General features: G+C 36.4%; 8 protein-coding genes, 2 long non-coding RNA genes, 1 other non-coding gene and 3 pseudogenes across 12 annotated transcripts in view; 13 read left to right on the plus strand and 1 right to left on the minus strand.

Annotated features, from left to right (window-relative positions):
- The first annotated feature begins 656 nt into the window (after positions 1 to 656).
- Positions 657 to 9478, plus strand: LOC136280826 (adhesion G protein-coupled receptor E3-like). Its single transcript, XM_066166547.1, has 19 exons — positions 657 to 734; positions 1865 to 2521; positions 2686 to 3116; positions 3194 to 3253; positions 3884 to 4079; positions 4508 to 4615; positions 4821 to 4908; positions 5189 to 5279; positions 5369 to 5418; positions 6146 to 6272; positions 6365 to 6468; positions 6800 to 6902; positions 7011 to 7161; positions 7273 to 7354; positions 7604 to 7670; positions 8011 to 8099; positions 8371 to 8491; positions 8794 to 8835; positions 8948 to 9478. The coding sequence occupies exons 1-19, from the start codon at positions 677 to 679 to the stop codon at positions 9089 to 9091; spliced, it is 2769 nt and encodes a 922-aa protein (XP_066022644.1). The 5' UTR covers positions 657 to 676; the 3' UTR covers positions 9092 to 9478.
- A 7294-nt stretch (positions 9479 to 16772) lies between these two features.
- On the plus strand, positions 16773 to 20916 carry LOC131786362 (adhesion G-protein coupled receptor D1-like). The gene is made up of 13 exons (XM_066167812.1): positions 16773 to 16790; positions 16882 to 16972; positions 17062 to 17111; positions 17872 to 17998; positions 18093 to 18196; positions 18513 to 18615; positions 18725 to 18875; positions 18986 to 19067; positions 19329 to 19395; positions 19758 to 19846; positions 20119 to 20239; positions 20531 to 20572; positions 20685 to 20916. Exons 3-13 carry the CDS (start codon positions 17086 to 17088, stop codon positions 20775 to 20777), a joined length of 1005 nt encoding a protein of 334 aa, XP_066023909.1. The 5' UTR covers positions 16773 to 16790; positions 16882 to 16972; positions 17062 to 17085; the 3' UTR covers positions 20778 to 20916.
- Positions 20917 to 25859: 4943 nt separating this feature from the next.
- Positions 25860 to 30252, plus strand: LOC136280827 (adhesion G-protein coupled receptor D1-like). Its single transcript, XM_066166548.1, has 10 exons — positions 25860 to 25922; positions 27899 to 28044; positions 28143 to 28245; positions 28501 to 28655; positions 28702 to 28791; positions 28930 to 28996; positions 29324 to 29400; positions 29568 to 29688; positions 29822 to 29863; positions 30145 to 30252. Exons 1-10 carry the CDS (start codon positions 25860 to 25862, stop codon positions 30250 to 30252), a joined length of 972 nt encoding a protein of 323 aa, XP_066022645.1.
- Positions 30253 to 36851: 6599 nt separating this feature from the next.
- Positions 36852 to 42129, plus strand: LOC131791526 (adhesion G-protein coupled receptor D1-like). The gene is made up of 9 exons (XM_066167814.1): positions 36852 to 37199; positions 37318 to 37420; positions 38103 to 38253; positions 38348 to 38429; positions 38531 to 38597; positions 38805 to 38884; positions 39419 to 39539; positions 40094 to 40135; positions 40839 to 42129. Exons 1-9 carry the CDS (start codon positions 37138 to 37140, stop codon positions 40923 to 40925), a joined length of 795 nt encoding a protein of 264 aa, XP_066023911.1. The 5' UTR covers positions 36852 to 37137; the 3' UTR covers positions 40926 to 42129.
- Positions 42130 to 43742: 1613 nt separating this feature from the next.
- LOC131786360 (adhesion G protein-coupled receptor L4) lies at positions 43743 to 53335 on the plus strand. The gene is made up of 20 exons (XR_010717673.1): positions 43743 to 44006; positions 45200 to 45613; positions 45719 to 46051; positions 46560 to 46636; positions 46790 to 46840; positions 47112 to 47301; positions 47847 to 47951; positions 48123 to 48216; positions 48520 to 48610; positions 49000 to 49049; positions 49393 to 49531; positions 49676 to 49770; positions 49932 to 50034; positions 50290 to 50440; positions 50850 to 50931; positions 51107 to 51173; positions 51419 to 51501; positions 51694 to 51814; positions 51912 to 51953; positions 52257 to 53335. It is a non-coding gene; the product is annotated as an adhesion G protein-coupled receptor L4 (transcript).
- Positions 53336 to 54532: 1197 nt separating this feature from the next.
- Positions 54533 to 57109, minus strand: LOC136280828 (uncharacterized; annotated as a pseudogene).
- A 2912-nt stretch (positions 57110 to 60021) lies between these two features.
- Positions 60022 to 67756, plus strand: LOC131791522 (adhesion G-protein coupled receptor D1). The gene is given in 18 exon segments (XM_059108858.2): positions 60022 to 60285; positions 60821 to 61180; positions 61472 to 61506; positions 61805 to 61997; positions 62394 to 62501; positions 62652 to 62739; positions 62920 to 63010; positions 63232 to 63281; positions 63897 to 64035; positions 64218 to 64312; positions 64690 to 64792; positions 65156 to 65306; positions 65670 to 65751; positions 66184 to 66250; positions 66335 to 66417; positions 66704 to 66824; positions 67028 to 67069; positions 67677 to 67756. Coding segments are annotated over 18 exon segments (1899 nt in total). The 5' UTR covers positions 60022 to 60248; the 3' UTR covers positions 67731 to 67756.
- A 2670-nt stretch (positions 67757 to 70426) lies between these two features.
- LOC136281328 (uncharacterized) lies at positions 70427 to 75169 on the plus strand. The gene is made up of 4 exons (XR_010717679.1): positions 70427 to 70690; positions 73444 to 73802; positions 74087 to 74120; positions 74983 to 75169. It is a non-coding gene; the product is annotated as an uncharacterized lncRNA (long non-coding RNA).
- A 784-nt stretch (positions 75170 to 75953) lies between these two features.
- LOC136281327 (adhesion G protein-coupled receptor L4-like) lies at positions 75954 to 80648 on the plus strand (annotated as a pseudogene).
- Positions 80649 to 82347: 1699 nt separating this feature from the next.
- Positions 82348 to 92370, plus strand: LOC131781264 (adhesion G protein-coupled receptor L4-like; annotated as a pseudogene).
- A 10307-nt stretch (positions 92371 to 102677) lies between these two features.
- LOC136281329 (uncharacterized) lies at positions 102678 to 104152 on the plus strand. Its single transcript, XR_010717680.1, has 6 exons — positions 102678 to 102739; positions 102827 to 102917; positions 103023 to 103077; positions 103272 to 103398; positions 103822 to 103930; positions 104049 to 104152. It is a non-coding gene; the product is annotated as an uncharacterized lncRNA (long non-coding RNA).
- Positions 104153 to 110676: 6524 nt separating this feature from the next.
- Positions 110677 to 120983, plus strand: LOC131781241 (adhesion G protein-coupled receptor L4). Its single transcript, XM_066167784.1, is given in 21 exon segments — positions 110677 to 110800; positions 111999 to 112412; positions 112518 to 112850; positions 113360 to 113436; positions 113638 to 113688; positions 113946 to 114135; positions 114682 to 114786; positions 114960 to 115053; positions 115357 to 115447; positions 115858 to 115907; positions 116251 to 116389; positions 116534 to 116628; positions 116790 to 116892; positions 117134 to 117284; positions 117695 to 117776; positions 117952 to 118018; positions 118264 to 118346; positions 118559 to 118679; positions 118775 to 118816; positions 119116 to 119256; positions 119258 to 120983. Coding segments are annotated over 21 exon segments (2577 nt in total). The 5' UTR covers positions 110677 to 110718; the 3' UTR covers positions 119324 to 120983.
- A 3960-nt stretch (positions 120984 to 124943) lies between these two features.
- LOC131791523 (adhesion G-protein coupled receptor D1) lies at positions 124944 to 135111 on the plus strand. 2 transcript variants are annotated; one of them, XM_066167787.1, is made up of 18 exons: positions 124944 to 125200; positions 127644 to 127994; positions 128278 to 128312; positions 129167 to 129359; positions 129664 to 129771; positions 129908 to 129995; positions 130182 to 130272; positions 130481 to 130530; positions 130940 to 131078; positions 131260 to 131354; positions 131790 to 131892; positions 132199 to 132349; positions 132635 to 132716; positions 133113 to 133179; positions 133264 to 133346; positions 133615 to 133735; positions 133943 to 133984; positions 134376 to 135111. In XM_066167787.1, exons 1-18 carry the CDS (start codon positions 125119 to 125121, stop codon positions 134571 to 134573), a joined length of 2079 nt encoding a protein of 692 aa, XP_066023884.1. In that variant the 5' UTR covers positions 124944 to 125118; the 3' UTR covers positions 134574 to 135111. The 2 variants fall into 2 exon arrangements, with proteins under 2 accessions (XP_066023884.1, XP_066023885.1); XM_066167788.1 differs by lacking the exon at positions 133943 to 133984.
- A 99-nt stretch (positions 135112 to 135210) lies between these two features.
- LOC131773594 (adhesion G protein-coupled receptor L4) overlaps positions 135211 to 143189 on the plus strand; it is a 10311-nt gene continuing 2332 nt past the window's right edge. The window contains exons 1-9 of the mRNA XM_066167801.1: positions 135211 to 136328; positions 138237 to 138266; positions 138780 to 139147; positions 140504 to 140693; positions 141280 to 141384; positions 141739 to 141826; positions 142118 to 142196; positions 142727 to 142773; positions 143026 to 143155. Coding sequence (XP_066023898.1) covers positions 136253 to 136328; positions 138237 to 138266; positions 138780 to 139147; positions 140504 to 140693; positions 141280 to 141384; positions 141739 to 141826; positions 142118 to 142196; positions 142727 to 142773; positions 143026 to 143155 — 1113 coding nt within the window. The 5' untranslated portion in view covers positions 135211 to 136252. The remainder of the gene's footprint in view (positions 136329 to 138236; positions 138267 to 138779; positions 139148 to 140503; positions 140694 to 141279; positions 141385 to 141738; positions 141827 to 142117; positions 142197 to 142726; positions 142774 to 143025; positions 143156 to 143189) is intronic.

Below are 143189 nucleotides of genomic sequence, written 5' to 3' on the forward strand. Positions count from 1 at the left end.
TTCCAAGAAACGTAAAACGTCACATATTTTGTCAATAACACTTTCCAGTGCGTGGCACGTGCAGGTGAGATCTACGGCTCTGCACTATTTAGCGAGTACCGTTAGAAAAAGCGAACAAAAAAATATATATTTATGGTCGACATATAACTAGTCGCGGTGCAATTGTTTCGAAGCAACTCCTAGCGTTCTTAAAAAACCTAATTCGGCGTAGAGGGGTTAAATAAACAAAGAGTGGCAACTGTCAGTAATTGATAGTAACATTCAAACCATAAGTTGATATCTTTAGCCTAAGGATATATCATTAAAAAATGTTCTGTTTTCGCCAAGTAATGTGTATCCCATGCTAAACTACTGAAAAAGCTTTAAAATTCGAATGAAGCGTTTGCTGAAAAGTTTGTTTCATTTCTATTATATTTTTTTAACTTAGTAAAAAGGCTTATTGCGACTAAATTTCGGTAGAAATACCCGACGAAAATAATTTGCATGACAATCCATTTCTCGTAGTGTATGTCAACACTGAGTAAACGGCTGGTTCTTGCTAAAAGGAGAATTATCACAAGCTTTGAATTTATATTGGTAAAGGATATTTCGGACCGATCTCCAGCCAATGACAGTTTGCTAGGGGGTTGCATTTGGTTCAGCTTACAGGAACTAAACTCACCCAAAGGAAAAAATAATGATGACGAGAAGTTGCCAGTTGTGGGGAACACTCCTGTTATCAATAACTATGTTGAGTGGGTACCAAAGCTCCTTTTCATAGATTTATTTCATCTAGAATGCATCCTAAGCGAACTCCGAGGAGTCTATCTCATGGCTACCCTTTAAAAAGTCTTCGAAATATAATTCAGCGCAAAAAAAGACCGCTAAAACTTAGAATGGCTTTAGATTAGATGATCCTAAATGGCAGGTGGCCATAGAGGCTTTTTTCAGGAAGCCAAGACCAAACATGTTAGGGGATGTATTTCAGGGAGCCATTTTATCTATGTGTCATTGAGATACAGGCTTAAAGTTTTTTCTAACTCATGGGTCTATCATGAAAAAGTAAAGTTTTTGTGCAAACATGCAAACGATGGTGGGATATTTTAAGCCGGATTTTATTTTTCTAATTGCAAATCCTGTATTGGCTAAATAGAAAGTTGAAATGTAGGTCGCCTCTCACCCGTCACAAACTACCAAGCCTTGCAGCTTAACAATACCATTTCAAGTCTCTCAAGTCTTGTTTTCTTCTTAGAAATTTTCATATGAGTCAGTTTTTCCAAGGTATTTAATTTTTTAAGAGTCTGTAAATAATATCTGAGAAGCCAACATCGTTATGCAAAAATGTTCTCTACACCCAGGGATGCTTCATGTATTTATCAATTCCTAAGCTGCAAAAGGTAGTTATGGAGAAAATACCTACTCTTTAATCTAACAAAGCCTGCCTATCTTTGCAAAAATATAATAATAAGATATAAACAAAAATTAAGTAAATAAACAAAAGTATAGATGGATAAATATAAATTAACGGCGTTAATAATACAAAATAAGATAAAGTACTGCGATATATCTCACCTTTATAAGACTCTTTAAAAGACTGTTAGTTTTTTAAAGAAATCGCTTTGTGTTAACTTGTATATTCGAGACTTCTGTCAGCTTCGCGGTATTGAAGACTCGCTTTGAACGAAATGACGCACGCAATCACTCGGCTGTAAGGGTAGTTTCCATGAAAATTATACTCAGCAGTTTTATACAACAGTGGCATAAAGTTGTTTATTTACGTAACGAAGGTATTGCGATGCCTTTGTATTTTTCGTAACTATCGTCATCATTATTTTCATATTTAGTATTCTTACGTTTTGGTTCTGGTCTTGTTTTTTTGTTTCAGGTTTTGCCCTGGGCAGTGAAGATTGCGATTCGAATAAATGTAAATCGGAAAGTGAAAATGGAGGTGGTCATTGTAAACAGCTCGGGAATTGCAGCAGTGGTAATTATTGTTGTAATATGACATGCAAGGGGGAAGGGTGTAAACAGACGTGCTATGCTGGAGTAGATGTGTGTAAAATGGATCTAGAATGTAACAGTAAGGATTGTGAACAAACCTGCAACGCTAAAAATTGTACTCTGAAGTGCAGAGGGCAAAATTGTAAAACACAAAAGTGCGGAAGTACAGTAAATGTGTGTGAAATGGATTTAGAATGTAACAATCAGGGTCAGGATTGTGAACAAACCTGCGACGCTAAAAATTGTACTCTGAAGTGCAGGGGGCAAAATTGTAAAACACAAAAGTGCGGAAGTACAGTAAATGTGTGTGAAATGGATTTAGAATGTAACAATCAGGATCAGGATTGTGAACAAACCTGCGACGCTGAAAGATGTATTCTGACCTGCGGCGCAGGTAAAAGCTGCAATAGCACCAAATGTTCAGATAGTCACTGCATCACTTCAGATTCATACACGTCGAGTATCGTTACATCTATTGGGGCTTCAACAATTCAAGTATTCGCAACGAAAATCCCAACTGAACATGGAACAGAAGCTTACAGTGAGTACAATAATAAATTGAATACTTAAAACTCTCTTTTTTGCTTTATGAAAAAGTCTCTAAGATTAAAAGAAAGAGATAGAAAATATGTTCTTTTAAAATTCTTTGCGCCCTACCATAGTGTCAACTTTTATGTTGACTTTTAAATTTTCTTCAACATTCAGCTCTGTTGCAATCACTGTCGCAGTCACCTTTACCATCAATCTTACCTTCACCATTACCATCATCTCCATCACACTCACAATCAGCAGCGGTGTTATCAGCAGGGGCATCAGTATATTTATCAACACTATCACCTTCATCATCAAACCCAGCAGTAACATCAGCATCAGGATCATCATCAGCAGCATCATCGAAAGTAATATCAACAGCAGGGGCATCAGCATCTTCATCAGCACCATCACCATCATCTTCAAAGCCAATAGAAACATTAGCATCATCATCAGGATCACCAGCACCAGTATCATCGTCAGCAGGATCAGCAGCAGTAGCATCATCATTATTGTCATCATTATCAGATACATCGGCAACCGGATCATCATCGTCTCCGTCTCTACGGACTCCTCAGTCACCGAGGTTGGAAGTTAAGAATCTGGTAAGCAAAGTATTTCTCTGCAGCTTTTTATTTACGACATTGCTGTTTGCCAACTTTATTGTCTTGCTTTTTTCCAGGCAAACGATTCTGTTTCCAAACTAAAAGGAGAAGAAATCAGTAGAACCAGGTCCTTGATGGTATGAATTTAAAACTTGTTTATCTTTTATGATTTAGCCACTTAGTTTATATGAAATTCGCAGTGATTAGAAAGACTAACCAACGCATTGCAGCAGTTTCTATGCTTGAAAAAAACTTCGAGTTTATTCGAACAAGACCTAATAGGACTGTATCATTATCGCCATCGTCATCATTATCATTATCCTTATTATAGTTATCATAACAGTATTATCGTCACTATCGATATTATTATCTTTACTGAAATATGAACAGGCACGAGTATTTTACTCGTGCATGTTCCCGAAAAAGATATTCCGACTCCTTAGACGAGTTTTTGGACACTTTTTCAACTTGTGCACATCACACACAACGTTTGGCCATTTTACGGATTTTTTTCTTTCATCCATTTTTGGTCTGATTCATTTCTTTCTCATTTTTTTAAAATAATCTAACGAGGAATAGACGAAAGATGGGCCTTACTAGCATATTGAATTCGTTGCCGTTACGTCAAACCGTTTGGTTAAATGTTCTAACGCAAGGAGGGGTTGTTGCGGCTGAATACTCATGGGACGTTCAGATATCATGTTTGACTCACACGGATCCAAATTTTTAGCATCTTACTTTAATAGATATATGTTATGTTATTACAGGAGGCTATACAGATTTTTGAAGATTTCATCACCAGTATTAAAATCCTCCAAAACTCTCTCACCAAAGAGGAAATCGAAATAACAAGAAATTCCATCTTTAAGGTGGTAGACGCCTTGGAGGTATTTGCACTTAATTATGGCAAACACCAAATGATTGGAGCTAATTCTTCAGTGGAGATAAACAGCCACAAACTATGTGAGTCACAGCATGATCATTTCTTGGGATTTAAAATAGTCCATTACTCTTTAATCAACTTACACAATGACCAATGACATAATGGCTGCTCTGATGATTTAATTTTATGGGACCTGTTGATCATTGCTGTAGGCGGATGAAGCTGGTTCATCCCTCCCATGAACTATTTATTTTTATCAATCATAGTGATAGTGGACGATTTTTTCGGCGATTAGAATGATTCAAAGCCTTAAAACCTCAGCTTTCCGATGTCTTAATGATCTATAGGTGATTGTACTTTTTTAGAAGATTACGTATTAAATACATAGCTTTCAAACAAGTATAATTATCATATTAGGATTATGACTTACTTTCGGACTAGCACGAAAAAATATTTCTTCGAAAATGTGTTACTCTTAATTTCGACTTTATTTTTTTTTCTCCGTCAGTGTTGGCTATACAAAAAACCTACCGCAAAAATGCTAGTGACTTTTATCTTCGGAAACAAGAACTGCAAGCGAGCCTGAAAGTTTCCTCAAAAAGCTTTAATCACAACGGTTTGTATTTAAATCTTCGAGGTGCTACGACAAATCACAATTTTTTATTCCTCTCCAATTCTTGCAGTTCTGAAATACATCTTCAAATACAGACAGGTTGGTTTGTTGGTTTACATGATCTATTTGATTCAGACATCCGCACTGGCGACTCGGATGTCAAATTGTCGTGCTGTAGTTTTATTCATTTATTTATTTACCTTTTTAGTATCAGTGGTTGTCGGGATCGTGTACAAGGATCTCCATGAACTATTGATTACAGATCAACCCTTCAAAACTGTAATGGGCACCACAAGGTGAGGTTATCCTCTTAAGTTTCTTAACCAAACGCCCCTTCCATCGAAAATACACAAAAAAAGAAACTCTAGGGGTTGAAACTATAAGGTCGTAAATTTTTCAAAACCCTGTCGACAAATAGTTAGTCATATGAATCAATGATCTTTTCCGTGTTGCATAAAATAGCCTTTAAGTAACACTGGTTTGTATAGGCTCCTAGCTTGCTATTCTCATTAAAAAAAAATAATTACTATGCTTTAAATAAATCTATTTCATACTGATTTTCTATTTCCTCTGAAGGTATTTGGACTCCTGGATAACTGCCGTGGCTTTAGACCCAAAACCAGAAAAATTACTAGAGAATGTCATCTTCAGGTTCAAAAATCTGAAGGTAAGAACACGATCGAAATCAGTACAATTGTTTTACGTTGTGATATTCTTTACGAGTATGTGGTTTTAACGTTTATATTCCGAGTACAGATTCATGAAGGAGAGAAGAAATGCATGTTTTGGAGTGGCTTAAGTGAAAGGTAACAGCTGAAATTTACTTTTCATCCTGTTCCAGGAGTAACTGATTCTTCATTCTCAAATTATATAATGAATGTTATACTAAAATGGGTGTTTTTCTAGGTTTACTATTAGCTGTCAATAATTTCTCACTCGACTTCGATGCGACATTGAGACTTTCCCTACGTTCTAAAAAGGCCTTTCAAGGTCAATCTGAATGTTCGTTAAATGAAAGTATTGATTTGTTGAATGTCATTTTTTTCTTAGGAGGTTTTGTAATTGCTGTTTGCATAGCTATATCTATATATCTATTGCTTTTAGATTCCTTCCATTTATTTTAATTATACGTTTACTGATTTGTTTGTTTGCATTATCGTGTTTATTTGTTTCTGTGTTTCTTGCCTTGCTTGTTTCCTTGTTTGCTTATTCACCTAGGTTAGGGTGTATCGATGTTTGATGATTCTAACTAAGAATTGTGCCGAGCCTGAATATCAATATCATCAGTGCACCATTTGCCTCAGATTAAAAGTGCTTACAGTGATTACTCAGAGGCAAATCCATTAGTGACAGGGAGAAGATGTCGACAAAAGCCAAATTCGAAAGTACTCAACGATGTGTAGAGGTGATAAACTCGGTGGAAGCAAGACAGAAATTAAACTTATCAGTGCCCTGATAATTTTTCTTTTATTTTTCTTTTGATCATTATCTTTATTATTATTTTTATTTTATTTATTATTTTATTCTTTTCAGTTCAGGCGGATTTTCGGAGACAGGATGCCACTTAGTTACTTCGAAAAGCAACTCAGAAGAAACAGTTTGCAGCTGCAATCATTTGACTCATTTTGCTGTCTTACTTGACTACAACGGTAGCCCGGGGGTAATGAGTTTATTTTCACCTTACCTTTAGCATTGGTAATAAAATTGCGTTGGAATAAGTAAAAAATTGGCTATCTCTTCATCTCTCCACAGCTCACAGAGGAAGACGAAACTATTCTGGAAATTATCACCTACGTAGGACTGAGTCTTTCCATCTTCGCGATTCTTTTGACAATTATTCTATATTCCTACCTCACGTAAGTACGGTAACCACACGTTCAAAGAACTAAGTCTTTGCATGAACTTAAAGGCTTTAGGGCTAAGAACAGACAAGTTCTTTAAAAAAAAATCGATTTAATTAAAATGTGTATTGAACAAATAACAGTAATAACGAATAAAGGTGATTAAAATGTAATAGAGATTAATTAAATTTATGTGCGAAAGCGGGTAAGATGTCTAAACTAGTACAATACAAAATTAGTGGAATACCTTGTCAGATATTGCTTCGTTTTGTTTTTGTTTCTGTCTCGCCTTTGGTTTTTTTCTGTTTGCTTGTTAGCTTTTTTTATTGCTTGCTTGTTTCACTAGAGACGTATGGCAACCTTTGACTCAAATACGACTGAGTCTTTCTGCGTCCCTTGGAGCTGGACAAATAATCTTTCTTACCGGCATAAACGCCACAGAAAATACGGTGAGTGTTGTATTGATCTATTCGTGGTTTATCTGCTTTTTAGGGGCTTTAAAGATTCCCTAGAAATTAATATGAAAAAGCCACAAAAGCTTTTTTTTTCTCTCGCAGGCTCTCTGCGTCCTAGCAGCAGCTTTCTTGCAGTATTTCCTGATGGCAGCTTTCTGTTGGATGCTGGTGGAAGGAATTTATTTCTTCCTGTTTGTCGTGAAAGTTTATAACATCAACACCAAGATGCATATGTATCACTTCATATCATGGGGTATTTTTATTTCACTTGATTTAGATTATTATAAGCTGCTGAATCGGAAACGCCTCAAAATTGGACGCGTGACCTCTCCAGTTGCGCTAACTTTCTTCTTCTTATGTTTAGGTTTACCCATCATCATGGTTAGCATTTCAATAAGCATCGCCGCTGGAAAAGATGGAATTAAAAGCTATACCAGTGAAAACTAGTATGAGAAACAGTCAATAATACAGCTGCAGTTTGTTCTCTCTTCTTCCTCTTTTCTCTCTCTTTTCATTTAAATAATCAGCATTTCACGACGCATTGCTGCTGTTAAGTTCTCTTTCCAGTTTTTCATCATAGCCCTATTTGTTTTCTCTGGCAGTTTTCTTGTTTTATCGTGTTGTTGTGTTTGATTTGTGTCGTGCTGTGAAGATTATTTTCTGTAAATTAATATTTTTTATACACTCGTTTCCAGTTGCTGGCTTTCCTCAACAAATAACCTGATCTGGATCTTCGTCACATTTGTAGCTTTCATTGAAGTTGTGAGTCTCTGATTAATTGACGCCTCATTAATATTATTAGAGATTTTCATTACTAAACGACTATCGTCTTTCAAAAGAATATCAACTCCAATTGATATTACCTTGCGTCTTTCCAACTTCGATCCCCCTTGGCCTGCGTATGAACCAAGTAATAGCGTGGCGCAGCACAGTGTTCTCTGTCGCCCATTACAGAGACGCAGTAGTGCGTTGGCTAGCTGGACGCAGAGGGTTTAATTTTTAATGAAGATTCAGACTTTTATTTTTTCAAACGCTCGCAACGAGACGAATGACAATTTTTCTGTTGTCGGTGATGCATTTTATATTCCTTGCTTTTTTTCAGCTCAACATTTTGATACTTGTCCGAGTAATAAAGGAGATGAGCAAATTAATGCAACCCACGGGGGAAAACAACAATACACAGCAAATACGGTAAATAATAGATAAATTTAACATTTATTAGATAATTGTGATAAACTTCATAAAATTTGGAGGGGAAAGGTAAATAATAACTAGTTTCTACACAGGCTCGTTCGGTAATGTGATCATATTGTTGTCGCATTTAGTTTAGCAGTATTTGTCTAGATTCCACTCTAGTTAGTCTGCGACGATGAGGCAATACAAGTTTGAAAAAAAAAGTTCATTCACGTGAATGAAAGGAACGGTTTATCGATACTCATCACATATTGTTGTCGTTATTCAGACTTGGCATTAAAACATGCGCGGTGATGATCCCACTGCTTGGTGTTACCTGGCTTTTTGGACTTTTGTTATCATTACACAAAGCTTTCGCCTACATTTTCACCATTTGCAACTCTATTCAGGTAAGCTTTCGGTAAAAAAAATCAGTCGATATTAAATTGTAGTCATCTGTTTACATACTTAAATGCTCAAAGTACTCTTTCACCTAAAAAGGCTCTTTGAAATTGGTCAGATGATATTGCCTATTCAAAATAATTTACCCAACAGCAGACAATCTTTATTGGTTTACAAGATATGCGACTTGCTCTAAGTCATTCTTTCGCCACTTTTATTCTGGTTTCATCTCAAAGAAACGATTATATCTTTATCATCTTTCTCATCTGGATTACAAGAGATGTTATACTGATATAATTATCTGTTTCAGGGAATCCTGATTTTCCTTCTTCATTGTGTGCGGAACAGCCAGGTGAGATGAAAATCAAACTGAGGATGTACATAGGACGAATTGTGAATTTTCTAGACACCAATAATACGTTAGTGGGTTAGCAATTGATATTTGGTCGCCTGTTTATCTGCAGATTAGAGAGCGATTGAAAAGGAAGATGAACATCGTTTTCCCATCTGCTGCAGATCATGGAAACTCTGCGAAGAAGAACTCACAAGTTAATCCAATTGATGCCGGCGAAGTGTGTGCAGTAAAATTGCAGTCCTTCAAAGAATAGCACAATACAATATTCAGTGATCCAATTTAAACGACTTTTGGTGATAACGTTCTCCCATCTTCAAAAAATGAAAACTCCAAAAGGAAAAGCTCACGGGTTATCTCAGTGATGTCGGTGATGTGTAGGCAGATAAATAGTAGTCTTAATATGAGTTGGAATAATAATCAGCGTAAATAACTGGATTCAAAAGAACGAAAACGAGAGTCGATTGTCTAAAATCGTATCGCACATTCAAGTCTCACTTGTTTAACACTAATACACATTTTACTGTATTCCCTTTAAACCACTGTTGACTAATATTTAATAACGACCCACATTTTGAGTACACAAGGTAATACTAAGCTGCTTGTGAAAATACCAAATACGATCGTTCTTTTGTGATAGCAGAAGTAAGTTTTAAGATTTATAATTAATAAGTGAATTAAATCAACAGATCAATTAATAAATAATTGAAAACGAGTGGATGAATGATATATTTTAGTAATCTGGTATATTTGTTCGCATAACGAGGCACATTGTACCCTTTCGAGTCAGAAAGTGAATTTTGATCAGTTTGGATTAAAATCGTTGTATTAAAAAGCAGTGTAACAATCTTCTACTTTCCCCATGGAAGAATCTCACTGAGTTTTGATCAGTGCTTAGAGTAACACTGTATAACGCAAGCAGAGCTGCAAATTTTTATTAGCCCTGTTCTCTAAAATCCTTACAGGGTGGAAGAGAGGGGAAGGGTTTTGAATCTATCTTAACTACCTCCCATCCGCTCTCACTCCCATAACCCCATCTCCTCAGGGAGAGATTCTAAGACGCCCGAGAAGTCCAATGACCCTCTTGAGTGAGTGTTTATGTTGCTCTGTTATGTTTTTTCCCGTTTTGTTTGTTTGTTTGTTTCTTTGAAAATGAAGCCACTGCCATAGGCGTGAATTCTAAAGAGGTGCATGACATAAAATATTCTGAAATGCTAAATAGTCCTTTCCACCGCATGATTACGAGCTCGTTAGATATAAATTAACGCCACTTTACGTAGGGTGCGCGCCGGATATTCGTAACGACGACACCCCCACTTGCCCCCTCCTTTCAAAAGGGAGGAGGGGGGGTACCTAGTGAGACCTAGCTACGCCCACCTATTTTTTTATCCTCTCGTTACGTTAAAAAGAGGATAGACGAGATATCAAAGCTTTGTAGGGATTCTTTAAGAGAGGTTGTCAGTAATTATCGAGAATCCGGCGACAGAAGCAAAAAGTCAACTTTTTTTTTATTTATTCCAAAAGACACTTTTGGTGAATCGTTTTCAAAAGTAATATTCAAAAGTTCCAGCGAGTTTTTAATTTGGAAAAAAATACGAAAGTTAGAAATCGGCCAAAACGTACCTAATTTGCGTCATTTCTATTGGGCTTTTAGTGCATTTTCACAACGCACGCACAAGACGACTAAAAATTATCTTGGATTCATTTTTTCATAAGTTGTTTTTCATCCCTTGGAGTAGCTTTGCAACTATATTTCATCTCCAACTGAACTTTCTTTCGTTTGTAACCACCCGCGTAAAGTACACTATATTTTCTATTCCGTTTGTACGCTGAATTTTGCTATATTTCACACGACCATAACATCGAGGGTATAACAATGTACATAAAATAAAAGAGCTCTTTTCGACGAGAAATTCTTCGTGTTTATCATGCAAAATATTATTTTTGGCCCGTGAAAAGCAAGCGCGCCAGACCAAAATATATAGCGTGCATTTTCACGGAGTTAGGCCATTTTTCTTGCTGTACTCCTACTGCAAATCGCACGCTATTAGGACAAAACTCGACGTGTTTGGTCTCTACTTCAGTTTTGATTCATTTAAATATATTAATTTGAACTTAAAATTAACCTACCTTTATTGTTAAGTGAACAAACCACCGTTTTAGGAAAAAAAATGTCGCGTGCTTGTTGACGTTCAAGTTCCCGAGCGTAACAATTTCGGCTTTTCCAGAACGCGGATGACGGGAAACTCTGCCCCCCTTATTTGAAAGGAAATATCAATAGCCCCATAACATTCATAAACTGCGCCATGTTTCCAGAAAATAAGACTGGAAAATGATTTTTCCACTTTCCACCATCAAGAAATTCCAAGTAGAAATAGTATTTGTAGCGTGACCGCGTGACCTTTCATGAGAAGTAAAAATTGTTTTTGGTTTTTTTTTTTTTTAAGGCAGTGAACACAGTTGTATATGAAGATATTTCTTTTTCATGATGTAGTTATTTTCGAGTCAAATAGGCGTATTGCGAGCCTTTCCTCAAGCGATAAGGTCGACAGGGTACGCCGATACTAAGGTGTCGTTGCCGGACGACAATTTGGACTCGGCTGATTCGATTTTTTTTTTTTAACAACTTTATTCGCTCAAGTTACTCCAAACTCCTTAACTCACCTTGTTTTTTATCTCACACATTATTTTTTTATGATGTTATTATTTTCGAGTCAAATAGGCGTATTGCGAGCATTTCCTTAAGCGATAAGGTCGACAGGGTATGCCGATACCAGTTGTGTCTTTAGGTCTTCGAACGCATAAAGTCGGCCTTCCCTACAAAATCTTCCTTTTCCCACGCGGGTTAACAATAACGACCAGTCTGTTACCATATTTCGCTTGACTATGATCCCTAAAGTCTAACACTTAAGATATCTTCATTGTTACTCAAATAATGATTTTGTTATATTGGCGACGAAAACAGCGAACACTTATATCCAACGAATCAATTTCTAACTCTGTAAGTTTTTGAAGTCAATCAACTAATTAAGCTTTGGTGAGCTATTATCTCCATTTATTGCTCTAAGAAACGACAAACGTCACATATTTTGTCAATAACACCTTCTGGTGCGTGGCACGTGTAGGTGAGATCTACCGTTCTGCACTACTTAGCGAGCACCGTTAGAAAAAGCGAACAAAAAAATATATCTTCATGATACACATATTACAAGTGGAGACGTAATTGTTTCGAAGCAACTCCTAGTGCTCTTAAAAAAACCTAATTCGGGGTTAAATAAACAAAGAGTGGCAACTGTCAGTAATTGATAGTGGCATTAAAATGAATAAAACCCGTCACCACAAGTTGATATCTTTAGCCTAAGGCTATTTCATTCAAATATGCACTATTTTTCGCCAAGTATTGTGTCCCATGCTAAGCTATTGGAAAAGCTTTAAAATTCGAATGAAACATCTGCTTGAAAAGTTGATTTCATTTCTGTCATATTTTTTATGTAAGTAAAAAGGCTTACTACGACTACATTTGGGCAGAAATACCTGACGAAAATAATTTGCATGGCAATCCATTTCCCGTTGTGTATGTCAACACTGAGTAAACGGCTTGTTCTTTCCAAAAGGAGTATTATCACAAGCCTTGCATTTGTATTGGCAAAGGATATTTCGGACCGATATCCAGCCACTGACAATTTTCTAGAAGGTTGCATTTGGTTCAGCTTACAGGAACTAAACTCATCCAACGGAAAAAAATAATGATGACGAGAAGCTGCCAGTTGTGGGGAACACTCCTGTTATCAATAACTATGTTGAGTGAGTACCAAAGTTTCTTTTAAAAGATTGATTTCATTTAGAATGCATCCTACGCGCGCTCCGAGGAGTCCATCTTAAGGCTGCCCTTTGAAAAGTCTCCGAAATAAAATTGAGCGCGAGCAAAGACCGTTAAAACTTAGAATAGTTTTAGATTAGGCGATCCTTGGTGGCAGGTGGCCACGCAGGCAATTTTTTTTGGAAGCCATGACGAAATATTTTAGGGGATCTACTTCAGGGAGCCATTTAACCTATTTATTATTGAGAAACAGGCTTAAAGCTTGTTCAAACTCGTGGGTCTATCATGAAAAAGTAAAGCTTTTGAGAAAACATGTAAACGGCGATGGGATATTTTAAGCCGGGATTTTTTTTTTCCAATTTATAGATATGCAAATTCTGCAATGACTAAACAGAAAGCTAAAAGTTAGGTCGCCTCTCACCTTTCACAAACTACCGAGCCTTGCAGCTTAACGATACTATTTCAAGTCTTGTAAGTCTTGTTTTCTCCTTGGCAATTTTATATGATTCAGTTTTTCCTAGGTATTTAATTTATCATTGATCTGTAAACAATATCTGAGGAGCAAACGTCGTTATGCAGAAATATTCTTTACACCCAGGGATGCCCTTATGTATTTATCAATTCCTAAGCTGCAAAACGTAGTTATGGAAAGAAGGCTCACTCTTTAATCTTAGAGGGGCCGCTTATTTTTGCAAAAAATAGTAATAACATATCAAAAAAAATAATAAATAAACCGAAATATGGATAAATTAATATAAATAAATGGTTTTAATAATACAAAATGAGATAAAATACTGAGATATATCTCACCTATCTAGAAAGTTACATAAAAGGCTCTCGGTTTGAACGAACTGGTGTACACAATCAATCTGCTGTAATGTTGGCTTCCATGAAAATTATACTCAGCAGTTTTTATGTAACCGTGGTGTAAAGTTGTTTATTTGCACAACGAAGGTCTTGCGATATCTCTGTATTTTTCATAACTATCGTCATCATTATTTTCGTATTTAGTTTCTTATATTTTTGGTTCTCTTCTTTTTTTTTTTTTGTTGTCTCAGGTTTTGAGCTGGGCGGTGAGGTTTGCGAAAAGGCTAAATGTAACTCGAGATGTAAAAATCATGGCCATCATTGTAATCTGCTCTGGAATTGCAGCGGTGTTAATTATAATTGTTGTATGAACTGCGAGGGGAAAGGGTGTAAACAGACGTGCAATACTGGAGTAGAGGTATGTGAAATGAATCTAGAATGTAAAGGTGACGATTGTGACCAAACCTGCATGGCTAACACGTGTGAACTGAACTGCAGCGGGAAAAATTGTAAAAAACAGAGGTGCCTTAAAGAAGGCGGACTTGCATGTGAAATGGATCTAGAATGTAATGGTCAGGATTGTGAACAAATCTGCAACGCTCATAAATGTAACCTGAACTGCAGCGGGAGAAGTTGTAAAAAACAAAAGTGCAAAGGTAAAGGAGATGTATGCGAAATGCATCTAGAATGTAACAACCAGGATTGTGAACAAATCTGCGAAGCTAAAAAATGTAACCTGACCTGCAGCGGGAAAAAATGTAAAACGCAAAATTGCACAAAAAACGCAGAATGCAATAAGCGATGGAATGCTAACGATTGTACACAGATGTTTGATGGTCACTCCATCACCTCAGATTCATACATGTCGAATATTGTGACATCTATTGGGGCTTCAACGATACGAGTGTTCACGACTAAAATTTCAACAGGAGATGAAACAGAAGCTTACAGTGAGTACAATAATAGTTTGAATACTTAAGACAATCTTTTTTGCTTTACAAAGAAAGTGTTTAATATTCTAAAAAAAGAAATGCAAAATATTTTATTTCAAAATTCGTTGCGCCCTACCAAAATATCAATTTTATTTTGACAATTCAATTTTCTTCAACATTCAGCTTTGTTGCAATCAATGTCGCAGTCACCTTTATCATTAATCTCACCTTCACCATTACTATCATCTTCATCACACTCACCATCAGCAGCAATATTACCAGCAGAGGCATCAGCATCTCCATCAACACTATTACTATCATCATCAAAGCCAGCAGCAACGTCAGCATCAGCATCAGCTTCAGGATCATCATCAACAGCATCATCGGAAGCAATATCAACAGCAAGGGCATCTGCATCGTCATCAGCACTATCACCATCATCATCAAAGCCAACAGCAACATCAGCATTAGGATTATCATTAGCAGCATCGTCGCAAGCAATATCAACAGCAGCAGCACTATCATCATTACAGTTATCATCATCGGAAACATCGACAGCAGTATCATCATCGTCTCCGTCTCTACGGACACCTCTGTCATCGACACTGGGAGTAATTAAGAATCTGGTAGGCAAAGTATTTCTCTCAAGCTTTTTATTTACAACATCGTTGTTCTCAACGTTATTTTCTTCTTTATCTCAGGCAAATGATTCTGTTTCCAAACTAAAAGGAGAAGAAATCAGTAGAATCATGTCCTTGATGGTATGAATTTACTACTCGCTTATCTTCTGTGATTAAGCCACCAAGTATATATGAACTACGCAATAATCAGAAAGAATGACCAGTGCAATGCAACATTCTCTAAGCTTGAAAAAAGCTTTGAGTTCATTCAAACAAGAGCAAACAAAACTATACCATTATCGCCATCGCCATCATTATCATTATCATTATTATAGTTATTATAACGTTATCATCTTCACTATCGTTACTATAATCGTTTCTAAGACATGAACTGGCATGAATGAAACAATTAATTCCCGAACAACTCCAACTCCTTGAACGAGTTCTTGGACACTTCTTTAACTTGTGCACATGCCACACACCATTTGGCTATCTTTCTGGATTTTTTTTCATTCATTCATTTGTGGTCTAGTTTATTTCTGTATCAATTTTTTTTTTATATAATCTAACTAGGAGTAGACGAAATACCTTTACCTCAAACTGTTTTGTTAAAATGTCCGACTGCGATCAAGGGTTCTGCGGTTCAATTCTAATGAAAGTCAAATATGTTATTTGACTGACATGGATCCAAATTTCTAGCATCTTACATTAACAGATATATTTAATGTTATTACAGGAGGCTATACGGATTTTTGAAGACTTCATCACCAGTATCCAAATCCTCCAAAAATCTCTTACCAAAAAAGAAATCGAAATAATGAGAAATTCCATCCTCAAGGTGGCAGTCGCCTTGGAGGTATTCGCCCTTAATTATGGCAAACACCAAATGATTGGAGCGAATTCTTCAGTGGAGATAAACAGCCAAAAACTAGGTGAGTCAGAGCATGATCAATTCTGCGGATTTGAAATAATCCACTTCTTGTTTATCGACTGACACAATGAGCAATGACTTGATAGCTGATTTGAGGATTCAACTTTTTTTAAAGGAACCTGCTGATCAGCGCTGTAGCCAGATCAAGCCGGTTCATCCCTCCCACTGACCATTTATTTTTATCAATCATAGTGATTATGGACGATTATTTAGGTCATTAGTAAGCTGAAGAGCGTTAAAACCTCAACTTTCCGATGCCTTGATGATTTATAGAGGATTTTGCTTTTTAGAAGATTATGTAAGGAACATAGGTTTCCAACAAGTCTAATTATCATATTGGGATTATGACTTAATTTCGGACCAACACGAAAAATATTTCTTCGAAAATGTGTTAATCTTAATTTTGTCTCTATTTTTTTTGTTCATCAGTGTTGGCTATACAAAAAACCTACCGCAAAAATGCTAGTGACTTTTGTCTTGGGAAACAAGAACTGCAAACGAGCCTGGATATTTCTTCTAAAAACCTTGCCAACAACGGTTTGTATCGATATCAGTTTTGAAATCTTTGATATGCCGTGACAAAGCACAATTTTTTATTCCTCTCCAAGTTTTTGACGTTTTTAAATACATCTACAAATACATACAAGTTTGTTTGTTTGTTACATAATCTGTATGATTCAGATATCCGCATTGGCAACTTGTATTTCTTGTTGTGATGATGTAGCCTGATTTTTTAAATTTTTTTCTACTTTTTTAGTATCAGTGGTTGTTGGGATCGTGTACAAGGATCTCCATGACGTATTAATAACAGATCAACCATTCAGAACTATAACGGGCGCCACAAGGTGAGGTTATCCCCCTACAGTTTCTCAATCAAATGCCCCTTTCATCGAAAAAATAAATCTGTTTAATACTGGTTTTCTATATCCTCCGAAGGTATTTGGACTCGTGGATAACTGCCGTGGCTTTAGATCCAAAACCAGAAAAATTACAAGAGAATGTCATCTTAAGGTTCAGAAATCTGAAGGTAAGAACACGATCAAAATCAGTATCAATTGTTTACATTGTGGTATTTATTCCGAGTATATGATTTTAATGTTTATATTCCGAGTACAGATTCTTGAAGGAGAGAAGAAATGCATGTTTTGGAGCGGCTCAAGTGAAAGGTAACAGCTGGAATGTATTCCTGTTCCAGGAGTATTTGATTCTTCTTTCTCAAAATATGAAGAAAAATGTAATGAATATTATACTTAAATGGGTGTTTTTCTGGGTTTACTATTAGCCGTCAATAATTTCTCACTCGACTTTGATGAGCCATCGAAACTTTCCTTACGTTCTAAATAGACTTCTTAAGGTTAATCTCTTTCTTCTTTAAATGAAAGCATTGATTTGTTGAATGTTATTTTTTTTCTTGGGAGATTTTGTTGTTGCTGTTTTTCTTTTTTCTGTTTCCATAGCTATATCTAGATATCCATTGCTTTTAGATTCATTCCATTTATTTTAGTTATACGTTCATTGATTTGTTTGTTTGCATCATTGTGTTTGTTTGTTTCTGTGTTTCTAGCCTTGCTTGTTTCCTTGTTTATTTTTTCACCTAAGTAAGGGTGTATTAATGTTTGACGAGTCTATTTAAGATTTGTGCCAAGCCCGAATATCAATATCATTAGTATACCACTTGCCTCAGTTTGAAAGTGCTGACGGTGATCACTCAAAGGCAAATCCATTAGTGACAGGGAGATGTGGAGAAAAGCCAAATTCGAAAGTACTCAACGATGTGTGGAGGTTATGAAGTCGGTGAAAGTAAGACAGAAATTAAACCTATCGGTGCCCTGATAAGTTTTTTTAAATTGTTCTTTTGATCATCATCATCATTATTATTATTATTATTATTATTATTATTATTATTTATCACTTTATTATTTTCAGCTCAGACAGATTTTCAGGAAAAGGATGCCATATGGTTACATCGAAAAGCAACTCAGAAGAATCAGTTTGCAGCTGCAATCATTTGACTCATTTTGCTGTCTTACTTGACTACAACGGCAGCCCAGAGGTAATGAGTTTATTGTCACCTTACCTTTAGCATTGGTAATAGAATTTCGTTGGATTAAGTAAAAAATTTGCTGTCTCCTTATCTCTCTTCACAGCTCACAGAGGAAGACAAAACTATTCTGGAAATTATTACCTACCTTGGACTGAGTCTTTCCATCTTCGCAATTCTTTTGACAATTATTCTATATTCCTACCTCACGTAAGTACTGTAACCATACGCTTAAAAAACCAAGTCTTTGCACGAACTTAAAATCTTTTAGGGCTTAGAACAGACAAGTTCTAAAAAAAATAGATCATATTAAAAGGTATATTGAAAAAATAAAATAATAACGAATAAAGATGATTAAAATGTAATAGAGATTAATTAAATTTACGTGCGAGAGCGGGTAAGATGTCTAAATTAGTACAGTACAAAATTAATAGAATACCTTGTCAGATATGTTTCTGTCTTGTCTTTGATTTTTTTTTCCTGTTTGTTGGTTAGTTTTTTTTTTACTGCTTGCTTATTTCGATAGAGATGTATGGCAACCTCTGACTCAAATACGACTGAGTCTTTCTGTGTCCCTCGGAGCTGGACAAATAATCTTTCTCGCCGGCATAAACGCCACAGAAAATATGGTAAGTGTTTTATTTATCTATTCATGGTTTATTTGCTTTTTAGGGGCTTAAAAGATTCTTTAGAAAATAATATGAAAAACCTAAAAAAACTCTTTTTTCTCTCTCGCAGGCTCTCTGTGTCCTAGCAGCAGCTTTCATGCAGTATTTCCTGATGGTAGCTTTCTGCTGGATGCTGGTGGAGGGAATTTATTTCTTTCTGTTTGTTGTGAAAGTTTATAACATCAACACCAAGATGCATATGTATCATTTCATATCATGGGGTATTTATACTTCACTTATTGTAAATTGTTGTAAGATACTGATTCGGAAACGCCTCAAATTGGACGTATGACTTCTCGAGTCGCGCTAACTTCCTTCTTCTTATGTTTAGGTTTACCCGTCATCATGGTTAGCATTTCAATAGGCATCGCCGCTGGAAAAGATGGAATTAAAAGCTATACCAGTGAAAAATAGTATGAGAAACAGTCAATAATGAAGCTGCAGTTTGTTCTCTCCTTTTCCTCTTCTCTCTCTTTCACCCTCCCTCTCTTTTCATTTAAATAATCAGCATTTCACGATTCATTGCTGCTTCTGAGATCTCTTTTTAGTTTTCCATCATCATCCCATTTGTTTTCTCTGAGAGTTGTCTTGTTTTATTGTGTTGTTATGTTTGATTTGTGTCGTGCTGCGAAGATTATTCTCAGGACATTCATTTTTTATGTACTCGTCTCCAGTTGCTGGCTGTCCTCAACAAACAACTTGATCTGGATCTTCGTCACATTTGTAGCTTTCATTGAAGTTGTGAGTCTCTGATTAATTGACGCCTCATTAATATTGTTATCATTGTTATTACTATTATCGGTAATATTATTGTTATTTCCTATACCAGGACTACCTATCATTAGAGATTTTCATTACCAAACGTCTACCGTCTTTCAAGAGAATATCAACTCCAATTAATATTCCCTTGTGTGTGAACCAAATAATAGCGTGGCGCAGCACAGGCTTCTCTCTCGCCCATTATAGCGACGCAGGAGTGCGTTGGCGAGAGAGTTTAATTTTTTATGAAGATTCAGACTTTTCTTTTTTCAAACGCTCGCAACAAGACGAATGACAATTTTCCTGTTGTCGGTTATGTACTTTATATTATTTGCTTTTTTCAGCTCAACATTTTGATACTTGTCCGAGTAATAAAGGAGATGAGCACATTAATGCAACCCACGGGGGAAGACAACCATACACAGCAGATACGGTAAATAATAGATAAATTTAACATTTATCAGATAATTGTGATAAACTTGATAAAATTCAGATAGGAAAGGTAAATAATAACTGGTTTCTACACAGGCTCCTCTGGTAATGTGATCATATTGTTTTCGCATTTAGTTTAGCAGTATTTGTCTAGATTCCACTCTAGTTAGTCTGCGACGATGAAGCAATACGACTTTGAAAAAAACAAGTTCATTCACGTGACTGAAAGAAACGGTTTATCGATGCTCATCATATGTTGCTGTCGTTATTCAGACTTGGCATTAAAACATGCGCGGTGATGACCCCACTGCTCGGTGTCACCTGGCTTTTTGGACTTTTGTTATCATTACACAAAGCTTTTGCCTACATTTTCACCATTTTCAACTCTACTCAGGTAAGCTTTCAATAAAAATCAGCCGATAACTAAATTTTAGTCATCTGTTTACATACTTAAATGCTCAAAGTACTCTTTTATCTAAGACTCTTTGACATTGGTCAGATGATATTGCCTATTCAAAATAATTTACCCAACAGCAGACAATCTTTATTGGTCTACAAGATATGCGACTTGCTCTAATTCATTCTTTCGCCACTTTATTGCGGTTTCATCTCAAACGATCATACCTTTATCACTTTCTCATTCGGATTACAAGAGGTATAATACTGATATAATTATCTGTTCTAGGGAATCCTGATTTTCCTTCTTCACTGTGTGCGGAACGGCCAGGTAAGAGGAATATCAAACCGAGGATGTACATAAGGCGAATTGTGAATTTTCTAGACATTAATAGAAGGTTTATGGGTCAGAAATTGATATTTGGTCGCCTGTTCATCTGCAGATTAGAGGGCGATTGAAAAGGAAGATGAACATCATTTTCCCATCCGCTGTAGATCGTGGAAACTCTGCGAGGAAGAGCTTACAAGTTAATTGAAGTGATGCAAGTGAAGTGTGGGCAGTATAATTGCAGTCCTTCAAAGAATAACACAATACAATAACCAGTAATCCAATTTAAACGACTTTTGGTGATAACGTTTTCCCATTTGTAAAAAATGAAAACTCCACAAGGAAAAGCTCACGGGTTAATCTCAGTAATGTCGGTGATGTGTGGGCAGATAAATAGTAGTCTTAATATGAGTTGGAATAAAAAAAAAATTAGCATAGATATCTGGATTCAATAGAACGAAAATGGGAATCGATTGTCTAAAATCGTATCGTACATTCAAATCTCACTTGTGTAACACTAATACACATTTTACTGTATTCCCTTTAAACCACTGTTGACTAATACTTAATAACGACTTAATGATGATCCACATTTTGAGTACACAAGGTAACACTAAGCTAATTGTGAAAATACCAAATACAATCGTTCTCTTGTGATAGCAGAAGTAAAAGTCGAGTTTTATGATTTATAATTAATAAATGAATTAAATCAACAGATTAATTAATAAATAATTGAAAACGAGTGGATGAATGATATCTTTTAGCAATCTGGTATATTCGTTCGCATAACGAGGCACATTGTACCCTTTCGAGTCAGAAAGTGATTTTTGATCAGTTTGGATTATAATCGTTGTATTAAAAAGCAGTGTAACAATCTACTACTTTCCCCTTGGAAGAATCCCTCTGAGTTTTCATCAATGGTTAGAGTAACACTGTATAACGCAAGCAGAGCTGAAAATCTTTGAATCTATCTTAACTAACTCCCCTCCGCTCTCACTCCGATAACCCCATCTCCTCAGGAAGAGATTCTAAGACGTCCGAGAAGTCCAACTACCCTCTTGAGTGAGTTTTTATGTTGCTCTGTTATGTTTTTGTCTGTTTTTTTCTGCTTGTTTCTTTCAATATGAAGCCATTGCCATAGGCGTGAATTCCAAAAAGGTGCACGACACAAAATCTTCTGAAATGTTAAATAATCCTCTCCACCGCATGATTACAAGTCTGTTAGATATAAGTTAACGCCACTTTACGTAGGGCGCGCGCCGGATATTCGTAGCGACGACACCCCCGCCTCACCCCTCCTTTCAAAAGGGGGGAGGGGAATACCTAGAGAGACCTAGCCACGCCCATCTATTTTATATCCTCTTTTTACGTTGAAAAGAGGATAGACGAGATATCAACGCTTTGAAGCGATTCTTTAAGGATATATTACTTCAACAAAATACAAGCACAGACATATATCGAGGAGCACGAAAACTTTTCATCCCCATCGCTCATAATTATCGCCACAGCGGAATAATTTGTTTGCCATAATTGCTACCAAATAGTTACTTTCTCGAGCTTGGGGATATCATAACTATTTAATTCAATTTGTTTTTTCTCACTGCATGATTCCGGATCGCGCTCTATTCTGTTAAAAAAAAAAATTACGAAATGAAACAGTTTCTTTCGATATTAATGGATTATTTCGCCATGCTTGTTTTAAGCAGGTACTAAGGATTTAACCGACCACAAGACGTCAGGAACACAGGAAAAGTTTGTAAATCACGCGATGCTAACTTTGTAGCGGCCCGAGCGAGATCAATTTTGAAGCGTACGTGAGGATCTCACTGGGGTGCTGTGATGTAAATGAATGATTTTCAATCTACATAATAAACAGAGGGGAGCTGAGGATGTTATGCGTTGTTACGATATATTTTCCGCATGCCGAGCTTGGCATGTTGTTGTTGTCGAGTATATTGACCTACTCCTCCCCTTCCCATCTCCCCACGTGTCTTCTTTCTTTAGGTTTTTTTTCCTTTTTTTCTTTTTTTACTCTTTAACGGTTCATTTAACAACATTGAGAAAATAATCTCTGACTTAAAAAATTCAAGGATAGAATTCAAGAGAATGTAAACTGAGAAAACAAAAATACTTGTTAGGTTATATTGTTATATGTTCTACTTGTCACAAGGTTTGGGTTTGTTGCTGCGAGCGGTTACTTACCATGCAAATTATAAACCTTTAATCCAAAATCTTTCACGAAGGCCTTGAGAAAACTCGCAGTAAATGTTGTATTTTTTAACTTAATATTAAGACTAAAAAAATCGAGAAACTGAACGAGATAACGGTTTTAACTCGGTGGCCTTGTGGCACCGTTTGAGTATGCCGTGACCGCGCATGTACGAAAAACTTGATGTCCCGTATGGGAACCCAGGCGACGGCTGCACGTCGGCCAGCCGCCACAGGGTTATTACAGCTTTCGATTATGTCAATCCTTTCCTTAATAATAGAACAAATAAGTGAAAGGGATATCTTTGAGTTTGTTTTGCTATCTAGAAGTGTATGGTTTCGATACGAAGCAAAAAGATCTGGAACAGCTAGCCACAATCACATAAAAAAATTACGCGATTTTCAAACTGAAGTGGTCGTTTTAATTCATTATTGCTACGTCTTAATTGACGTTCGGTACAGCACCTTCGATGAAGAGTAATATATAGGGTTTCAGGGACACAGTAACCTAGTTACTAACCTTCTTAAGTTATTGTGACGAGATATCACGCTGTAAATACATGTAAGTGTATGATCTCAACCGCGCAGAACGAAGTTCGTCGTTTAATTAAGTTATACATCTCATTTATGAACATTAAAAAAATAATAATAATAATGAGCAAAAGAGAGGAGTTTAGTTTGAGCAATTAGTTCACAGACGACAGCTATCGCCAAACCTGACCCATGAAATAGTCCTTAAGTGTTGAAAAAATCGACTAAGTAATGCTACATCACCTGCACTATTACGAAGGTAAAATTAATAATGAAAGTTTTTTCTCGTCGCAATTTTTTTTGTTTTTATTGCGCAAAACATCTTTCCGCATCTGGTCCAAAAATCCTTAAGACTTATGGTGCGTTTATGAAGGAAAAGTAAATTTTACTTACGTCAACAAGAAACGATCAAGTGTTTTGATGTGCACTACGCTCGGCCTCCTACAAAGGGGTTTGAAATACATCGACACATTTGAAGCAGAAGAGATGCCAGTAATTCGCGAATCAAAACAAACTGACAGCTGCTAACGGAATCTCATGTTGAATGATGCGATGAAAGGGCTTCAATCCGGTAAAAATTGTCACAGCTCTTTGTTTGCTGAGTAAGTACAAGCCTTACTACATCGATTGGTTATGCTTCGTGAATGTAAAATTAGTAGTAAATGCTATGATGAAGAAATTGAGGTTGCGGGGCAGCCAGTGGCCCATGGCAAAATTAAACCTGAAAGGAATATGTCAGTTGGAGCTTATTCAGCTTCTTAATAACAAAACACGTTTAAATTGAGAACAAATGAATGAATAAGTAAGGTATAAAGTAAAAAAATTATGCAGGCGACGTGTGTAAGTGTGTTTTTAAATTTTATTTTAGCCTCAATACAATGCAAATGTTTGAAAGAATTTGACATAATGCAGTTTTAAAAATGAAGTCGTCATAATTGGTGCTCTGTCCCGAAGGTCAGCAAAACAGTTTATAGCACCGATATTTGGCTTCGAAGAAACACAAAAGCCCAGTCACTATCCTCTGAAGCTACCTTCACAGGATGTCACCGTGGAAATACAAAGAAATCTATTGGGCGCCAAACAAATTCGGTGTTCGATGAATAAAATACGAAAGAAATTTCAGCAGACGAAATGAAAAGTATTTTGCTAAACAAAAAGGAAGTTTCGTTCGAGCTCATTTAGAGAGCCATGCTTCAAAGAAAACATTGAGTGTGATATACAGAAGAAAGTTTTGCACGAGGAATACCGTCAGCTGTAGATATAGACATGTGGCAGGTTTGTCGATTAGTTTTCTTTTTGATTAAGAGACTTCTTCTTCTAATTTTATTTATTATTGTTATTCTTTGTTACTTTTCTTGCTTTGTAAAATGGGTTTTTCTAAAGCAGACACCAAGACCTCGTAGAAATAAACGAATTCCACTCTACGTAGACAAAGAAAAAATGTATATTACACTGTTTATATTTTGCCTCGATCTCATGGCTGTAGCAGAGTATGCCATCATTCGTCGAATGCGATCATTTTATTTTTTAATGAATTAATGTATGGCTTCAAAATTTTAATTGATGAACCTCGGATTCAGTTAAGCTTAAAAACGTTTAGTTAATTTTTTAATCCATCCAGACTGTTTTGGGGCGAAACTGGCTCTAATGAACTCCAATTCTCACTAATATTCCCTTGAAGCACCTTGAAGCCGGACACTTTTTTTTCAAGCTTCTCTTATCGCAATTTCTTTGTATGGGCTAGACATCAGAGAATCCTTTCAACATTTCCTATGTTCTAATTGGCTGCCCGAGCAGGAGAGATCGGCCTGTCTTGCCAGACTTGTAAGAGTCCATCCGCTCACCTTAATTAATTTATTAGTAATGGTTTGACTTGAAATCGAGAAACCTTTTTTCTATTTGTTTCAAATGATATTATTGCCACAACAGGTCAATGCACATGTTTATTTCTCTTCTGCAGTCGTTGTCACTCTAATGATGCAATGGGAAGGAACAGGTGAGACAGCGCCAATTTGAACATTTACGTACCTGAGCCAGAACTTAGAAAAGGGGAAATTCCGACTGATCTATAAGAATTATTAGTTATTGATTGCCAATTGAAAATACATCAATCAGCTTGTGATTTTAAACGCGAGTTGAGACAAAACATCAAAGTTTATTATCATCATCAACACTAACACTATTTTTATCATCAATATAATCTAAATATTTTGGTGTATTTATTCATTTATTTATTTTGTCGTAGAATGCCAGGACACATGCTTCAATAATTCCTGGTACATATTTTTGAAATGGGGAAGAAGTTAGCAGAATAATAGGAAAGTCTGCAAACATCAGGGAGGTGACTTTGTTTCTATCGAAATCGAAGAAGAATGGCAGTTTTTCAATCATGAAATTAAAAAACGTTCTTTTTGGAATACTGGTGCGTGGCACATTGGTTTAGAGAAGAAAGGCAGGGCTTGGACTTGGAAAAGTGGAAAACAACTAGATACTTTGAAAAGGCGAGACTTTGTTGCAACAGTTAGCGAAAGTCATGCGGAAATAACTAAGAATGGAGGCCACGACGTTATCGCTAGGGGAGATAGCAGGGCCTTCATTTGTGAAATGGCGCAAGGTAAAAAAACTTCCAACCGATAAAGTACATCGCATGCTGGCACGTACGTTCCCACAACCGATTTGATGAAAATTTCTCTTGTAGATTAATTTTCCAAAAATTAAGATAGCGCTTGCACAATATGCACAACTTCACGCAACTTTTACGCAGACGATGACTAATTTTATGATGAACACGCAATTAAAAATTATGATAACTTACATTGTCTCTGAATTAAATTTTTTGAACCCTTTTCAGAAAGGTAACGAGGGTAGTGCAGGCTTTTAGTCAACCTTGACCCTAACAATGTTAAAACAAACAAACAAATAAACAAACCAAACCATACAAAAAAGCAAAAAAACAAAACATGAACTCAAAAATCGTATAACCTGATTTAGAGTGAATAATTCAAAACAGTAGATCAGATATCGCGGACGCAGAAATGAAGAAGAATGTATTAGACCCCGTCCAAGCTGATGCATTTCAAAACGCTCCGCTTTCGTCTTAAAAAAAACCCATCGTTTTCTTTGGGTCCACGCTAGCAGGTTTATAGCGTTTTTGACGTACTTAGCTGTCAATCTCTGCATGCTTGATCGCACACAATATCAAGCTCCACATATCAATATGTCCGTGCGCCACATTTGTTTTGAATTTAAGACAGGATGCGTGAAAAAGAAGTTGCATGACACTATGACGTCTTTGTTTTCAAAGGCTCTGTTTTTGTCTGTCGTTTCCACTTTTGATAGAGTTTCGGATCCATTCTTTTATTTGATAACGCCTCCGTTTTTAAGTATTTTATTGCAAACGGAAGGCCAAAACACATTGAAAAGCATCCGTTTTCAAACGAGTACACATAAGTGTGAACGCGTTCTTAAATGACACTGATAAACAAACGCTAAAGAATTTACAATAACAATGATAATGCCAATTATAATGCCAGTGAGAAATTAATATTGATGATCATAACGCCAATAATTATAACATCAATAAAGACACGCCGATCTATTGGCTATTGTATCCTTGATTGTCCTTGTGATTTTCCTTTTTCTACCATCATTGTGGTCATTTTTATTTTTATCATCATTGTTTTTATTTCATAGAATGCCCAAATATTTCTTTTCGAAACTCTTGGTATATATTTACGAATAAAGGAGCAATTTGACAACGGACAGAGACATCTCCCAAAGTCAAGGAGGAGACCTAGTTTCCATTGAAACCGAAGAAGAAGGGAACTTCGTCCTTAGCGAGATTCAAAATCGCAGCATTGAGTCCTGCTGTTCTCCACGTGATTGGGCTCGTCAAAATTATCATCATTGTGATGCATGGTACTTGGCTTAGAAAAAAAAGGCGAAAATTGGACTTGGGTGAATGGAAAACTGGTGAATATGTCTGAATGGGCAGGAGAGCCAAAGTGTAAGGGAACTGTGGCTCATATATGCAAGCCGTTTATAAATGGCGACCAGGGCCTATTTTGTGGCACCAATGGCTCTGAGAAATTGGCTTACATTTGCGAAATTCCCTAAGGAAAAACAAAAGTAGTCTTTATTTTTAAAATTGAACTAGGTAAAAGGCACGCAAAAAGTGCTCATTAACCGTAATGCGAATGTTACCTATGTGTTCACGTTTGGTACACTTAAAACTGCTCTCATAGCGGAACTTATGGAGTTTCTGACAATCAGGATAAAATTGTAAGACGCAGGAAGACAATTTTAGAGATAAGAAAACAATTGAACTAATTTATTTTAATGAATATAAATTGAAATTAAAATGTAGTATAAATAAACCGTATGGGAAAAAAGTTGTTTCTGAGAACATTTCTTCAGTAATGTTTTTTTTTTTGTTTTTGGCGTTATTTGCATCGATGTCAGCTGCACCATCATTGTCCTTAACCACAACTGCAGACAAATCTTTACAATCCGAATCTGTGAGGCCACAACCCACTCAATCGCCACCACTGTGGTCATCATTGTTGCCATTGCATTTTTGTCTATTTGCAGGCTATGTCACCGATCACAAAAACTGATGAGAAGATTCTGACGACTCTTACCTACGTTGGACTGACCCTGTCCATAATCGGAATAATTCTTACAATAATTTCCTATGCTCTTTCACGTAGGGGAATTTGTTTTATAGCATTCCTAACGTATTACTCCGAATCCTTCCAAAAATAGACTATTTCATTGCCTTTTCTTCTAAAAAAATGTATCAGCGGTTGCTTTTTTGCATTTCTTTTATCTACAGCGAAGTGTGTCAACCCCTCTCCCAAGTAAGGCTGAGTCTCGCTGCTTCTCTGGGAACTGGTCAGATTATTTTTCTGGCTGGTATTAATGCTAAAGGAGACGAGGTAAGCACTTCGTTTTAAGACCAACTAAAATCGCCACTGCATTATCCATTCCCTGCAAATGATTGCCTCAGCATGAAGAAAACAATACGGTTGCACAACGCGAGAAAGTTTTGTAAAATTATTATTTCATTTCTTTTTTTATTTGTATCATCGTTATAGATGTATATTATCTTGATGGTTGATCTTATTTGTTTCTGCACTTTGTCGTTAAAAGTTAGTTAGTTCCTAAAAACCCAGGTACTTCTCGATCCATAGGGTGTATGTGTTGCAGTAGCTGCCTTAATGCTTTACTTCCTTATGGCAGCTTTCTGTTGGATGCTGATCGAGGGAATTTTTCTCTACTTCTTCGTTGTGAAGGTGTACAATTTCGATGGAAGAACGGTTATCTATCACTTTTTTTCCTGGAGTGAGTTTTTTGAAGTTCCTTTCCACTATCAAACGAAAGTTTAATTTGAGTGATATCTTTTATTATGCATTTATGGTCAGCATCTCCCTGATAATTGCCTCAGCAAAAGATGGTATTCATAGCTTTGTCAGCGAGAAATAGTAAGCATTGAACTTCTGAAAATCTTTATTTCAACTACTCTAGGTGATTATTCATGACATAGAATACGTCGCCGGCTCAACGAAGCCGAGCATAGGCTGAAGCTTTTATGACTAATGCTCAAATTTGTTACTTGCAAGCTGTTGGTTGTCCCAGGCTAACCATCTGATTTTGAATTTTGCTTCCTTTGTTTTGGCGGTGGAAATCGTAAGTAGCATGTTTATGAGTATCAAAGGAATTTGTATTAAATAGTTGTAGATATATTCAAAAACCTTGTATTCTTTAACCTTTTTTAACCGATACTAACAGGTGGAAACTAACCAATTAGCTCTCGTAAGTGGGCATTTCACATTCTTGCAAACTCCCCTGAATCTAACGATGAAGTCCGCGCAAAAGGAAGAAACGTCGATGCCGATAACAGTCTCGTGATAGTTATTAAGCTTGTCAGTAACAAATGTCTACACATTCCCGAAAAAATGGCAAGGGGTCCAACTAAATGCTAACAAAGTGACGTAGTCCATATTCTTTATCTAGATTAATGTGTTAGTCCTGGCAAGAGTCATCAGAGAAATGATCAGAATGCATTCTACTGGGGAAAATCATCAGTTACGGTATGAGATGAAATTATCAGAAGGTTAAACAAGAATTAAGCAAACAGCCAAACGAAAAAAGAAACAAACAAATTATATTTAGAATTTACGTTTTTCATCGATTTCTGATTGAATATTCTATTCACCTAGTTTTTAAAGAATTGAGTTGTTTTACGTTTACTCTGCAGACTTTGCATCAAGACATGCGCGATGATGACTCCCTTATTAGGCTTTACGTGGCTTTTTGGTCTCCTTTCCTCGGAAGACAAAATTTGCGCCTACATACATACGGTCTTAAGTTCGACTCGGGTAAACACAACCATCTCTATTTTCCATCAAGTAGGCGTTGAAAAGTGTTACCCTAGCAAAGGAAAAGCACAAAAAAATATATTTAAGATATCAACTGTAATTACAGCTCACGTTTACAAATTTTGTTTTACAGGGATTCCTGATGTTTCTTTTTCACTGTGTGCGAAACACTCAGGTAACTGACAATTTGGGCGTAAATGGATTTATCATTATCATTATAATTATTATTATTACGAGTATTATTATCATATACTATACTCATCATTGTCACATCTATTTTACCAGCGCTTCTCTTTCCTGACTTAAACTCAGCGTCTCAGAACTAAGAAAAGACGACTGGCAACATATATTTTATAGAGACAAAATGATGAAAACAAAAAAAAGTACATAAATTGAGGTAGTTCATTTTTCTCTCTTCTTTTTTATTGTTATAATATATTTTTTTTACTTTCGTAGATAAAAGAACGGTTAAAAAGGAAGTTGAACATCATCTTACCAGCCAAAACTGGCCTAAAATCTGACAAGAGAATATCCCAGGTTATTAAAGGGACGCGGCAAAAGTGAGAAGAATTGATGTTCAGCCCTTTGATCCCGCCTTTACTGAACAACCAACATTATTTTATTACCGACTTGTGTAATGTATATATCACGGTTATGATCACTTATGGTAAAAAAGTCGTTATGAAACAGTCGTTTATAGAATTAGAAATGTTTTATGATTGATAGCTCGATACTCTTTAAAGGGGCCAGACTCAACCAATGCGTTTTGAGCGGCTTTGTGAATGTTATTATCCGGGGACTTGATACTCGATTTTTTTTTTCTTCACAAACTCACGGAAAGGCATAAAGTTTAACCACAGCGGCTGTTTTTGCCGATATGTATATTTATTGTTTTTTTAGAGGGCACGGTAACGAATCCTGCAATCTGATTGGTTCTTTACCCGGTCAGTATTTTCCTATCTCTGCCCACGGGCCACGGTAACGCTTTCGTGAGTCGCCGTGTACATCTCAACTATCGTTGCCATTTTTCATAAATATACCTCGTTTTGCCCGCTGGGCAGTATTTTTAAGCAAACACATCGGTCACTACCTCAAGCCGACTTATGAATCCTCTCTTTCTCTCTCTCAAATCAATTTAGTTGACAAAAAAATATTGGTTTCAGAATGAATTTGTATAGGCAATGGTGTCATTACGTCGGTTGACAAGCGGCCTAAAAACCGTCTGCAATTGATTTTAATCATTCACAAAAAGTACTTAGAAAGTTAAAACGTGAGGTATTTGGTTACAGGTAAACTGAACAATGGAACTTTCATTCATTTAATGTCTGAATTTTCTCAAACAATTTGTTCGTAGTAAAAGAGCGAGCGAAGTTTTAATTTCAGTTCGACAATAAATATACGCTCTTGGTGAGTCTTTCAAAGTCCGTTCAATTTGGACATTTGGACCATAAATTGCACAACAGAAACTGAAGGAATTTATTGAGAAAAGGCCGCATTAAATCCCCTTGTGTCTCGTTGGAGTGTGCCGTTCGAATTCAGTTTTTGTGGAGGAAAGACCAGATTTACACACGCCGTTGCAGCAAACAAACGCGCAAACTCTCACAACTTCAAAATAAAAAATTTGAATTTACTCACAATTACTTTCCTCGCCGTTTACTTAATGAACAGAGGTAAATCTTCGTACATGAATGAATCGTCGATGAGAGTGAATAATACTTTCCGTTATATTATTGATTGTTTTTGAAGAAAACATTGTCGTGACAGTCCTTGCCAAACTAGTTCCGTTGTTTTTCAAATCTTCTTGCGCTTTTTTTTTCTTACGCGCTCTCTAATTGACAGGTGTCAGATTGTGGCAGATACTTGTAAAAATAATGTTTCAAAGTTTGTTTGGAAGCCTTTTAAATCATCTTTATCGTTACGGAAATGAAAATGTTTCGCTGAAGCATCTCTCTTTAATTTGCATCACCGCTATTTTAACTACCATTTACTCACTCAAAAATTGTTCAGTTTATGGAAGATCTTGCCGTATTTACTGCCCTAAATCATTCGGGTTCTTTTGGAAAGAATTTCGTCAAGTTTAAAAAACAATAAATATGTTATTTACCGGCTAAGGGTCGGTCCGTATGGTGAAAAACTGTGACCTCGGTCTTGAAAATACTGCCCTCGGCCTACGGCCTCGGGCAGTATTTTCAAGACCTCGGTCACAGTTTTTCACCATACGGACCTCCAAGCCGGCAAATAACATATATATATATATATTTTTTTTTTAAATTGCAAAAATAGAAAAAGGGTAATAACACTCAGAGCAAAACTAAACCCCTACTTAGAAAGAGGTATGATAACGACTTTTTTCGTCTGTGGAACAGAACCAAAGACAAAGTGGTAAAATTTTTAATGCGAGTAAACAGCCACATTCTGTAAATTGTACCACGATACGAACATTATCCACGGTTGAAATATCAGAATCAGAATTTATATTCTTGGACGCAAAAGTGCTCGGAAGAAAGATGTTTATCAGGGAATCGACAGTTGACTTCTAACCGCATCACAGAGAGACGAAGATCTTTCAATACTTAAATGTTTATTCGTATCATACCTCAGGTGCAAAGAAAGGATTCGTTGAAAGAGAAGTGTGACGTCTCTCTATGATTAAATTCGTCAGGCTTCAAATTTAATCAAAACATAAAGTGGTTCAAAATACGCTTAAAGATTATAGGATACCAAGATGGAATTTTACATAAATGTATTGCTAAATTTGATCTCACTGGGAGAGAAATGTCACTCAAAAACTTACATGGTATTAGGCTTGCAATCGATTGTTTACGTTTCTCCTTCTGTTGGTCTCCCAAGTGCCGAAGTGCTGTTTGACTTGCCTCCAAAATTCCTTATTTTTGTAGCAAATAGATAATAGACAATAAAAGACACTTTTTGAGGTTTAAAAGAGCCGGTTCTTGATCACGAATGCAAAGGCTCAGGCGAATAATACAGAAAATGCTGAAGATGGCCACAACCCCTGCAATGCACCCTGGTTGAGCTTGGCCCTTTAACATTGCTCATTTCATCATGTGTTCTCTTAATTACGGATCCTCGCCATCTGGATTGATTTACTCTACAAGGGAATAGAAACGGAAGTTTAGCATTTTATGTGCTTGGTGGGTTACCCCATTTGCTTTAAAATATGTATTCTTAAACGCTCTTTTCGCACTTGACTTCTAGAAACCCTTGAGCCACAAAACATATTAGGAAATCATCATAAAATGGATCCTAGAATGGGCACGTAAAATAATGTTGTATTACAAATCCGATAGGTAAAATTTTGGATATTGATATAAGTACAGGAATTGTAACTTTGATCTGGAGTGAGGCCAATAAAAGCGAAAATCGGTCAGATAAACTATTGCACTAATAGCGGGACTCGTTGTTTGACCGTCTCGCGCGCGTCTTACGTATCTCATCTTTACTTTTATCAGTTGATTGCCGCAAAAGTTGATAGCCAATAATATGATATGAATATGAAAGCGATCCTCGCAGTAATATTACCAAAACTACCGAGAGTCAGTAAAGAATGTTCAACTAACCTGCAAGCTGCTATTTTGCTGGACATCTACTTCGTTTCAGGTGGAAACAAAATCCTTAGCCTACCATGAAGAAAACTGATGTTAAGCACATGATCTTAATTTAATAACAGTTTGTTTCCTTTTGTGGAAATGCTCTCTTGATACCGCTCGTAAAAGGTTAATTCATATTAATATTAGTTTATTAAACATTATTTTAGCAGTACAGGTCCTATTTTTTTTAGGACTTATTTTCACTACTGCTCAAGAAGTGTCCATTACTGCGAAGATCACTTTCATATCCACGTCTTTGATCGCAGTTCACATATGATTTTTATATATTCACAGTCAATTAATAGTTTGACAATAGTATATGACAGCAATGATATGGTAAAGCCAAACATGTTCATCAACGAAGGCTTCCTTTTTTTTTTTTTAATTATTGTACTAGATGTTTTTCTTCATCCAATTCTTATGTCCAAGCAATTTATTTTCGGTTTATAAAAAGAGAAAAACTTACAACCTCTTTTTTAAAATCAGTCTAGGAATTATATTTGATATAGATTCACAATGTGACCTTGCAATTTTTGTTCCTGATTGTCTTATTATACTGCATACTAGAATCCCTGGTTTATTTGAAACAAAAAACGAAAAAAGTAAAAAACAAAAAACAAAACACAAAAAAGTCAGTTTAAAGGAGATCTACTTGCTAAACTCAAAAGACAAAAGCGGTTTATTAAAGACAAATCCTTTTTTCAATCTCTTCTTTAATTTTTGTCAGTTCCTTTACCAAATGGCATGATGTCAATTGACATTTAAGTTTCGTGAATATTAATTTAATACAGTTCCTACATTTTCCGCCTTCGGCGACATATTCCGAGCATGTCTTTTTCCACGCGTTCAAAATAGCATTTGAATTTTGTTATATATATGTTAAAGAGGCTCAAAAAAGGAAAACAAAAACAAAAAAGTAGCGATCTCGGGGAATCATTAAAAGCAAAGAAACCAGCGACGTCGCCGATATATAAACAAATAACCATTGAAGCGGTAAGGGATTTAACAATTATGAAAACTGATGTCAGAAAATCGATGGGAGCCATTATGTTTCTCGTCACACTAGGTAAGTGTTAAGCGTGATTATACGTTGTAAGTGTTATAAGTTCTATCACTTCGTGCCTAGAGTGAATGCTACAACCTGGGTTTGAGCAAACTTTTTTTTTTCGCGACAGTTTCGAGCTTGCTAAGCTGTGTTGATGCGAGTGAAACATTAACGGTTTTCGTCTTTCTTTAAATCATTTTGAGCCAAAGTTAGTATGTAGGCATTGAGTATGAAATAACGCATTTTTTCTTCTTTCCGTTATTTTTCACGAAATATTTCGTAAATTTCTCTGTATGTCTGAGACCAACGACCTATTTCACTTCGAGGAGCAAACTGAATGACCACCTGGTTTCGAAAGTGCTCAGTTTTTTAGCAATCTAGTCACACTATAACTAAGAGAGGAAAAAAACAAACGCAGAAGATAACTTTTACAGATATTTCAATTTTTAGTGGAAAAATGTTGATCGGGATATTTTCTTCTCGTTTCTGAGTTAAAAAAAAAAAAAAAAAAAAAAAAAGACGTCATGGCTTAGAAGCTAGTTCGATGGATAATTTAAATTCACTTTTAAAAAGTAAACATAGGACTCCTGCATCGAAAGCTTTACGGTTAATTAAATATTTCTTCCATTTAGCCAGAAAAGATTTGTTTTCAATTTTGCGTCCACCTGGGAAAAGCAAGCCGTATTTTCAACTGATAACTTGATTTAACACTATTCCACAAGTTCTGAATAATTCTATATTTGAAAAACTTTTCACAGGAAAAAAAAATTATAATATCGATTTTGTTTTTCTTTATATAAGGGCTGCTAAGGGAGTTTTAATAAAGGAGTGTAGACCACAGGGAAACTTCTTCTCCCCACGAGGTTCTTGCATTCAGTTAACTGTGGCTAAAATTTGCAGCTACTGTACTAGCCAAGACTTAGAAAAAAAAAACAATAACGACAACAGCAACAACAAAACAAAAGCAACAATTTTCTGTCTCCAAAGACTAAAGAAAGAGGAAAGTCTATTTTATTACATTAATTTTGCGCAAATTAATTTGGAAAATCTCCAGCTCATTATGACCTTTTAATGCCGCAGTTTTAATGGCGAGATGATCATGATTATTTAGTTAAGGAATCACTTTCTAACAGCTGACGAAATTGACCCGCCATTCTTCTACCAGGAGGATATTTCCATATGCAGCAAAACGGAGTTTTAAAATTCGGCCGAATGTTATTTATTATTTACGGTTAAACCATTTGCTGCTCACGTTGAGGAATCTTTGCTAAAGGAAAAAGTAACCCGAAGAAAATACTAATTTTTGGTACCGAGGGATTCCAAACAAATAATCAGCAAGTCTAATATTAGATCAAAATACGTTGGAAACGATTTTTTTTAATCATTTTTTATCTGTTAATTTTATCTCACTTTTTTATTGCAGTAATTGTCATAAGAGCTACGAATGTAAAAAGCATGACATGTGACTACGAAGAAAAAAACAGATGCACCCAAAATTGTGTTAAAAAAGATGAATGCAGTCAAGTATGCCACAAAAGCACCTGCTTCTAGAGCTGCAACTCTGCCAAGTTTTGCAATTTGACATGCAGTGGACAGACATGTCAACAGAATTGCAATTCTGGCGCTTGTAATCTAATTTGCAGTGGGCGAAGTTGTACACAGTTTTGCAATGCTCAGAGTTCATGCCGTCTTACTTGCAATGGAACAAGCTGCAGGCAAATATGCAACGCAAAAGAGTGCCAAATTAAATGTTTGAGTAAAGGGGGATGCAATGCCAGTTGTAGTTCTAGTTGTATCCTATATCAGCCTACTACACAGGCGGCGAAAACCGAGGCCTCTTCAACTGATGGATCTACCAAAAAGGCTGTAGCAACTGATGTCACTACTCCTCAAGGAGAATTTATCCAAGGTTCTACAACTTCTCATATTCTAGTTAAGACCACAGAGAGTAAGTAACGTAGCTCACCTATTTCTGCATGCCTATTGATATTCTATGGCTGCTGTCTAATGGTAGCCTCTAAATGAATTTAAACTATTTGCTTCTGCTGGCATTTTATAAACAGGTTTTGATAAGTCATCAGATTCACCCACGGCAGTTACACCAGAGGCACCAAAGATCAGCTCTAAGACAGAAAAATTGGTACACACTTCATTATTAAATTATTTATTAATTTTTTTTTGTCTTTTAATTTTTTTCCTTTTTTATGCCTTTTTTAATTTCATTTTTGTCGTTTTTGATATTTATTGGTTTAAACCTATACATAAATCGTATTTGGAAGCTGTAGGATTAAAAATGTTTCATCTGTAGAAAACTCTATTTTCCCTTTGGGTCTAAAAGACTTAGCCCTGTAGATAAATATCTAAATTCGACGGCGCGTATAATAAATAAACTAATTTTCGATCTCATAATTTCATAATTTAATTAACGAAACACTCGGCTACATCTGTAACAAAGGCAAAGAACACCAGTAATGACGCATACTTTCAAAATATTTGGACATCTTTTCAAGTCATAACATTAAGAGAATGATGTTTATCTGATAACTACTTTGAAACAAGCTCTGCTTTGCAAAGTTAAGAACTAAACGAACTTAATCTTTCAGTGATCGAGTTCAAAGAGAGAGCATCTCTCGTGTCTACTACGTTCATGCAACTTTTAAATAGTACTTTTTTCTTTTCTTTCATTATAATTTTTTTATTTGTTATTGCTGTTTCTTGGTTTGTTTTTTCGTATTATATACACATGCAAAGCAGATACCAGGAACACATCAAAAAACGTTGAACATCCTTACGTACATGGGCTTAGCTCTCTCCCTCATCGGAATAACAATTACTGTGTTCTCCTACATTTTCCTAAGGTAAGTCAAAATACAGACAAGTGTAACACCACTTAAATTAGGGGCTGTTTTTCAATGTTTCCTAATAATTATTTAGGTGATAACTTATTCCGTCGTTGAGCGGTTTTTCTTGTTACAGTGATATGCACCAACCTCTCTCTCAAATAAGAGTGAGTCTGACTGGATCTCTTGGAGCTGGGCAAGTCATTTTTCTTGCTGGAATTAACAAATCAACAATCACGGTTTGTGCTCTTTTATACTTAACTAACCAAGCATTTACTTACCCATTATATTTTTTTGGCAAAAAAAAATGATCTTTTGTTTTACGATGCTAAATAGGAGAACATTGATGAAAAGAATTCGTAAGATCTGTTTGCTAAAGACGACAATGCGCTATTTATGCGGTTCAAGACTTTTTTTTTTAGAAATAATATGGCTGATGGACTCATGTCTGATCTCCTCTTTCGTTCACTTCTTTACATTCTATTATTGTTTTCATCATGATCATCATCCAGTTGTTGTTTGGCTACAATTCTAGATATTCTGCTACTTATACAATGGACGGCCTTGTCAAATTTAGCGGGCTGAAACCACGAATGCTTCAAAATCGGCACAACTGTGTAACCACGCAGCAATTTCATAATGCAACCATTTTCATATTTGCTAGTCCTGATGTCATCTATTACATGAGATCAAGAAATTACTCATCATCGTTCACTGACCTGCAGTTCTATAACAAAATATAGCGAAGCACTTTCACGACTCTCCTAACTGGTGGCAAGCATTCGGCGGGCACTCACTTTCAATCATGATTTTCTCATAATCAGGACTTCCTGAATTACTCGATATAGTGACAAACACGGATGTTTATTGCCATTGCAGCACAAAGCTCTTAACTGCGTTTTTGTATCGGCAATTCTTTAGGCTACCTGTGTCGCTGTAGCGGCTCTGATGCAATACTTTTTTACGGCCGCTTTTTGTTGGATGATGGTGGAGGGAATTTACCTTTACTTGTTTATTGTGAAAGTTTACAACATTAGAAACCGGATGGCTATCTATCATGCTTTTTCATGGGGTAAGTTTCAGTAGCAATACTCACATCTCTGTGTTCAGTGTCTGCAGTTGTATCTTGTCACAACTCCGAGTTACTTATTGTTTTTCTCTTGCAGTTTTTCCTGCAGTAATGGTCGTTATTTCTTTGAGTATCGCTGCAGGAAAAGACGGAATCAAGAGCTTTGTCGACGATGAACAGTTAATGAGAAATCTTTATAGATATAAAAAAACCCTGAAATTCCTTTGCCATTTTCTCTCCAATTGTGGTTTTTTATAAGACATTTTCATTTTTTTAATAGCTGCTGGATGTCTTCTGCAAACAATCTTATTTGGATTTTTATTGCGTTTGTGATAATAGTTGAAGTGGTAAGTAAAACCATACTTGATAAGGAGTGTTCTCTACTACAATCAATGGAGTACAATTTATCATCGTTGTTTTTCTACTGAGCACTATTTACTATGGGCTGTCATTCTGCATGTTTGTGTCCTAGTGTTTGCTTGTGTTCCTCTTTTTACCTATCTGTATCCCACCAATTCGTTCGTTGTCAGTCATTGAGATGTTTTCATTTTAAGCTGAACATACTGATTCTTGTGCGAGTCATCAGAGAAATGACCAAAATGCAGCAAAAAAGGGGAACTATTCAACACGTACGGTGAGCAACGTTGTTAATTAAGAATAATGTATGTAGATAGGAATTAGAGAGATGGTAAGTTTTGAGCTCGGTAAAGAAATAAAGAAAGATGTTTTTCGTTCTGTTACTCCACGGTAAGCGAGGTCTATCAAAATCAAATTTCTATTAAAACATCTTTCTTTAAGAATAATGTAGTATGCGATTTTGAATTCACTTATTAAACCAGGTAATGTCTACTCTCGAGCATAGTGGCTCACACGGCCGAGATTTTAAAGGGATTTTGTAGTATTAGGTAAATTGCAACTTTCCTTGAGTAAACTTTCCATCTCAAGTAAGCTCTTAGCGTTTTCTCAGTTTTCTCTGACAGTTTGTCAATACCCAGTTATGCTCTTGGTTGGAGACAGCCACTTTGGAAGTTAACAAAACAAATCACACAGCTGAGGCTAAATGTGAAGAAACTACGTATCTAGCTAAACACAGCGACCGGTTAATAAAATTGATCTAGTTAAACAAGCTTTCTTATAGGCTCATTTCATATTTCCTTCCTACTTTCAGACTTGGGATAAGGACATGTGTTATTTTGCTTCCTCTTCTGGGATTCACTTGGTTGTTTGGCCTTTTGTCACCAGTGCATAGAGCATTCACCTACATTTTTATCATCCTTAACTCTACTCAGGTTTGAAACCATTGTGTAGCTATGTTTGTTTATGTTACATTTTTAAATTTTTGCAATTCATATTTTCTTGAAGCTTGTAAAGTTGGCACAATTCAGACCAAGAAGATCTCGTGTATTGCTCATACTTGTTTCTCTGACATGATTAACGAATATCGTTATGTGTATTAAACGCTCATATGGTAGAGACAATCATCCATTTGTTATTATTTTTGTTTGTTTGTTTTTTTCTGTTTTGTTATGTTTTGTTGTTGTTGTTATTTTTTTTATTGTTTGTTTTTTTCCTAATGTCTCCGTGGCATTTAGCCATCACCCACCCGTGGCAAGAGAGAGAAAGTGTTAGGGACAATGGCTAGGGTTGGGCTTGAGCAAAACTTTCGCTATTTACTAAAATTGTGCTTGTTAGTTTCTCAACCTTTTGATTCCTTGCGGGTAATAATAAATGTTTTTTAAGTATATCCCGAAGAGCACGATCACATAAAAAATTTCAGCTTTTGATCGGTGCGTTATATTCCCAAATGATGACGTATAATTTAAGGTTCGTTCTTCTTTATTAGGGTTTCTTGATTTTTCTTCTTCATTGCGTTAGGAACAGTCAGGTGAGATTTTCCAAGAAATGATGCAATATTTCTCTAATCCACGTCATCAAGATAATTATCTAAGCAAGATAGTCGTAGTGTATAATGTATTAAGGTCGTGTATTTGACCGAAAAAAACTAAGGTAGCAAAAAAAATGTATCTGCACTGCGTTGGGAACAGTCAAGTGAGATTTTCCAAGAAAGGATGCAATATTTCCCTATACATGAATCCACGAAATGAAAAACTAAGCTACCAAAAAAAATATCTCTTATGGTAGCTGAGTAAGTATATTACTACTGCCTTCTGTATACGAGTATGTCCATATCCCGCTTCGCGTTCGTCCGGATCCGATTTTGTTGATAACTAGTATGATTACAGACCGAATTTAACTGCTCTTGGTTTTGTTATCATCATTAATCTATCAACTTAATTATCATTATGAATAAAGGGGTAAGTTTCTAAAGGAATTGTGGTGCTACGTCGGTGGGAGAGTGTAGCAAACTCGAAACGTCAGCTTTTTTACCCTTTACAGTGGCTAATTTGCGTTTTCAACTCAGTTTTTAAGACTAAATTACCTGCTAATTATCATTATGATGCGATGTATTAATGGTACCTCTCGTAAACTTCATTCTTGAACACTACATGTATGAACAGGGTTATCTGCCAAGGGAATTTATTATAATCAATTATTTGCTTGATTTTTCTATTTTTCTTCACCTGCAGATTCGAGATCGACTGCAACAAAGAATTGGCATGATTTTCCCTGCCACGGAAGACAGAAACCAGCCAAAAGTGATGCCGATGGAGTAAAACAAAAAGAAAACAAAAATTCAAATGCAGCCAACTAGTTTATTCCAGATTCAAAATCAACAAGCGTCAAGCCATAGAGCCTAATGGAATGGCACAGTCTAAGAGATAGAGTTTACAAGTTTGTTAGTCAGCTCGTCGCAGGAATAGTAATTAGCTATTATTATTCTTCAGGTAAAACAAGAAACACTAAAAAACGTGCGTCATGCGTCATGCGTGCTGAGTCTATCGTGAGGTGTGTGGCGTATCATATGCGTAAAACGTGAGTCTCGAGCCGTGTGTTTCGCTCTCTGAACAAAGGATTATCACATTGCGTAGATTGATAGAATAAATGCACCTCACTTTTTGATGCAATTTATTTTCACTTCCTAAGTGAAAAAAGGCAAAAAAAAAAACAGTAATAATAAATAAAGACCTGGCCTGAGAGCTAAAGGCAAGAAACAGAATGAATATCCTGCATGTTTGGGTGTTTGTTTTTCTTTTCTTTTTTCACTTTCTCGAGAGTATGGCATCACTCTCTGCTTTACATACCTAAGGTGTACTTCCTTTTTTATTCGATCATAATTAGATTAATACAAAACATTATGGGTTAATGGGGCTCGGTCCAATGGCAATGGCATGATACGCATCAAGCACCTGTTGTCCGAAGGTCGGATAACACTATCCGCTAAATGAATCTCTTTCCGGTGGATAATGCCATAAGTTTTGCGATCACTTATCCGCTTGATAGCGACTAATCCTTTGGATGGTGTTATCCAACTTTTATACAACCGGGCCCAGGATGATAACAATGCTATCGGGCGAGGGGCAATCGCCCAATGGAGTCTCCATTGGGGTGGCTGATAACACTTAAGTAAGAAGTTTGAATAAGCCATGCACTTATGATTTGACAGTGTAAAAAAACCTGAGTTTTCTTTAATCCAAAATAATTATCATTTGATTTTGCTCTGATTTTTGTGGTAGATTTAAAATTGTGTACAAGGTCAGAAGTAGTTCAAAAGAGCTAAATTCCATTCATCTAAATATTAACAAAAAACTACTTTAATTTAACTGATAAGGTTTTCTTTGATCTCACTAAATTATTTACAGACTTCTGAAGCTGTAGTTATTGATTTTGCTTATGGATTCTGTTGACGTCTCGAAGCACTTAAATCAACTCCTGTAAATATTACCGCATCTTTATGAATTGCCTTTATTAATTTTTCTCTTCTCATTTAACACCTGATGAGAGAAACCTTCGTCTGCTTCTAGGAGCACCATAAATAGATACTGAGTGGCTGATTTTTAAACTCGTGTAATAATGAAAAAAAAAAAGAAAAAAAAATTCTCTCATCAGACTAAATATAAAACTACGTTGTAATTTGAACCAAATTTCCACCGCTCTAAGATTTTTCTCCGTAGGGTGAAAACTTCAATAAAAATCAACCGATCAAAAGCTACGTGATCCAAGAGTCGCTGCTTTCATACCAAATGAAAGCCAATTTAGATGTAAACATAATACTGCAGATTTACCTCCGGATAAAACCGCATAAATGCAATTAATCTGGAAAATGTGATGAGCATTTAGCATTTATTTATCAACATTGTGGAAACAAAAAGTAAATAATCGGCTAATTGTGAATAATTGCTGGCTGAATATGTCGAGTTTCCAAGGACGAATACACGGAATCAATACAACAATACAGTCGCGTAATGATTGAGTGAAAACAAATGAAAATCAGCCGCCATAAGGTATTCATCCAACCCGGTAACGACGCGAAATGATTCTTGAACGCCACGATTTTCGAATTCTGTGTAGAAAAAACCAAGACATATAAAACGATTGGACCTTTCCTCTACAACAAAGCTAATAATCTTAAATATACTGGTTACAGAGAAAGCTTGATAGCTGCCGCTTACGGCAAAATGATTCCTTTCTATGCAATAGCTCAAGAAGCCTTTTTGCTTCAACTAATTTTGATTTGGTAAAGATTTTTCTTTTTTTAATCATCATTTCTTTAAAAATTTTCATAGCACATGAGGTAATAAAAATACAATGTAGTCCTCTATTATTCATTTGGATTAGAATGGTCGTAATTTTTTTTTCACCATTCCACATCATGAGAGTTTCTAACTGACCGTGTAAAAAGTTTATTGTCGCATAAATCGTCTGATAAATTCTGCAAAACTAACGTAAAACGCTTAGACGAATATAAAGCCAATTTCGACTACGTTTAAATTATGGTATATGCCATTCTTTTCATTATCAAATATGCATTATGCCCATTATATTACCCATATTTTTTTTTCATTATGATGAGGTAATGTTTCCGTTTAGTACTCAGCCAATACTGAACTTTCAGGTCAGTTGGAATTGGTGGACTGCTCTATCTTGGTGATTTTAGGAGATAAAATTATTTACCTCAAGGCGAAGGTTTAATTAAAAACTAAAATAGCTGTTTAAACTAACTTATTCAAAAAAAAAAAAATGGAACAAATTTGAACCAGTTTGGCCTCCTTCAGCATGAAAGGAGGTGGGCGTTTAAAGAACTGACAAGTCATATAACTACCATTATTAATACCAATTTAAAACGTGCTTTCTAATACACCTTAATATTGGTTTTCTTCCATCGCTTTATCATGCTTATATCTCCTATTCAACCTAATCATTTTTCTTACATCAGGAAAAATGCGTTAATTATAACAGGTCCAAACGGAAACGAATACTCCACTGATAATATGAAAAGGTTAACAAAATATGTTTCTGTGACTGCAGTTTGAGGAAATAAGACCACAGTCACTTAAGCATACCAAATTATTTACCTCAAGAAGTAACCGTGAAGGGAATCGATATTGACTGTGACGAAAAACATGTCAGAGTGACAGGTAGCACTGAACAATAAAATCAGCCGTGGCCCAAAATTCAGTTCAAATCGTTTGTTTGCTTAAAATTCCACCTGTTCTTTTCCACCTGAGCAATGCCTCAACGACTCGAGTGCAACACTGCCGTGTTATTAAAAAGAATGGTTTACTTTTGTCATGTTTTGCCGCGGTTCTGTTTCCTTTCTTTTTTAGTTATTTGGAATGTTCAGAATACAACTCAAGGTAAGTCATTTTTAGTGACAGACGATATGAAAGAAGAGAAAAATGACCAATACTGGGAAATGTATTTGCTTTCTATTTCGTGCTTTGAAAGACATTTTGAATACGTTTTAGTTCTCTGTCAACCGAGTCTAAGCCAGGAGCAGGAAAAAATTAGCTTTTTTGTACAACTTAGCATTCATTTTGCATGAATTTAGTTTATTAAAAAAAGATCCATTTGGCAATGTATCTTCTTTGCGAATGCCATTTTTTTTTCGTTCAAGAGGCGAGGAAGACCGAACGCTTCTAAATTTAAAGAAGTATTGATATTGTTCACGGATTTGAAATTGAAATAAACTGAATACTTGGCCGGGAAGCAAAGCTTCAAGAGAAATGGTGAAATTTGGAGGGCAATCTCTCAGCAGAGGAAAGTAACAGCCGACCTACTGGCAAGGAAAAAAGGGATTTATTTATTTAATAAAATTAATTCTCATATCGCGCAAAAGCTGCTTGTTAAAAAGCCAGTGTTGCTTACCGGCGACCAGCTTTTTGATAACGTTATCATTAGACTCTATATATCAAATTGGTTTTTCTTCCATGTAAATAGTAGAAATGTAAAGATATTTTTTTCCTCCTGGCTTTGTTTCGACGCAAATAATCGTAGGACAAATGTCGACCTACGCGTGGTTATTCGTGACGTAAGGTGGCCTACGAAATCACGAGGAAATTAATGGTGGATTAAAATGCGTCAAAATCGTGAAATATTGAAAAAAAAAAGAAAAAACACCCGAGACTTAAAAATCTAAAAATGATTTTGACAGTTTTAGTTAGAATAGCATCTAGACTATTTTACTCCTGTAATTTAAATATTGCCTGCTGTGAGCTTCTTTGTTCTTTCTTCTTCTTCTTTAATACTCAGAACAGATTCCGTGTCGAGTAGTCTGGTTTCGACACCTTGTCTTGTGTTCGTTAGTAGGGCGCGTTACTTTCACAGTGTGTCTCTCCCCCTAAGGGTATAAATGGTTACTGGAAAATTGCCAGGGAAGATTGATGAGATTCGGGGGGTTACCTTGCGATGGACTAGCATCTCATCCAGGGGAGGGAAAGGCTTTTTCGAAGTCCCTTTGTTAAAATGTAGTCTGCCTCCTAAGATTATATCACTGGGTGTGTATTATTTGGACTGAGGGGTCCTTTTTTATTTTTTTCCTTTGAAACAGGAAAATATTGTTATTCTTATGAATCGCTTAACATCCCAGAGCTAAAGAAAGGTAACTGCCAGCAAATCAAGAACGCCACTTCTCAACATTGGTTAAAAGCTGACTGTAAAATAAGAAGTTCTCGGGAATACCAGAAACGTGACTTTACTCAGTGTTTACAGTTGTGGTGTGATTATTTTTCAATATGCCTTCATCAAACAACCGAGTGGAAAAACTATTGCTCCTTAAAGTTTTATAGACTCCGTTCATCTTTCTTCGATATAAGTACAGGGGAAGGAGTGAATCACGTCTGTCACTTCAAACACGTTTACGTCAAGTATTGCGGTATACCAAAATACGGAAGAAACTACTTTTTGAAGACATTCGCCATCAGGATTACCTCCATAGAATGCCAATCGAGAAAAACAGGAAACGGTTTGTGCCAAACTTGTTTATTATTTGAATTTATGTGTATATATCATTGATTCATGTTTAAAATCTTAAAAAATCATTAAAAAAACATTTTATTCGGATATTTAGTGCCCCCATGTTTGAACACTGCGTTATGGAAACAGAGTTCCAATACCTGCAAATACCTGAAAAATGGAACAAACAACACCTGGTACACAGTTGGTTTGGGTTATCATTCTTCACTGAGATGGTGCGATGCATTTCGGAACTGTTATGGGTCTAACGATCTCAGAAATCGGTGCCGTCGTGATTTTGACTTTTACTTTCGATATCCACCAACTTTTACAGTAGAAATACTCAGTTATTTACCTCACACACGGATCCAGGTCAATTACGTTTGTAGCGGTCGTTACATCTTTGCTGTTAATGTGATTCGGTGCAACTCTGAATCAAAACTAAATGGTATGTTTGGGATCAATGTCAGTATCTAAGCAAATTCGCACGTACTCCACCCTTAACCCAATTTTAATCTTAACTAGTTATCAGTTGACTGTTTTGGGTAATGGGAAGGGTAGGTGCGCAGTTGCTGAGACATTGACATAGATCATATTTCCCCTGTATATCGTAGCCATATTGCTCATGTTTTAAAAAAATAGTCACGCATCTCTGCTGTGATTTTGTGTTTGTGACATATGTAAAACATGCGTGCAAACTGAAGGAGATTGCAAAACGTCAGCATTAGGGGAGGTGAGGTGTCTGACAATAGAAATACTTTAGCGGGTAGATAGAAAATTTTTTCATCTTCAGACAGAGTTCCTTAAACATCTGATTAAGGAAAATGTAGCAAATAACACAGTGACAGGGTGACGTTTAGATTCCTCTTTGGTCATCCAACGGAAGTAATTACATTTATCGCCTACCTAGATACTCGATTTGTTTGTTTGTTTGTTTGTTTGTTTTGTTTTCTTAGACAGTTTAGTAGTAAAGAATGATAACGATGATAGTGATGATGACAATGCTGAAGCTCCACAGACTTTGAAATCTCAGGTACGTGCTTGAATTAATTGATGAAAACGATGATCGATGATCTGAAACAACTTGGCCAGGCAAGAAACGGAGTAAGTTATGCAGTGGAGTAAGGCATGCCTCTGGTTCTTAGAAATACTGATACTTGGCTTTCGGAAATTTATTACTTATCAGGTACTGAACGCCATTGGCCTCCTTGACATTGAAAGAGAGGGGTCCATGCAGGTATTCTGCATATTTCTTTTTTGGAGATATTTTCCTTCAAGAAATTGTCCTACAATAAGTGTCCTAAAACCTTTTGAGGTATTAGCTCACCATGTTAGAGTTTTCAAAAGAATCGATATGCATGCAACTCGAAATATTTGGTACTAATATAAGTTTCGTTGATATAAATTAACACCGTGCTTTAGGAACTGATGACCAATTTTCTTGTGTTGTTCCAACGATTTCTTATTGTTCCAACGATTGGCTTATTTACTGAATCAATCCTTTTTAGAGCGCTTTGGATGCATTTGAGGAGACACTCTCCAAATTTTCTAATGGCACGTTTGGGAATCAAACAGAGGAGGAAAAAATGGAGGCGGTTTTTCAAGCTACATACACTTTTGAACAATTTGTGTTGGAGTACGCTCAGTATCACCTTAATAAAACAAAACCCAACCTTAGCATTAACAGCCAAGAAATCGGTAAGGGAAAAAAAAAAGAAAAATTATTTATTACCTCTAGTGTCGTAGTGTCGACTTTCACATCGTGATCGTTTTGTAGAAAAAAGACCCTAAAATGTTTCTGTGTCAAAAAAAAAAAATTAAAATTAAAAAAAGCAATAAATTACATTGATAATATTTTTATCACTACAGAATACGATGAACGGCGTGAGCGACCAATCTGGGTACATAAATAAAAGGAGAAAGGGCATTTTAGCCTGTACCATTTGTGTCATTTTGTTTTTTGTTTCATTTTGTTTTTAATGTGAGTTCATTAAAACTTTCTTATCAAAAGAGACGACTTTGCAGTTTAGGAACATATTTTTTTTCCAGGCCAGGGTAAGACCTGCTTACCCAGGTCATCTTCTACTTTGACGTCAAAGGGCAAAAAGGCCCCAAAGAATCAAACTTTGTCATCTTATCAGTCTTAGGGTCATTAAGTTTGGCTTTAAGTTGACTGGTGTATTTTTTTCTCTTTTTTCGTATTCCTTCCGATTGATATTAAGTTTGTTTCGTTGTGTGTCTAGATCTGGAAATCAGATGTGTTTACCATCAAAATGAGAGTGATTTTGGTCTCCAGGGGCCTGAAGGACAAAACTTTGTTAAAATTCCATCGGGAAACTTTCAGAACGGTTGGTAAAGGATTCTTCTATCAAATACGTTCTATACTAAGTCCATCCATTAGTGCGTATTCAATGTGACCTGCATTCAACATTTATCATATCTAACAGGAGTTCCTGGAACATCGTCTTTATAACATTCATCTTCCAGCACCTTATATTACCGTTGTTGTTCATTTTCAGGTTCAGAAGTAGTTATGGGAGTTTTATACAAAAGTCTTTCTAAAATGCTTTTGATTGATGATATTTACACCAAAGAGGCGACTAACAAAAGCAGGTTTGTGTGTGTGCGTGTGTTTTTTTTCTTCTAGTTTTTCTGTATGTTTTCCCGTCCCTTTGTCTCCCATGCTTCTAGTCCTCCCTATGCTTTAAAAGAGGAAATGAATGATGAATCAACTAAGAAATATTTCCAAAAAAACAACATCAACAACAAAAGCAACAACAAAATAAAACAAAGAGAAAACTGACTAGTTCAATGATCCACCGCAATCTACGATTCATCTTTACATGTATTATTTTCTCTTTTTCTATCGCAAATTCAGATTTTGTGACTAACTTGCTCCATCGACTTCCACCGTAGGCATCTCAACACGATCGTAATATCTGCTACAATCATTCCACCTCCCACGAGGCTGACGCATAATGTTACGTTAATGTTCAGGAATTTTCAGGCAAGTGCAGGAAATAACACATCTTGTTGAAGCTCCCCACATCACCTTAAGAGAGGACTATTGGATCAGTACGAAATTGACACTAACCAAACGAGTATTAGGAAATAAATTAAGTGAACCCTTCCTGGTGTCGGTATCCGCAACTGGACCAGATTTTTCGATTACCATTTTTTTCTTCAGAACGTAAACGAGTATGTGTCTAGGCGAGAATATGAGAATTAATAAAATTAATCATTAGCCAAGGAGACAGCATAGTTAAACACAGAAAGGGAAAGAGCCCTTTCAAAAGTTGAGTTGAATCGTCTCCACCCTCTTCCCCATCTTAATTGGGTTTTTATTTCCTTTGAGAGATTCAACTTGTTAGGATCATACGATTTTGTTCACTACAGGCCGCAAAAAGGAAACGAGACTGCGTGTTTTGGAACACAGCAGACAGCAGGTGAGAGAATACAGTTATTTCCTTTGTTAATTACTGCAGCAGCAAGAGGTTACTTCTTTCACTCAACTGAGCCAAATAATAAAAATGTATGAAATTCATAGCTGATATTCTTAGTGGTTGCAATCATTAAGTGGCGACGTGCTTTAAGTTGTCTACTTGCTCTTCATTTGGTTTTGGCACAATATAGGCTGCGATTTTAGCCTGCAGTAAGCCTCCCTCTTGCCCTTGAAAACTAAGTTATTCAAAAACATCGCGATCGCATCTATTTATCAGTTTGATTTTTCGATAAATTTAATCAATCCCATCTCTTAGCAGCCTTTTCAGATCATGCTTTCTCCTGCAGCTCGGTAGGCTGGTCAGAACAAGGTTGTTCTATAAAATCTATGGACGAATCTCAAACGGAATGCAGCTGCAATCATTTGACCCATTTTGCTGTCCTTATGCAGTTTGGCACGGAACCTTACGATAAAGACGTATCTGAGGTGGGCTAGATCATGGGTATCATAATTTATAAAAAAAAGACAAAAATTGAATGCATTTAAAAACTTTAGAAGGGCCTTATCTGACTTTGTTTATACTAAAAGCATATGTACCTAGTTTTGTGCTATCTTACATATTTTACACAGACCGACAACAAAATTCTGGAGATTCTTACCTACATGGGTTTGACATTATCTCTGATTGGAATTACCATGACAATTCTCGGCTACGTTTTTCTCACGTAAGTACTTTATAAGGAAGTTGTTTAACATTAAGGGACACACATTATTCAATATCATACACTGACACTACTACTCAAGAGTGTTTATTCTTTCGAAGACAATTTTCATCCTCACAGACGGCTCCGTTCCTCTCGGCAATCCTTTGAATTCTTTGCCCCAGGGAGATGAGAGGTCCTTTGTCTCAGATCCGTGTTAGTTTGGTTGCTTCGCTTGGCGCAGCTCAAATCATATTTCTTGGTGGGATTGGTGCGACTGAGAACAAAGTAAGGAACAATAAACGAGGTTACTGTAAGTTTCTTCAGATTTTTCTGTCTTTTCTCATTTGGGTATGAGGCAATGCCCTAAGTTTTCGATTAAACCACGATTTTGCCAGAAATATATATTTATTCTAGACGTCTTAGCATAAGCAAAAGCTAAATGATCATCCATGCTATATGGAGGCTAGGCTTTACTTCTTTGCTCACGAATGGTTTTACTTAACTGCAGCAACAGATAGCTGAGCTGTTTCTTCTTTCCAGAAAGTGTGTGTTATGGTAGCAGCCCTTGAGCAGTTCTTTTTAATGGCCGCTTTCTGTTGGATGTTCATCGAGGGAGTTTACCTTTACTTGTTTGTTGTAAAAGTCTACAACGTTACAAACAAGATGAAGATATGCCACGGAGTTACGTGGGGTAAGGCCATATTTCAGTTCCTTTGCTTGTGAGTGAATAAATGGATTAAAAGAGGTTAAAGTAAAAGCTGATATGAAAGCGTAAAACTTAAGAAATGACTGGCTCCTTCCCGGCTCTAGCGGCATAAAAGAATAGGAGCATTAAATCTCATCCTGAAATGCATGTGGAAGTTAGTTCACTGCTAGTAAATCTGAAAAAAAAATCTTAATTTTGGTGGACTAAAATCTAATTAAAGATAATGAGCTGTCTTACCCAACAGCACACCCGGCAATAACTCTTCCGGAAGTCAACCTTAAACCTCTTGCACCATTAGGACACCCCTGCTCAACTCCTTGGTGCATTTTAGATTCCGTTTCAAACATATTTTCTTGCAAACCAGGAGTGAATGTTTTCGGCTTTTCTGTCACAGGTTTTTCTGCACTTGTGGTCACCTTATCCTTGAGCATCACAGCAGGCATTGCGGGAATCGAGAGTTTTGTCAGCGAGAAATAGTAAGTAAAACATGTACCTTTCAGTGAGGAAAGTAATAATAATGTTTCTCTTGTTCGTAAAAGATCTTTAAGCAAAGCTTCGAAAAATGTAATGATGTATCTAATCTATTATTTGTTAATACTGCCGTTAAATTATTATTTATTCTTTTGGTTTTTTTGTTTTTCGTCTGTCAAGCTGCTGGCTTTCTCACGAAAATGGTCTGATCTGGATATTCATTGTCTTCGTATTGCTGATTGGATCGGTGAGTCCCCCTTATATTTATCACTAACTTGATTTTGAACATCTATTGATTATAGGCTTACGTGTAACTGCGTGTCAAGACAACGTTGTTAACAGTGGCAGTGATGAAAACGGCATCGACGGCAATGAACAAAGTAGAAGGAATTAGGGCAAGAATTGAAAAAACAATTACTAAGCTATTTTCGTCTTTAATTTATCATTACATCAATAGTATCTCGGTGTAATCACTATTTTTTATACTTTTAGCTTAACATTGTGATCCTTGTACGAGTTATCAGGGAGATGACGACGATGCAACAAACCAAAGACAATCAGACTGAACAAATCAGGTAGAGAATGAAATCTTTAACGTAAGGAATCCAAAAGAGAACAAATAAACAAGAGTTCATCGGTAGTCTTTGCACGCGCACACACCCACATGCACAAAAAACAAACAAATATACGACAATGACGATGATAATGATGATCTTATTCTTCGGTGATTTGATGTCTTAAAGAGGAAGAAAAACATCCCTTTGTAGGCTTGGCATCAGAGCATGCGTGGTAATGATTCCTCTCTTGGGTGTCACGTGGCTGTTTGGCGTTTTATTGCCATTGCACAAAGCTTTTGCCTATATTCTCACGATTTTCAACTCAAACCAAGTAAGTTTGAAAGAAAATGTATATCTCTGTACTTGTAAGAAAAACTGACGAGAAAGAATCTTGACTCAACGAGATCAATGTTTTTTTTTTTCAACAGGGTTTTATGATTTTCGTCTTGCACTGCGTGAGAAACACGGAGGTATAATATCACTTTTTCGTTTCAAGCTTATAGTGTTTCCAGGTTAAATCAATTTTATTTTCTTCCTATCGATAGACAATTCCTTTTTTTATCACTCCTCATTAGATTTCTTAAGCTGTTTTTTTTTCTTATCCTTTCCTCTTTTTAATCGTCCTGAGCCAATTTTATTGCCAACTGAAAATGAACCCGATGATTAATTTCACCTTTTTATCTCGTTAACTTGACTCAGCTCTCTACAGCTAATTCTTTCAAATAAATGGACGTAAGTTGGTTTTGACATTTTTTGTTGCTTTATTCTTGCAGATAAGAAGTCGACTCAGAAGAAAGCTCCATTCCATTTTCCCATCAGTAGACAATGGAAAAAGTATTAATAGAAGCTCTCAAGAAAATGAAACTGCCTCCGGAAATATTTCGAGAAAAACTAAAGCTAAACATAGTGTTGTAACCGAAAGAAGAAATGACAGTTCAGAGAAAACCTTTTGTTTATAAATGAATTTGGATACGAACACTAGAAGAGGACACTGGTTAGTTTACTATGGTCAGGAATCGAGAGGATGATTCCCGAGATATTCTCGTCAAATCATTATCAACTTAAATCATATAATAGCAGATGATAAAAATAATTCCTCGATTCGCCTTTGTCTTTGACATAAACTGTGTATATAAGTCAGATACTGACTAACGTCAAAGACAAAGACGAACCGAGGAACAGAAAGGGAGTGGTATATAAGATAATTGCTCCGACTGCCGCGCCCCCTACATCGGTGAGACTGGCAGAAACCTTACAACTAGACTGACCGAATACAAACGAGCGACGAGGAAAGGCGATGTCGACAATCACATTGTTGAACAAAACCGACTTACGAACCACACTATGGACTGGCACTGCGCAATGCCTAAGTTACAGCTTCAACTACTTTCGGTGACTGACCCTAGAAAGCTGGTTTACTAAACTGGAACAGACTACCCTCAATAGGTGTCCACCACTACCGGCACCATACAAACGACTCATTCACGACATTAACATTACAAACGAACCAAACAGAACAACCTAACTTCACTAACGGATCGAAACCGACCAATCACCACTGACCCACGCCACTTGAGTCTTTAGGCGATCAATTTATCTTAGGCGATCTTTAGGCGTCAACATCACGGCAAAACTGACCAATCAGTTTACACAAACCGGACCAAGTGCATTCGGCTGACAGCAACCTTTCACTTGACACTGATGATGACTTCCAGGTTGTCGAAACGTCAGTCACCATAACCGACAACAGTCCTTCTCAGCACTACACTCACCCAGACGATCAAACTACACTATTACATGTTACCCCCGGGTTCAAACCATTTAATGAATGACCTTAAGAGTAAATGTCAATAAAAATCACAGATTATGGAAAAAGTCGCGGACACGGTCAAAAATCGATTTGGTTTATTTTTTGCCTGTGGGTAGCCTTATCTAGTGAACAAACGGAAATGGGGTTAGATTTTTGAAAGATGCACTTTAACGGGAATAATTTGTTTTAACATTTCCAGGGGTAAATAGCTCAAATTTCACCAAGCGCGATCCTGAAATTATGCACTTTTCGGGCACTTGTCATGCTAACAAAAATGTAACGGAAGGAATTTTCTAGTTATAGATTTATTGAGCTGGACTTGCATTATCGAGAAAAAGTGATAATTTTTGTCGCATGTTATTCTTGGAGTAGCTACGTCCCTATTAAGAGACAAAATCTTCGGCCTTTTGAAATTAAGGCAAAGGTGGCCTAGAATAGCATGGCAAAAATATATGTGGTAGTGTCTCAAAGTTTACAATAACACTACTAAGAAGCCTTGAAAGATAGTTCTTTACGATTTGGGTTTCATTTCTTTGGGACCTTTGACTATCAAAAGATGACCACCAGCCGAATTTCGGTTAAATTGCCGTGACGCCATAACGAGATGCATAATAACAAAATTAAACGTGTCGGACACAAATAGCTGTTTTGGTCAGTTATATCTTCACTGGTCGTTAAAATGACCGGAAACATATTAAAATGTCTATAACTACACTTGATTTTTATATACAGAGACAGGAGAAACAATTCTCGACTTTTGCTACCCTGAGAATCACGCCATAATTCTACATAATTCTACACACAACAGGTTAAACAGTTGAATTGCACTCAACAGGTTAACTTTGCCACAAAGCCGTTAGTTTACGTTTACTTCTAATCCGGTGAACATGGATTCGAGCATTTGTATCCCTTCTGCGCCTTCTGCACTCGCCAGTTTCGAATATACTCAAAATCGTCCAACACAAAGATAAGGAAGTTTCACAAGCAGTGGTGAGCTCGAGTGACTGAAATCCGATATGTACGACTCTGCTGTCACGCAACGCCTTCATGTAAATAATACACGCACCGCTTTTAAAATCAGCGGATCAGTTATTCGTAAAACGTTCAGTGCTCCGTTACTTGGAAGAGCAGGTAAACTCCTGGTTTAATTGTGTGAGTCGTGCGGTGAATGGCTTTTTCCTCTTCTGAGGTGAAATGTCAAAAATATCCAACCTAAGGTCGATGCAAATGTCTCTTAGCCTATTCACTCTTAAAGTTGAGTTGAGTTGAGTTACGTTTTTGTACAAGTTCGCAGATGTTTAGATCGAAAGATACAATCGGATGTTGAATAGCCACATCTCTCATCACATTTGCACACACTGCAGATAGATAACTCTCAGCTCCGGCGGAAAATTCTTCCTTGTCGACGCTCTCCATGTCCACTTCTGAGACTTCACTAGCTTTTGCTTGGTTACAGGCGGCTGTAACTTCTAATCGCTTCTTTGCTGAAAGACGACTGAAGAAGCCAATAATCTGCTGCGACGTAAGGACTTCATCAGGTTGAAATCGGCGTCCCCCCGCTTGGTCTCTTGATAGGCTTATGGTTTTCGAAACTTCCTGTGGTTCGCTTTTCCGTCCACTGTACTCTCCTTTTTGAAATTGGTCAGTTAAGAATTGGGTCTGTTTCCCTGTAAAATGTACCTTTTTCTTAATTGTCTTCAGGGCTCAACCCATTGGAAGAGGCGGCAAGCTGTCACTCTTTGATTGTGCAGCAACTTGAACATTGGTATTCGACTGCGTCCCTCCATCAGGCTGGAAGAATATTCTCTTTCAGCTTTATCGTAGAGAATTTCCTGTTCGAGCATCATTTGGTGTTTTCCAGTATCTAGATGTGTCTGGAGGTTTGCAAAGCGACTGTAGGCTTTTACACATCCTTCTTCTGGACACGGGAAAAGCATGTCAGCTGGCTTATATTCCCCAATACAGCTTCGATCTTGGTTTTCGTTTTCAGTTGAGAAATTTGCTTTAACAGAGCTTTCCTTCATATGTCGGTGTCTCACAATCTTGAACGTCGGTGCGCCACTTGGATTCTGCGATGGCGAGTCTAGGATTTCCAATTTTTCGGGCTACTTCATGACTCCTTCGAACTTGGCCCATGGAACTACTTTACCAGAACCCATAGTGAATGCTCTCCACACTCGTGCGCCACTTTCATCGTACTCAAATTGTTGAGTAAGCTTATGCCATCCCATTTGATATTAAAGGTGCTTGATGGTTTGGCAGCAACATGACTTGCTTTCGCTCCTGTGGTTTCTTGGCCAGATTTAATGGCTGTTTTGAACTGTAGAGTGTTAATGACATCATTACCTTCGTTTACGTACCTTCCAACGTACCTTCCCTTGATTGTTGCCGCTTTGCGATCACATACCCCTTTCCCACCTTGAGGGTCCGAAAAGTCGTTTCTTACAACAGCCACTCCGATGGCATCACCGGCCAGCTTAGCTGAGATGATTGAATTTCCGCTGTGATAACAGCCAGTGTTATCTTGTTTGTAATAAGCCATTTCCAGCTCTGGAATTTCCTTTTTCAGGGTAATGAGGCAGTCAAGCATTATCGAAGCCACAGTCACACTGTCTTGGAAGGAGCTTTGAAATACGTGAACAGGTGTCCGCGATTCAAAGTGCTCGGAATCCTCTGACCGTCTTATGGCAACGCTAATGTGCCATGGCAATCCTCGCTTCGCAAACCAATCTGACTGTGCCTCTCGATATTTTCGGGGCATACATTTCATTGTCCAGTCCTGGACTAACAACACCGATCGGCTGTCGAATTTAGCTAAAACTGAATGCTTCGCCTCAGTTTGGTGGACTGAACGTAGCTGATGGGCTTTCCAGCTAATGATATCATCCCTTGCCTGTTTGATTGTATGCTACATGTCAGCTTGATCTTCTGCTGACGAAAGTGCACTTGAACACTCATCTTCTGTGGTACACAATACTTCCTGTAATTCAAAACACTGCTCATATGACTCATTGTGGAGATGGTCGCAGGAGCCCCGAAATTCAGCATTGCTTAGGTCACTTAGCGCGTAAATTCGATAATGATCGGGAACCTTTGAGGCCTCCACTGCATGTACCTAAAATAAAAAGTAAAATGACAAGCGCGTGATTCAGTGTATATCTGCAAAGCATTGCATGCGCATCTGATCGACATTTCAAAAAGATTACTTAACGGATTCTCAGCGTTGTATGCATGTGTGTAAGCGTATTACTGTGAATTGTAAACTGTTGTTTCATAAATTAAGCATAAAGAAGACTTGGAGGGAAAGAAAGAGGTAGCCGTGAATCATAGTAAGAAGTTTACTGCATCACTTCTGCGAAGGCAACGCATAATTATAAAATATGCACCCACCTTGTAGTCGCCCTTTAGGTACTGCTTCGAAAAACGAAATTGCTGCTTAATTTCCCTCGCTCATTACTGAGTCTTGCCACAGTCAACAAGCTTTTCTACGAGTTATTCTAAAGCATCAACTGCTTCCATTCCTGATGCTGAAAAGTTATCAAGTCCTTGCAGAGACTTGCGAACAGATGAAGAACACACGGCCCAAACTCTCTGTAGAGTTCTCTTACTCATTGGCTCAAAGTTGGTTTCACAGCAGTATTGTTGATACTGTTGAACAATACGCTCCGGTATAATTGTTCTGATAACATTGGGTGTTTTTATGATCTCGCCAGTCGACAATTTTAGAAGTTTTTCCCCGAAAGGAACATCTTGAATAACGTGTGGACTCGTTATGAAAGAAACAAAATGCTCTAATTTTACAGGTTCAATACTCATTCTCCTTTTCTCCTGGTTTGGGAGAGGAGCAGCTCTTCCGTGTATCAGGCTTCACGAAAAATCCTGCTTCTTGCTAAGATAAGTTCAATCTCTGTCTCAACACCTGAAAATTGTAAAAAACGCTTGTGGCTTCCTCTGCACTACAAACGCCACCTACAATATCAAGTAAAGAACAAGACATTCCTTTTCTGCTGGAGTTAAAGCAACTATTGTCTTTATTCCCTTCACCGACGATTATTACGCTTTTGTTTTTTGTTTACTTTCGTTAACTGATCACATTTGTTTTCCGCGGGAAAATTGTATCGGTATTGCCGTTCCATAGGGTTTTCACTGTAGGGTTTATATTTGTGAAATTTTGTAAAGTCTATTTCTTTGTTGTATCGTTTTCGTTCATGATGGCAATTTATTTTTTTAGATTTCTTATGTGAGGCAGAATGAATTGTCTGTTGATCTCGTTACGTGACAGATTATCATATGTCACGCAGAGTGACAGGAACCTGTGAAAAATTAAAATCCGGCAAATCCCTAGCATTACCTGCCGTTTTGTACGGGACTCTTTTTATGTGGGACGTCAAAAAAACCAAAATTAGGATCAAGGTAGGCTAAACGTAACTGGGTTGTGACACGCTGTAGAAAATAACAAGAACAAGTAACTTTATCTTACTCATTCCGTCTCAGTGGCTTCAATGAGTTAGCCGGTCCCCCCCCCCCCCGCACCAAATTGCAAAGGAAAGTATTTCGAAAATATCTTCCAAGCGGAATAACAAGGGCCTATAAAAGATTTCTGAGGTAAGGAACTATTGATGTCAAAGCAAACATAAAAAGCTAAGTGCGGCTGCGACTCAAACAATGCTTTGCTTGTGTCATTGCAATGTTGATTTTGTTCATTTCAATAGAGCGCCATTTAAGAAGATACCAGAAAAATAAAACGATGAATTTGAAGACCCACCTTATTAACCCTCGTGATAGTATTGCTGGAGATTTTGGGAAACTACCACATTCATTTTTGTCACACTACATTAGGCCGGGTTTGGCATGAATTAAAAATGGCGAACACGTCCCGTGGTAATTAACCCGTGGTTTCGTCAGGAAGGACACGATACAAAAAATATCACTATATCTTGATAATGGAAGGCCACATCTATATATTTATACCTAGAGAAGTCCTGCTGTTGCATTTTAGTTCATGCAAGGACGGCCTGAAAACTGCATAAGTTAGAGCTCGCACGCACTCATTTTCGATCATGCAATTAGTAACGGTTTATTTCCGTTGAAATGAATATTTACACAAACTAACCTCACTTCACTTTAAGTAGTACCTTTAGCTACCTGTAGACAAAAAATGGGACGAAACGATTTTTTAACCATGTCCGCGATTTTGTTATTTTTCCTTGATTTTTAGAGACATTCACTCTTAATTAATGTTATGTGCCTTTTAATGGGCGCCGCAGGTCAAGTGAAAAGTATGAAATTTTCTATAAAACACGAGGCCAAACCGCTTTGTTTCAATGCTCAAATATACGAGTATTTCCCATTCACCAAGTAAATTTATGATCGAAGGCCTCGCAGACTGTGAATGACGTTTGTAAAGAAGAGGCATTGATTTTCACATACGAAAGTCCGTCGCTATTTCTCGTTTGGCCTTCTTCTGCCTCCTTGACATATTAATTGTCATTTTCTCGACATTGAAATGAAACATTTATTTTCATACTGATAGAGTTAAGTGAAAATCCTTATTTGTAATTTATCATTATTATTATTATTATTATTATTATTTTTACATCCCTTAAAAGTTATTTCTGTCTCTTGTTGGTAAAATGATAAAGCATTGTTTTTGAAAAGACTTTGATTATTTCGGAAGGTGTTCAAGAACTTTAAAAAAGAAAACGAACCGAGACACTCACGACACATCTTTTGTTTTTGTCGCGTAACGTATGCAACCTAGTGACATTCGTTGCCGAAATATCTTCGTGTGCAATTAGTAGTTATTATAAAGTGTTATCTACTTCAGTAGGAAATGTTTCTTGGCTCTCGAGTTCCGTAGCCGTACCGAAGGATTTCGAGATAACTTTGAGTTTAGAACCGATCCGAAGGGTCTCAATTGTAGTTAAGTGTTATTTTTTTGGTGTTTCGTCCTACCAGTTGTGACAAACATCATTCGCCGCCTAGCTAATTGCTTTCCTCTCAATTTTTAAAACGCTAATAGCTTCAATAGCTAGAGGAAGAATTAAAATTTTAAAAGATGTATTTGTTTCAAATTGTCGAGGTTGGTATATATATCTTTTGGTCTTTCAGTTAAGGATACCGAAAAAAAAGGAAAAAATCTCGTGGCCAGAAGGAAGTTTAACTTTAAAACTTCCCCTAGCAGATATGATAAAATATTCATTTGAAAATTTGCCTTTTCGCAGGTAAAACGTGCTCAACCTCATGACAGTTCGTTATGCAAAGTTGGAAATTCGGTTTAGTTTTCAATAGGGCGCCAACTGTGTTGAACACTCTTTGTTTTTTCTTTCAATTCTCATTTATTACTCATCTGTCCATGGCAATGTCATTAACAGAAAAACAGCAGCAATTAAAAAAGGGTACCTAACTTAAAGGTGAATTTTAATTTTGAAATATTCCGGAAAAATATTTTGAAAACCTATGACTTGTCGTCCGTTATTTTTTATTAAGAGGGTAGCAAATTTGAAAACCATTATGTTCGTGTTAAGGGGAGGTTAAGTCGGAAACAGTGTTCTGGGCGACAAAAATGTCGGTTCCTTTCTTATAAACTCTGCTTTGCGCAATTTCTTACTCAATTGCCACCTGCTGTTGCCCGTCGGTTTTTCATGACACTTTCCCATATTAAAAATAAGTATTCGTGTCATATCCCGGTACTGTCTAAATTCATAAAGTAAATACGGACACAGTTAGTCAGTTTAGTGCCATCAAACTCGAGGACTAAAGTTTTAAAAGCTCACGCCGAGCTTGGTCACTGCTTTCTTCTTTGGTGTTTCAAGGTTTAGCCTCTGGATATAGCCTCTACCCAAAGTCACCGACAAAAAAAAAAGTACTTTCATCACTGTTTAACGACACAGTGATCTTTAAGACACAAAAGGCCGGATTCGTATTTGAAGGTTCAAAGCGATCTCTAGCCAAAATGTTCTGGAAGATTCTCTTCCTTGCATTCTTGATTGGTGAGTATGACCAAGCAGTATGGTAACCTTCTGAGTTGCTTGTTTTTAGTAAACTTGACGTTTGAAGAAGGCCAGTGGCGCCATGATGTACTACGCATTGTATTTTAATTTATATATCTAGTTACAGGGTCAGTTTGTCGTTCATCTAATTCTATTTGTACTTCAGGAACATATCCTACCTACTTAAGACATTATTCGTTCATCCGTCGAGTATGAATTTGTTTCTTTTGTTTTTTCTTCTGTTTTTTTTTTTAGAAGGGGAAGGGAGGGAAGGGTTCCATATCTTATTTATATATGCTTATCAACTTGTTTTAATCGATGTCGGCATCAAAATGATGATTTTAGTACTAATTACTTGCCGCTGAAAATATTCTCGCTGTAGCCAAAGATTTCCGTGGTCTCTTGCAAAGAGGTACCTGAAGCAGGCTATTGCGGTTAAAGTCTCTGTCACAAAATTAATTTTATCATCGGAAGTTGGGTACGGTGAAGCATTTTCTTATGAATTTAACGTTTTTACCTGCGTGATTACTTTCAGGTCATAGTTACCAGTGTCCCAAGAATTACGGAAAGTTGGAACTTAAAGGGGTAAAAGATACCTGTCAGCGAATCGAAAACGGAACCGATCCGCCTTGGTTAAGAATCACCTGTCATCTTTGGTATCGTTGGTATTGTATCCTGACGTGGTGCAGAGACTTCGCTTTTTGTCTCAAGCAATCCGTTGATTGGCAAGAAGAATGCACTAAGAGTATTAATCAATTCAGTTGGGGAAGTCGTTCTAAAAATATAAAGATGGAGTCTGTAAACGGTGGCCCATCATATAGTTTTAACTTCCAGAGATGTTATGAGCGAATCTACATAAATATAAGGTTATTCAATGGCACAATGCAAGGAAATGGTATGTATAGGGTTTTTTTTTAATAAATTAAAATCAATTATTATTATCTATTTTCTCATCGATTTTATCATTAAATGTATCAGTCTCTCTGGTCACCCGATAATTCCTTCATTTCTTCGTTCATGTGAGAATTAATACTTTGAACCACTCATTTAACAATTTCGTGTTTTCCTCACTTCGCAATTGACTCATTTATTCAATTGTTTTACTCAGCCATTTATTGCTCTTATTTATTCAAATTAATGACTTATTACCTTTTAGCGTATATTAATATGTGTCCTTTCCACACAGGTGCTACGCCAGGAGTGGAAAGCCTCCCTAAGGAGGTATTCTATTTATATTCCCTTTTTATTTGTTTTTGTTCATGTTTTACAATACATCACTTTTGTGACTACTAACTTAGTTCCTGCCCTATGTATTTATAAATCACATCATTATTGATCATCAAACGTATTTCCGACAAACCGATTGAAATTTCACGCATAAAAAAGAGTATTTGCTTTGTTGATTTCATTGGGTCAAAGAAGAATTGATGTTAATGGCTTGTTGCGCATCCTGACATTATGATTTTGGTATGGTTTATCAATTGTTTCTTTGAATTAAATCACTTCACTGTTTGCGTAGGATATCTTCAATTCTTCAAACACCATTCTTCAGCGTCTTACAAAAGAGATACGCAACAAAAGTCAACTAAAGCAGGAAGAGATAGAGGACGTCTTTCTTGAATTGACCTCTTTGGAGACATCCCTGTTGGAATACGGACAGTATAACCTCAATCGCACAACAAGTGAATTGAATATGAGCAGCATACACATGGGTAAGGCACTTTCTAATATGATAAGTACATTCGACATCAGGGTCCCTCCGGTTCAAGAGATGGCGATGGAAAAGTGTTCATCGCACAAGATAGCCTTACCACAGCATTCTGAGGCAATAAATCTGTAATTCACTAAACTAATTATCACTGTTCTATCGCTAAACCCCCTCGAATTTTGATAGAAAAACTGATCCTCCTTAAAAGCTTTAAGGAACTTTTCTCGCTCAATGACATTATTACCCATTATACTTTGTTTTTAAATCGATCTTTCTATTTTTATTATTGTTCTTATTATTAGTGGTAGTATTACTATTTTTACTATATATTATTATCGTTATTATTATCATTATCATTTTCATTATAATCGTACCATTTTCTTTTATTCTTTTCTCCAAGATGTTCTTGTCAGGAAAATCTCCTACCGAAACCACAGCCACCACTTTCGTCTGGAGGAACCTACGGGAGAAAATCTCCTAATCATCCCATCGGCAAATTTGGACAATGGTTTGAAAATTTAATTTTTTTAATATGCGGTATTTAGACGTTTTGTTCTTTTATCGATCCATATATTTATGTGTTCATTTCGATTTTTTTGTTGATTTAGCATAATTTTCCACAATTCGTGTAATTGTTACATTTTTATCTCTTTCCCAGGTTCAGTGATACTCGGAGTGATATATAAAGACCTCCATCAACTATTTACTAGAAACCAACCAGAGAACAGTACCCTGAACAATCCAAGGTCTCCCAGATCTGAATTATACTTACTTTTCACATTTTTGTATACATAAACGCTTAGTTAATTTCTTCAAGCCAAAAACTGGGCGGTTTTAAGCTAAACAATGTATATTTATTTGTTTTATTTATGCTTGGAAATGTGCATTTGAAGTTTAATAATTCTGACTTTAATGCTCCGAAATAGGGAAGTCAACTCCATTATTTTGGCTGCCACAATAATTCCTTCGCCCACGAGACTACAGGAAAATATAACTTTGAAGTTCAAAAACATGAAGGTAGCATGAGATATGATTTTCTTTTCATGATAATTTTTACTATACCGTGTCTTTTCTGGTTGAGATCGAGTCACTGTCTGAAATGAAACTCGCTTATTTTTAGCCTACCTGCGTTGCTTTATGAATTCGGATTTCGTTAGATTTCGATATGTAGTCCACAATGCGTTATGTTATGTATCTTTCATGAATTATGTTTTTTTGCTATTATTCCATGATTTTAGAATGTAAATAACTAGAAAAAGTGTATGTTCTGGAACATGATCGATGAGAGGTAAATATAGCTTGATTGTCTCTCTACCTTTTTTTTTCTTCTTGTTCAAGTCATATCATGAGGCTAGCATTGGGTTGATTAAGTGGGAATAAGGTATGATTTATGCTTACCAGTTTCTTCTTGGTCTGATGCGGACACTTATATCTGAATGAAGTCAAGCTGCGAAAGAGTTCCAGTAAGCTAAATTGTGGTGCCCTTTGTTCAAATTTTTCACATGAAGCTCTCCACGCGTGAAGAACAAAGTTTTGAGAAATAGTGAATGCATACAAGTACTTAACCATTTAACTCCCAAGATCTCACTATTAATTCTCCTAAATGTGTGCCATACAGTTCTTGTGGTGTTAGTTTGGAGAATTTTGTATTGGATCTACTCAAAATCCCCTAACTGATAATCTTTCTTATTCTCATCACTTGTCTGCTTGAAATTGTATTGATATTGTACGGAGAAATTCTGTATTGGTCACTCGTGGGAGTTAAAGGGTTAAAAGGATCATCGTCTAACAGTCAAAGTTTGTCACCTCGAGTACTCATAAATATTATTGGATATGGGGCTCCGTCCCCATGATTTGCACTAGAGTCTTGCTTGATCGATAAATTATCTATTTTACGTTTCAGTTCCATTGGCTGGTCAGGAGAAGGGTGCTACGTCAAATCTACTGATGCACACCAAACAGAATGCACATGCAATCATTTGACTCATTTTGCTGTTCTTCTGGACACATCATCTGGTACAGAGACTGCCGATATATCAGAGGTAAGTGTCACCACAACGCCTGCAACTCCCCTGTACGATAATATCTGCTTGTATATTCAAACAAATACGTATTAGTTTAACATTTTAGTTTTTAATGTAGAATAAAACTTGATTAAATTGATGTATTTAGAGTTTTAAATCTTTTGAAGTATTGTTATTGTTTATATTTCCCCTCGTTAAAGAAAGACGAAAAGAACTTGGAAATTCTCACATACGTCGGGCTGACCCTTTCTGTTATTGGAATCACATTGACGATAATCAGCTATCTTACTCTCACGTGAGTAAAGTGGTTAGAAATTAGAAATGTATGTCAGTCAGAACAGTAAATAACTGAACGAAAAAAGTTTCCACGTACGCTGAGTTCTGTCAATGGACAAACAGAAGTGATTATCGTGCAGTACTAACCGATTTGCCCATTGTTTGCTTACTTCTTCGAGCTTTATGATGACGAGAAGACCTAGAATCATTACCCTTAACAACATACCTATCTTAACTTCTACAAAAGAAAGAAAGGGTAAAATTTTGGAAAATAAAGGGAACCAACAATCACCTTCATTCTTAATAAAGAATATCTCTTTTATGTATTTTTAAATGTTTTTTCCTTTTCTTTTCTTTTCCTTCTATTTTTTTCTTTCGTTTTTGTTGGCGTGCCAGAGACATGAGAGGACCTTTATCCCAGATTCGAGTGAGTCTCGTCACTTCTCTTGGTGCAGGACAAATCATGTTTCTCGCCGGGATTGGAGCGACTGGGAACAAGGCAAGAATTCTGTGGAAATTGAAATATTTACTGTTCAGAAACGAAGAGGCCAATTGACACGCAGAAGACTGCGATAAATATCAACTTCGAAGAAAATGAAACTAACGCGGTTTAAAGGCTTTTCGAACAGTTTTAAGTACTTTGATCGTGTTTTTTAGGTCGAATATTATTTTTCTTGTATTTTAGTGAAAACGGCTTTTATGGTGAGCGATGCGTCCTCGAAATCTCTCTAGGCTTTTGGATGCAACAGGAGTCAAGACGACACGCCTTATCAATATTTACGATACAAATCAATCATGTATGTATCATTAAGGCAAATTGCAAATTAACAGAACTTTCCTCTTTCGCTTTCCATTTTCCCAGGGAGGTTGCCTTACAGTGGCAGCCCTTATGCAGTATTTTTTGATGCTTGCCTTTTGTTGGATGCTGGTCGAGGGAATTTACCTCTACCTGTTTGTTGTGAAAGTTTACAACGTTGGCGACAAATTAAGAATGTGCCATGGAATTTCATGGGGTAAGGTACTCTGTGGCTATTAAAATATTTAAACACTTTTAATTACTAACCCTTTGTGTTTTTACAATATAGTTACCTATGTCTCATAAGTCCAACTAATTTAGGTAGCAGTTTCTTCGAACGATTTGTCTTCGATTCTCGCTCACACCATATTATCTGTGCGTCCTTGTTCCGTAAGGACCCCTCTCCGAATTCAAGAATACGGGGCCAGGAACATAATCTGTCACTTATATTGCATACTTCAGTCCTAAATATCCCTGAATAGCGGTGCTTAAGATTAATATCCAATGTCGAAAGGGAAATTCTACCCTTGACGGGTGGGAATAAGCTAAGTTTCATGTCTGATTTTTTTTAATCCTGTAGGCCTTCCCGCGCTCATCGTTGCCATATCACTAAGTATTGCAGCTGGAAAAGATGGGATCGAAAGTTTTGTGGCTGAGAAATAGTGAGGAGAATTTCATTGTACTGGTCTAATGTCATCCCACCCAGCTTTCCAAGAAGTGATCTGACGCAAGTATTTTGGAAAACGAGCAACTATCTTGTTAGAGCTGAACCAAATACACGTGTGGATTAAAAAATAATTATTTTCCGTTTTTATGTATTGGCTTACTGTTATTGTGTTTCGAGATAGAAAACCTAAAAATTCTGAGTCTGAAAATCGGTTTTAAATCGGATTGTTCAGGCTGCAATTATGGATTCCATCAGTCAATATTCTACAGAAAAGGCGCGATCAACGCATTCAATGTGTGGAAAATCCATATTGGTATGTCAAGTAGTCATTGACAAACAAAGCATCTATTTCTAGTTTTGTTTCCTTTTCGTTTTTTGTTTTACTTTGTTTATTTACTATTATCTTTTATTTCTTTTTTCATTAAAGCTGCTGGATGTCTTCTTCCAATGGCCTGATCTGGATATTTATAGTATTTGTTGTGCTGATTGAATTTGTGAGTGAAAATAACCAAGATTATCATTATCGAAACTAAAAAAATCTTTCATGGGGCTCATATAGGTTTATTTCCTTCTTTAAGTTCAACATTCTGATCCTCGGGCGGGTTATCAAGGAGATGGTGACTATGCAACAAGAGAAGGACAAACATAGCGAGCAAATAAGGTATGGTCTCCACCATAAAAGGAAATCCGGTTTCAGGAATATTGGGTCTTTGAATCAGCTCCTTCTCTTAAAACGACAATCTGGAATCTAACCTTTTCACAAATCTACCGAGGAAGAGTCCGAAATCCGGAACAGTAACAACGAGAAACCATCTTGATAGAATTACTACCTAATAGTGCTTTATCATCAAAAATCACATCATCAACAACCCCATGTTTTGCTTTGTTTTTTTTTTTTTGCTTTATGGTTGTTGTTTTTTATTATGTTTTGTTCTGTTCTTTTCCAGACTTGGTGTCAAGGCATGCATAGTTATGATTCCTCTGCTGGGGATCTCGTGGTTATTTGGGTTATTGGCACCATCACATAAAGCTTTCGCCTACATCTTCACGATCCTCAACTCTACACAGGTAAGATGTAGATAAAGGTCGGTGGAGATCAAAAGATGTTACATTCTGTCAGATGCACAATCCCGGGAACCTTGGGATGGTGTTATGTTGAATTCATTACTCTGCCAGCTCAGTGGTTTAAAAATTGTTTAAATCTGGTGAAATCATAATCAACTTATCATCGTCATAATTAAAAAACTTCTCACTTCTATTTAATTCAACAGGGTTTCTTGATCTTTCTTCTTCACTGCGTGAGGAACAGCGAGGTCAGTGATTTATCGTTAAAAATTGCATCACAATGTCTGGTATTATATCGATTTTTTTAAATTACAGTGGAAACCAGGAAGTTCTATTTAATTTCGATGTCATATCAAAGAAATTAAGCCCTAGTTCGAAGGGCTCGTCCCTAGATCCAGACTACCTGGACAAGCAAAAGCAACATGACAAAACGAAGCAATGTAGGACCAAAATTATCATTATATTCACTTGCTCTGAAGGGTTTGAAGCTCCACACGTGCACAGGAGCTCCGTTCAAATTCCCGTGTCTGAGGATGGGGGTGTGGGAAGAATGGAGAAAAGACATGGGTTCAGATTGGTCTCTCTTACGGCGTAAAATGTTAGAATATAAAGTTAATGTTGATAATATTTCCTAAGCACAAAAAAGGAAGAATTATACGCCATTTTTTTTTTTCATTTTATATCGATACCTGTCTAGATTAACTCCAGATTGCTGAATGACGTCAAATTTAGTTGTGACTTGTAAAAACTGGCTGTTGTTGAAAGCCCATACATCATAAAGTCAAAGAAAAAAAGAGTACGACTTACAAACTCCTTGAATGCAATAATGTGGCTAATTTAACTTGCACTTTATAGGTAAGGACTCGTTTTGAAAAGAAGGATTCAGGCCATCTTCCCAGCTGTGGATGATGGGACTAGTACAAAAACGAACATCCGTTGTGCCCTCGGAAGTAAATGAGGATTCCACAGCCATTGCTGGCGTCCAGAAAATAAAGGTTCAGCCACTGAGTAACGGCGAAAAAAAAACTAAAAAAGTCCGGGGAGCTAAACCTCTGTGTAGTTGTCACTTTGGTTACATTGTACATAACAACTCTAACTTCGTAGTGCGGCATATAGCCAAGGAAAATATTGTAAGTTAGGGAATCCGGAAGCTAATTATTTAGACAATATCAGAATAGAACTCTTAAAGAAAAGCCACGCAAACAAAAACCAAAACAAAAAAAAAAACAATAAATTAGGGGAAGAACGTCGTTATCTCTAGTGACGAAAGTTCTAATTGGAGGCTTATGCCGAACCTTAGGTTGGACTTGTCAGGGCGTTTGTCCCCCCCCCCCCCCCCGGTGAACCAGATCCCCGTGTCTGAACAAGAAAATATGGGACGTTTAGATTTGATATGCTATTTGTAGATGCATATGCATTTTGAATGGACTGTGCTAACTGAATATTACCAAACGTTAGAGGCATTTCGTTTGTTCTTAGAAATGTTTAGTTATTGATGAATCCATGGTATGACATTTGCATATGCTTCAAAAAGATTGGAAACGGCAACAGATAAAGCTAGTAATAAAAGCTCTCCGTGGCGATTGAGACCATTGTGATCTTAGGATGTCTCTTTACAGCGTTAGGTCTGTTCTCCTCTATAAAAAAAACACCTTCGGCGCCCCCTGTCCCCCCCCCCCCCTCCCTTAAGGAAAACGAAGCAAAGTTTTAGGCTTGGTAATTTGGTCGATATAGTCTCTTATCATCGCTTTAGGGGTTACTGTACTACCTTCGCTCTGCAAAAACAATACAAGGATAGGATAAATGACGGAGTTGTGATGACTTATCGTGGCTTACGCATGAGTGGGCCATCAAAGAACGGACGTGGCGTGGCTGAAGGAAGAAGTTTAACCCAAACAATTTTGCTCCCTTCATCTATGTGCACGTTTATAGACCGTCTGTCTTGTTGTCACCTTTCAACAAAACAAAAACAAACAAAAAAATCTGTACAAAAAGCACACAAAGAACCAAATGCTTTTCTAGTCAAGATAGTGATTGGGCAATTGGGATTATTTACCGTGCTGCATATTTTTCCTCCATTGAATGCGAGCCGATAACGGCGATAAAATCAACCGTCCTTGAGACACTACGTGTTAGCGTTACGAGCGTTTAAAAATAAAAGAATGGTAGAATTAGAATATCAGGTATGTTTTCTGTACCGTGTCTATATTGTTTTCTGTTTGATTAATTGTCGGAGATCCGTTGGTCATAACCACAAATTCTAATTTGATATGCATGCGAAAACCGAAAAAAATATTGAACCTAAATGGAATGCTCTATTATGGAAAACCTCATTTTTTTATAAAGCCTTTGCCACCAGTGTTTAAGGCGATATTGATCTACCCGTCATCCACCTGTTTATGTACGTAATTATGACAATTTGACATTGGAGATGTTATAACGAACCTACGAGCTTAAAAGCTAAGTTCCTTTTAGGCCATAAGTGGAAAAGATTCGGACTCAAACCGTTTACAGTCTCACTCCGCACTAAGTGAGACTTGCATCAAATCATTTTACATCGCTGTGTAGGGCCTAGGTGAAGCAGTCTGAATAAGCAATATTTCGAGAAAACTAAAGCTAAAAATAGAGTTGTGAGCGAAAGAAGAAATAACAATTTATTTAAATGCTAAAATATGCCAGAATTTTTCATTAGCAGGTTTATAATTGAAGGCCTCGCACACGTTTGATGACGTTGGGAAAAGAAATAGCAATGATTATCACATCCTTGAGTCCGTCTTAATTTTTCGTTTTCTCCTTTTCCTCTATATCCTTGACCTAATAATTCTCGTTTTGCCGACATTTAAAATGAAATATTTTATTTCCTTCTAATACCAATAGAATAAGAATTAAAATCCTTATTTTATCCTTCAATTGCTATCTGCTGTCAACTTAGTTAATTTGTTGTCTTTAAAAATGTCTATATTCGTAATAACGCCAATCAAATAGTTTGAGGAGTTAAATCTTATAAAAGGTTTTTACTTTTCAAATTGTCAAAGGAAAAATATAATTTTTTTGGTCTTTCATTTAGGGGTACAAAAAGAAGGGAAATATATTGTGATAAGAGAATTTCCCCCTGGTAGAAATGATAAAATATTCATCCATTCATGTGCTCAACCTCATGACAGTTTGTCATGCAAACTAGGAAATTCAGCCCAGTTTTCAATAAGGACACCTATTGAGTAGAACACTCTTTGTTTTGTTTTAATCCTCATTCATTACACATCTCTCATTGGCGATTTTGTTAACACAAATACGCCAGTCTGCGCCTAAACTATGGGTGAATTAGAATTTTAAAAAAATACCGGAAACAGTGGTGCGACTCATTGACTTGTCATTAGCTATTTCATATTAAGAAAATAGCAAGTTTGAAAACTATTTTGTTGGTGAGGAATTTTATTGGAAAAAAGTAGCTAGGGTGAGAAAATTTTCGTTTCCTCTATAACGAACGAACACAATGAAAAAAAAAAATCCACCTGCTATTTTCCATGACACTTTTGGGTATGAGAAATAATTATTCTTGTCATGTCTGCTATTGTCTCAATTTATAAAGTAAATACAGACCCAGCTAGTCAATTTAGTGCCAACAAACCTAAGGAATAATGTGTTAGAAACCTAACCTAGTTTGGTCTCTGCTCTATTCCTTGTTCGCTCAAGGTCGAACGTATCTCTGTGTCTAACGTCTACCCAAAGCCATTGAAAAAAAGATTAATACCTTCATCACTATTTTCAAGAGACGGTGATCTCAACAATGCCGAATTCATATCTGAAAGTTCGAAAGGAAACCCTAGTCAAAATGTTCCGGATAACGGTTTTTCTTGCACTAATGGTTGGTGAGTATGAAAAAGTAAAATGGTAACCTTTATATATGTAAACTTTTAAAAAAGTCGATATGTTAAGTAGGCTATTGGTTCTATGTTGTACTTTCAATTTCACTTGTTTTTCGACGGAGCCCTTTAAAGCTCTCTTAGACGCTCTTTAAAGGAAAAGTACGGTATAGAAAATTTTCATTCTAGTGAAAGAACTCTTCCTTAGGAATCCGAAAATAATTCCCGTTTTGTCCAGTTCGGAACGGAACCCACACAAATGCAGTTGAAACAAACAAATTCCAATTCGCCAAGCACTGAGACGTCATTTGTGGTAAAATTGATATCCTAAGCTAACAATGTTCGACAACGGGAGACTTCCTGACGCTCTCCATGTAACATGAGGCTCTGTTTATATATATATCAAACAAACTTGGAATAGGAGACCTCCTATATCAAAATTTTCCAAGGTAGGTTATGTGATAATTCTCTAAAGTACTCTTACTTTCAATTTTATCTTGTTCACTTCCATATTTAGTCAGAATTTTCAAAAGCAAAAGAGTGAATTTCCTTGGTCTAGTGACCTCCATTAGGTAAACAAAGCATACAAAGCTATTAAGGTCTATTTACAATTTAATCAAAACTATAACAAAATTCTCGAACGTAATTGGTTATCATGAGCCCGATTTGAGCACTTATAGGAAAGTGTACGCGTCATGCTTGTAATTGGACAGTGTAATGGGACGGTTTACGCGTCATGCCTGTGTAAGTGGACAGAACGCGTATCCGCGCGCTATTGTCTCGCATTTCCCCGAGTTAACTAATGTTTTTTTTTTCTATTGTTTTTTTTTTTTCTAATATAAAAACGTATATCTGATGTCTAGTTTCTTTCTCGAATTTTGTTATAGTTTTGATTAATTGGTAACAGGACTTTGTGTCGTCCAATTCTGTCTACAATCATACTCTAATTAACAAATCGGACTCCCGCTTCGTGGTCGTCCGATTTTCTTAATCAATTGTATGATTACAGACCGAATTGGACTCCACTCATCATTACCATTATAAATATTGCGGTGAAGTTCACCCTTGGGTCAAAAGATTACAACACCACTTTTAATATAAAGGCTGACAATCAACTGCCACTGTTTTTTTTTTTTTATTTTTTTATTTTTTTTTTTTTTTTTTTTTTTTTTTTTTTTTTTTTCCGGTTTGCATCAGACTAGCTTGCAAACAACTTTAGCGTTTTGTTTGGATGAGGTTTGCGACAAATGTTTATTCTGTCGTTGCCTACTCATTTGACAGATGATCTTCGAGTCTCTCACTTCTCACTTGGTGGTTGCCAACAAGGGCTATTCTGAAAACATTGGCTGGTAAACACACAGGTTCAAATGATCCGTGCTAAGTAATACACTGAAGCTTGGTCCTTGCAATTTCAGCAACAATTCACATCACTCAATTAGCAATGTGAAATAAATCCGTCGCGGGCACTGCGCTGTTCTTTAGTAAAAACTAAAAAATGAATTAATTACCTCCGATTCCAGATCGAGTCAATCGCCAAGTAAATTCATTTCTTGACAGCATAAATTCTTGTTTTCTGATGGCATCTCATGACAGTTGCCGAAAGAGCACCACTCGCAACTTCCAAGTTGTGAGCGCGTAAATGTGTTCTCCTTTTATCTTTTCCTGAGTTTCTTCGTCAACAGCGATTGCTTCTTCTCCTGAAGCCGAGCTATGTTGCGTCTCAAACATGAATGGGCGTATTACACCGTCTTGATTAAGATCCATGTCGAGAATTGAGTCATTATCGCTCTCTTCGCCGCTGTTTTCTTAGTTTTTTATCCTTCTTAGTCGAGGTTACAATGCTTGATCATCGCTACGTCATAACAAAGATAGAGGATTTTAAATTTTGAAATCTCAATTTTTTTAATCGTGATTCCTGGCGACAAAAACACAAAGCATGTCAGGAACTTTTGATCTAGGCAAACTTTTTACAATACGTACTTTCCCTTTAAGATAATAATGATAATAATAATAATAATAATAATAATAATAATAAGAAGAAGAAGAAGAAGAAGAAGAATAAAGGTGAAAGCTATTTCTCTAAAACAAAACGATCAGTTTATTAAACATTCTGTCTTTTTGTTTGATCTATATCTATGATATCTATTTTTATCCGTCCATTCATTCGTTCTTTCAGTTATGGTTTTTTTTTTTTTTTTTTTTTTTTGCGGGGAGGGGATGTCAGGTGGTCCAATTTTTCTTTTTTTTTTTTTACTTTTTTTTTTTTTTTTTTTTTTTTTTTTTTTTAAGTTAACTTACTAATTCATATCACCTTTGCACTTCTTAAGTATAATACAAAAAGAAACCTTATGTTTTAGCAAAGTATTACCGTCAAGTACCGATTACCTGTTCTGTGCTTTGGCAATATACGTATAGACGTGTGGACGATGGCCTCTTGTGTTTAGGTACAGCTGTGTGATGATTTCCGTTGAAATTTACGCACTGAACCCAAGGATACAAAAGAGTATGCCCAACGATACTTGAAACAGGCTATCGCATGGATATGTATTTCTGTGCTCTTTTTAGTGACTATCGCATCGTCTTTATCGAGCAAGTAACTGAAATGAATAATGGGAATTGTGACAGTCACCAACGAATGTTCTGCTCCCTAGTAATATCTAACAGGAAATTTAAGCTGAAAAAGAAATGTTTAAGTCGTCATTGAGAGTTAGGTACAGTCAGGTATTTTCTCTCAAATTTAATACATGTTTGTTTTTCAGGTCATAGTAACCAGTGCTCCAGAAAACACGAAGAAATGAAACTTTCGAGGATAAAAGACAACTGTCCGCGGGTTGATGACATAACTGAGGAGCCTCCGTTAAAAATCAAATGCCGCAGAGGGAATTGTGCTGAGTGGTGCGAAACCTTCGGTGATTGTCTCCAGCAATCCCTCGAGTGGCGGAAAAAATGTGCACGGAAGTTTAAAAAACTCTTTAGGGGACATCGCCGGACAAAGATCAAGGGTGAATGCCAGAGGAAACCATGCATCATATAACATTGACGTCAAATTTTGTGGGATGGAAGAGTCGTTACAAAGTTTACACCATTAAATTACTTGATAGCGTATCGCAAGAAAATGGTATGTAAAGGTTCCTTTTGTTTTAAACATGAGATCATTCCTCATTAAGAATTTCACTAATTTGTTTATTCATAAATCCATCCGGCCGTCCGATCTCTCGATCGCTCCTTCGCTCTTTCGATCTCAGTCAGTCATCGATCAATCTCGTGTTTTCCTTACTCATCAGTTTACTTATTCATTTATTTATTTTTATTTTTTTTTTTTATTGCCCTCTCGTTTATTCAAATCAATAAACCATCTTTCGGGATTATGATGAGTGCTACTTATACGTCCTTTCTACATAGGTGATCTGCAAGAAGGGGAAACTTACGCAAAGAGGTACTCTATTTATGTTTTTGAAAAAACATATATCGCTTTTAATTTTTTGGGTAGGAAGTTAATTCTCGCTTCTTGATATGCCTGCATAGATTACGTCATTTTTCATCGTGAAACTCCTTTACGCAAAACTGTCTGCATCCCCACAATTGACATGAAAAAGGACGTTGCTGTTTTATAACGGAGGCAATGCAAATGTTGATATTAACGCACACGCAGACCGTAATAGATATGATGATGATGATAAAAAACATCATGGGATCTATTTACAAATAGAGAAGCCTTGAGTTTGCTCTTTTTCTGTTGTAACGCATGCAGGAAGCAGTAAGGCACGAGAAGTGATCTCCTATCCCCCTCTCAGCCCCCCCCCCCCCCTCCCTCCAATACACTAGCTACAATAAGCCAATCAGAATCCTTGTCAGAAAGGTTCAAACAGTCTGATTGGTTGGACAAGGTGTCATAAATGTCAAACCATCAAAATTCATAAAATATCAAAGTTCTGCAATAGATCACAACCTGGAATAATTTAGGCGCTGCTGATGTAATTTCTGATGCTTGCTTCACTGCGATGACCGGAGACTGCCTTGACGATCTAGCCGCGATGGACCTCAGCATGATCGCTTTCGCTCTGGCACCGGCTTGATTTGTATGAATTTTAACAGTTATGCCAGTTTGGCTATATTTCTCACAATTCCGTTTGTTTTGTTTTTCAACACGAAACTTAAACTAGATGCGAACTTTTGTGTGATAAGGTTTATAATTCCCTTTTTAAAATTAAACCATTTTACCGTTTTTTTGAGGATTTGCTCAGCTCTTTGAAGTTAGTTGCCCTTTTTAAAATTAAACCATTTTACTGTTTTTTTAGTACTTGCTCAGCTCTTTGAAGTCCGTCACTGAGTATTATTCCGATGAGATACGCAACAAAAGTGAAGATAAGAAGGAAAAGATAGAGGAAATGTTTTTTGAATTGACCACGTTGGAAACATCCTTGCTGGAAACTGCACAACTCAAATTCAATCACACAACAAGCGAATTTAATATGAGCAGCATTTATGCAGGTAAGGCATTTTTTTAATATAATAAGTATGTTGAACGTCACTGTCGTTCCGATTCAAGGGCTGGCCATGAAGAGATGTCCATTACATGAAAGCCTCGCAATAACATTTAAGGACAACATAATTATACTAAGCATGATAAAATAAACTAGTTCTTACTGTTCTATCTGTTTCGATTAAAACCTGATAATTTTGTTTTCTCTTAAAAGGCTTAGGTAACCTTTTTCCCCTATCAAGTCAAACTGATCATTTTTATTGTTGATATTACTAATTGTTATTATTGATATCATTTTTACACCTTTCCGTTAGATGTGTTCTGGTCAGGAAAACTTTCTACCAAAATGAAAGCCACTTTCGTCTGGAAGAACCTAACGGGGAAAATTTCCTGAGCATTCCATCGGGAAACTTGGACAATGGTTAAAAAAGTTTATTTAAATATTTCGTGTTCCAATATTATTTACTTGTAGATGTATTTAGCTATGTTTTCATTTTAATTTTGTTAGTCGATATAGCGAAATTCACGAAATCGTTTCATCTTTATCGTTTTCTCAGGTTCAGTAGTACTTGGAATGATATACAAAGACCTCCATCAATTATTCATCACTAACCAGACAGAGAACAGTACTACTCTGAACAATTCCAGGTCACCCGGCAATTATAACTATACGTTTATTTTCCATCTTTGTATGCACAAAGACTGATAAATTTTCTTCACACTAGAAACTGAAGGGTTTTTTTTACGTTAGACAATTTATATCTATTTCTCTTCTGTATACTTGAAACGGTGCATTTGAAGTTTAGTGATTCTTACTTTCATCGCTCTGAAATAGGGAAGTCACCTCCATTATTATGGCTGCCACAATAACTCCTCCACCCAAGAAACTTCAGGAAAATATAACTTTGACGTTCAAAAACATTAAGGTAACGAGACTTACGCTGTTCTTTCCTGCCGATTTTGTTATACCCTGTCATTTCTGGTTGAGCAATCTGAAATGAAATTCGCCTATTTTCAGTATGGATGTATTGTTTACGAATTCTAATTTCGCTAGATTTCGATTTATGGTGCAAATTGTGTTTCATTGTTTAATTTATTATTGTTTCATTATTTTAGAATTCAAATAACAAGAAAAAGTGTATGTTCTGGAACATGTTGGATGATAGGTAAATATCATTCGAATGTCCCTCTTTTTTTTTTCCTTTTTTTTTTTTTTTTTTTTTTTCTACTCACTCTTATCATGAGGCTAGCGTTGGGCTAATTAAGTGGGAATAATGTACGATTCATGCTTACCGGCGTCGTCTCAGGTTGATGCGGACACTTATATCTAAATTAAGTCAAGTCGCGAAAATTATCCAGTTAGCTAAATTGTGTTGCCATTTGTTCAAATTTTTTTCACGTAAAGCTCTCCATGCGTGAAGAGCAAAATTTTGAGAACTAGTGAATACAGCAAGTTCTCACAGGAATCATCGTCTAACAAAAACGGATTTTCACACTTTGATAAGTTACATTCATTAAAAGATATGGGGTTCCGTTCGCATGTCTTGTGCACTAAAATCTCATTAGATCGATAAATTATCTATCTTACGTTTCAGTTCCATTGGCTGGTCAGGAGAAGGGTGCTATGTCAAATCTACTGATGCATACCAAACAGAGTGCACCTGCAATCATTTGACTCATCATTTTGCTGCTGTTCTTCTGGACACATCTTCTGGAACAGAGACTGCCGATATATCGGCGGTAAGTGTCACCACAACGCCTGCAACTCCCCTGTACGATAGTATTTGCTGGTACATTCAAACAAATACCTATTGATTTAACATTTAACATTTTAGTTTTAAGGTAGAATAAAACTTGGTTAAGTCGATGTATTAAGATTTGTAAGTCTTTTAAAGTATTGTTTTCATTTATATTTTCACCCATAAAGAATGATGAAAAGAACTTGGAAATTCTCACATACATCGGGCTGACCCTCTCTGTAATTGGGATCTCATTGACGATAATCAGCTATGTTACTCTCACGTGAGTTAAGTAGTTAGAAATTAGAAATTTGTGTTAGTCAAAAAAGTGGACAATTGATCGCAAAAATGTTTCCAAGTATGCTGGGTTCTGTCAAAGGACAGACACGAGTGATACTCAGACCGTACTAACCGTCCTTTGCTCCTTGTTTCCTCATTTCTTTGAGTTTCATGATGACGAGAAGACCTGGAGCCATCTACTGTATTCCTCGAAAAAAAAAAAAAATAATGATACAAAAAAAAAAAAAAGGGGGGGGGGGGGGAACCCGTATCACTAACAATATCCTAGCCCTAACTTCTTAAAAAGAAAGAAAGAGTTATATTTATAAAATAAAGGGAAAAAAAAAAAATCACCTACATCGTAAATAACGAATGTCTCTTTTATTTCTTTTTAAATGTTTTTTTTTTTTTCTTCTCTGGTCTATTTTTTTTCTCGTTTTTCTTTGCGTGCCAGAGACATGAGACGACCTTTATCCCAGATTCGAGTGAGTCTCGTCGCTTCTCTTGGAGCAGGACAAATCATGTTTCTTGCCGGGATTAGAGCGACTGGGAACAAGGCAAGAATTCCGTGGAAATTGAAGTTTTTACAGTCCAAAACTGGGCAGTTTTAAATATTTCGGTTTTTTTTTTTTTTTTTTTTTTTTTACATTTTTACTTTTGTCGAAAATTAGTTTTCTTGTATTTCAGTTAAAAACGGGGTTTATTATGAGCTGTGCTTCCTCTAAATCTTTCTTTTCGATTGGTCAGTCTCCAAAAAGAGTCAGGACGACAGCATTATTAATATTTACGAATCAATCATGTGTCATTGTATATATCATTCAGGCAGATTGCAAAAATCCGTTTTCGTTTTCTATTTTCCCAGGGAAGTTGCGTTACAGTGGCGGCCCTTATGCAGTACTTTTTGATGGCCGCCTTCTGCTGGATGCTGGTCGAGGGAATCTACCTCTACCTGTTTATTGTAAAGGTCTACAACGTTGGCAACAAGTTAAGAATGTGCCATGGAATTTCATGGGGTAAGGTACTCTATGGCTATTAAAATATTTAAACACTTTTATTACCATCCTTTTATGTTGATCTAGTAACCTATGTCCCAGAAGTCCAACTAATTTTAGAAACAGTTCCTTCGAATTCAAGAATACGCGGCCAGGAACATACTCTATCACTTATATTGCGCAGTACATACATTCCTATATAGCTCTGACTAGGGGGTTCAAAAGGTAAATATCTAATGTGGAAAGGTAAATTATGCCCTTGACAGGTGAGAATAAGTTTCAAATCTGATTTTTTGTTTCAATTCTGTAGGCCTTCCCGCGCTCGTCGTTGCCATATCACTGAGTATTGCAGCTGGAAAAGATGGGATCGGAAGTTTTTTGGCTAATAAATAGTTAGGAGAGTTTCATTGTACTGATCTAATGTCATCACACTCAAGTTTCCAGGAACTGATGTAACACAAGTATTTTAGAAAACGAACAACGAACTTGTTACAGCTGAAAAAAATGCACGTATAATTAAAAAAAATGATCCTTTTTCGTTTTTTTTTTTTATGTACCGGCTTATTGTTATTGTTATTGTGTTTTTAAGATGGAAGACAAAAGTTCTGAGCCTTAAGATCGGTTTTGAATCGGATTGTTTAGGCTGTAATTATGGATTCCATCAGTCTATATTCTGTAGAAAAGGCATTCAATTCAATGTGTGGAAAGTCCATATTGGTATTTCAAGTAATCATTTACAATCACATCATCTATTATAGCTTAACCTGTTTTTGTTTTGTTTTGTGTTTTTTCATTAAAGCTGCTGGATGTCTTCTGCCAATGGTCTGATCTGGATATTTATAGTATTTGTCGTGCTGATTGAATTTGTAAGTGAAAATAACCAGGATAATCATTATCGAAACTAAGAAAAACTTTCAAGGGGTTCACATGGGTCTATTTTCTTCTTTTTAAGTTTAACATTCTGATCCTCGGGGCGGGTTATCAAGGAGATGGTGACTATGCAACAAGAAGGACAAACGTAGCGAACAAATAAGGTATGGTCTTCTCCATAGAAGGAAATCCGGCTTCCGGAATGTTGGGTCTTGGAATCAGCTCCTTCTCTAGAAAACAACAATCTGGAATCCAACCTTTTCAAAAATCTACCGAGGAAGAGTCCGAAGTCCGAAAAGGAACAATGAGAAACCATCTTGATAGAATTTCTACCTAATAGAGCTTTTTCATCAACAATCACATCATCAAAAGTCCCTTTTGCTCTTTTTTTTGTTATTGTTGTTGTTTTTTTATTTGTTTTTGTTTTATCCAGACTTGGTGTGAAGGCATGCATGCATAGTTATGATTCCTCTGCTGGGAATCTCGTGGTTATTTGGGTTATTGGCACCCTTACACAAAGCTTTCGCCTACATCTTCACGATCCTCAACTCTTCACAGGTGAGATGTAGATAAAAATGTCTGTGGAGATCAAAACGTTATATTCTGTCAGATGCACAGTCCCGGAACCTTGGGATGGTGTTATGTTGAACTCATTACTCTGCCAACTCAGTGGTTTAAAAACTGTGTAAATCTCGTGAAAATCATAATCAAATCATCATCGTCATGATTTAAAAAAAAAAACTTCTCACATCCCATTAATTCAACAGGGTTTCGTGATCTTTCTTCTTCACTGCGTGTGAGGAACAGCGAGGTCAGTTTTCGCTTAAAATTGCATCACAAGGTCCGGTCTTACATCGGTTTTTGAAATTACTGAGAAATAGGAAGGAAGTTAATTTAAATGTCATTTCAAAGAAATTAAGCCCTAGTTCAAAGGGCTCGTGCATAGAAACAGACTAACTGGAAAGCAAAAGCAACAGGACAAACGGAAGAACTATAGGACCAAAATTATCATTGTACTCACATGTTCTCTAGGGTATGGAGCTCCACAAGTGCGCAGGAGCTCCGCTGTTAAACAAATTTTCGTGGCTGAGGATGAGGGTGGGGGAAGAAAAAAAGAAAGGACATGGATTCCAGATCAAGAGTCAGAATATAAATTTAATGTTGATTATATTTCCTAGAGAGAGAAAATAAAAAAAAATTATACGACATTTTTTACATTTTATGTCGATACAGGTGCAGATTAACTCCAGGTGCTGAATGACGTCTAATTTAGTTGTGACTTGTGAGAATTGGCTGCTGTTGAAAGCCTGTACATCACAAAGTCGAGGAAAAAAAAAGAGTACGACTTACAAACTCCTTGAATGCAAAAATGTGCTAATTTAACTTGCAATTTACAGGTAAGAGCTCGTTTGAGAAGAAGGATTCAGGCCATCTTTCCAGCAATGGATGTTGGAACTAGCACTAAACGAACATCCGTAATGCCCTCAGAAGTAAATGAGGATTCCACAGCCATTGCTGCGCCGAGAAAAATAAAGGTTCACCCACTGAGTGACGGCGAAAAAAAAAAAACTAAAAGAGTCTCGAACAAAACCTCTATGTAGTTGCCGATATGTTACATTGTACATAACAACTATACTTCGTAGTGCGGTATATAAGCAAGATATTGTAAGTAAGGAATCCGTCGCGTCAGCTAATTATTCAATATAATATCAGAATAGAACTCTTACATAAAGGCCACGAAAAAAAAAAAAAAAAAAAAAAAACAAAAAAACAAAACGATTAGTCAGGGAAGTAAGTAAGTCGCTCTCTCTAGTGACGAGAGTCCTAATTTGTTTCAAGTTTTTTCAGCTGCTAATACTAAACCTTAAGTTGGTTTGTTAGTGCATTGTCTGTGATTTGAGACCAGAGCCCGGTTTCTATACAAGAAACTATTGAACGTTGAGGTTTTGATCTGCTATTTGTAGATGCATATGCATTTTGAATTAATTTCTGCTAACTCATGATTACCAAACGTAAAGCATTTCATGTTCTTAGAAAGTTAATTTAATTGATGAATCCATGGTATGACATTTGCATCTGCTTTTAAAAAGATGGAAACGGCCAACATTTAAAGCTTGTAATTAAAGCTCTCCGTGGAGATTGAGACCATATTAATCTTAGCATGTCTCTTTACAGCGTAGGTCTGTTAAAAAGAAAAAAAAAAAAAAAAAAACTTTTGGCATCCCCCCCCCCCCCCCCCCCTAAAAAAACAAGCAAAGTTGAGGCTTTGTAATTTGGTCGATATAGTCTCTTAACATCGCCTTAGGGGTTACTGTACTGCCTTCGCTCTGCAAAGCACTACAGGGATAGGATAAAGGACAGAGTGTTAAGACTTCCCGTGGCTACGCATGCCTGGGCCATCTAAGGACTTGGCGTAGCCTGGCTGCCTAAAGCAGTTTAGCTCCAACCAATTTTGTTTCCTTTTTTTTTTTTTTTTTTTTTTTTTTCGTGCATTTTGGACTGTCTGTCTCTTGTTATCACCTTTTAATAAAACAAAAACGAAAGAAATTTGGACGAGAGACATTCAAAGAACCCAATACTTTTCCACTCGAGAGACTGATAAAGCAATACCAATTATCTACTTACTACATATTTTGCCTCCGCTGAACATAAGCTGATAACGGCAAGTAAATTAATCTTCCAAAAAAACATTATGTGTTTGCGTGACAAGCATTTGGCATTTTAATTAATTACCATTTCAATCATACTGCCTCAGGTCATTGACATAAAGACCCTGTCAGCTTTCAACTGAAAACAAAACACAGAATGGTAGAATTAGAATATATTAGGTATCTTTTCTTCACCGCGTCTGTATTGTATTCTGTTTGATTAATAGCCGGATACCCGATAGTCACAAGAACAAATTCCAGTTTGATTTGCATGAGAAAACTGAAAATAACACTGAATCTAAATTAAATGCCATATTATGGAAAACCATATCTTTTTATAACTATTTCATTATAGTGTAGGGCGATATATAGTCTATCCATAATCATAATCATCCACCTGTTTTTGTCTGTAATTATGACAATGTGACAGTAGAGATGTTATTATGAATCTACGAGCTGAAAAGCTAATTCCTTTTAGGCCATGAGGGGAAAGGGTTCGCACTCAAATCGTTTATAGTCTCACTCTGCACTAAGTGAGATTTTCACCAAATCATCATTTTAACATCGCTGTGTAGGGCCCTAAGTGAAGCAGTCTGAATAAGTGCTCTTCGCGAGGCAAATTCGCCGCTCTCAATATTCTCATCGATAATTTGGATCCTTGAATGTTAAAGAAGAAGAACCCCCTCTTCTGGACGAAACCTTTCGACGAAATGCTTTTGCATGGAATCTTAATCATTTTTGGTAAGTACTTATATGAAACCAATTCGCTGTAGTCAAGCAGTTTAACTAGCTTCCTGTTATGTTTTCCTCCTGATACCATCACAATATGTTTCCCAAATTTTTTTGATGCAATTGATCGACGTGAAGTCTGGAACGAAAAAAGAAAAAGGAGGAGATGAAAACAATTTTGAAAGCCGAGAGCTTTTTTTTTTTTTAATTCTCCAGATTGTTCCCTTTGTCATATCATAGCTATAGCTAAATCGAAAGACAAACACGATGTAATTTAGGTGGCGAAACCGGAACACAAGAGATACCCCCTTTCCTAAAATTCTTGCCCAAACGTTTTGATTTTCTCTGACCTATTTTTATTTTCCACGCGGACATTGAGCACGACCGTCTTATATTCATTTCCTTTCTTGTAGTAAACGTAGTTGTTCGTTAGAGAGGTGGTGACAATGGAACGGCTTTCTCTATTTAAGCAGATGTACTTTTTAGACCGTTCTATTGATTTAAGCGCTCTCTTACGACGGAAGCCTTTCAAGCAATAATTAGACCAGAAAACAGAAATCGATCTGAAATGTTTCAAATATATGAGTCATTATAGTAATAAGTTACGAGAATTGTGCTAGGTTTTTTTTTTTTTTTTTTTTCTGGGCGACTCTCAAGAAAAACTCTACCGATGTCCCGGTATAGTTTACATAACAGGAACACTGAATTCTGACGGAAAAATAGGCATCACAGGGCCCTATAAGTTATCAAGGCCTCTTCAGGGTCTCATGCTTCACTGGGTAAAGCTTACGATACTGTTACATTTTCTTTTAGTTATCTAGTTAGAGGCATCTCTGAAAATTCCACCTTGTGTCCATTGCTATAGATGCTTTGTTTTATATACAAAAAATAAATAATAATAATAATAATAATAATTAAAAAATTTAAACATTTCCAATTTTTTTTTTATTTTGACATGAGGATTCAAACTCGGCACAATTCCTTTGACTAGTTAATCTCTCACTTCATGTTCGTTTTAAAAGATCCTTCGACCACAAACATTGCGCGCTTATTCCGCTATTTTTATGCTATCTAAACTCGTGAAATTTTCATTGTGGTCTCTATCATCCAACCGCATCAGAGCGATTTAGATATATTAAGGTCTTAGATGGTTGTGGCAGTCTTCTGAAATTATGAGTTGTTTATTCTAGACACATATTATTTTAGTTTCTCGCAATTTCCTCGAGGAAACTTCTTGTATCTGGAACCGTCGATGGCTTCTCGCGTTCCTTCACTTGAAAGGCTTAAAGCCACGGAGAGAACGAAATGGATTTTACTTTAAAGGCCACCTTCTACCTGTGGAATGGCGGGAAGTCTTGGCTAAAAGGTTCAACTAAGAGCCAATTTGTAGAGATTTTTGCATCAAAGCGTCGACAAACTCCGCGCGAGGAGGTGCGGGACACAAGAAGCAAATGACGAGTCAAAAAAGTATTACTACTGCCATTCGCAAGCGATTTTAAACTTCTGCCCTCAGGGTAGCTCTGACCAGGATATGTTTTAATGACTTTCCTTTCCAATGTGATTAAGTGCGTTGGTTTTTAATAAGGTGTCATTTTCTCCACATTGGCGTCAAATACTTCCATTCCCTTCTTTACGTATATTTTGAAACTCTGTACGTTTCCACCACAAGTGAAGGGTGTCAGATTTGTTTTTAGGGTGCGTAACGCTCCTCCCTCTACAAATCCTCCTCCGACGACTGGTAAAGCACGACACTTGCAAGGCGTTGAGTGAAATGCGAACAATTTTATGAGCAGTTACCCCTATATGGTTGACTAGGTAGTCTTACGTCTCCTTCAGGTATCTTATTATCTAAGTACTTGTTTTTCTATTGATTCCCCCCCGACCCCCTCCCGTCTCCACCCCTCAATCATTTCTTTTGGTTTTGTCTTTATTTCAGGTGCTATGACTGTGCCAACTTCAGCACGAGGTATGTATTGTTTTGCTTTAAAAAAAAAAAAAAAAAAAATTAGAAAATTATCATAAGGTTCAACATTGTTCAACTTTATCCTCTGTCGTCAGAGGTTATACACTATATTATATCTTGCCAGATAAAAATCATAAAATGTGACCTAGTCCAAAAGATCACTGATTTGTCATTGCTGGTAATTATTCCTACGAAATAGGGGGGACAAGTAAACAAAGGGAGGTTTCGGTCTATAAACTTTAAAAAGTGGCATCAAACTCAAAGCGGGCCCATCTTAAACAATTCAGAGAAAATTCAGAAAAAGCTTAGGGTTCTGAAAACCCTAGTTATCTCTAGCTGGGGTGGAATTCGAGTAGTAAAAGGAAAAAAAATCAAGTGAAAAGAAAGTTCAATCAAGTAAATTTACTTACGGAAAAACTAATTTAACAAAAATATAAAAAGTATGTGAACGAACGAGGAACAGCATTGACATTTAAAAATGTCTCCATTTAATGTTTTCGTATCTAACGCAGATGGGCATTGCTCCCGCCCTGATGAAACACTCGGACCCAGAGCTGAACGGTTCAGACTGTCAGCAATATGTTAGAGAAATGTCTCGGTACTGGCATAGGATGAAATGTGGCAATGAAACACCTGCATCTATTGACGAAACCTGTTGTCACTCTTGGTGTGAGCAGCTGACCTCCTGTTTCAGTCAGTTGCCTCCTTGGAAAAAAGACTGTGTTAGAATGTGGAGGTGTAGGAAAAAACCTCGCAAACAGATTTCGATTATATTGACAAATACAACAGACTCGTCGTATTTGGGCAGAATCAAAGTGAAACAGTGCTGGGCGAAGAAACCGAATTTTCCCGCCATTAAGATAACACCATCAAGCGAAGTACGTGTATTTGATTTTCTTGTAACATTTTTAGTGCCTGTTGTTGTTGTACTTTATTTTCACCCTTTAGAGAGTGTAGAAACCAATCCCACTCTTAGCCCCAGTCGGCGCAGCTATCAATACAAGTTCGACTTTCAAGCAAATAAGAGGAGTGAGCTCTAGTAGAAATTAATGTCGTGGCGAGTACGTTTTCCAGTATTTCCTATGTTATTCATATTTTCTATTTATAATCTTGTAATCGGTTATTCCATTCTTAATCCATTAGTATAGGTAATCACATGATTTCGAGTGCAATTTGGAATAAATAAGCAAGAGTAAATTCTCTTAAAGACAAACAGAATTTGTGGTCTTTGAAAAAATTAACAAGTGCTTGTTTATTCCAAATTGCACGAGAAAAATCATGTGATTACGCGTTAATAATATACATGGAAAAATACGAGATGGCTTATCATAATTAAAATATAAGCAGAGCGCGCGCATCAAGTGCAAAAAAAAAAATAATTTATTCAAACCGTGCCTTCGGTCAAAACAACCCGTAGGATCAAAACAATAATAGGCAATGATATCTTCCCCTTTTTTGAGGTGCAAGAAAGTTCAAAGTCCGACTAAACAGTTCAAGGAATAGTTCAGTCTGTGTCCGAAGCACTTTCGATGAAATGGAATCATCGTTTCCGAGGTTTAACTATGACTGTTTTTAATTTCGGCGTTGGATCGCTCGAGCAAAGTGTTAAGCTGGGTCGGCTCGTAATTTTCGATTTCCTTGGCAATTACCTTCTCTAAACACCACTTTTTCCAAACTGACAACCAAAGAGCAGTGCTTTTTATAGTGTTTTCGTTGTTTAAGCTGTTTTTCAGCTGCGGTGGCGAAAGAAAACCTACTTAAAACGCCGGCCATTGTTTCGCTCGCAAATTTTCAAATTTTCAGATTTTGTTGCGCCATCCAAGGAAATTTGATTAGCTATCTGTGAGTTTCTTTGATTATTGACCAATCATAATGTCTGATTTGTTTCTTTCTTTGCACTGAATTAACCCTCTTCTGCACTGAATTAACTCTCTTCTGCACTGAATTACCTGAAAACTGCATTTATCTTAACCAATCAGAACTGAGTAATTTTTCCATGTATATTATTTCGTAATACTTTGCTTAGAAACCATGGCAATAACGTGTAAATAGAAGACTTCGACGTCAGGAAATTAAAACTCCCCTTAAGTTTATTGCTGGTGCCTTGGTTAAAGAAAGCTTTTCCACAGACTGTGTCGCCCAGAGTTTATCAATTCCTTTAACAGTTAGGCTATATGAAGGACATATCTAAACCAACGACTATTACCTTATTGAGACTTTTTTTCGCCTTCTCAGTTTTCAAACAAGAAACTTGTTGACACCATCCTAAAGGAATTGATTGACTCTTCTGGAAATGATGTAAATCAAGAAAAATGGGAACGCACTTTCCTCACTGTCACCAATTTGGAGGAGTTCATTGGGAATTATGCTCAAAATCACCTAAATCAAACCGTACCTAAGATGAACATCAGTAGTAAACATGCAGGTAAGTGGATCTTAAAAGCTGATTTGGAAGTCAGCTCTTGATTTCTAATTCAGAGTTCAGGATGAATACATGCATCATTCGTGGCAGATTTTAGAAACGTTTGCTAACGCTACTACTTATTCGACGTTTTTGGTATAAGCTTTGTCTGTAGCAACCCTCCATCGAATCATTTTCGCGACACCTGAAATGTGTTGGACCTCTTTTAAGGCAGTTTATAACAGCGAATTCCTATGGCTCATCAGTTGTCTCTGATTCCAAGAATTCGTTCTATTTTATATATATATGTTCTTCAATATCGTCATACATATGAAGTCATAAACAGGGGAAAATGAATAAATAAATTAAGAATATAAAAATAAGAAACCATTCGAATTCATTCCAGTGATATGTTTATGGATTTAAAAATGATCACCAGCACTTTATCTGACAATTGAATGGAGAACGCTCCTTCGACTGATGATCCCTGCAAACTACTTGCATTTACTACTTCTAAGTGATGGTTCTTCAGTCTTTAAGTCCTAAAACTTTTGAGGACGATAACTTGTTTATTTTGGCCCTCACGTAAAATAAGTCGCTGTTTTGCAATTAGATATTTTGGTCAGGAAGATTTTCACGAAAATGAGACTGGAGTACAACTTGATGATGATAAAGGAGAAAACTACGTCAGCCTTCCTGTTACAGGCTTCGATAACGGTTTGAGAACTATCTTTTTTTCACTTTTTTTTTAGCATAGAAAAATTATATATTTTTTCTCGTATTATTCAAATTATTTTAGCGATTATCTGTGTTCTTGGTTAAAAAGGGGACTGGGTTTCAAATACTACTAGACATTGAAGGTGAATGGCTGATATCTTAAGCTGGTTGTTTTGGTTTTCTTTTATTTCATTTTCAGTTCATTTCTCCTTTGGTCGAAATGTTTTACTCTCATAACAAGGCTGGGCATACCAATGAAACATGCCATAAACGCGCAAGGTTTTAAACCGTGATAACTTGTACTTTTTCTAAAAACTCTCGAAGAAGTAATACAATTGTTTCTATTATTTTCATCTTAGGATCAGTTGTACTTTGTGTCATTTACAAAGATCTCCATGAAGTATTCCAAACCGACTCTACTCCTCTCAATAGATTCAGGTTTGCTAAAACTTAGTATTGCATTTCGTATCTTTATTTCAAATTAATCTATTTTGGTTTGCTGATAACCTACGAAGGGAATGTTAATAAAAAGAGAAACATCTTCGACCTCAGTTTGAATTTCCCCTTTGTTTTTGTTTCTTTTGTTTTGATTCTCTTTTGCTATCTTTTTATTAATTTCTCTTTTTGTCCTTTGTCGGTCCGTTTGTTTGTTTGATTGGTTTTCTTTTTTCTTTTTTTTTTTTTTTTTCATTTTTTTTTTCTTGTTTATTTGTCTTTTGTTATTCAACAGTAATATCTTGTCTGCAACGATATGGCCGAGGAACAACACTTTCAGAAAGAATGTTACACTGAAATTTAAAAACCTAGCGGTAAGATACAATTAATCAAGAGAGAGCTCCATCTGCATTCGTAACACTATAAAGAAATTTACCCAGCGCTGATATTTCTGGAAAATTCAAGCCAAAATTTATACTTCCTTTTGCATCCCTTTGATCCATTTTTGTCTCGCTACATATTTTTGCTGTTGTTTGTTGCTGTTGTTGTGTTGTTGTTATCGTGTTATCGTGTATGTTGTTGATTTCGTTTGTTTGGTTTTGCTTTTTGCTTTACTTTTGTTATTCCGGTTTTTTTTTTTTTTTTTTTTTTTTTTGTTTTGATTTGATTAGATTAGATTTGTCTTTTTTCCTTATTATTACAATCATTATTATCAATGTTATCATCATCATCATCGCTATTCTTTTTTTATTATTATTATTATTATTATTATTATTATTACTATTATTATCATTATTAGTGTTGGGGGGGGGGGGGGGGGGGAAAGGGTTTTAAAAAAAAGCCGGTGAGAGCACTCCCAACTCCACATTAGCCACCAAGTCGCTGCACTACGTAATACTAACAGTACTTTACGGTTTCGGTTTCAGGACGCGCCGGATGGAAGTTGCGTGCGTGTTTTGGAATACTTCGGAAAACAGGTAAACAGCTTTGAATGAATTGATGACATCGTTCACTTCAAATAATAAATTTGCTTAAGGACTTTGCTTTTATGCACTGGTACATCACATTGTGTGTTCACCTCTTACTCCTTCTTTCTCTTACTCATTCTTTTTCTCCTTCTCAGGCTTCCGCGTGTTAATGTCTATAAAACTGGCTATTGTTTTGTTTCTTATGTTCATTGACTGACTGCTTTTGACTGCTTTTTAACTGTTTTCTGGTGTAATTCTAGCTGGTCCAGACAAGGGTGTCTCCTGCTATCGAAGAACGAGTCTTACACCGAGTGTAGTTGCAATCATTTGACTCACTTTGCCGTTCTTATGCAGTTTGACAGGGGAACTAGCGATAACGGTTTAACTAAGGTAAGAATATTGCTAAGCATACATGCATTGATTTCAGAAGGCACTAAGACTAGATAGCATTGGTGTGGCACTTTTTCATAAATTTGCATTAATCCAGGTATATGATGTGTGGCACTCTTCCGTTACAAGTATTGAATCACTGTTTTTGTATTCATTTCTAAGACGGACGAAAAAAGCGCTGGAAATTCTCACATATGTGGGCTTGTCTTTTTCTCTGGTTGGAATCACTTTAAATCAATCATCAGTTATACTGTTCTTACGTAAGTACATGACATAGTTACACGCAAGCATTCCAAAGCAAGCCGAGAATATAGACTCAACAAGAAATGATATCAGTTTAAATGTGCATAGCTAAGATTCCTTAATAAAGTTTTCTAAGGCTTTGTAGCAGCCGAGTCGAATCATAAAATAAAAATATAACCAGGCTTTGTATAAAATGAGGATAGAACTGATGTAGAATAAAATCAGTCATTTGCTTTTGATTAGAGACATGAGGGGGCCCTTATCTCAGATTCGAGTGAGTCTAGTCGCTTCACTTGGCGCAGGTCAACTTTTCTTCCTAGCCGGAAGTGGTGCTGTTGAGAACAAGGTGAGATATTATATCAAACGAGAAGACAAGAATCTCTTTCGGTAAATCTTTATGACTTTCAACCGACTCTTAGCTCAAATTTTTCATTCCTGTGCAGTCTGCCTGTGTTACAGTAGCAGCTTTTGTTCAATATTTCCTAATGGCCGCTTTCTGCTGGATGTTGATCGAGGGAGTTTATCTCTACCTGTTTGTTGTAAAAAGTTTACCACATCAACGACAAGATGAAGGTTTCACATGGATTTTCATGGGGTAACTATTAATTAAAAACCCATTCTCTCTTTGATAATCTTTTGAAAAGTAAAAGATGAAGATTGCCATCAGCATCTTAGACATCATCATCATCATTTGACTCTGTTGTCCCTTCGAATTTCGAATCCACAGGTCTACCCGCTCTCGTCGTTTCCATATCGCTGGGCATTGCAGTAGGAACCGGGCCGGGGATTAAAAGCTATATCAGCGAGAAGTTGTAAGAAAGAAATAAATGATTTTTTTGTCAAGCGATTTCTGTCACGAATCCTGTTTTTTTTTTTTTTTTTTGTTTTTTTTTTTTTTTTTTTTTTTTTGTTTGCTTGTTTTCATTGTTTTAAATTTTTGTTTTTGTTTAAAGGTTGGCTTGTTTTTGTTGTTTTGTTATTTCTTTGTTGTTTTCAGTTGTAATCAAACATGGAAAGTACTGCGTACATGCATGGGCAAAAAAAAATAATTAATTGATAAATTATCAAAGTTTCGCATAATTAATTTTTATTCAGCTGCTGGATGTCATCCTCTAACGGCATGATCATGATATTTGTTGTATTCGTTGTGCTGATTGAGTTGGTAAGTTAAATTCCTAAAGATTTTTTTTTCATTTTCATCTTTCACGCTTTGCTTTCAGGTCTCTTTGCATCGTGAGCATTTTCCCCGCCGCTCTTTTTAACCTCTTTGACTCTGTTCAATAGTTTTCAACAAAACATGAAATATGAAGGATACATTTTGCTTGAGGTGACCCTATCGTTGGGAGATGCCGTCAGCGGTTACTGTGCAAGGTTTTTAGGTTGAAAGTCCTGGTTCAGTCTCTACTGGTTACTGTGTTTTTTAGGTTGAAAGTTTTGCGTTCACAATGATTTTAGCCATCTCCTCCCAGCTGTATATAAATATTTACTAACGAATGGTCAAGGACACCTGAAAAATGTCTTGCGGAATGCTGGGGAAGGGGAAGGGTTAAATTTTTGACGACCATCCGCTAAGGCAAATAGGACCACTTAGCTCAAGTGCAAACTCCTGTTTCCTTTATAAAGTTTGATTGTTTTTAGATTTTGTTTTTTTTTTTTTTTTTTTTTTTTCATTCTTATCACTTTTTTCAGTTAAACACATTGATACTGGTGCGAGTTATCAAGGAAATGACGATAATGCAGCATGTAAAAGACAAAGTCAGCGAACAAATAAGGTAAGTATTTCAGTGGCGCCAGTGGTAGATTCATATAAGTCATTAGCCTCATACTTTGCTGCCTTATACGACTAATGTCAACTCAAACAACAATGGTAAAAGCAAATTATCTTGATTTTCTTTTTTTTTCCTGATTTTATAGGCTTGGTGTCAGGGCATGCGTGGTGATGATTCCTTTGCTAGGGATCACGTGGCTATTTGGTCTTCTTTTGCCCCTGCATAAAGCGTTTGTGTACATTTTCACAATTTTCAACTCTACTCAGGTAAAATAAATACAGCTTTTAGGGATGAAATCCGTGCTCATACGATACCAACGTAAAAGCAAATTCTACAGCAAGTTGTACTACCCCTTCCTTACAAGTTACCAGGTGGTAAACTTAGTGTAATACAGAGACAAAGTAGAGAACTTGTGATTAATAGCAGTAAAGGTTTGGACATTTTTGCTGCCCAGTAACGTTTAATACTGAGAGGTTTAGGGTTGGGGGGGGGGGGGGCTTGTATGAAAGCACTTTGAATCTACTAAAGGCGTTAATGGGAATTCTGAAATTGCGATTTAACAGGGCCTCTTAATATCCTCCTTTACTGTGTGAGAAATCCAGAGGTATGTTATCAAATGTTGTTTTAAGTCTCTTTGTAAACTCTAGTTTTTTGCTCAGAGTTTTACTTGGCAAGGCTTCCACTTTGAAATAAGAAATTAAATTCGATGGTTGTATGTATGCGAAGCGCATAGAGTTGTACAGTTCTTGAGATCGTTTTGATATCAACTTATTATTCATGCAGATTAGATCTCGCTTCAAAAGAAGGATAAACGCTGTCAACCCAACTGCAGATGAAGTAACAGGCGTTAAGCGAGCTTCGCAAGTAAATGAAACAATCAGCGTGATACTGCCAAGGAAATTGAATGTCAGCCTCCTAATAACCATGAAAGTGGCATTGGAATCTCTGAGATCTGATTCGTCATCGTAGTGTTGTTCCTTAGCTTAAATCTGTGTATATCTTAAATTAAGAAAATTTTAGGTAAGGATAACCAGCTTCAGAAGGCTCTGACAGCTTTGTATCGATCCGAAAAGTAATAAAAAAGAACGTCTCAAGTAATCGGTATTTAAGGTTTCCTCCTTGTGGAAAAAAGAGCATTGGATATAGTTGTGTTTAGAAGGTCTACATCCAAGGCATCAGTTTACAGGGTAATGAAACTATCATAAGCCACCACAAATTGTACGGCCCTCACCAAAAGGAAAACACGTTATGCATACCAATGATATTATTACTCTCAATAGAGACAAGGGTTTAAAAAAAAAAAACAAACAAACAAACAAAAAACTATGAATAGTTTTTTTCTTGGCAGTCTCGCTTTTACCTGTGTAGTTGTTTGAGAATTTTTCCCTCGGGAGTGGCGGTTGAGAAATATCTCTTCATTGACTCTATGAGTCTCCACTCTGATAAGTCCGTTCCTCCTGAAACACACGATAGCTTGAGAGTTGAGCATCGGACTTTGAATTTTGATAATGCAACTTAATCCATTCAAAAAGCTTTCTCAATTTGTCACATGTCAAAAAAAAAAACTTTATTTACTTCCTCATTTAAAAATACATGATTAATAACATTTTAAGGAGCGTGTAATGCCTCGATCGAATCTTTTCGCGGAATAACAGAAAGAAATTTCAAATAATCTCGATTTAAGCCTTTTGTTATTAACAAATGAACAATCAACCCTCTTTACGTTTGTTATTCTCGTGGTTTTTAATTTTACTTGTTAAAATACCAACAAAAGCAACAACAGTGCTAACTTGTAGCAATTCTCAGAGAAAGATAAGTTTGCACCAATTATGATCATCAAATTACGATTCATTTATCCACCTACTTTTGCGTAAAGATATAACAAAAAACCAACCATAAACGGCTTATCTGAACGGGAAAAAAAAAAAACTTCAATACAAGTGCTCCACCCCCTAAACCAGGGTGCACTTGTCGACCTTTTGCCAGAAAAGTGCGAATTCCATGCACTGAATCAAAAAGAAAAAAAATCCTGAGATAAACAGCGAAGTTATTGAGTGAAATGTCGGAACAGTCCCGCAGGGCTCAAAACCCATGTACTCAATAGGAGTAGTCTGTTGGTGTTGGCGACGACGACTGGTCTCCCTGAAAACCATGTTACCACCAAAAATTCCAGCCCTCTACCCCCACTTTGGATAAAAACTAGCTCGTAAGAGCCAAAGAGGACTTGTGTGTTTTTTATGAAGATCCTGAAATTGAATAAGTAGGGGCATAACTCTTAATGAGGAACTGCAGCGTAATCGTCACTTTACTTCAGAGGAATTTAGAGGAATGAGAAAAAGTCTTGGTAGTTATTTTCGTTCGCTTCTTATTATTTGAAGTTGTCCAAGGGCATTCAGAAAGAAAAAAAACTGGCAAAAAGGCATTGCAGATCCATATTTATTCACATGCAGATCCATTTTGAAACACAAAATACAAATATTCCCGCAACATAGTAAAAGTTTATGGAGAATTTATATATTTCATTGGCAAATTTGAGTCCCCTGATAACTGACAGAAAGGTTAATCGAATGTTTGCTTAATAGAACCTCGTTTTTCGCTTGTTCATGGCGATGCTTTTTAGGTGATAGCCGGGGATTTTTGGGATAGCATCCTCCTCCAGCTTGTACTTCGCGGATGTTCGAGTAACAAGTATGACGAGAAAGACCTGTATGACTAGCGCTTAGGCGCGAAACTCAGAGTCAAAGAGAATCGATGCGTCCTCTTAATTCTTTAACTTATGTATACTTAGCTCTGCTACCACAGTATTGAGCACTTTATGCCAAGGTAGACTCTATCCCCACATTTATATATGTATATATATATATATATATTTTTTTTTTTTTTAAAAATGATAACGATAATAGTAATACATCCAATAGAGGAATATTTGCTTTTTAAGACTATATTTGTGCGCCGCAAGCATGGTTCGGATACATCTACTTTAATAATTACACGCAAGGATGACAGAAACACTTCTCCGTATGATTGAAGTAGGTAGTATTTCAATTTTTTTGTACAAAATGACTTATTTAACCGTTATTTTATGTAAATCTTATAAGCGCCGCACGTCAAGTGGAAATTATGAAGTTTTCTTTGGAAGTATGAGGCCAAGGCGCCTTATTGCAATGCTGAAATATGCCAGAATTTTCCATCAGTAGGTTTATGATTGAAGGCCTTTCAGACGTTTGATGACGCTGGTAAAAGAAGTAGCAATGACTATCACATCCTTGAGTCCGCCTTAATTTTTCGTTTTGTTTTTCCTCTGTCTCCTTGAACTAATAATTCTCGTTTTGTCGGCATTAAAAAGGAAATGTTATATTTTCCTCTGATACCAATAGAGTAATGTTTAAATCCTTGTTTAAAACCCTTCAATTGCTATCCGCTGTCAGCCTAGGTAATTTTTAGTCTCTCAAGAAAGTCTGTATTCGTAAAACGCTACTTAAATAGCAGAGGAGTTAAAATTCTTAAAGGTGAATTTGTTTCAAATTGTCGAAGTAAAAACAGTTTTTTGGGTCCTTCCTTTAGTGTTGCCAAAAAAAGGAAAATATTGTGATTAGATGGAGGCTTAACACGAAAATTTCCCCCTGTAGACATGATTAATTATTCGTTTGAAGATCTCCTCTTTAAACAGATAAAGCTTTCTCAACCTCGTTTTAATTCGTCATGCAAACTGGGAAATTCGGCCCAGTTTTCAATAAAGACACCTATTGAGTTGAAAACTCTTTGTTTTGTTTTAAATGATCATTCATTGCACATCTCGCAGTTGCCATGTCATTTACACAAATACAAATTACAAATTACATTTCCTTTAATACAAATAAAATAATTATGACGTTTACAGTTTTTCAATCAGGATAAAACTCGTTCGTCAGATGAGCATGACAAAATTCTGACACTCCTCACTCGAGTAGGGATGGCTTTATCTTTTATCTCTCACTGGAGTTATACTCACGGTTATCAGCTATCTTCAGCTTACGTAAGTGCATTTGACTAACACTGCTATATTACTGAATTGTAGGAGATTAACTATATTTAGAAGAATGGAATTAGATCAGTTCTACATCGATGTCAAAACGGACTGCTCATACCTGAAAAAGAAATCAAACGTTCTCAGATGATCTTTCTTTAAAAATGATATTTCGCCAAGGAGTGGAAATTGCTTCAAATGAACGTGACCGTAAAATGGAAACTTTTAAGTCACTATTCTTTTATCCATTCGTTATTCACTAATCAATTAATGTAAACATGTATTATGTCAGCGTATTTATTCCTCCATTTTGTGGAGGATTTACAATTATCTTTTAGATGGTTTCCTTTGCCATTCATTAACCTTAGCTTTGTTTTTTTTTTTCTGACTGCTAAATGAATTTCATTTCGTTACTATTTATTGGCTTGTTTGCAAGACAGAAATCCAGCTTTGTGTCACATACGGGTTAGTCTGACTTCCTGCATTGGAGCAGGACATATCATCTTTTTCGCTGGAATTGACTCCACGGGAAACCAGGTGACTCTTTGAACTCCTATTTTCGTGTTGCTTAGTTGATGCTGCTGTTCTTCTGATTTGTTAGTTTATTTTTTTGTTTGCTTGTTTTTTAATAGATCTAGCTTCTTATTGATTTAAATACTGACTGATCCATAGAGTGATTCTTTTTGCTTGGATATTTTTGCTCTTTTTTTGGTTGGCACATTCTCTATATATGTTGCAATTTTTGTCTGTTTTCTTACAATTTTCGTTCTGTTTAGTTCGGTTTTGTTTTTCTTTCTGTTTTTTGGATTACTGTTTTGACAAATACCATTTGACGGGCGAATTATTACATTTTTACGGATTACCTTTTCCTTGCAGGCTGCCTGTGTAGCTGTGGCAGCTCTTATGCAGTATTTCCTGGTGGCCAGTTTTTGCTGAATGCTTGTCGAGGGGATTTATATCTATTTATTTGTTGTAAAGGTTTACAACATTACCGACAAAATGTATCGCTATCAAGGCTTTTGCTGGGGTGAGGAATATGTAAACAGCTTCACTTATGTTGCTTAGGCTGTAGCTGATTCAAATTAATTCAATTTGTATTTATGCTTTTTTCTTCGTCCAGCTGTTAAGTAATTTTCTAAATCACAGACTTAGCTTGATTAATGATATTTAACGAGACATTTCTGGCATCATTGTTATTCTATGGAAAAATTATTTGTCTTAGAATCAAGTTGCCAGAGAACACGAGTATATGATATACTGATTGATCATTTAACCGGTAATCAGGCCTGAACCGTATAAATCAATTTTGGTGCAACTAATATTTATTAAGTACACAAATAAATTTGGCAGTATATAACGATTAACTATTTAGTGAAAACTTTACTAATGAAAGGAACATAAAGAAAAACATACAAGAACCAGGAACCGATCATCGTTTCTCGTCAGGGTAAGGAGGTGATGGATGGGTGTGTAGGATGTTGGTTTCTTTGTGCCACTATAAGATTTGGGTGAGCCTACAATATGAAAATACAACGCTGAAACACCAGAGGATCCTAGATATATGAAAATTCACATATTTGCACTGCGGTGGAAAGATGAAATTAGAAGATCCTCGCAGCTAAGAACACTACTGAAACTAGTAGTTGTACAATTACAACTACTAGTTTCAGTAGTGTTCTTAGCTGCGAGGATCTTCAAATTCACCAGAGGATCCGTTACACATTTTTAAGGCCTTGCCGACAGACTTAAGGGCGAGAAGTTCAAAGGGAAATAAATCAAACCATATCTAAATATTTGCAGGAAACATCACGACAAGCTGTAATAATAATCATAATTACGATAAAAATAATGATATTAAAGATAAGAAATTGTAAATTGAGTTAATATATTTAATAAATTAAATGGGGTTCAGTGAGGCTATGGATTAAACATAGGTTGGAAAGGAACAACGCTAACATCTTTGAGATCCAAAAGGATAAGAGCTTTTTTCTTTAACAGAGAAAGCGTAAGGATTTGCACAGGGTTAGCGGGTTATAAAAGATTGTCGAACATTACATATTGCGAGTTTAATGGAAGGTCAAGTGCCTTTGTTTTCGAAAGCACGCTTGTTTAATCAATCGTTGATTAACACAACTCTACCTGTGGAAATCCATCCTCTCAAATTCCGTCCCAGTTGTCCAAGAGCTCAGCAATCTGGTGCTTATTTGCGATCCCGACGGTGCGGTCCGAACAGCAATCCAGTTCACTTCCTTAGTACCGTTCGAGCTGTCTTCAACGCATGCTGTGAATCCACTTTCAATGACATCGTCAACCCAGATCGCGCCACCATTACGAGGACATGGCTCTTCTTTGTATGGCCAACGGAGGCAAAGACTTTTACTTGCTTTCCGCCATAGAAATGATACTGAAAGGAGATCTTCTTGCATGCGAACAGACCTGGTGTGGTAGTAGTAATGTTTTCCTTTTCGGCCTTGAGACCAAGAGCTCTAAGAAATAAATAAAGACGCATTGAAATACTAGTTATTCTTGTTTGCAGTTGTCCAGGACTTATGATGCACACTCTATTTTGCGATCCGGTAAATTGTTTCTATTGCATCTAAGTACCCCCCCCCCCCCCCCGTTTCTATCTTTATTTATTTTCTTTCTAGTCCACGTTGTTATCAGTATAAAAGATGTTTCACGTCAATAATCCCTTTCAGCCATTTTATGACCATATAAAGGAAACCCGTATCGACATACCTCCTCTTGCTGGAGAAACGAAGATGACAACAAAAAAGCATAAGCAAACCGACTGAGTGTTGGCACTTGCGCGACATCTTGCTCAAAATGAGCAGTGCATTTGCCTGCTGCAAATTAAAACCTCCCAGGAGGATCAATTTCAAACATCTTCACCCGCAGAGATCTGTACATCGCGTGAGGGCAAGTCGAGTTACGAAATACTTAAAAAAAAAAGTGATAACCAGCACGTTTTTAGCAACTAGGGAGAGGGGGGGGGGGGGGGGGGGAGGGAAGCAATAAAGACTTAAAAGCCTTACCCATTTAATTTTGATCAATTGGCGGGATTCATGGTACTTTAACTTATATTTGTCAGTCCTTTCTCTTAACCTAATATTGATAAAGTTTGCGTGACATATGGACATAAACAGATCACCCCCCCCCTCCTCCCTGCTTCACTGCCCCACCTGTGAAGAGTAAGGGGCACCCTTGATATTCTTTACCTAAAGATTTACGGTAACTGATCACTCTTTAGAAATGGGACGAAATGATTCGCAATGTTTTCATAAAGGTAGATTCTCTTAAAGAGCAAGGGACAAGCTCGTGCGAATTGGAAGTGTTCTTATACAGATCTTTCGGGATTTGAATATGTCTAAAATAGAAAAAAAGAAATTTAGGATTAATATTGTTCGTGGTATAGCTTGTATTTTTGGTCTTCACGGCTGATTAGACCTTAAGACTATTAAATCCTTTACAATTTTCGATTCATTGCAATCACGATGTGCTAACTTCCGTTCCTTTCTTATTTCAGTACATGGAATAGTTCCCACAAATTTTTTGGCCAGTTTTGAAAGATTCCATTTCTCGCTATTTTTTTAGGGGCCTCGGTTATTTTCTGTAGTGTATGGTGAATGTAAAGGATTGTTTGTGTGTTGCGTGTTTCTAAATCCGTCTTGATCCAGAATTCATTCGCCTTTCAGTATTTTAAGCTTTGCCCAAAGGAAAAGTGAGGTCATGGTATTATTGCGTACTAGACATTTAAATTTTTTTTCTAAATTGTTTTTAATTACGTAATAGTGAAGTAGTATTCGCCTATCAATTTTAATAGATTCAATTTCTCCGCAAATTTGCCTTTGATTGTAATTCTAATGTGAAAGCTTATTAACAAAGTGCTTTAAGTAGTGTTTGTGAGTTTCGTGCAATAAAGTTGTGTTTGTTATTAAGGCCTGTTTGCTTCCGTAAAATCATCTTAGCTGTTAAGCATATTTTCGCACAGTGTAAGTCCAAATTTTTGCTATGGCAAAAGAAAGTAGAGAAAAGAAATAAAAACAAATAATAATTACACAGAGGGAGGTAAACTAAACCCCTACTTAGAAAGAGGTATGATAACGACTTTTTTCGTCTGTGGAACAGAACCAAAACAAAGTAGTAAAATTTTTAATGCGAATAAACAGCTACATTTTGTACATTGTACCACGATACGAACATTATCCACGCTTGAAATATCAGAATCAGAATTTATATTCTTGGACGCAAAAGTGCACGGAAGCAGGATTTTTATCAGGGAATCGACAGTTGACTTCTAACGCATCACAGAGAGACGAAGATCTTTCAATACTTAAATGTTTCTTCGTATCGTATCATACCTCAGGTGCAAAGAAAGGATTCGTTGAAAGAGAAGTGTGACGTCTCTCTATGATTAAATTCGTCACGCTTCAAATTTAATCAAAACATAAAGTGGTTCAAAATACGCTTAAAGATTATAGGATACCAAGATGGAATTTTACATAAATGTATTGCTAAATTTGATCTCACTGGGAGAGAAATGTCACTCAAAAACTTACATGGTATTAGGCTTGCAATCGATTGTTTACGTTTCTCCGTCTGTTGGTCTCCCAAGTGCTCAAGTGCTGTTTGACTTGTCTCCAAAATTCCTTATTTTCGTAGCAAATAGATAATAGACAATTAAAGACACTTTTTGAGGTTTAAAAGAGCCGGTTCTTGATCACGAATGCATGGCTCAGGCGAATAATACAGAAAATACTGAAGATGGCCACAACCCCTGCAATGCATCCTGGTTGAGCTTGGCCCTTTAACATTGTTCATTTCATCATCTGTTCTCTTAATTCGGATCCTCGCCATCTGGATTGATTTACTCTACAAGGGAATAGAAACGGAAGTTTAGCATTTTATGTGCTTGGTGGGTTACCCCATTTGCTTTTTAAAATATGTATTCTTAAAAGCTCTTTTCGCACTTGACTTCTAGAAGAAACCCTTGAGCCACAAAACATATTAGGAAATCATATTAAAATGGATCCTAGAATGGGCACGTAAAATAATGCTGTATTACAAATCGATAGGTAAAATTTTGGATATTGATATAAGTACAGGAATTGTAACTTTGATCTGGAGTGAGGCCAATAAAAGCGAAAATCGGTCTGATAAACTATTGCACTAATAGCGGGACTCGTTGTTTGACCGTCTCGCGCGCGTCTTACGTATCTCATCTTTACTTTTATCAGTTGATTGCCGCAAAAGTTGATAGACAATAATATGATATGAATATGAAAGCGATCCTCGCAGTAATATTACCAAAACTACCGAGAGCCAGTAAAGAATGTTCAACTAACCTGCAAGCTGCAAGTACCCGAAGAAAATACTTATTTTTGGTACCGAGGGATTCCAAACAAATAATCAGCAAGTCTAATATTAGATCAAAATACGTTGGAAACGATTTTTTTAATCAGTTTTTATCTGTTAACTTTACCTCACTTCTTATTGCAGTAATCGTCATAAGAGCTACGAATGTAAAAGCATGACATGTGACTACGAAGAAAAAAAACAGATGCAACCAGAATTGTGTTCAAAAAGACAAAGGCACATGCTTCCAGAGCTGCTGCAAGTTTTTTTGCAATTTGACATGCAGTGGACAGACATGTCAACAGAATTGCAATTCTGGCGCTTGTAATCTAATTTGCAGTGGGCGAAGTTGTACACAGTTTTTGCAATGCTCAGAGTTCATGCCGTCTTACGTGCATTGGAACAAGCTGCAGGCAAATATGCAACGCAAAAGAGTGCCAAATTAAATGTTTGAGTAAAGGGGGATGCAATACCAGTTGTAGTTCTAGTTGTATCCTATCAGCCTACTACACAGGCGGCGAAAACCGAGGCCTCTTCAACTGATGGATCTACCAAAAAAGCTGTAGCAACTGATGTCACTACTCCTCAAGGAGAATTTATCCAAGGTTCTACAACTTCTCATATTCTAGTTAAGACCACAGAGAGTAAGTAACGTAGCTCACCTATTTCTGCATGCCTATTGATATTCTATGGCTGCTGTCTAAGGGTAGCCTCTAAATGAATTTAAACTATTTGCTTCTGCTGGCATTTTATAAACAGGTTTTGATAAGTCATCAGATTCATCCACGGCAGTTACACCAGAGGCACCAAAGATCAGCTCTAAGACAGAAAAATTGGTATGCACTTCATTATTAAATTATTTATTAATTGTTTTCGTCTTTTAATTTTTTTTTCTTTTTTTGCCTTTTTTAATTTCATTTTTGTCGTTTTTGATATTTATTGGTTTAAATCTATACATAAATCTATTTGGAAGCTGTAGGATTAAAAAGTTTCATCTGTAGAAAAACTCTATTTTCCCTTTGGGTCTAAAAGACTTAGCCCTGTAGATAAATATCGAAATTCGACGGCGCGTATAATAAATAAACTAATAGTAATATAAATTAACCTTTTACGAGCTGTATCAAGAGAGCATTTCCACAAAAGGAAACAAACTGTTATTAAATTAAGATCATGGGCTTAACTTCAGTATGTATTGTGAGAGCATAATTTCAGTCATTTCCGCAAAAGGAAACAAAGGTGTTATTAGATTAAGATCACGTGCTTAACATCAGTTTTCTTCATGGTAGGCTAAGGATTTTGTTTCTACCTTAAACAAAGTAGATGTCCAGCAAAATAGCAGCTTGAAGGTTAGTTCAATATTCTTTACTGACTCTCTCAGTAGTTTTGGAAGACAAATAAAAATAAAAGAGTGACCGTTTCAACACCTATTCATCTATCTGTGAATCCGCCACCGATACTTTTTCCTTAATTTTATTCATTCCCTTGCTTCCATTCTCACTGTTAGGAGGCAGTCAATTTGTTCCAAGACACTATCGAAGAGTATAGGAGAATTCACAACCTTGAAACGCAAGTGAATTTAAAAAAAAGGGAGGAGCGTGAAATCGATATCTGAAACTGCAAAGGCTTTTGAGGATTTTGTTCTCAAGTATGCGCAACATCATCTCAGTGAATCAATGCCACAAATCTACAGGGTTTACGAAACACTAGCTATGTTAACCTTAGATGTATCTTTGTTTGTCTAATCTAGGTAACATTTCATGAACACAATCTAATTTTTTTATTATTTTGTGAATAGTTCTGCTTCTCCAGAGAGCTTCACACGGAAATAATCAAGATTTCTACCTCGTGGAACCACAAAAAGATTTTAGAATACCTCGTGTTGAACCACAAAAATTCCATGTCGAACTTTTGTTTCACTGGAATTAGTAAGTTTAAAAAATTAAAGATAAATACTGAACCGAGTTTTTTTGCCTTTTTTAATCTAACTAAGGTTCATTGCTGGAACCGGGTATCATATACACAGATCTACATGCGCTCTCAAACCAACTCGAATCGACAACAATACAAGGTACGATAATTGAACCATTTGATGCAAATATGAACTCCAAATGAGTCATTTCAAGTAAATTTACCCTCACAATTACTTCGCACTTAGGAGCCTTAACTCAAAACTAATAGCAGCGACGATGGATCCAATGCCGAAACAATTGGAACAGAATGTCATCATGAGATTCAGAAATATCAAGGTTTTTTTTTTTTAACTGTATTTTATTGTTATTTTTCAATCAATAATGGTTTTATATACGCATATAAAACATTCTCTTTTCACTTCCATATGCTATCTTTTTCAGGCTACTGATACTAAAAGGCAGTGTGTGTTTTTTGGAATGAATTTAATGAAGAGAGGTAACAGTCCAAATGAAGTTTTTACTCTTTCCTTTATAAACTTAAAATTTATCAAACCTGCTGCTGAAAGTAAATTTTTAACCCTAACTCTCATTGGCTGACCATCCTAGAGCGGAACAGAACAGGTTCGTTCTATCGAATATTTAGCTCTTCCTTTGTTAATCAGCATTGATCATTCACCATACCTTTTTCAGTCCAGACGGCTGGTCTGGGGAGGGCTGCCATGTGGTAACGTCAGAGAGCAATTCAGAAGAAACAGAGTGTAGTTGTAATCATTTGACTCACTTCGCGGTTTTATTCGAGTACGATGGTACTCAAACGGTAATGATAATGTGAAAACATATTAACTTTGTTTTTTTTGTTTGTTTGTTTTGTTTGTTGCTATGTTTTCGATCTCATAATTTCATAATTTAATTAACGAAACACTCGGCTACATCTGTAACAAAGGCAAAGAACACCAGTAATGACGCATACTTTCAAATGTTTGGACATCTTTTCAAGTCATAACACTAAGAGAATGATGTTTATCTGATAACTACTTTGAAACAAGCTCTGCTTTGCAAAATTAAGAACTAAACGAACTTAATCTTTCAGTGATCGAGTTCAAAGAGAGAGCGTCTCTCGTGTCTACTACGTTCATGCAACTTTTAAATAGTACTTTTTTCTTTTCTTTCATTATAATTTTTTTATTTGTTATTGCTGTTTCTTGGTTTGTTTTTTTTATTCTATTCACATGCAAAGCAGATAACAGGAACACATCAAAAAAAAACATTGAACATCCTTACGTACATGGGCTTAGCTCTCTCCCTCATCATGGAATAACAATTACTGTGTTCTCCTACATTTTCCTAAGGTAAGTCAAAATACAGACAAGTGTAACACCACTTAAATTAGGGGCTGTTTTTCAATGTTTCCTAATAATTATTTAGGTGATAACTTATTCCGTCGTTGAGCGCTTTTTCTTGTTACAGTGATATGCACCAACCTCTCTCTCAAATAAGAGTGAGTCTGACTGGATCTCTTGGAGCTGGGCAAGTCATTTTTCTTGCTGGAATTAACAAATCAACAATCACGGTTTGTGCTCTTTTATACTTAACTAACCAAGCATTTACTTACCCATTATAATTTTTTGGCAAAAAAAAAAATGATCTTTTGTTTTACGATGCTAAATATGAGAACATTGATGAAAAGAATTCGTAAGATCTGTTTGCTAAAGACGACAATGCGCTATTTATGCGGTGCAAGACTTTTTTTTTTAGAAATAATATGGCTGATGGACTCATGTCTGATCTCCTCTTTCGTTCACTTCTTTACATTCTATCATTGTTTTCATCATGATCATCATCCAGTTGTTGTTTGGCCACAATTCTAGATATTCTGCTACTTATACAATGGACGGCCTTGTCAAATTTAGCGGGCTGAAACCACGAATGCTTCAAAATCGGCACAACTGTGTAACCACGCAGCAATTTCATAATGCAACCATTTTCATATTTGCTAGTCCTGATGTCATCTATTACATGAGATCAAGAAATTACTCATCATCGTTCCCTGACCTGCAGTTCTATAACAAAATATAGCGAAGCACTTTCACGACTCTCCTAACGGGTGGCAAGCATTCGGCGGGCACTCACTTTCAATCATGATTTTCTCATAATCAGGACTTCCTGAATTACTCGATATAGTGACAAACACGGATGTTTATTGCCATTGCAGCACAATTTTTGTATTCGGCAATTCTTTAGGCTACCTTTGTCGCGGTGGCGGCTCCCTATGCATAATACTTTTTTTACGTCCGCTTTTTGTTGGATGATGGTGGATGTGGAGGGATTGTTACCTTTACTTGTTTATTTGTGTAAGTTTACAACATTCAAAAACCGGATGGCTTATCTATCATGCTTTTTCAGGGGGTTAGTTTTCAGTAAAGCAATACTCACATCTCTGTGTTCAGTGTCTGCAGTTGTATCTTGTCACACACTCCGAGTTACTTATTTGTTTGTTTCCTCTTGCAGTTTTTCCCTGCAGTAAATGGTCGTTATTTTCTTTGAGTATCGCTGGCAGGAAAGACGGAATCAAGAGCTTTGTCGACGTGAACAGTAATGAGACATCTATTATAGATATAAAAAACCCTGAAATTTCGCTTTGCAATTTTCTCTCGGCAATTGTTGGTGTTTTGTTTATAGGGACATTTTCCATTTTTTTGGTTTGGGGAATAGCTGCTGGATGTCCTTCTGCAAACAATCTTATTTGGATTTTTATTGCGTTTGTGGATTAATAGTTTGAATGTGGTAAGTAAAACCATACTTGATAAGGAGTGTTCTCTACTACAATCAATGGACTAACAATTTATCATCGGTTTTGGTTGTTTCTGTACTGAGCACTATTTACTATGGGCTGCTCATTCTGCATGTTTGTGTCCCTAGTGTTTTGCTTGTGTTCCTCTTTCTAACCTATCTGTATCCCACCAATTTCGTTTTTCGTTGTCAGTTTCTTGAGATGTTTTTTCATTTTAAGCTGAACAACTGATGCTTGTGCGAGTCATCAGAGAAATGCCCAAAATGCAGCAAAAAGGGGAACTATTCAACACGTACGGTGAGCAACGTTGTTAACCAAGAATATGTATGTAGATAGGAATTAGAGAGATGGTAAGTTTTGAGCTCGGTAAAGAAATAAAGAAAGATGTTTTCGTTCTGTCACTCCACGGTAAGCGAGGTCTATCAAAATCAAATTTCTATTAAAACATCTTTCTTTAGGAATAATGTAGTATGCGATTTTGAATTCACTTATTAACCGGTAATGTCTACTCTCGAGCATAGTGGCTCACACTGCCGAGATTTTAAAGGGATTTGGGAGTATTAAGTAAATTGCAACTTTCCTTGCGTCAACTTTCCATCTCAAGTAAGCTCTTAGCGTTTTCTCAGTTTTCTCTGACAGTTTGTCAATACCCAGTTATGCTCTTGGTTGGAGACAGCCACTTTGGAAGTTAACAAAACCATCACACAGCTAAGGCTTAATGTGAAGAAACTACGTATCTAGCTAAACACAGCGACTGTTAATAAAATTGATCTAGTTAAACAAGCTTTCTTATAGGCTCATTTCATATTTCCTTCCTACTTTCAGACTTGGGATAAGGACATGTGTTATTTTGCTTCCTCTTCTGGGATTCACTTGGTTTTTTTGCCTTTTGTCACCAGTGCATAGAGCATTCACCTACATTGTTATCATCCTTAACTCTACTCAGGTTTGAAACCATTGTGTAGCTAGGTTGGTTTATGATACATTTTTAATTTTTTGCAATTGATATTTTCTTGAAGCTTGTAAAGTTGGTACAATTCAGACCAGAAGATCTTGTGTATTGCTCATACTTGTTTCTCTGACATGATTAACGAATATCGTTATGTGCATTAAACGCTCATATGGTAGAGACAATCATTCCATTTGTTATTATTTTGTTTGTTTGTTTTTTTCTGTTTTGTTGTTATGGTTTGTTGTTGTGTTTATTTTTTTTATTGTTTGTTTTTTTCCTAATGTCTCCGTGGCATTTAGCCATCACCCATCCCTGGCAAGAGAGAGAAAGTGTTAGGGACAACGGCTAAGGTTGGGCTTGAGCAAAACTTTCGCTATTTACTGAAAATTGTGCTTGTTAGTTCCCAACCTTTTGATTCCTTGCGGTAATAATAACTGTTTTTTAAGTATATCCCGAAGAGCACGCTCACATAAAAATTTCAGCTTTTGATCGGTGCGTTATATTCCCAAATGACGACGTATAATTTAAGGTTCGTTCTTCTTTATTAGGGTTTCTTGATTTTTTCTTCTTCATTGCGTTAGGAACAGTCAGGTGAGATTTCCAAGAAATGATGCAATATTTCTCTATAAATGAATCCACGTCATCAAGATAATTATCTAAACAAGGTAGTCTTAGTGTATAATGTATAAAGGTCGTGTATTTGACCGAAAAAAACTAAGGTAGCAAAAAAAATGTATCTGCACTGCGTTGGGAACATTCAAGTGAGATTTTCCAAGAAATGATGCAATATTTCCCTATACATGAATCCATGAAATGAAAAACTAAGCTACCAAAAAAAATATCTCTTATTGTAGCTGAGTAAGTATATTACTACTGCCTTCTGTATACGAGTATCCATATCCCGCTTCGCGTTCGTCCGGATCCGATTTTGTTGATAACTCGTATGATTACAGACCGAATTTAAGTGCTCTTGGTTTTGTTATCATCATTAATCTATCAACTTAATTATCATTATGAATAAAGGGATAAGTTTCTAAAGAAACTGTGGTGCTGCGTCGGTGGGAGAGTAGCAAACTCGAAACGTCAGCTTTTTTACCATTTACGGTGGCTAATTTGCGTTTTCAACTCAGTTTTTAAGACTAAATTACCTGCTAATTATCATTATGATGCGATGTATTAATGGTACCTCTCGTAAACTTCATTCTTGAACACTACATGCATGAACAGGGTTATCTGCCAAGGGAATTTATTATAATCAATTATTTGCTTGATTTTTCTATTTTTCTTCACCTGCAGATTCGAGATCGACTGCAACAAAGAATTGGCATGATTTTCCCTGCCACGGAAGAGAGAAACCAGCCAAAAGTGATGCCGATGGAGTAAAACAAAAAAGAAACAAAAATTCAAATGCAGCCAACTAGTTTATTCCAGATTCAAAATCAACAAGCGCTAAGCCATAGAGCCTAATGGAATGGCACAGTCTAAGAGATAGAGTTTACAAGTTTGTTAGTCAGCTCGTCGCAGGAATAGTAATTATCTATTATGATTCTTCACGTAAAACAAGAAACACTAAAAAACGTGCGTCATGCGTCATGCGTGCTGAGTCTATCGTGAGGTGTGTGGCGTATCATATGCGTAAAACGTGAGTCTCGAGCCGTGTGTTTCGCTCTCTGAATAAAGGATTATCACATTGCGTAGATTGATAGAATAAATGCACCTCACTTTTAATGCAATTTATTTTCACTTCCTAAGTGAAAAAAGGCAAAAAAAAAAAAAAACAGTAATAATAAATAAAGACCTGGCCTGAGAGCTAAAGGCAAGAAACAGAATGAATATCCTGCCTGTTTGGCTGTTTGTTTTTCTTTTCTTTTTTCACTTTCTCGAGAGTATGGCATCACTCTCTACTTTACATACCTAAAGTGTACTTCCTTTTTTATTCGATCGTAATTAGATTAATACAAAACATTATGGGTTAACGGGGCTCGGTCCAACGGCCAATGAGCGAGAATAATTTTAGCACGGCTGATATGCATCAGGCACCTGTTGTCCGAAGGTCGGATAACACTATCCGCTAAATAAATCTCTTTCCGGTGGATAATGCCATAATTTTTGTGATCACTTATCCGTTTGATAGCGATTAATCCTTTGGATAGTGTTATCCAACCTTTATACAACCGGGCCCATGATGATAACAATGCTATCGGGCGAGGGGCAATCGTCCAATGGAGTCTCCATTGGGGTGGCTGATAACACTTAAGTAAGAAGTTTGAATAAGCCATGCACTTATGATTTGACAGTGTAAAAAAACCTGGGTTTTCTTTAATCCAAAATAATTATCATTTGATTTTTGTCTGATTTTTGTTGTAGATTTAAAATTGTGTACAAGGTCAGAAGTAGTTCAAAAGAGCTAAATTCCATTCATCTAAATATTAACAAAAAACTACTTTAATTTAACTGATAAGGTTTTCTTTGATCTTACTAAATTATTTACAGACTTCTGAAGCTGTAGTTATTGATTTTGCGTATGGATTCTGTTGACGTCTCGAAGCACTTAAATCAACTCCTGTAAATATTACCGCATCTTTATGAATTGCCTTTATTAATTTTTCTCTTCTTATTTAACACCTGATGAGCGAAACCTTCGTCTGCTTCTAGGAGCACCATAAATAGATACTGAGTGGCTGATTTTTAAACTCGTGTAATAAAGAAAAAAAAAAAGAAAAAAAAATTCTCTCACCAGACTAAATATAAAACTACGTTGTAATTTGAACCAAATTTCCACCGCTCTAAGATTTTTCTCCGTAGGGTGAAAACTTCAATAAAAATCAACCGATCAAAAGCTACGTGATCCAAGAGTCGCTGCTTGCATACCAAATGAAAGCCAATTTAGATGTAAACATAATACTGAAGATTTACCTCCGGATAAAACCGCATAAATGCAATTAATCTGGAAAATGTGATGAGCATTTATCATTTATTTATCAGCATTGTGGAAACAAAAAGTAAATAATCGGCTAATTGTGAATAATTGCTGGCTGAATATGTCGAGTTTCCAAGGACGAATACACGGAATCAATACAACAATACAGTCGCGTAATGATTGAGTGAAAACAAATGAAAATCAGCCGCCATAAGGTATTCATCCAACCCGGTAACGACGCGAAATGATTCTTGAACGCCACGATTTTCGAATTCTGTGTAGAAAGAACCAAGACATATAAAACGATTGGACCTTTCCTCTACAACAAAGCTAATTATCTTAAATATACTGGTTACAGAGAAAGCTTGATAGCTGCCGCTTACGGCAAAATGATTCCTTTCTATGCAATTATAGCTCAAGAAGCCTTTTTGCTTCAACTAATTTTGATTTGGTAAAGATTTTAAATTCTTTAAAAATTTTCATAGCACATGAGGTAATAAAAATACAATATAGTCCTCTATTATTCATTTGGATTAGAATGGTCGTAATTATTTTTTCACCATTCCACATCATGAGAGTTTCTAACTGACCGTGTAAAAAGTTTATTGTCGCATAAATCGTCTGATAAATTCTGCAAAACTAACGTAAAACGCTTAGACGAATATAAAGCCAATTTCGACTACGTTTAAATTATGGTATATGCCATTCTTTTCATTATCAAAAATGCATTATGCCCCTTATATTACCCATATTTTTTTTTTCATTACGATGAGGTAATGTTTCCGTTTAGTACTCAGCCAATACTGAACTTTCAGGTCAGTTGGAATTGATGGACTGCTCTATCTTGGTGATTTTAGGAGATAAAATTATTTACCTCAAGGCGAAGGTTTAATTAAAAATTAAAATAGCTGTTTAAACTAACTTATTCAAAAAAAAAAAAATGGAACAAATTTGAACCAGTTTGGCCTCCTTCAGCATGAAAGGAGGTGGGCGTTTAAAGAACTGACAAATCATATAACTACCATTATTAATACCAATTTAAAACGTGCTTTCTAATACACCTTAATATTGGTTTTCTTCCATCGCTTTATCATGCTTATATCTCCTATTCAACCTAATCATTTTTTTTACATCAGGAAAAATGCGTTAATTATAACAGATCCAAACGGAAACGAATACTCCACTGATAATATGAAAAGGTTAACAAAATATGTTTCTGTGACTGCAGTTTGAGGAAATAAGACCACAGTCACTTAAGCATACCAAATTATTTACCTCAAGAAGTAACCGTGAAGGGAATCGATATTGACTGTGACGAAAAACATGTCAGAGTGACAGGTAGCACTGAAAATAAAATCAGCCGTGGCCCAATATTCAGTTCAAATCGTTTGTTTGCTTAAAATTCCACCTGTTCTTTTCCACTTGAGCAATGCCTCAACGACTCGAGTGCAACACTGCCGTGTTATTAAAAAGAATGGTTTACTTTTGTCATGTTTTGCCGCTGTTGTGTTTCCTTTCTTTTGTAGTTATTTGGAATGTTCAGAATACAGCTCAAGGTAAGTCATTTTTAGTGACAGACGATATGAAAGAAGAGAAAAATGACCAATACTGGGAAATGTATTTGCTTTCTATTTCGTGCTTTGAAAGACATTTTGAATACGTTTTAGTTCTCTGTCAACCGAGTCTAAGCCAGGAGCAGGATAAAATTAGCTTTTTTGTACAACTTAGCATTCATTTTGCATGAATTTAGTTTATTAAAAAAAGATCCATTTGGCAATGTATCTTCTTTGCGAATGCCATTTTTTTTTTTCGTTCAAGAGGCGAGGAAGACCGAACGCTTCTAAATTTAAAGAAGTATTGATATTGTTCACGGATTTGAAATTGAAATAAACTGAATACTTGGCCGGGAAGCAAAGCTTCAAGAGAAATGGTGAAATTTGGAGGGCAATCTCTCAGCTGAGGAAAGTAACAGCCGACCTACTGGCAAGGAAAAAGGGGTTTATTTATTTAATAAAATTAATTCTCATATCGCGCCAAGGCTGCATGTTAAAAAGCCAGTGTTGGTTACCGGCGACCAGCTTTTTGATAACGTTATCATTAGACTCTACATATCAAATTGGTTTTTCTTCCATGTAAATAGTAGAAATGTAAAGATATTTTTTTCCTCCTGGCTTTGTTTCGACGCAAATAATCGTAGGACAAATGTCGACCTACGCGTGGTTATTCGTGACGTAAGGTGGCCGACGAAATCACGAGGAAATTAATGGTGGATTAAAATGCGTCAAAATCGTGAAATATTGAAAAAAAAAAGAAAACGCCCGAGACTTAAAAAATCTAAAAAATGATTTTGACAGTTTTAGTTAGAATAGCATCTAGGCTATTTTACTCCTTGCAATTTAAATATTGCCTGCTGTGAGCTTCTTTGTTCTTTCTTCTTCTTCTTTAATACTCAGAACACTGTATTCCGTGTCGAGTAGTCTGGTTTCGACACCTTGTCTTGTGTTCGTTAGTAGGGCGCCTTACTTTCACAGTGTGTCTCTCCCCCTAAGAGTATAAATGGTTACTGGCAAATTGCCAGGGAAGATTGATGAGATTCGGGGGGTTACCTTGCGATGGACTAGCATCTCATCCAGGGGAGGGAAAGGCTTTTTCGAAGTCCCTTTGTTAAAATGTAATCTGCCTCCTAAGATTATATCACTGGGTGTGTATTATTTGGACTGAGGGGTTCTTTTTTATTTTTTTCCTTTGAAACAGGAAAATATTGTTATTCGTATGAATCGCTTAACATCCCAGAGCTAAAGAAAGGTAACTGCCAGCAAATTAAGAACGCCACTTCTCAACATTGGTTAAAAGCTGACTGTAAAATAAGAAGTTCTCGGGAATACCAGAAACGTGACTTTACTCAGTGTTTACAGTTGTGGTGTGATTATTTTTCAATATGCCTTCATCAAACAACCGAGTGGAAAAACTATTGCTCCTTAAAGTTTTATAGACTCCGTTCATCTTTCTTCGATATAAGTACAGGGGAAGGAGGGAATGACGTCTCTCACTTCAAACACGTTTACGTCAAGTATTGCGGTATACCAAAATACGGAAGAAACTACTTTTTGAAGACATTCGCCATCAGGATTACCTCCATAGAATGCCAATCGAGAAAAACAGGAAAAGGTTTGTGCCTGACTTGTTTATTATTTGAATTTATGTGTATATATCATTGATTCATGTTTAAAATCTTATAAAATTATTAAAAAAACATTTTATTCGGATATTTAGTGCCCCCATGTTTGAACACCGCGTTATGGAAACAGAGTTCCAATACCTGCAATTACCTGAGAAATGGAACAAACAACATCTGGTACACAGTTGGTTTGGGTTATCATTCTTCACTGAGATGGTGCGATGCATTTCGGAACTGTTATGGGTCTAACGATCTCAGAAATCGGTGCCGTCGTGATTTTGACTTTTACTTTCGATTTCCACCAACTTTTACAGTAGAAATACTCAGTTATTTACCTCACACACGGATCCAGGTCAATTACGTTTGTAGCGGTCGTTACATCTTTGCTGTTAATGTGATTCGGTGCAACTCTGAATCAAAACTAAATGGTATGTTTGGGATCAATGTCAGTATCTAAGCAAATTCGCACGTACTCCACCCTTAACCCAATTTTAATCTTAACTTGTTATCAGTTGACTGTTTTGGGTAATGGGAGGGGTAGGTGCGCAGTTGCTGAGACATTGACATAGATCATATTTCCCCTGTATATTGTGGCCATATTTCCCATGTTTAAAAAGTAGTCACGCATCTCTGCTGTGATTTTGTGTTTGTGATTAATTTAAAACATGCGTGCAAACTTAAGGAGATTGCAAAACATCAGCATTAGGGGAGGTGAGATGTCTGAGAATAGAAATACTTTAGCGGGTAGATAGAAATTTTTTTCATCTGCAGACAGAGTTCCTTAAACATCTGATTAAGGAAAATGCAACAAATGACACAGTGACAGGGTGACGTATAGATTCCTCTTTGGTCGTCCAACGGAAGTAATTACATTTATCGCCTACCTATCGATACTCGATTTGTTTGTTTGTTTGTTTGTTTGTTTTTGTTTTTTTAGACAGTTTAGTAGTAAAGAATGATAACGATGATAGTGATGATGACAATGCTGAAGCTCCACAGACTTTGAACTCTCAGGTACGTGCTTGAATTGATTGATGAAAACGATGATCTCAAAACATGTATAAGCAATATCGCGCGCCAATATAGTAAAAAAAAATTCTGATATGAAACAACTTGGCCAGGCAAGAAACGGAGTAAGTTATGCAGTGGAGTAAGGCATGCCTCTGGTTCTTAGAAATACTGATACTTGGCTTTCGGAAATTTATTACTTATCAGGTACTGAACGCCATTGGCCTCCTTGACATTGAAAGAGAGGGATCCATCCAGGTATTCTGCATATTTCTTTTTTGGAGATATTTTCCTTCAAGAAATTGTCCTACAATAAGTGTCCTAAAACCTTTTGAGGTATTAGCTCACCATGTTATAGTTTTCAAAAGAATCGATAAGCATGCAACTCGAAATATTTGGTACTAATATAAGTTTCGTTGATATAAATTAACACCGTGCTTTAGGAACTGATGACCAATTTTCTTGTGTTGTTCCAACGATTTCGTTGGCTTATTTACTGAATCAATCCTTTTTAGAGCGCTTTGGATGCGTTTGAGGAGACACTCTCCAAATTTTCTAATGGCACGTTTGGGAATCAAACAGAGGAGGAAAAAATGGAGGCGGTTTTTCAAGCTACATACACTTTAGAACAATTTGTGTTGGAGTATGCTCAGTATCACCTTAATAAAACAACACCCAACCTTAGCATTAACAGCCAAGAAATCGGTAAGGGGAAAAAAAAAAAGAAAAATTATTTATTACCTCTAGTGTCGTAGTGTCGACTTTCACGTCCTGATCGTTTTGTAGAAAAAAACCCTAAAATGTTCCTGTGTCGAAAAAAAAAAATTAAAATTAAAAAAATGAAATAAATTACATTGATAATATTTTTATCACTACAGAATACGATGAACGGCGTGAGCGACCAATCTGGGTACATAAATAAAAGGAGAAAGGGCATTTTAGCCTGTACCATTTGTGTAATTTTGTTTTTTGTTTCATTTTGTTTTTAATGTGAGTTCATTAAAACTTTCTTATCAAAAGAGACGACTTTGCAGTTTAGGAACATATTTTTTTTCCAGGCCAAGGTAAGACCTGCTTATGCAGGTCATCTTCTACTTTGACGTCAAAGGGCAAAAAGGCCCCAAAGAATCAAACTTTGTCTTCTTATCAGTCTTAGGGTCATTAAGTTTGGCTTTAAGTTGACTGGTGTATTTTTTCTCTTTGTTCGTATTCCTTCCGATTGATTTTAAGTTTGTTTCGTTGTGTGTCTAGATTTGGAAATCAGACGTGTTTACCATCAAAATGAGAGTGATTTTGGTCTCCAGGGGCCTGAAGGACAGAACTTCGTTAAAATTCCATCGGGAAACTTTCAGAACGGTTGGTAAAGGATTCTTCTATCAAATACGTTCTATACTAAGTCCATCCATTAGTGCGTATTCAATGTGACCTAAATTCAACATTTATCATATCTATAACAGGAGTTCCTGGAACATCTTCTTTATAACATTCATCTTCCAGCACCTTATACTACCGTTCTTGTTCATTTTCAGGTTCAGAAGTAGTTATGGGAGTTTTATACAAAAGTCTTTCTAAAATGCTTTTGATTGATGATATTTACACCAAAGAGGCGACTAACAAAAGCAGGTTTGTGTGTGTGCGTGTGTTTTTTTTTCTAGTTTTTCTGTATGTTTTCTCGTCCCTTTATGTCTCCCATGCTTCTAGTCCTCCCTATGCTTTAAAAGAGGAAATGAATGATGAATCAACTAAGAAATATTTCCAAAAAAACAAAATCAACAACAAAAGCAACAACAAAATAAAACAAAGAGAAAACTGACTAGTTCAATGATCCACCGCAATCTAAGATTCATCTTTACATGTATTATTTTCATTTTTTCTATCGCAAATTCAGATTTTGTGACTAACTTGCTCCATCGACTTCCACCGTAGGCATCTCAACACGATCGTAATATCTGCTACAATCATTCCACCTCCCACGAGGCTGACGCATAATGTTACGTTAATGTTCAGGAATTTTCAGGCAAGTGCAGGAAATAACACATCTTGTTGAAGCTCCTCACATCACCTTAAGAGAGGACTACTGGATCAGTATGAAATTGACACTAACCAAACGAGTATTAGGAAATAAATTAAGTGAACCCTTCCTGGTGTCGGTATCCGCAACTGGACCAGATTTTTCGATTACCATTTTTTCTTCAGAACGTAAACGAGTATGTGTCTGGGCGAGAATATGAGAATTAATACCCACAATAATGTGTTTCAATAAAATTAATCATTAGCTAAGGAGACAGCATAGTTAAACACAGAAAGGGAAAGAGCCCTTTCAAAAGTTGAGTTGAATCTTCTCCACCCTCTTCCCCATCTTAATTGGGTTTTTATTTCCTTTGAGAGATTTAACTTGTTAGGATCATACGATTTTGTTAACTACAGGCCGCAAAAAGGAAACGAGACTGCGTGTTTTGGAACACAGCAGACAGCAGGTGAGAGAATACAGTTATTTCCTTTGTTAATTACTGCAGCAGCAAGAGGTTACTTCTTTCACTCAACTGAGCCAAATAATAAAAATGTATGAAATTCGTAGCTGATATTCTTAGTGGTTGCAATCATTAAGTGGCGACGTGCTTTAAGTTGTCTACTTGCTCTTCATTTGGTTTTGGCACAATATAGGCTGCGATTTTAGCCTGCAGTAAGCCTCCCTCTTGCCCTTGAAAACTTTGTTATTCAAAAACATCGCGATCGCATCTATTTATCAGTTTGATTTTTCGATAAATTTAATCAATCCCATCTCTTAGCAGCCTTTTCAAATCATGCTTTCTCCTGCAGCTCGGTAGGCTGGTCAGAACAAGGTTGTTCTATAAAATCTATGGACGAATCTCAAACGGAATGCAGCTGCAATCATTTGACCAATTTTGCTGTCCTGATGCACTTTGGCACAGAACCTTACGATAAAGACGTATCTGAGGTGGGCTAGATCATGGGTATCATAATTTATAAAAAAAAGACAAAAATTGAATGCATTTAAAAACTTTAGAAGGGCCTTATCTGACTTTGTTTATACTAAAAGCATATGTACCTAGTTTTGTGCTATCTTACATATTTTACACAGACCGACAACAAAATTCTGGAGATTCTTACCTACATGGGTTTGACATTATCTCTGATTGGAATTACCATGACAATTCTCGGCTACGTTTTTCTCACGTAAGTACTTTATAAGGAAGTTGTTTAACATTGAAAGACATACATTATTCAATATCATACACTGACACTACTACTCAAGAGTGTTTATTCTTTCGAAGACAATTTTCATCCTCACAGACGGCTCTGTTCCTCTCGGCAATCCTTTGAATTCTTTGCCCCAGGGAGATGAGAGGTCCTTTGTCTCAGATCCGTGTTAGTTTGGTTGCTTCGCTTGGCGCAGCTCAAATCATATTTCTTGGTGGGATTGGTGCGACTGAGAACAAAGTAAGGTTACTGTAAGTTTCTTCAGATTTTTCTGTCTTTTCTCATTTGGGTATGAGGCAATGCCCTAAGTTTTCGATTAAACCACGATTTTGCCAGAAATATATATTTATTTTAGACGTTTTAGCATAAGCAAAAGCTAAATGATCATCCATGCTATATGAAGGCTGGGCTTTACTTCTTTGCTCACGAATGGTTTTACTTAACTGCAGCAACAGATAGCTGAGCTGTTTCTTCTTTCCAGAAAGTGTGTGTTATGGTAGCAGCCCTTGAGCAGTTCTTTTTAATGGCCGCTTTCTGTTGGATGTTCATCGAGGGAGTTTACCTTTACTTGTTTGTTGTCAAAGTCTACAACGTTACAAACAAGATGAAGATATGCCACGGAGTTACGTGGGGTAAGGCCATATTTCAGTTCCTTTGCTTGTGTGTGAATAAATGGATTAAAAGAGGTTAAAGTAAAAGCTGATATGAAAGCGTAAAACTTAAGAAATGACTGGCTCCTTCCCGGCTCTAGCGGAATAAAAGAATAGGAGCATTAAATCTCATCCTGAAACGCATGTGGAAGTTAGTTCACTGCTAGTAAATCTGAAAAAAAAAAATCTTAATTCTGGTGGACTAAAGTCTAATTAAAGATAATGAGCGGTCTTACCCAACAGCACACCCGGCAATAACTCTTCCGGAAGTCAACCTCAAACCTCTTGCACCATTAGGACACCCTACTCAACTTCTTGGTGCATTTTAGATTCCGTTTCAAACATATTTTCTTGCAAACCAGGAGTGAATGTTTTCGGCTTTTCTGTCACAGGTTTTTCTGCACTTGTGGTCACCTTATCCTTGAGCATCACAGCAGGCATTGCGGGAATCGAGAGTTTTGTCAGTGAGAAATAGTAAGTAAAACATGTACCTTTCAGTGATGAAAGTAATAATAATGTTTCTCTTGTTCGTAAAAGATCTTTAAGCAAAGCTTCGAAAAATGTAATGATGTATCTAATCTATTATTTGTTAATACTGCCGTTAAATTATTATTTATTATTTTGGTTTGTTTGTTTTTCGTCTGTCAAGCTGCTGGCTTTCTCACGAAAATGGTCTGATCTGGATATTCATTGTCTTTGTATTGCTGATTGGATCGGTGAGTCCCCCTTATATTTCTCACTAACTTGATTTTGAACATCTATTGATTATAGGTTTACGTGTAACTGCGTGTCAAGACAACGTTGTTAACAGTGGCAGTGATAAAAACGGCATCGACGGCAATGAATAAAGTAGAAGTAATTAGGGCAAGAATTGAAAAAACAATTACTGAGCTATTTTCGTCTTTAATTTATCATTACATCAATAGTATCTCGGTGTAATCACTATTTTTTATACTTTTAGCTTAACATTGTGATCCTTGTACGAGTTATCAGGGAGATGACGACGATGCAACAAACCAAAGACAATCAGACTGAAAAAATCAGGTAGAGAATGAAATCTTTAACGTAAGGAATCCAAAAGAGAACAAATAACCAAGAGTTCATCGGTAGTCTTTGCGCGCGCATACACCGACATGCACAAAAAACAAACAAACAAACAAACAAACAAACAAATATACGACAATGACGATGATAATGATGATCTTATTCTTCGGTGATTTGATGTCTTAAAGAGGAAGAAAAACATTCCTTTGTAGGCTTGGCATCAGAGCATGCGTGGTAATGATTCCTCTCTTGGGTGTCACGTGGCTGTTTGGCGTTTTATTGCCATTGCACAAAGCTTTTGCCTATATTCTCACGATTTTCAACTCAAACCAAGTAAGTTTGAAAGAAAATGTATATCTCTGTACTTGTAAGAAAAACTGATGAGAAAGAATCTTTACTCAACGAGATCAATGTTTTTTTTTCAACAGGGTTTTATGATTTTCGTCTTGCACTGCGTGAGAAACACGGAGGTATAATATCACTTTTTCGTTTCAAGCTTGTAGTGTCTCCAGGTTAAATCAATTTTATTTTCTTCCTATCGATAGACAATTCCTTTTTTATCACTCCTCATTAGATTTCTTTAGCTGTTTTTTTTCTTATCTTTTCCTCTTTTTAATCGTCCTGGGCCAATTTTATTGCCAACTGAAAATGAACCCGATGATTAATTTCACCTTTTTCTCATTAACTTGACTCAGCTCTCTACATCTAATTCTTTCAAATAAATGGACGTAAGTTGGTTTTGACATTTTTTGTTGCTTTATTCTTGCAGATAAGAAGTCGACTCAGAAGAAAGCTCCATTCCATTTTCCCATCAGTAGACAATGGAAAAAGTATTAATAGAAGCTCTCAAGAAAATGAAACTGCCTCCGGAAATATTTCGAGAAAAACTAAAGCTAAACATAGTGTTGTAACCGAAAGAAGAAATGACAGTTCAGAGAAACCTTTTGTTTATAAATGAATTTGGATACGAACACTAGAAGAGGACACTGGTTAGTTTACTATGGTTAGGAATCGAGAGGATGATTCCCGAGATATTCTCGTCAAATCATTATCAACTTAAATCATATAATAGCAGATGATAAAAATAATTCCTCGATTCGCCTTTGTCTTTGACATAAACTGTGTATATAAGTCAGATACTGACTAACGTCAAAGACAAAGACGAACCGAGGAACAGAAAGGGAGCGGTATATAAGATAATTGCTCCGACTGCCGCGCCCCCTACATCGGTGAGACTGGCAGAAACCTCACTACTAGACTGACCGAATACAAACGAGCGACGAGGAAAGGCGATGTCGACAATCACATTGCTGAACATCACCGACTTACGAACCACACTATGGACTGGCACTGCGCAATGCCTAACCTACAGCACCAACTACTTTCAGTGACTGACCCTGGAAAGCTGGTTTACTAAACTGGAACAGACTACCCTCAATAGGTGTCAACCACTACCGGCACCATACAAACGACTCATTCACGACATTAACATTACAAACGAACCGAACAGAACAACCTAACTTCACTAACGGATCGAAACCGACCAATCACGACTGACCCACGCCACTTGAGTCTTTAGGCGATGTCAACATCACGGCAAAACTGACCAATCAGTTTACACAAACCGGACCAATTGCATTCGGCTGACAGCAACCTTTCACTCGACACTGATGATGACTTCCGCTTAGGTTGTCGAAACGTCAGTCACCATAACCGACAACAGTCCTTCTCAGCACTACACTCACCCAGACGATCAAACTACACTATTACATGTTACCCCCGGGTTCAAACCATTTAATGAATGACCTTAATTAATGTTATGTGCCTTTTAATGGGCGCCGCAGGTCAAGTAAAAAGTATGAAATTTTCTATAAAACACGAGGCCAACCCGCTTTGTTTCAATGCTCAAATATACGAGTATTTCCCATTCACCAAGTAAATTTATGATCGAAGGCCTCGCAGACTGTGAATGACGTTTGTAAAGAAGAGGCATTGATTTTCACATACGAAAGTCCGTCGCTATTTCTCGTTTGGCCTTCTTTTGCCTCCTTGACGTATTAATTGTCATTTTCTCGACATTGAAATGAAACATATTTATTTTCATACTGATAGAGTTAAGTAAAATCCTTATTTGTAATTTATCATTATTATTATTATTATTATTTTTACATCCCTTAAAAGTTATTTCTTTCTCTTGTTGGTAAAATGATAAAGCATTGTTGTTGAAAAGACTTTGATTACAAAAAGACTGTTCGGAAGGTGTTCAAGAACATTAAAAAAGAAAACGAACCGAGACACTCACGACACATCTTTTGTTTTTGTCGGTAAGGTATGCAACCTAGTGACATTCGTTGCCGAAATATCTTCGTGTGCAATTAGTAGTTATTGTAAAGTGTTATATAATTCAGTAGCAGAATGTTTCTTGGCTCTCGAGTTCCGTAGCCGTACCGAAGGATTTCGAGATAACTTTGAGTTTAGAACCGATCCGAAGGGTCTCAATTGTAGTTAAGTGTTATTTTTTTGGTGTTTCGTCCTACCAATTGTGACAAACATCATTCGCCGCTTAGCTAATTGCTTTCCTCTCAATTTGTAAAACGCTAATAGCTTGAATAGCTTGAGGAAGAATTAAAATTTTAAAAGATGTATTTGTTTCAAATTGTTGAGGTTGATATATATATATTTTTGGTCTTTCAGTTAAGGGTACCAAAAAAAAAGGAAAAAATCTCGTGGCCAGAAGGAAGTTTAACTTTAAAACTTCCCCTAGCAGATATGATAAAATATTCATTTGAAAATTTGCCTTTTCAGCAGGTAAAACGTGCTCAACCTCATGACAGTTCGTTATGCAAAGTTGGAAATTCGGCTTAGTTTTCAATAGGGCGCCAACTGTGTTGAACACTCTTTGTTTTCTTTCAATTCTCATGTATTACTCATCTGTCTATGGCAATGTCATTAACAGAAAAACAGCAGCAATTCAAAAAGTGTACCTTACTTAAAGGTGAATTTTAATTTTGAAATATTCCGGAAAAATATTTTGAAAACCTATGACTTGTCGTCCGTTATTTTATATTAAGAGGGTAGCAAATTTGAAAACCATTATGTTCGTGTTAAGGGGAGGTTAAGTCGGAAACAGTGTTCTGGGCGACAAATATGTCGGTTCCTTTCTTATGAACTCTGCTTTGCGCAATTTCTTACTCAATTACCACCTGCTGTTGCCCGTCGGTTTTTCATGACACTTTCCCATATGAAAAATAAGTATTCGTGTCATATCCCGGTACTGTCTAAATTCATAAAGTAAATACGGACACAGTTAGTCAGTTTAGTGCCATCAAACTCGAGGAATTAAGTTTTAAAAGCTCACGCCGAGCTTGGTCACTGCTTTCTTCTTTGGTCTTTCAAGGTTTAGCCTCTGGATATAGCCTCTACCCAAAGTCACCGACAAAAAAAAAAGTACTTTCATCACTGTTTAACGAGACAGTAATCTTTAATACACAAAAGGCCGGATTCGTATTTGAAGGTTCAAAGCGATCTCTAGCCAAAATGTTCTGGAAGATTCTCTTCCTTGCATTCTTGATTGGTGAGTACGACCAAGCAGTATGGTAACCTTCTGAGTTGCTTGTTATTAGGAAACTTGACGTATGAAGAAGGCCAGTGGCGCCATGATGTACTACGCATTGTATTTTAATTTATATATTTAGCCACAGGGTCAGTTTGTCGTTCATCTAATTCTTTTTGTACTTCAGGAACATATCCTACCTACTTAAGACATTATTCGTTCATCCGTCGAGTATGAATTTATTTGTTTTGTTTTTTGTTTTTTTTTTTAGAAGGGGGAGGGAGGGAAAGGTTCCATATCTTATTTATATATGCTTACCAACTTGTTTTAATCGATGTCGGCATCAAAATGATGGTTTTATTACTAAATACTTGCCGCTGAAAATATTCTCGCTGTAGCCAAAGATTTCCGTGGTCTCTTGCAAAGAGGTACCTGAAGCAGGCTATTGCGGTTAAAGTCTGTCACAAAATTAATTTTATCATCGGAAGTTGGGTACGGTGAAGCAATTTCTTATGAATTTAACGTTTTTACCTGCGTGATTACTTTCAGGTCATAGTTACCAGTGTCCCAAGAATTACGGAAAGTTGGAACTTAAAGGGGTAAAAGATACCTGTCAGCGAATCGAAAACGGAACCGATCCGCCTTGATTAAGAATCACCTTTCATCTTTGGTGTCGTTGGTATTGTATCCTGACGTGGTGCAGAGACTTCGCTTTTTGTCTCAAGCAATCCGTTGATTGGCAAGAAGAATGCACCAAGAGGATTAATAAATTCAGTTGGGGAAGTCGTTCTAAAAATATAAAGATGGAGTCTGTAAACGTATTTAATTGATAAATCCATGGTATGACATTTGCATCAGCTTTCAAAAAGATGGAAACGGCCAACATATAAAGCTAGTAATAAAAGCTCTCCGTGGAGATTGAGACCATATTAATCTTAGCATGTCTCTTTACAGCGTAGGTTTGTTCTCCTCTATAAAAAAACACCCCCCCCCCCCCCCCCCCCCCCCTTAAAGAAAACGAAGCAAAGTTGAGGCTTTGTAATTTGCTCGATATAGTCTCTTATCACCACTTTAGGGGTTACTGTAGTGTCTTCGCTCTGCAAAACACTACAAGGATAGGATAAATGACGGAATGTTATGACTTATCGTGGCTTACGCATGCGTGGGCCATCAAAGAACTGGACGTGGCGTGGCTGAATGAAGAAGTTTAACCCCAACCAATTTTGCTACCTTCTTTTATGTGCATGTTATAAACCGTCTGTCGTTGTCACCTTTCAACAAAACAAAAACAAACAAAAAAATCTATACAAAAGGCACACAAAGAACCAAATGCTTTTCTAGTCAAGATAGTGATTGGGCAATTGTGATTATTTACCGTGCTGCATATTTTTCCTCCGTTGAATTTGAGCCGATAACGGCGATAAAATCAATCGTCCTTGAGACACTTCGTGTTAGCGTTACGAGCGTTTGGCATCTTAATTGCAATTTCAATCATACTGCCACAGGGCATTGATATAAAGACTTTGTAAGCTTTCATCGCAAAAAAAAAAAAAAAAGAATGGGAGAATTAGAATATCAGGTATATTTTCTGTACCGCGTCTGTATTGTTTTCTGTCTGATTAATTGTCGGAGATCCGATGGTCATAACCACAAATTCTAGTTTGATATGCATGCGAAAACTGAAAATAATATTGAACCTAAATGGAATGTTCTATTATGGAAAACCTCATCTTTTTATAAAGTCTTTGCCACCAGTGTGTAAGGCGATATTGATCTACCCGTCATCCACCTGTTTATGTACGTAATTATGACAATTTGACATTGGAGATGTTATAACGAACCCATAAGCTTAAAAGCTAATTTCCTTTTAGGCCATACGTGGAAAAGACTCGGACTCAAACCGTTTACAGTCTCACTCCGCACTAAGTGAGACTTGCATCAAATCATTTTACATCGCTGTGTAGGGCCTAAGTGAAGCAGTCTGAATAAGCAATATTTCGAGAAAACTAAAGCTAAAAATAGAGTTGTGAGCGAAAGAAGAAATAACAATTTATTTAAATGCTAAAATATGGGAGAACTTTTCATTAATAGGTTTATAATTGAAGGCCTCGCAGACGTTTGATGACCTTAGGAAAAGAAATAGCAATGATTATCACATCCTTGAATCCGTCTTAATTTTTCCTTTTCTTCTTTTCCTCTATATCCTTGACCTAATAATTCTCGTTTTGCCGGCATTAAAATGAAATATTTTATTTCCTTCTAATACCAATAGCATAAGGTTTAAAATCCTTATTTTACATCCTTCAATTGCCATCTGCTGTCAACTTAGTTAATGTGTTGTCTTAAAAATGTCTATATTCGTAATAACGCCAATCAAATAGTTTGAGGAGTTAAATCTTAAAAAAAGGTTTTTACGTTTCAAATTGTCAAAGGAAAAATATAATTTTTTTGGTCTTTCATTTAGGGGTACAAAAAGAAGGGAAATATATTGTGATTAGAGAATTTCCCCCGGCAGAAATGATAAAATATTCATCCAAAAATTTGCTCAACCTCATGACAGTTTGTCATGCAAACTAGGAAATTCAGCCGTTTTCAATAAGGACACCTATTGAGTTGAACACTCTTTGTTTTGTTTTAAACCTCATTCATTACACATCTCTCATTGGCGATTTTGTTAACACAAATACGCCAGTCTGCGTCTAAACTATGGGTGAATTAGAATTTTAAAAAATACCGGAAAAAAGCAGTGGTGCGACTCATTGACTTGTCATTAGCTATTTCATATTAAGAAAATAGCAAGTTTGAAAACTATTTTGTTGGTGGAGAATTTTATTGGAAAAAAGTAGCTAGGCTGAGAACATTTTCGTTTCCTCTATAACGAACACAATGAAAAAAAAACATCCGCTTTGAGCAATTTTTAATTCACAGCCACCTGCAATTTTCCCAGTGGTTTCCATGACACTTTTGGGTATGAGAAATAATTATTCTTTTCATGTCTTGCTATTGTCTCAATTTATAAAGTAAATACGGACCCAGCTAGTCAATTTAGTGCCAACAAACCTAAGGAATAATGTGTTAGAAACTCACACCTAGTTTGGTCTCTGCTCTATTCCTTGTTCGCTCAAGATCGAACGTATCTCTGTGTGTAACGTCTACCCAAAGCCATTGAAAAAAAGATTAATACCTTCATCACTATTTCACGAGACAGTGATCTCAACAATGCCGAATTCATATCGGAAAGTTCGAAAGGAAACTCTAGCCAAAATGTTCTGGATAATGGTTTTTCTTGCACTAATGGTTGGTGAGTATGAAAAAGTAAAATGGTAACCTTTATGTATGTAAACTTTTAAAAAAATCGATATGTTAAGTAGGCTATTGGTTCTATGTTGTACTTTCAATTTGGCTTGTTTTTCGACGGAGCCCTTTGAAGCTCTCTTAGACGCTCTTTAAAGGAAAAGTACGGTATAGAAAACTTTAATTCTGGTGAAAGAACTCTTCCTTAGGAATCCGAAAATAATTCCCGTTTTATCCAGTTCGGAACGGAACCCACACAAATGCAGTTGAAACAAACAAATTCCAATTCGCCAAGCACTGAGACGTCATTTGTGGTACAATTGATATCCTAAGCTAACAATGTTCGACAACGGGAGACTTCCTGACGCTCTCCATGTAACATGAGGCTCTGTTTATATATACATCAAACAAACTTGGAATAGGAGACCTCCTATATTAAATTTTCCCAAGGTAGGCTATGTGGTAATTCTTTAAAGTACCCTTACTTTCAATTTTATCTTGTTCACTTCCATATTTATATTCCATAATTTACAAAAGTAAAAGATTGAATTTCCTTGATCTAGTGACCTCCATTAGGTAAACAAAGCATACAAGCTATAAAGGTCGATTTACAATTTAATCAAAACTATAACAAAATTCTCGAACGTGATTGGTTATCATGAGCCCGATTTGAGCACTAATAGGACAGTGTACGCGTCATGCTTGTTATTTGGACAGTGTAATAGGACGGTTTACGCGTCATGCCTGTGTAAGTGGACAGAACGCGTCATATCCGCGCGCTATTTTCTCGCATTTCTCCGAGTTAACTAATGTTTTTTTTTTCTTTTGTTTGTTTTTTTTTTTAATATAAAAACGCATATCCGATGTCTAGTTTCTTTCTCGAATTTTGTCATAGTTTTGATTAATTGGTAACAGGACTTTGTGTCGTCCAATTCTGTCTGAAATCATACCCGCTTAGTGGTCGTCCGATTTTCTTAATCATTTGTATGATTAGAGATCGAATTGGACTCCACTCAAGTTGACAATAAACTGCCACTGTTTTTTTAAATTTTTTTTATTTTGTGTGTGTGTGTGTGTGTTTTCTCCGGTTTTCATCAGACTAACTTGCAAACAACTTTAGCGTTTTGTTTGGATGAGGTTTGTGAAAAATTTTTATTCTGTCGTTGCCTACTCTTTTGACAGATGATCTTCGAGTCTCTCATTTCTCACTTGGTGGTTGCCAATAAGGGCTATTCTGAAAACATTGGCTAGTAAACACATAGGCTCAAATGATCCGTGCTAAGTAATACACTGAAGCTTGGCCCTTGCAATTTCAGTAACAATTCACATCACTCAATTAGCAATTTGAAATAAATCCGTCGCGGGCACTGCGCTGTTCTTTTGTAGAAACTCAAAAATTGTCATTCCAGAAACAAAGATTTTATTTTAGAAGAATTAATTACCTCCGATTCCAGATCGAGTCAATCGCCAAGAAAATTCATTTCTTGAAAGCATAAATTCTTGTTTTCTGATGGCATCTCATGACAGTTGCCGCAAGAGCGCCACTCGCGATTTCCAAGTCGTGAGCGCGTAGATGTCTCTCCTTTTATCTATTCCTGAGTTTCTTCGTCAACAGCGATTTCTTCTTCTCCTGAAGCCGAGCTATGTTGCGTCTCAAAAATGAATGGCCGTATTACACCGTCTTGATTAAGATCCATGTCGAGAACTGAGTCATTATCGCTCTCTTCGCCGCTGTTTTCTTAGTTTTTTATCCTTCTTGGTCGAGATTACAATGCCTGATCATCACTAAGTCAAAACAAGGATAGAGAATTTAAATTTTGAAATCTCAAATTTTTTAATCGTGATTTCTGGCAACAAAAACACAAAACATGTCAGGAACTTTTGATTTAGGCAAACGTTTTATAGAACGTACTTCCCCTTTGCGGGGAGGGTAATTCAGGGGGTCCAATTTTTTTTTTTTTTTACTTTTTCATTTTTTTAAAGTTAATTTACCAATTTATATCACTTTTGCACTCCTTAAGTATAATACAAAAGGAAACTTTATGTTTTATCAAAGTATTTCCGTCAAGCACCGATTATTTGTTCTGTGCTTTAGCAATATACGTACAGACGTGGACGATGGCTTCTTGTGTTTAGTTACAGCTGTGTGATGATTTTCGTTGATTTTCGCGCTGAACCCAAGGATACCAAAGGGTATGCTCAACGATACTTGAAACAGGCTATCGCATGGATATGTATTTCTGTGCTCTTTTTAGTGACTATCGCATCGTCTTTATCGAGCAAGTAACTGAAATGAGTAATGGAAATTGGGACAGTCACCAACGAATGTTCTGCTCCCTAGTAATAATCTAACAGGAAATTTAAGCTCAAAAAGAAATGTTTGAGTCGTCATTGAGAGTTAGGTACAGTCAAGTATTTTCTCTCAAATTTAATCCATGTTTGTTTTTCAGGTCATAGTAACCAGTGCTCCAGGAAACACGCAGAAATGAAAGTTTCGTGGATAAAAGACAACTGTTCGCGGATTGATGACATAACTGGGGAGCCCTCGTTAAAAATCAAATGCCGCAGAGGGAATTGTGCTGAGTGGTGCGAAACCTTCGCTGATTGTCTCCAGCAATCCATTGAGTGGCGGAAAAAATGCACACGGAGGTTTAAAAAACTCTTTAGGGGACATCGCCGGACAAAGATCAAGGTGAAAACCAGAGGAAACCAGTCATCATATAACATTGACGTCAAATTTTGCGGATGGAAGGGTCGTTATCAAGTTTACAAGTTATCTAATGGCGCATCGCAAGAAAATGGTATGTATAAGGTTCCTTTTGTTTTAAACATGAGATCATTTCTCATTAAGAATTTCATTAATTTGTTTATTCATAAATCCATCCGGCCGTCCGATCTCTCGATCGCTCCTTCGCTCTTTCGATCCCAGTCAGTCATCTATCAATCTCGTGTTTTCGTTAATCATCAGTTTACTTTTTAATTTATTTATTATTATTATTTTTTTATTGCCCCCTCGTTTATTCAAATTACTAAACCATTTTTCGGGATTATGATGAGTGCTACTTATACGTCCTTTCTACATAGGTGATCTGCAAGAAGGGGAAAACTTACGCAAAGAGGTACTCTATTTATGTTTTTGAAAAAACATGTATATCGCTTTAAATTTTTTGGGTAAGAATTTAGTTCTCGCTTCTTGATATCCCTGCATAGATTACGTCACTTTTCATCTTGAAACTCCTTTATGCAGAACTGTCTGTATCCCCACAATTGACATGAAAAGGACGTTGCTGTGTTTATAACACGGAGGCAGTGCGAATGTTGATATTAACGCACACGCAGACCGTAATGATGATAGATGATAAAAAACATCATGGGATCTATTTACAAATAGAGAAGCCATGAGTTTGCTCTTTTCTGTTGTAAGGCATGCAGGAAGCAGTAAGGCACGAGAAGTGATCTCCTATCCCCCTCTCCCCCCCCCCCCTCCTCCCTCCAATATACTTGCTACAATAAGCCAATCAGAATCCTTGTTCGAAAGGTTCAAACAGTCTGATTGGTTGGACAAGGTGTCATAAATGTCAAACCATCAAAATTCATAAAATATCAAAGTTCTGCAATAGATCACAACCTGGAATAATTTGGGCGGCCGATGTAATTTCTGATGCTTGCTTCACTGCGATGACCGGAGACTGCTGTGACGATCTAGCCGCGATGGACCTCAGCATGATCGCTTTCGCTCTGGCACCGGCTTGATTTGTATGAATTTTAACAGTTATGCCAGTTTGGCTATATTTCTCACAATTCCGTTTTGTTTTGTTTTGTTAACAACTTAAACTAGATGCGAACTTTTGTGTGATAAGGTTTATCGTTCCCTTTTTAAAATTAAACCATTTTACCGTTTTTTTGAGGATTTGCTCAGCTCTTTGAAGTTCGTTGCCCTTTTTGAAATTAAACCATTTTACTGTTTTTTTAGTACTTGCTCAGCTCTTTGAAGTCCGTCACTGAGTATTATTCCGATGAGATACGCAACAAAAGTGAAGATAAGAAGGAGAAAATAGAGGAAATGTTTTTTGAATTGACCACGTTGGAAACATCCTTGCTGGAAACTGCACAACTCAAATTCAATCACACAACAAGCGAATTTAATATGAGCAGCATTTATGCAGGTAAGGCATTTTCTTAATATAATAAGTATGTTGAACGTCACTGTCGTTCCGATTCAAGGGCTGGCCATGAAGAGATGTCCATTACATGAAATAGCCTCGCAATAACATTTAAGAACAACATAATTATACTAAGCATCAATAAACTAGTTCTTACTGTTCTATCTGTTTCGATTAAAACCTGATAATTTTGTTTTCTCTTAAAAGGCTTAGGTAACCTTTTTCCCCTATCGAGTCAAACTGATCATTTTTATTGTTGATATTACTAATTGTTATTATTGATATCATTTTTACACCTTTCCGTTAGATGTTCTGGTCAGGAAAACTTTCTACCAAAATGAAAGCCACCACTTTCGTCTGGAAGAACCTAATGGGGAAAATTTCCTGAGCATTCCATCGGGAAACTTGGACAATGGTTAAAAAAGTTTATTTAAATATTTCGTGTTCCAATATTATTTACTTATTGATGCATTTAGCTATGTTTTCATTTTAATTTTGTTAGTCGATATGGCGAAATTCATGAAATCGTTTCATCTTTATCGTTTACTCAGGTTCAGTAGTACTCGGAATGATATACAAAGACCTCCATCAACTATTCATCACTAACCAGACAGAGAACAGTACTCTGAACAATTCCAGGTCACCCGGCAATTATAACTATACGTTTATTTTCCATCTTTGTATGCATAAACGACTGATAAATTTCCTTCACGCTAGAAACTGAAGGGTTTTTTACGTTAGACAATTTATATCTATTTCTCTTCTGTATACTTGAAACGGTGCATTTGAAGTTTAGTGATTCTTACTTTCATCGCTCTGAAATAGGGAAGTCACCTCCATTATTATGGCTGCCACAATAACTCCTCCACCCAAGAAACTTCAGGAAAATATAACTTTGAAGTTCAAAAACATTAAGGTAGCGAGACTTACGCTGTTCTTTCCTGCCGATTTTGTTATACCTTGTCATTTCTGGTCGAGATTAAGTGACTCTATTAGCTGTCTGAAATGAAATTCGCCTTTTTTCAGTATGAATGTATTGTTTATGAATTCTAATTTCGCTAGATTTCGATTCATGGTGCAAATTGTGTTTCATTGTATAATTTATTATTGTTTCATTATTTTAGAATTCAAATAACAAGAAAAAGTGTATGTTCTGGAACATGTTGGATGATAGGTAAATATTATTCGAATGTCCCTCTTTTTTTTTTTCCTTTTTTTTTTCTTTTTTTCTATTCAACTCTTATCATGAGGCTAGCGTTGGGCTAATTAAGTGGGAATAATGTATGATTCATGCTTACCGGCGTCGTCTCAGGTTGATGCGGACACTTATATCTAAATTAAGTCAAGTCGCGAAAATTATCCAGTTAGCTAAATTGTGTTGCCCTTTGTTCAAATTTTTTTCACGTAAGAGCAAAGTTTTGAGAACTAGTGAAATACATGAAAGTTCTCACAGGAATCATCGTCTAACAAACGGATTTTCACACTTTGATAAGTTACATTCATAAAAAGATATGGGGTTCCGTTCGCATGACTTGTGCACTAAAATCTCACTTGATCGATAAATTATCTATCTTACGTTTCAGTTCCATTGGCTGGTCAGGAGAAGGGTGCTATGTCAAATCTACTGATGCATACCAAACAGAGTGCACCTGCAATCATTTGACTCATTTTGCTGTTCTTCTGGACACATCTTCTGGAACAGAGACTGCCGATATATCAGCGGTAAGTGTCACCACAACGCCTGCAACTCCCCTGTACGATGGTATTTGCTGGTACATTCAAACAAATACCTATTACTTTAACATTTTAGTTGTTAAGGTAGAATAAAACTTGGTTAAGTCAATGTATTAAGATTTGTAAGTCTTTTAAAGTATTGTTATCATTTATATTTTCACCCATAAAGAATGATGAAAAGAACTTGGAAATTCTCACATACGTCGGGCTGACCCTCTCTGTAATTGGGATCTCATTGACGATAATCAGCTATGTTACTCTCACGTGAGTTAAGTAGTTAGAAATTAGAAATGTGTGTTAGTCAAAAAAGTGGACAATTGATCGAAAAAATGTTTCCAAGTATGCTGGGTTCTGTCAAAGGACAGACACGAGTGATACCCAGACCGTACTAACCGTACTTTGCTCCTTGTTTCCTCATTTCTTTGAGTTCCATGATGACGAGAAGACCTGGAGCCATCTATTGTATTCCTCGAAAAAAAAAATTATGATACGAAAAAAAAAAAAAAAGGGGGAACCCGTATCACTAACAATATCCTAGTCCTAACTTCTTAAAAAGAAAGAAAGAGTTATATTTATAAAATAAAGGGAAAAAACAATCACCTACATCGTAAATAACGAATGTCTCTTTTATTTCTTTTTAATGTTTTTTTTCTTTTCTTCTCTGGTCTATTTTTTTTCTCGTTTTTCTTTGCATGCCAGAGACATGAGACGACCTTTATCCCAGATTCGAGTGAGTCTCGTCGCTTCTCTTGGAGCAGGACAAATCATGTTTCTTGCCGGGATTAGAGCGACTGGGAACAAGGCAAGAATTCCGTGGAAATTGAAGTGTTTACAGTCCAAAACTGGGCAGTTTTAAATATTTCGGTTTTTTTTTTCTTTTTTTTTACATTTTTACTTTTGTCCGAAATTAGTTTTTTTGTATTTCAGTTAAAAACGGGGTTTATTATGAGCTGTGCTTCCTCTAAATCTTTCTTTTCGATTGGTCAGTTTCCAAAAAGAGTCAGGACGACAGCATTATTAATATTTACGAAGCAAATCAATCATGTGTCATTGTATATATCATTCAGGCAGATTGCAAAAATCCGTTTTCGTTTTCTATTTTCTCCAGGGAAGTTGCGTTACAGTGGCGGCCCTTATGCAGTACTTTTTGATGGCCGCCTTCTGCTGGATGCTGGTCGAGGGAATCTACCTCTACCTGTTTATTGTAAAGGTCTACAACGTTGGCAACAAGTTAAGAATGTGCCATGGAATTTCATGGGGTAAGGTACTCTATGGCTATTAAAATATTTAAACACTTTTAGTACCATCCTTTTATGTTGATCTAGTAACCTATGTCCCAGAAGTCCAACTAATTTTAGAAACAGTTTCTTCGAATTCAAGAATACGCGGCCAGGAACATACTCTATCACTTATATTGCGCAGTACATTCCTATATAGCTCTGACTAGGGGGGTTCAAAAGGTAAATATCTAATGTGGAAAGGTAAATTATGCCCTTGACAAGTGAGAATAAGTTTCAAATCTGATTTTTGTTTCAATTCTGTAGGCCTTCCCGCGCTCGTCGTTGCCATATCACTGAGTATTGCAGCTGGAAAAGATGGGATCGGAAGTTTTTTGGCTAATAAATAGTTAGGAGAGTTTCATTGTACTGATCTAATGTCATCACACTCAAGTTTCCAGGAACTGATGTAACACAAGTATTTTAGAAAACGAACAACGAACTTGTTACAGCTGAAAAAAATGCACGTATAATTCAAAAAATGATCCTTTTTCGTTTTTTTTATGTACCGGCTTATTGTTAGTGTGTTCTAAGATGGAAGAAAAAAGTTCTGAGCCTTAAGATCGGTTTTGAATCGGATTGTTTAGGCTGTAATTATGGATTCCATTCAGATTCAGTCTATATTCTGTAGAAAAGGCATTCAATGTGTGGAAAGTCCATATTGGTATTTCAAGTAATCATTTACAATCACATCATCTATTTATAGCTTAACCTGTTTTTGTTTTGTTTTATGTTTTTATTAAAGCTGCTGGATGTCTTCTACCAATGGTCTGATCTGGATATTTATAGTATTTGTCGTGCTGATTGAATTTGTAAGTGAAAATAACCAGGATTATCATTATCGAAACTAAGAAAAACTTTCATGGGGTTCACATGGGTCTATTTTCTTCTTTAAGTTTAACATTCTGATCCTCGGGCGGGTGATCAAGGAGATGGTGACTATGCAACAAGAGAAAGACAAACGTAGCGAACAAATAAGGTATGGTCTTCTCCATAGAAGGAAATCCGGCTTCCGGAATGTTGGGTCTTGGAATCAGCTCCTTCTCTAGAAAACAACAATCTGGAATCCAACCTTTTCAAAAATCTACCGAGGAAGAGTCCTAAGTCCGAAAAGGAACAATGAGAAACCATCTTGATATAATTTCTACCTAATATAGCTTTTTCATCAACAATCACATCATCAAAAGTCCCTTATTTTGCTCTTTTTTTGTTATTGTTGTTGTTTTTATTTGTTTTGTTTTATCTAGACTTGGTGTGAAGGCATGCATAGTTATGATTCCTCTGCTGGGAATCTCGTGGTTATTTGGGTTATTGGCACCCTTACACAAAGCTTTCGCCTACATCTTCACGATCCTCAACTCTTCACAGGTGAGATGTAGATAAATGTCTGTGGAGATCAAAAGACGTTATATTCTGTCAGATGCACAGTCCCGTGAACCTTGGGATGGTGTTATGTTGAACTCATTACTCTGCCAACTCAGTGGTTTAAAAACTGTGTAAATCTCGTGAAAATCATAATCAAATCATCATCGTCATGATTTAAAAAAAGCTTCTCACATCCCTTTAATTCAACAGGGTTTCGTGATCTTTCTTCTTCACTGCGTGAGGAATAGCGAGGTCAGTGATTTATCGCTTAAAATTGCATCACAAGGTCCGGTCTTACATCGGTTTTTGAAATTACCGTGGAGACTAGGAAGTTCTATTTAATTTAAATGTTATTTCAAAGAAATTAAGCTCTAGTTCAAAGGGCTCGTGCATAGAAACAGACTAACTGGAAAGCAAAAGCAACAGGACAAACGGAAGAACTATAGGACCAAAATTATCATTGTACTCACATGTTCTCTAGGGTATGGAGCTCCACAAGTGCTGAATGACGTCTAATTTAGTTGTGACTTGTGAGAATTGGCTGCTGTTGAAAGCCTGTACATCACAAAGTCGAGGAAAAAAGAGTACGACTTACAAACTCCTTGAATGCGAAAATGTGGCTAATTTAACTTGCAATTTACAGTTAAAAGCTCGTTTGAGAAGAAGGATTCAGGCCATCTTTCCAGCAATGGATGTTGGAACTAGCACTAAACGAACATCCGTAATGCCCTCAGAAGTAAATGAGGATTCCACAGCCATTGCTGCGCCGAGAAAAATAAAGGTTCACCCACTGAGTGACGGCGAAAAAACTAAAAGAGTCTCGAACAAAACCTCTATGTAGTTGCCGATATGTTACATTGTACATAACAACTATAACTTCGTAGTGCGGTATATACAAGCAAGATATTGTAAGTAAGGAATTCGTCAGCTAATTATTCAATATAATATCAGAATAGAACTCTTACATAAAGGCCACGAAAAAAAAAAAAAACAAAACAAAACAAAACGATACTCAGGGAAGTAAATAAGTCGCTCTCTCTAGTGACGAGAGTCCTAATTTGTTTCAAGTTTTTTCAGCTGCTAAAACTAAACCTTTAGTTGGTTTGTTAGTGCATTGCCTGTGATTTGAGACCAGAGCCCGGTTTCTATACAAGAAACTATTGAACGTTGAGGTTTTGATCTGCTATTTGTAGATGCATATGCATTTTGAATTAATTTCTGCTAACTCATGATTACCAAACGTAAAGCATTTCATGTTCTTAGAAAGTTAATTTAATTGATGAATCCATGGTATGACATTTGCATCTGCTTTTAAAAAGATGGAAACGGCCAACATTTAAAGCTTGTAATTAAAGCTCTCCGTGGAGATTGAGACCATATTAATCTTAGCATGTCTCTTTACAGCGTAGGTCAATTTAAAAAGAAAAAAAAAAACTTTTGGCATCCCCCCCTTAAAAAACCAAGCAAAGTTGAGGCTTTGTAATTTGGTCGATATAGTCTCTTAACATCGCCTTAGGGGTTACTGTACTGCCTTCGCTCTGCAAAGCACTACAGGGATAGGATAAAGGACAGAGTGTTAAGACTTCCCGTGGCTTACGCATGTCTGGGCCATCTAAGGACTTGGCGTAGCCTGGCTGCCTAAAGCAGTTTAGCTCCAACCAATTTTGTTTCCTTCTTTTTTTTTTTTTTTTTTTTTTTTTTTCGTGCATTTTGGACTGTCTGTCGCTTGTTATCACCTTTTAATAAAACAAAAACGAAAGAAATTTGGACGAGAGACATTCAAAGAACCCAATGCTTTTCCACTCGAGAGACTGATAAAGCAATACCAATTATCTACTTAACTACATATTTTGCCTCCGCTGAACATAAGCTGATAACGGCAAGTAAATTAATCTTCCAAAAAAACATTATGTGTTTGCGTGACAAGCATTTGGCATTTTAATTACCATTTCAATCATACTGCCTCAGGTCATTGACATAAAGACCCTGTCAGCTTTCAACTGAAAACAAAACACAGAATGGTAGAATTAGAATATTAGGTATCTTTTCTTCACCGCGTCTGTATTGTATTCGGTTTGATTAATAGCCGGATACCCGATAGTCACAAGAACAAATTCCAGTTTGATTTGCATGAGAAAACTGAAAATAACACTGAATCTAAATTAAATGTCATATTATGGAAAACCATATCTTTTTATAACTATTTCATTATTAGTGTACGGGGCGATATTAGTCTATCCATAATCATAATCATCCACCTGTTTTTGTCTGTAATTATGACAATGTGACAGTAGAGATGTTATTATGAATCTACGAGCTGAAAAGCTAATTCCTTTTAGGCCATGAGGGGAAAGGGTTCGCACTCAAATCGTTTATAGTCTCACTCTGCACTAAGTGAGATTTTCACCACATCATTTTAACATCGCTGTGTAGGGCCCTAAGTGAAGCAGTCTGAATAAGTGCTCTTCGCGAGGCAAATTCGCCGCTCTTAATATTCTCATCGATAATTTGGATCCTTGAATGTTAAAGAAGAACCCCCTCTTCTGGACGAAACCTTTTGACGAAATGCTTTTGCATGGAATCTTAATCATTTTTGGTAAGTACTTATATGAAACCAATTCGCTGTAGTCAAGCAGTTTAACTAGCTTCCTGTTATGTTTTCCTCCTGATACCATCACAATATGTTTCCCAAATTCTTTGATGCAATTGATCGACGTGAAGTCTGGAACGAAAAAGAAAAAGGAGGAGATGAAAACAATTTTGAAAGCCGAGAGCTTTTTTTTTTAATTTCTCCAGATTGTTCCCTTTGTCATATCATAGCTATAGCTAAATCGAAAGACAAACACGATGTAATTTAGGTGGCGAAACCGGAACACAAGAGATACCCCCTTTCCTGAAATTCTTGCCCAAACGTTATTGATTTTCTCTGACCTATTTTTATTTTCCACGCGGACATTGAGCACGACCGTCTTATATTAATTTCCTTTCTTGTAGTTAACGTAGTTGTTCGTTAGAGAGAGGTGACAATGGAACGGCTTTCTCTATTTAAGCAGATGTACTTTTTAGACCGTTCTATTGATTTAAGCGCTCTCTTACGACGGAAGCCTTTCAAGCAATAATTAGACCAGAAAACAGAAATCGATCTGAAATGTTTCAAATATATGAGTCATTATAGTAATAAGTTACGAGAATTGTGCTAGGTTTTTTTTTTTTTTTATTCTGGGCGACTCTCAAGAAAAACTCTACCGATGTCCCGGTATAGTTTACATAACAGAAACACTGAATTCTGACGGAAAAATAGGCATCACAGGGCCCTATAAGTTATCAAGGCCTCTTCAGGGTCTCATACTTCACTGGGTAAAGCTTACGATACTGTTACATTTTCTTTTAGTTATCTAGTTAGAGGCAATCTCTGAAAATTCCACCTTGTGTCCATTGCTATAGATGCTTTGTTTTATATACAAAAAATAAATAATAATAATAATAATAATTAAAAAATTTAAACATTTCCAATTTTTTTTTATTTTGACATGAGGATTCAAACTCGGCACAATTCCTTTGACTAGTTAATCTCTCACTTCATGTTCGTTTTAAAGGATCCTTCGACCACAAACATTGCGCGCTTATCCGCTATTTTCTATGCTATCTAAACTCGTGTAATTTTCATTGTGGTCTATCATCCAACCGCATCAGAGCGATTTAGATATATTAAGGTCTTAGATGGTTGTGGCAGTCTTCTGAAATTATGAGTTGTTTATTCTAGACACATATTTTAGTTTCTCGCAATTTCCTCGAGGAAACTTCTTGTATCTGGAACCGTCGATGGCTTCTCGCGTTCCTTCACTTGAAAGGCTTAAAGCCACGGAGAGAACGAAATGGATTTTACTTTAAAGGCCACCTTCTACCTGTGGAATGGCGGGAAGTCTTGGCTAAAAGGTTCAACTAAGAGCCAATTTGTAGAGATTTTATTGCATCAAAGCGTCGACAAACTCCGCGCGAGGTGCGGGACACAAGAAGCAAATGACGAGTCAAAAAAGTATTACTACTGCCATTCGCAAGCGATTTTAAACTTCTGCCCTCAGGGTAGCTCTGACCAGGATATGTTTTAATGACTTTCCTTTCCAATGTGATTAAGTGCGTTGGTTTTTAATAAGGTGTCATTTTCTCCACATTGGCGTCACATACCTTCCATTCCCTTCTTTACGTATATTTTGAAACTCTGTACGTTTCCACCACAAGTGAAGGGTGTCAGATTTGTTTTTAGGGTGCGTAACGCTCCTCCCTCTACAAATCCTCCCTCTACGACTGGTAAAGCACGACACTTGCAAGGCGTTGAGTGAAATGCGAACAATTTTATGAGCAGTTACCCCTATATGGTTGACTAGGTAGTCTTACGTCTCCTTCAGGTATCTTATTATCTAAGTACTTGTTTTTCTATTGATTCCCCCGACCCCCTCCCGTCTCCACCCCTCAATCATTTCTTTTGGTTTTGTCTTTATTTCAGGTGCTATGACTGTGCCAACTTCAGCACGAGGTATGTATTGTTTTGCTTTAAAAAAAAAAAAAAAAAGAAAATTAGAAAATTATCATTAAGGTTCAAAATTGTTCAACTTATTATCCTCTGTCGTCAGAGGTTATACACTATATTATATCTTGCCAGATAAATCATAAAATGTGACCTAGTCCAAAAGATCACTGATTTGTCATTGCTGGTAATTATTCCTACGTAATAGGGGGGACAAGTAAACAAAGGGAGGTTTCGGTCTATAAACTTTAAAAAGTGGCATCAAACTCAAAGCGGGCCCATCTTAAACAATTCAGAGAAAATTCAGAAAAAGCTTAGGGTTCTGAAAACCCTAGTTATCTCTAGCTGGGGTGGAATTCGAGTAGTAAAAGGAAAAAAATCAAGTGAAAAGAAAGTTCAATCAAGTAAATTTACTTACGGAAAAATACTAATTTAACAAAAATATAAAAAGTATGTGAACGAACGAGGAACAGCATTGACATTTAAAAATGTCTCCATTTAATGTTTTCGTATCTAACGCAGATGGGCATTGCTCCCGCCCTGATGAAACACTCGGACCCTCAGAGCTGAACGGTTCAGACTGTCAGCAATATGTTAGAGAAATGTCTCGGTACTGGCATAGGATGAAATGTGGCAATGAAACACCTGCATCTATTGACGAAACCTGTTGTCACTCTTGGTGTGAGGAGCTGACCTCCTGTTTCAGTCAGTTGCCTCCTTGGAAAAAAGACTGTGTTAGAATGTGGAGGTGTAGGAAAAAACCTCGCAAGCAGATTTCGATTATATTGACAAATACAACAGACTCGTCGTATTTGGGCAGAATCAAAGTGAAACAGTGCTGGGCGAAGAAACCGAATTTTCCCGCCATTAAGATAACACCATCAAGCGAAGTACGTGTATTTGATTTTCTTGTAACATTTTTAGTGCCTGTTGTTGTTGTTACTTTAATTTCACCCTTTAGAGAGTGTAGAAACCAATCCCACTCTTAGCCCCAGTCGGCGCAGCTATCAATACAAGTTCGACTTTCAAGCAAATAAGAGGAGTGAGCTCTAGTAGAAATTAATGTCGTGGCGAGTACGTTTTCCAGTATTTCCTATGTTATTCATATTTTCTATTTATAATCTTGTAATCGGTTATTCCATTCTTAATCCATTAGTATAGGTAATCACATGATTTCGAGTGCAATTTGGAATAAATAAGCAAGAGTAAATTCTCTTAAAGACAAACAGAATTTGTGGTCTTTGAAAAAATTAACAAGTGCTTGTTTATTCCAAATTGCACGAGAAAAATCATGTGATTACGCGTTAATAATATACATGGAAAAATACGAGATGGCTTATCATAATTAAATATAAGCAGAGCGCGCGCATCAAGTGCAAAAAATAATTTATTCAAACCGTGCCTTCGGTCAAAACAACCACGTAGGATCAAAACAATAATAGGCAATGATATCTTCCCCTTTTTTGAGGTGCAAGAAAGTTCAAAGTCCGACTAAACAGTTCAAGGAATAGTTCAGTCTTTGTCCGAAGCACTTTCGATGAAATGGAATCATCGTTTCCGAGGTTTAACTATGACTGTTTTTAATTTCGGCGTTGGATCGCTCGAGCAAAGTGTTAAGCTGGGTCGGCTCGTAATTTTCGATTTCCTTGGCAATTACCTTCTCTAAACACCACTTTTTCCAAACTGACAACCAAAAAGCAGTGCTTTTTATAGTGTTTTCGTTGTTTAAGCTGTTTTTCAGCTGCGGTGGCGAAAGAAAACCTACTTAAAACGCCGGCCATTGTTTCGCTCGCAAATTTTCAAATTTTCAGATTTTGTTGCGCCATCCAAGGAAATTTGATTAGCTATCTGTGAGTTTCTTTGATTATTGACCAATCATAATGTCTGATTTGTTTCTTTCTTTGCACTGAATTAACCCTCTTCTGCACTGAATTAACTCTCTTCTGCACTGAATTACCTGAAAACTGCATTTATCTTAACCAATCAGAACTGAGTAATTTTTCCATGTATATTATTATGTTCGTAATACTTTGCTTAGAAACCATGGCAATAACGTGTAAATAGAAGACTTCGACGTCAGGAAATTAAAACTCCCCTTAAGTTTATTGCTGGTGCCTTGGTTAAAGAAAGCTTTTCCACAGACTGTGTCGCCCAGAGTTTATCAATTCCTTTAACAGTTAGGCTATTGAAGGACATATCTAAACCAACGACTATTACCTTATTGAGACTTTTTTTCGCCTTCTCAGTTTTCAAACAAGAAACTTGTTGACACCATCCTAAAGGAATTGATTGACTCTTCTGGAAATGATGTAAATCAAGAAAAGATGGAACGCACTTTCCTCACTGTCACCAATTTGGAGGAGTTCATTGGGAATTATGCTCAAAATCACCTAAATCAAACCGTACCTAAGATGAACATCAGTAGTAAACATGCAGGTAAGTGGATCTTAAAAGCTGATTTGGAAGTCAGCTCTTGATTTCTAATTCAGAGTTCAGGATGAATACATGCATCATTCGTGGCAGATTTTAGAAACGTTTGCTAACGCTACTACTTATTCGACGTTTTTGGTATAAGCTTTGTCTGTAGCAACCCTCCATCGAATCATTTTCGCGACACCTGAAATGTGTTGGACCTCTTTTAAGGCAGTTTATAACAGCGAATTCCTATGGCTCATCAGTTGTCTCTGATTCCAAGAATTCGTTCTATTTTATATATGTTCTTCAATATCGTCATACATATGAAGTCATAAACAGGGGGAAAATGAATAAATAAATTAAGAATATAAAAATAAGAAACCATTCGAATTCATTCCAGTCATATGTTTATGGATTTAAAAATGATCACCAGCACTTTATCTGACAATTGAATGGAGAACGCTCCTTCGACTGATGATCCCTGCAAACTACTTGCATTTACTACTTCTAAGTGATGGTTCTTCAGTCTTTAAGTCCTAAAACTTTTGAGGACGATAACTTGTTTATTTTGGCCCTCACGTAAAATAAGTCGCTGTTTTGCAATTAGATATTTTGGTCAGGAAGATTTTCCACGAAAATGAGACTGGAGTACAACTTGATGATGATAAAGGAGAAAACTACGTCAGCCTTCCTGTTACAGGCTTCGATAACGGTTTGACAACTATCTTTTTCACTTTTTTTTTAAGCATAGAAAATTATATATTTTTCTCGTATTATTCAAATTATTTTAGCGATTATCTGTGTTCTTGGTTAAAAGGGGGACTGGGTTTAAAATACTTAAGGCATTGAAGGTGAATGGCTGATATCTCAAGCTGGTTGTTTTGGTTTTCTTTTATTTCATTTTCAGTTCATTTCTCCTTTGGTCGAAATGTTTTACTCTTATAACAAGGCTGGGCATACCAATGAAATATGCTAATAAACGCGCAAGGTTTTAAACCGTGATAACTTGTACTTTTTTCTAAAAACTCTCGAAGTAATACAATTGTTTCTATTATTTTCACCTTAGGATCAGTTGTACTTTGTGTCATTTACAAAGATCTCCATGAAGTATTCCTGAAAAAGCAGGCCGACTCTACTCCTCTCAATAGATTCAGGTTTGCTAAAACTTAGTATTGCATTTCGTATCTTTTATTTCAAATTAATCTATTTTGGTTTGCTGATAACCTACGAAGGGAAATGTTAATAATAAAAGAGAAACATCTTCGACCTCAGTTTGAATTTCCCCTTTGTTTTTGTTTCTTTCGTCTTGATTCTCTTTTGCTATCTTTTTATTATTTTCTCTTTTTGTCCTTTGTCGGTCCGTTTGTTTGTTTGATTGGTTTTCTTTTCTTTTTTTTTTTTTTTAATTTTTTTTCTTGTTTATTTGTCTTTTGGTTATTCAACAGTAATATCTTGTCTGCAACGATATGGCCGAGGAACAACACTTTCAGAAAGAATGTTACACTGAAATTTAAAAACCTAGCGGTAAGATACAATTAATCAAGAGAGAGCTCCATCTGCATTCGTAACACTATAAAGAAATTTACCCAGTGCTGATATTTCTGGAAAATTCAAGCCAAAATTTATACTTCCTTTTGCATCCCTTTGATCCATTTTTGTCTCGCTACATATATTGTTGCTGTTGTTTGTTGCTGTCGTTGTTGCTTGTTATCGTGTATGTTGTTGATTTCGTTTGTTTGGTTTTGCTTTACTTTTGTTATTCCGGTTTTTTTTTCCTTTTTTATTCTTGTTTTGTTTTGATTTGATTAGATTTGTCTATTTTCCTTATTATTACAATCATTATTATCAATGTTATCATCATCATCATCGCTATTCTTTTTGTTATTATTATTATTATTATTATTATTATTGTCGTTACTTTTATTATCATTATTAGTGTTGGGGGTGGGGGGTGGGGAAAGGGTTTTAAAAAAAGCCGGTGAGAGCACTCCCATCTCCACATTAGCCACCAAGTCGCTGCACTGCGTAATACTAACAGTACTTTACGGTTTCAGGACGCGCCGGATGGAAGTTGCGTGTTTTGGAATACTTCGGAAAACAGGTAAACAGCTTTGAATGACTTGATGACATCGTTCACTTCAAATAATAAATTTGCTTAAGGACTTTGCTTTTATGCACTGGTATATCACATTGTGTGTTCACCTCTTACTCCTTCTTTCTCTTACTCATTCTTTTTCTCCTTCTCAGGCTTCCGCGTGTTAATGTCTATAAAACTGGCTATTGTTTTGTTTCTTATGTTCATTGACTGACTGCTTTTGACTGCTTTTCTAACTGTTTTCTGATGTAATTCTAGCTGGTCCAGACAAGGGTGTCTCCTGCTATCGAAGAACGAGTCTCACACCGAGTGTAGTTGCAATCATTTGACTCACTTTGCCGTTCTTATGCAGTTTGACAGGGGAAGTAGAGATAACGGTTTAACTAAGGTAAGAATATTGCTAAGCATACATGCATTGATTT

Source organism: Pocillopora verrucosa, chromosome 5 (assembly GCF_036669915.1).
Source record: "Pocillopora verrucosa isolate sample1 chromosome 5, ASM3666991v2, whole genome shotgun sequence".
NCBI lineage: Eukaryota > Metazoa > Cnidaria > Anthozoa > Scleractinia > Pocilloporidae > Pocillopora > Pocillopora verrucosa.

Excerpts from the sequence above, each read along its gene's own strand:
- LOC136280826 (XM_066166547.1), top strand. The coding sequence starts at position 677 with ATGATGACGAGAAGTTGCCAGTTGTGGGGAACACTCCTGTTATCAATA. Across the intron at positions 2,522-2,685 it reads ACATGGAACAGAAGCTTACA|CTCTGTTGCAATCACTGTCG; the intron begins GTGAGTACAATA and ends TTCAACATTCAG. Across the intron at positions 6,469-6,799 it reads ATTCTATATTCCTACCTCAC|AGACGTATGGCAACCTTTGA; the intron begins GTAAGTACGGTA and ends TTGTTTCACTAG.
- LOC131786362 (XM_066167812.1), top strand. The coding sequence starts at position 17,086 with ATGTTTTGGAGCGGCTCAAGTGAAAG. Across the intron at positions 18,616-18,724 it reads TAAACGCCACAGAAAATATG|GCTCTCTGTGTCCTAGCAGC; the intron begins GTAAGTGTTTTA and ends TCTCTCTCGCAG. Across the intron at positions 19,068-19,328 it reads AGCTATACCAGTGAAAAATA|TTGCTGGCTGTCCTCAACAA; the intron begins GTATGAGAAACA and ends ACTCGTCTCCAG.
- LOC136280827 (XM_066166548.1), top strand. The coding sequence starts at position 25,860 with ATGGAGGCCACGACGTTATCGCTAGGGGAGATAGCAGGGCCTTCATTT. Across the intron at positions 28,792-28,929 it reads AGCTTTGTCAGCGAGAAATA|CTGTTGGTTGTCCCAGGCTA; the intron begins GTAAGCATTGAA and ends GTTACTTGCAAG. Across the intron at positions 29,401-29,567 it reads GGGGAAAATCATCAGTTACG|ACTTTGCATCAAGACATGCG; the intron begins GTATGAGATGAA and ends TTTACTCTGCAG.
- LOC131791526 (XM_066167814.1), top strand. The coding sequence starts at position 37,138 with ATGGGCTTAGCTCTCTCCCTCATCGGAATAACAATTACTGTGTTCTCC. Across the intron at positions 38,430-38,530 it reads AGCTTTGTCGACGATGAACA|CTGCTGGATGTCTTCTGCAA; the intron begins GTTAATGAGAAA and ends TTTTTTTAATAG. Across the intron at positions 39,540-40,093 it reads TCATCCTTAACTCTACTCAG|GGTTTCTTGATTTTTCTTCT; the intron begins GTTTGAAACCAT and ends CTTCTTTATTAG.
- LOC131791523 (XM_066167787.1), top strand. The coding sequence starts at position 125,119 with ATGCCGAATTCATATCGGAAAGTTCGAAAGGAAACTCTAGCCAAAATG. Across the intron at positions 132,350-132,634 it reads GTGCCATGGAATTTCATGGG|GCCTTCCCGCGCTCGTCGTT; the intron begins GTAAGGTACTCT and ends TCAATTCTGTAG. Across the intron at positions 133,347-133,614 it reads AAACGTAGCGAACAAATAAG|ACTTGGTGTGAAGGCATGCA; the intron begins GTATGGTCTTCT and ends TGTTTTATCTAG.